Below are 105,912 nucleotides of genomic sequence, written 5' to 3'. Positions count from 1 at the left end.
AGGCACAAGATGTAGGGAATTGGAGTAACCCGAGACACCTGAGAGTGGGAAAGCACCTATTTCCTAGTCTTTGGCATGAATCTTCTCAACCTGGGGTTCCCCAAAGTATTACCACTGTATTATGAAAGCCCATGCATTAATTGGAAATTGCACTATGAATCTCTGCTCTTTCAACATCCGTGTTAGAACCCCTTTACATTTTAGGTTCTTCCAACTCCATTGTAGTCAGCTTTATGTAACTTGCAATGAAAACTTGTATCAATTCTCCTTGTATGCTTTTTTACTTGTGTTTTTTCATTTGAAAAACTGTGATTCACATAATGTTGCCACTAGTGCAAGCATTCCCTCTTGGACATATATATATTTTTCTGTGCTCGTGCATATGTACGTGTGTAAAGGGAATTGAAAAAAAGAGAAATATATATATATATATATTTTTTAAATAAAGGGGAAAAAAAAAAGAGTGCTTTGAATTAGAAGTGTCCACGAAACACATTGTATTGTAAAAGGCTTAAAAAAGTGGAGGGGGAAACAATCAAAGTAATAGTCACATGGGGAGAACAAGGGGCTGTTTCCATTTCGGTTGGCTTGGAGTCAAGTTTCACATCATCATCATGGACCAAATTTTAGATATGGGATTGTGGGTCTCCTTCCCTCCCCCTCCCCACTTTGATGTGCTTCTTCCCGTAGTCTTCTCCCCCCAACAGCGCTACACTTGTTCGACCTTTTTCTTTTCTTTTAGCAAAGTAGAAAACCTATTTTCTTGTAAACTCCACCACCCTTCCATTCTAAAGATTTGACCTTTATGTCTTGTTCAATAATAATTCCTCTCTTTTCTTTTTCTCTACCCTAATAAAAGTCCAAGTATATATATTTCTTTTGATGGACATTATGGTTCAAGACCTAGCAATTCAAAGGTTGCGGGTATTGACTCCTCTAATGAGATATATGGACCGGAAATTAAGATGTCACCTTCCTTGAAGCCCCAAATCACTCCTTTTTTTATTTTTTTCTTTTAAATATTTCCAATTCTTCACCTGTTCAACCAAAATCCACTTGGCATGCTTCTGAGTAAGTCAAATAGATGAGATGGGTTAATCATGCACAGTGTGGTGTGCATTTTGGGGTGCCCCCAATAAGGTGCACAAACCAAACCCATTCCTCCTCAACTAAGCAAAATCTATTCTTCATTATTACAGCACATGATTACAGTTGCAGTTATCATCAACTAAGAATTCCATCATTTAGATCACTAGATCTCTTAATGCACCCCACAGCATCAGAATGCAATCCAAAGAATAGAGTAATACTAAATCTTTCTTTCATGAGGGTCGCCATTGCTTTCTTTTTCCTTTTCTTGCTATGGTCATCCTCTTTCATCCCTTAAACTTGAGCAAAGTTCCTCTACCACCATATCATGAAGACAATCGAGTTGAATGAAAAGTTTTCAGCTTTTGCAACTCACGTCTTTTTCTCCTTTGGAATTGAGCAAGCTGGCCTAAGCCTTGACATATAGGCCCTAGCCTCCCACTGACTTTTGGCTACTTAGGTCCATCTTCATTGAAACGAGGAACACGTTCAAACACCTCAGCCTAGAAAGTTTGGCAAGTGCTAATTACAAATCTTGAGGCCCAAGGGCTGCCGAGTTTTCCAAACTATTTAATCAACTCTTCGTCGTACCAATTTCACGAATGGATCAAGGCAAAGATAAACAACAAAACCTTTTGGGTTTGCTTTAAGCACAGACAAGTACATGTGGAACCCAAGGAAAGAGATTTGCATCTAACAACCCTGTTTGAAGACAGGCAAAAAGCAGTGTTTTTCTGTAGTTTCTTGAGCATAAAACATGAATTGCAATGATAAAGCTAAAAGAAAGAATATATAGTTAAACACAAGACAAGGAATGTGTAAATGTAGGATTGATCATATTATCTCACACTAGTCTTCCATTCTTCAAGATTGGCAAAGTCACCAGTAGAAGCTTAAGTCCTCTTGAAACTATGACGTATATAACTTAGCCAGGTCTTCAGAGAAAGCTTTTCTAATGGCCTCTCTCTTGATCTTGAGAGCTGCAGTGACAAGGCCAGATTCTGGAGTCCAAGGAGTAGAAAGCAATTTGATTTTTGCAGGAATCTCAAACTTCTCCAAACGTGACTTCTTGGCAATCTGCGAATAGAGGTAGTGGGAAGGGAAGGGTAGGGGTGGTTGCAGGGGTAAAAAAGAATCAGTGAAAAAGTAAATCACATTATTAGGAGCCTTGGATTCTTGTGGCTGTTCACTACTTTCTCCATCAAATGCACCCAAAGAGTAGGGTTCAAAGAAAAAGGAATACAATATCTCTGTTTTATACATGAAAGTACAGGCAAATTTAAAGCTTTCTTTACCAGCTACCTCATAGCTAAACCAGCACAGGAAAAACAATACTTAAAATCCCATCGTATAACAAATTATGTAAAGTACTTTAGGTAGATAAAATGTATTAACATAAATGAGTGATCCTAAAGAAATGGTTTAATGTAAATGTCACCAACCTATAAGTTCTCCAAGCTTAAAGAATTTGTCGCAAAATGTATAAAGCAAAGAGTGACCATAACATGCATATCCAGGCACCCTCTTCAAAGCTTAAATCTTTCTCTTTTCAAATGTTTAGCATAAATTTGAACATTTAACATCAGGATAAATTTTAAATCACTGGAATTTTATTCTAGAGAGTAGAGGCATACCTGAACGAGAGACGAATGTACTTCCTTGACAGTTTCTTCCTTCTCACACAAGTCTGCAAAATCAGTGAAAGCAACTCCTTGCTTTGAAGCCCAATCTTCCACTGCATGCTGAGAAGCCACCACAAGAGCCACGCAATAACTATGAAATGGATCAGCATGCAACATAATATTGTCGACATAGGTACTGATGATGAGAGCAGCCTCAACCTGTAAAAGAAATATTAGTTACCACGGAACATCTGGTGAACATCTTTGTTTGACTAGGAACATCCATTCATACCTTTCCTAAAGAGACATATTCCCCGTGCTGAAGTTTGACTATGTCCTTTTTACGGTCAATTATCTCAAGGCAACCATCAGCATGGAACTGTCCTATATCACCAGTATAGAACCACCTCATTCCTCTCTCATCAACCTTTTCCACACCAAAAGATTAAAATAGTCAGTTTACTAAGAGATAGAGAGAAGAAAGAGAGAATCGATTGTAGGTAATCTTAAAAATAAGAAAGAATAGAAAAGGAATGCAGAGACTGAGTTTGAAAACCTACCTTGTACACTTCTTTTGTTTTTTCTTCCATTTTGAAGTATCCAAGTGTTACACTTGGACCACCGACCACTATTTCTCCACGAGGCATTGGTGAATCACTAGTTAAATATCCACCTTCAGGCCAATCTATTAACTGAAATAAACAAAATGTAGTGCAATATTATTAAAGTCAGGATTGCATCACGCAACTGGAATAAGTAATCACATTCACATGAAATGACCAGAGCAATAATCTCACAACATAATCTTACAGAAAGTGAAGAGCAAGAGAAAATGAAACTTTGAGAGCACATAGGTTCAGAGACACACATCTGCAAACACACACGCATAGATGCCAAGTATTCAACAGGAAACATAGCTCAGATAAGCATTGCTTTTAGGCTACAGATTTACCACTGGGCGTGTATAATACCAAAAGCAAAGTGATGCAGGGCAAGAACATTCACATTGTAAAATTATACTATAAGAGACTTATTGCTTACCACGGCCAATAATATCAACAACAACTACCATAGAGGTCCACTCTCGAAGCTTGCAGTTTCAACCAGTATAAAGGGATTCCAGATTGTCATGGATTTGTATACTTAGAGCAAATAAATAACCTACTGTATTGATTTGAAAGGGAAAGATGCAAAATTTAACCAGCAGATAGTGAAGAAAAGCAAATACATTAAAAAGAGTCCCTCAGAATATCAAAAGCAATGCACATGAACTAGTAAAAAGTCATCCATTCAAACTGGTAAAAATAATCATAATCGTATCTTACCTTAACAAAAGAGCAAGGAAGTGGTGAACCAACACGTCCAACAGATGTATCATCAACCTCAGAGAAGGTGGCACCAGCACAAGTCTCAGTCAGGCCATACCCTTGGCCAATTGGAGCACTGGGAAAGGAAATCCAATGAGAGTCTGATACTTAGAAAATAAAATAAAACTGTATGAAAAAGATAATTCTTAATGTCCGTGCTGATGATAGCATCTCCACGGTGATCACATACCAATCTGTATTTTATATTTAGTTTGAGAACCCATTTTGTCATCCCAAGGATTTTTGGTTGTTGTTATAACATATAAGCTACTTGTAGTTCTATTCAAATTTACCATCTAAGGTAATAGACCTGCCATCCAAAGAATCTTCATGCATTCCTGTTTTCTTTAATTCACAGGCATCACTTTGATGACTTGGTTTCTTAAGATGCTTTCATTTGACAAAAAAAAAAAAAAGAATTGAATGACATTTAAACTTTTCAAAGACATATCCTGTACAATATTACTGTTCGTTAAAGCTATCAGAACTGGTCCAAATGGTTGAGGAACATAACATGACATCATCTCATACAGTTAGAGAAGCTTGTTTCTAATAATTGCCAACGTCAATAAATGTGCCATGTGAATTAGCAATAATGAACCATTCTTCACCTGATTACTTTAGGTAGAACTACACTTGAACTAAATGCACTGAGCTGAAGTTAAATTCAAGTCAGATGATTCAAGAGAAGTAACTCCTGTTGCTTGAATTGTCAAGTTATTTTAAATCAAAAAACCATCCGGAGATATAAAAGCACATCTTCCGTATATCCATTCAAAGCATTTTTTATGTCCACTATTTTCTATATCAGCTTTAATTACGGAAGTAATAGAAATTTAACCTAGAAACTGATTTAGACAATTTGAGCACTACATCTCAGACCAGCTAGCAGCTTGAGAAGCAGATTTACACACATAATTGGGCCTCTGAGAGGCTTAGCCATAAAAAAATGGTCTAAAAGAACCCTTAGGCTTCTTTTTTAAATAAATGGTTTATTCTACTCTGCTCTTTAATTATATATTGGTACTTCAGGTGTTAAACCCTCATGAATTAAGATGAAAAGCAGAAAAAATCAACAAAAAGCTCAAAATCTAGATGAAGCAACTTCTGTTGGGCAAGATGTTAAGTGTTGTTTGATAACCATTGGATATATCCATTTCAATGACTTTGGTAGCTTATTTTGGAAACCACTTATTAGAAAATTTTCAATGAAAAAATGTCGAAAAATGTTAAGTAGTTAAAACCTACTCATTGCATTCAGCCAATGTTATTTAAGATTTCTTTTTTCCTTTTTATCATTTGACTAAATAACCCCAATATTGTAATTCGAATTACGTCAGTCATTTTCTTTCAAACTCTTATTAGATGTGAAATCTCTATAAAATCATACGTATTTTACAAATCATCACATAAAATTTTAAAATTATCAACAATACTTTAATTAAAATTTAGAAGAACATTTGTTTTAGAACTAAAGAAATGTGCTTGTGTTTTTAGTGTGAGCATGTGTGTCTAAGTATGAAAGAGCAGCACCAGAGGATAAATAAGTATAATACTAAAAAAATACTAACCCAAGACAGATGTTGATAAATCTCTGAGTATCTGCAGATAGAGGAGCACCACCAGATAGTAAAAATCGAATGCGACCACCTAGAATTGCTCGGACCTTTTTGAAGACAAGAAAGTTCCACAATAGCTTTTCCAGGCCCCAAGCACCAGCCCAACTACCGTTTATTGCAGATAATCTACGGGCATAAGCCAAGTCAAACAATTTCTTGGATAGTCCACCCTTTGCATCTACCTAAAGTGCAAGATTCAATAATGATTGAAATGAGCTTAGTTTCACAATATTATATATATAAAGAGAAGAAGTCATATTTTCGTAGAAATGAAAATTTCTAACCTTCTTCCGCACTCCCTCTCGAACACGATCAAGAATTGCTGGGACAGCAGCCATCACAGTTGGACTCAACACAGTGGCATCCCCCTTTGTTCCAGCTTTTATCTTGCTAGATGTGTCGGTGAGAGTCAAAGGGGCTCCATATCCTATGACACCTCCAACAGCAGGAATTAAATTCTACAATTGCAAAAGGAAAGTTAAATATGTTTAAACACACTGCAGGTAAACAAATTTAGGATATAAATAGAGATTGAAACCAAGTCGCCATTAATCTATCTTGTCATGCAATCTAAGACAACAAACATACCTCAGCTGCTAATTCAAGAATATGAGCAAGGGGTAAATATGCAAGATAAACATCCTTGCTTCCAAGTCCAGGAACAATTGTCATGACTGCAGAAACAGTAGCTAGTACATTGCCATGTGTCATCATCACACCCTGCACAAATTTGACATATTCGAAGTGGCTTAACAATATGGAAACCTAAACTTCTAAGATAACCATTTTGAAAAATCTCAAAGATAGCATCATGCTTACACCAGTTCACTAACCATAAGCATATTTTTGCCTACAAAATTATAAGAGAACAGAAGAACCAGAAGCCAAAATAGACACTTCTAACCTTAGGCAATCCAGTACTTCCACTAGTATACATTATAACTGCAACATCAGCTGAAAGAGGTAAATCAGCAACAACTGGATTTTCACAGCCCATTCTCTCCACGTCAGCAAAAGAAGTGATCGTCCATCTACCACTTGCACTAGTTGGAATCTCATCATCCATACAGATCACACGTTTGACAGTGTCAAGTTGCCCACTAATGTTGACAAGCTTTTTTAGTTCTTTGTTTGCGCAAATCACCGTGGTAACGTCAGTCTAGAAGAGCGAAGATTGTATAAATAAATAAACAAATATAAAGTAACCAATGCGGACAACCATAAAAATCTTCACTAGACACTTCACACAGTGAATCACCACTTTTTCCACTCAGTTGCATATTACAAATTGCAGGGAATACTTTTGTAATGAGTATTACTGGTACCTCACTAACCTTGAGAGGAATCGATAACCAACACGACACCTTAAACTATAAATATCAATTCTAACAACTTAATGATATGATATAAATTGAAGATGAGAAAAAATAATTACATGAATAAAAAGCAACTTAGCAAATAATGTTGAACTGTTAATCAAGCTGCAGACCCTTAACAATGTATCTAAACATGTAAGAAATAGGAAGTCATAATTCACCAATGCGGCAAGCAAATTAATGACAGACATAGTTTCTAAAGGACTGGCCAAAAAGATTAGTACAAGCAACAGTTAACTACTTTGCACATAATAATATTAGTTTTGTTACTATATACATCTATAAAAACATAACTTTTATTGGACTAGAACTGATAACCAAGGAAGAAGCACATTTATGTAAATACAATTATGTGCATGGAACCATGCACATCAGCACATCCACAGGCATACACAAAAGGAGGGAGGGAGGGAGGGAGAAAGAGAGAAGACCTCATTTAATGAATGACATAAAGCCTCTTCCCCTAAAGATGCATATATTGTCACCACAGTGACGTTGCGCCTAAAGCATGCCTGAAAAAAGAACATATATCAGTTATGATCACTAATCCGTGGAGGGCAAAGAAGGACCTGGCATATTTACATCTCAGATAAACTTAAAAATAACAAAAGACAAATTCAGAAGATATAAGTAAGACCTGCAGTGCAATGAACCATTCTTCTCTTGTATCAGCGAAGATTGCCACACGTTCTTCCTTTTTATGACCGAGTTGAACTAATCCAGAAGCAAAGTTGCACACAGCTTCAAATGCTTTCCCATATGTCAACCATTCATAGTCTCCCAAATGAACCTTCTCAAATGATCTTCCATCTTCAGTTACTTGAACTTCCCTTGAAATCAATTTCCTCGTTCCAAGCAAGCGTTTATCGTGGTGTTGCTTACATGCCTGCTCAAAAAGTTCTGCAAGAGTAGATATACCTTCCCATGCCGTTTCAACTGGGGAAGGAAATCGACTGTTTCGGATTGCATACCCGGGTTCCCCACCAACATCAATTGGCACTCCTCGCTTCTTCACATTCTTTGAACTCCGAAGGAGAAGTGTAAATACAATAGGGACAAGAGCACCAACAATATAAGCACTCATATTTATAGGGTTTTGTTCCCCTGGCAGAATCTACCTCTTTCTGTCCTCCTGAAAACAGAATCACATCCAACCATGATTATTAACCTAAAATGAGTACCAGAAAAATTTAAGGTCCCTTTTTCTTCTATTTTTACTGAACTGCTTAGGAAAGTAGAATGTCTTCAAGATTGCAACAAAACCACATAGAAAGTAGCAGCGGAAAAAAGGTCAAAACCACAAGGAAGGTTTTTTTTTTTTTTCCCTATAACAAAAACAAACGTTCACCAGCTGCCAGCCAAGCATGACAAAGTGCATATGCAGCTGTATAGCAAGAGAAATATCACTTTTTTTTATCATGATGATTGTTTCTGAATAAACAGCTTGCGAGGAAACACAAAAAAATGGACAGAAGGATATCAAAGTTCCTATTATCAGTATCACCTTCATAATTCAACACCGTTTATCACCTTCATAATTCAGCACCGTTTATCACCTTCATAATTCAACACCGTTTTTAACCAAGCAAACATTATACTGATTTTTCATACAGCAATTACTTTTGTTTATATTCAAAACTAAGATAGAGTATTATACTATTAACAACTCCATATTCGGCCTGCTAACTTACCTCAAAACGAAGTTTCCAGGATTCTAAACTGTTTTAGATGTTACCACAAAAGTTTTTATCTTTTCTGTTTTTAAGGGACCAATCACCAAAAATAACAAAGAAATAGGCTTAAAGTTTAATTAAAGAGAAACACGAGGGTAAACAAACATTCCATAAAATCCACGCACAACATATCAATTCAAATGGTATGTAATTAAGTCACAAGCAAAATTTCAATGAAATAAAGAAAAGGGAAATTTTGAGGCAGTCCATTGAATCAAAGAACCCATATTTTCAACAATGGCAAAAAAAAAAATGAAAGATCAAAACAAAAGGGTAACACTAAAAAAAGAAAAAGCCAAACAATAACAAAGAAAAAAAAAGCCATTTGAGTAAACACGTGTATGATCCAAAAATACCTTCAAAATTTCGAAGCTGAAGCTGAAAGATTTGGGAAAGTAAGGGACCCAATTCAAGTGATCAGCATTACAAAAAAACCAAAGCAATGGGGGGCTTCACAGAAAAAGGGGCTTTCAGCTTACTTTTCAAGAAGAGATCGAAACGAGGACGTTCGAATAACAGTGTAAAACGAAAAGGGTAGTTAAATGTTGGGCGGAAAGACCGAGAGTGAAGACGTTGGAGTATCAGAACTAGTTTCCTCTGAAAAGGGGCCTTGTTTTTAAATGTTCAGCCTTTTTTCTTTTTGTTTGTTGTGGCTTAAATTTTCACTGGGCAGGACTCAGGGTAAGAAGCAAAAAAAGGAAAACCAACAGTGCCTGTTTGAGACCAAACAAATGGCAATTGGGTTCAGCAACTGTCTGTGTTCTCGAAGGGTGACGCAAAGTGGATGTGGTGCATGTGGCTGTGGCCCATCTGCCATGCACAACTTCCTCCCTTCGTCTTCAATTTCTTACCCGATATTTGCTGATACGTGCTGCTTATATAGCAGAATTTTCATGGTAGGGGACCAGAGAAACTTTTGTTATAGACTTTTTTTTAATTAATATATCAAATGCTCGAATACGAGACCAATCAAACATTTATTAATATGTAAATTATAATATTAGTAGAAATATTATTTTTATATATTTTTGTTTTCAAAATTTTTTATGATGATAAAATTTTTTGAATAAAACCAAATAAAATCTCTTTTTTGATATCATAGAAATTCCGCGTTCAATTTTTACTCTTAAAACATTTGTTGGTAGATAAAAAATTTATTAATTAATTTGTTTATATAAAAGAGATTCATTAAGAATTTAAAATGAATTACAATTATCAAAATCAATGTCATTAACTTCATAAATATCTTCTGAAATAGTAATTACTTATACAACAAAAACAACCAAACAAGAAAGGGAAAGATGTCATTTTTGTTTAATGTTGACTTTCCTGACTAAGAAAAGGAATAAAGAAAGATGAATGAATGATAAAAAAAGCCTTAATTAATTTCCATTATATGTGTGATGTGTCAAGGCATACCATTTTTTTTACTATTTTTATTAAATAGTTTAATAATTACGTGACACGTGATGCAACATTAATGTCTCTATCAAAAATTCATGAATGCTTTTTTTTTTATTTGGATGACAATATTATATAGAGGTAAGCAAATGGATAGATTGAGTGGTTTGGTCCACCATACTTAAAGATCAAATGGACTAATTATTTTTAAAAAATGGACCAAAACCCACCAAATATAAAAAAAATCAAATCGATCAAATATAAAATTGATTTAGTTGGTTTGATTTTGGACAAATGGATCAAAATTTTATCATTTTTTTATAACTTATAATATTAAAATTTATAAACTTTATCCATAATTATATATATATATATGAAATTAATAATATAACTTATATGTTATAATGTTTTATATCAAAATTTGTATAAATAATAACTAATTATAAACAATATGTTATAAAATTTAAGGTGATAGCTAAAAAACATATTAAGTGTAATTATATAAATAAAGTTCATTATAAGTTATACTAATGCTTATGTATAAATTAAATATATGTATATATGATATATTACCTTATTATATGTATAATTAATGATACCAATTATTTGATAAAATGTTTTATATCAAAGTTTGTATAAATAATAACTAATTATAAATAATATGTTATAAAATTTAATGTGACAACTAATAAAGTTATTAAGTGTAATCATATAAATAAAGTCTATTATAAGTTATAGTTATATTTATGTATAAATTAAATATATGTATATATAATATATGATTTTGTTATATATATATATATGAAATTAATCACATAGCTTATATGTTATAACGTTTTATATCACAGTTTATATAAATAATAACTAATTATAAACAATATGTTATAAAATCTAATGTGATAATTAATAAAGTTACCAAATGTAATTAGATAAATAAAGTTTATGATAAATTATAGTAATCCTTATGTATAAATTAAATATATGTATATATAATATATTTATATAATTATATATAAAAATTCATAACATTTTATATTACGAAATATTACTAAAGTGTAATAATTATAATATATTAATATGTGAGATATTTACTATCATATATTATAATATTAACATATAAGTTATATCATTTAAAATATATAACTTATAATTTCATATTATACAGATTTATAAATAAATATATATAACTAATATTAAATTATTATGATTATGATTTGTATATGTACATATAATACCTTAATATATTTTAAGTATATTATTAATTAAGTTTACTATCAATTCTTCTTAATATATATAAAAATTATTATATATATTAATATATATGTATTTATAAATATATAAAAAACTAGTTTGGTTTTTTAGGTGGATTAGTCCAAAAATTTTAATATTGAGAACCGACCAAAAAACTAATTTGACCGAACTTTTTGGACCAATTGATCCAATAGACCAATTAGACCAAACGTTTTGGACAAATGGATTTAATTGATTAATTAAACCGAACCGTTTTATCCAAATCGCATTTATTTTGGTGGGTAATTAGTTTGGATTGATTTTGCTCACCTTTAATATTACGTGCATGAAATATTTATGGAGGAGCCAACTAAGAGAATAAAGTTTCGTAATAATTCTTACATGCAATAACACTGGGGGTTAATGGGGCCAACACCCTTACTTAAGTCTATGACTTAGTCGTATTAACGTGTACCAATCCATTATGTCATAACGTTTTGTTAATTATATACTTAAGGTTTGGATAAGTGTAGAATGAGATTTGGAATAAAGATTTTAAAACAACTAAAAAGAAAAAAATTGAATGAAAAGGAAGAAAAGTAAGAAGAAGATAAGGTCGTAATTGGAATCATTCATTCTTTAAGCAATGAATGCCCTTTTTTATGGTTCTTGAGAATATTGATAAATGGCAATTATTATTACACCTCATTGTATATTAATAATTATTTTAATTTTTTTAGAAAAGGGAAGTTTGAACTCATACCATTTTAATCATATACAATATATAAACATTAAAAAATTTCAACCAAAGAAAAACCCCAGAGTTTCAAATGGCCTATATATGTCCTAAAGGCTAAAACATAACGTTAATTGTGCTTTTTCTCTTTGAATTTGTTCTAATTATTGGGAGTGAAAGGAAGGGGTGGAGGTGATTTGTAACAAGATGACAATGGCTTGGTAATGACTGATGTATCGTGATAGAAATTTAACTTTCCTTGTTTTGTTTGTGGGTAGTCAAAGATCTTTTTTTTAATACATCATCATTTTGTATAAATTTTTAGTTGAAATTATTTGGATTGTTGAAGGATAAATTAATTATGTTCAAATATCTCATTATTATTATTTTTTAATAAAAAAATAAAGATTAAAAAAAATTTAAAAGTTTGAGATTTCATGATGACAATGTAGCGAAACATCATTAATTTTTTAAGAAAAAAAAAAATATATATATATATATATAATATTATCATAATATAATAATTTTGAAATGTTAAAATCATACTTTTTTAAGAAAAATGAAAGAGATAAAAATGATAATACATACCTGAGAGAAGTAGCTTTGTTTCATGTCATTGATGTTGAAGCCGCCATTCATAGGGAAGAGAACGGAGGGATCATTGGCAAGGTTCGGTATAACAAACAAAGAATTTGTGATACATTTACTAATGAATATATATATATATATATATACATATCCTACATTACGTTGTCGTGTGATCATCCACGTTTTATCAATTCTTCATTCTTCACTTGAAATATACTCATTCAAACGGTAGAAAGGTAGTGGCATTAGCCATGGCGTTATTGTCAATGCGTGTTTTTTTTTTCTTTTTTGGCTGACGAGGCAATTGTCAACCTTCATGCATCCCAAGCAAGCAATCTTCATCTCCAAGGATTTGCCATTGTGTCCTGATTTATAGCTTGACTGAGAAAAAGTCAGAAAATCTAAACAAAGAAAGGTGTTTTCCTTTCTTTATATATCTAGCAGCAGTGTTGTTCTCAATGTATTGCTTCTGATCCACAAAGAGATCCAATGGCATAAGCAACTAAAGAGTAAAATCCCATGATATCTGATCAAAATCACCTTACCTGATTAAGCTAATCATTTGGTATTATACTTAACTTTCTATAAAAGAACAAAAATTCACTATCTCTAAGTTTTTATATTTGTCTCAACTCTCAAGGAAATCCTTTGTAACTCAAAGAGAAGCGGGTGTTAAAACTGAAAGCATGATTTAGTAAATTGAAATATAATTAATCATACATGTTTGTAGAATCCTGTAGTTTGAAGCTCATCTTCCATTTGTATCCTGAGGGTTTCCAGGAGGTGATGTACCTGAGAACATTTCCATTACAGATCTGAAAGCTCCAGTTAACTCCTCTGGTAATTGCATTTGCTCACCAAAATTCAAGTTGATGTTGCCACCTATTCTTATTCCAGGCTCTTCAGATCCGTTTACATTCATGTCTTCTCCCTGCCTGTTTTGAGACGGTTGTCCTTGGTATGCACTTGCAGCCATATTCATAAGCATGCTTGTAAAATCAGCAGGAAGGGCACTAGTGTCAAAAGGCATTGTAAATGGAGGTGATGCACCATGACTCCTTGACCCAGTTGAATGGTTATTAGGTCCTTGATTATTATGACTGGAACTAGCATTCTGTAAGATGGAGTTAAAAGATGGACAGAAAATGAGATGTATGTAATAGTAAATCTCAAAGAAATGGGGCATTAATCATCCGAAACACTGGAGAATATGGCATTGAGATCTCTTCAGAAAGAGAAGGAAGAGTGACGCATATGAAGAAACACAAGAAATTTAAAAATAACATTCAAATAGCAAATATTCTTGAGAATAATTGAACAGTATACAAATTGGGTCCATTTTCAAGGGGAACAGGTTTGAAACAGTCGTACCCTCTCTCTTTTAGTGTCAAACGAACTCATGGTACCTGCGCGATGACACGTTATATAACAATTGTACCCAAATTTTATGTATTGGTATGACAACAGTACTGCCTATACTCTTCTTTAGTATGTACTTATAATTGTAAGGTGCTAAACTGGTAATGGCTATTGTTGGTGTGGTAATTATTATAGACCACTTTTTCCAGTTATTAAACACCTATAATCACATTTCAGTAAATGACTAATAGTTCATATTACCAGATCCCTCTCTGCCCTCTGCTGCTCATCTTTCAATTTCTGCTCAGCTACCTGTATATCACAATAAGAATGTCAAGACAACACCACCACCATAACAATGTAAGAAAAGGAACACTGACACCTACCCGAATGTTTTCTTTCACAGATTCATTATTTGGATCCAATTGCAAGGCTGCAAGTTAAATAATAAAAGTTTGAAACTAGATTGTTTGACGGCAGACAGAAACCACAACCATCAATGTGTGATTGATTTCAATGAAAAGATCAGGACTTAGGGAAATGTGGGAGTTTTCTTCAATTGTAAATGTAAGATAATCCACTCCAAATATACATAAAAAAAATGCTGATAAATGATATCCTAGAATTGGATGTGCCCGTGACTAAAGATAAAAGCTAAACACAATATACTGAAGATTGTGGCTAATAAAATGATGCAAAATTGTGTCAACTTTTGCATGGATCAAACATTAGCTTTTATGATGTAAGATCCAAAATCAATTAACTAATTTCTAAAAGCACAAACTAATCATGGAAATAGGTCAGCATACTGTATATTCAGGTACTGTATAATAAGGTAAATTGCATCTACCCATAGAGAGACCAAGAGTGGTGAACTTGGCAAACTACATAAATAGATAAGACAGCAGACTCACAAAAAGCAGAAAAAATGTATCATGATATCTGAAAAATACATTGATAGAGAAAACTTAATGCTGCTGCCTGCATTTTTCAGTACAACAGTAACACTCTGTATAGCTCACAAATAATTTCGCACCAACCTTTCTTAAATCCTTTCTCAATTGCATCAGCATAGTTCCCTTGAGCATAATATGCTAAACCAAGACGACTGTACGCCTTGCTGTAATTTGGGTCAATTTCAATGGATTTAAGACAGTCCCTAATCGCTTCATTGTACTTGTGAATTTGAGTGTAAGCAGCAGCCCTGATAAGCATACATAATTCAATTAGACATTACAGTTTTATGTACACAAATATCTGAAAATGTTGAAACTTGCTGCAATCTAATAAAAGAAATAGGTATATTTCTAAAAGTTACTAGAATCCAAACATTAAAAAGAACCAATTTTTCTAAATCCTGATATTATCAAGACATGATGAACAGAAAAGACAAGTTTATCATTTCTAATAGTCAAAGGTTAAAAGCTTCTACAGTGTTCAATGACACCAACAGCATGACCTAAATAGTGCAAGGATAATGTGGGATAGTAGGATTAAGGGCTTTCCTATCCTTTGGTAAGAAAAATTTAACTATTGATTAGTCCAATACTATCCCCCGAGAATCCATGTATTGCACTCATTATATTTATACTTCTCTTCACAAACAAGCAAATTCATTTATCTCTTAACCCATAACGATGACAAATTGACCAAATATATATCAAATTATCAGCATGCACAATGCAGCACCTATTACAATAATAAACTGCATTTTCATCACAAAGTGAAACGGCCACAGAATACAGCTCTATTGCGTCGGAGTATAGCTTTGACTGCATGGCCCTGTTACCTGAAAGCAACGACAATATAAACAAGATGATCAGCTTTTACAGAGAATGAACACTTCAAGATATTTTTTAAACCATGCTACAAAAATAACAACGGAATATATGGTCATCATATTGACACTTCTTATGCAATAATTATTATGAAAAAGGATTCATTTTAAAAGAAGAAGGAGAGGATATAGGTGGCAATTGGATGGTTTGGGTCGTTTCAGGTATTGAATTCTTCCAGTGACTTTAGGTTCAGGTTGTTAACTTTTAGATTCAATTTACGTCAGAACTGGTTATATCTAGGGCTGGCAGCTTTTACGAATCTTTCAAGTTCATGTCAACTTTTGCCACATTTTACTCAATATGGATATAGCAACTGGGTTCAAGTCATTGACTTTTTCAGTAAAATCATGTTGCACAGGTTGGGTTTCAAGCGAGCTGCTTGTTTGGGTCTGCTTTTACCACCTGTACTTCATGACTACCAATAAATCAACAGATAAAGCATCTGCTTTTACCACCTGTACTTCATGACTACCAATAAATCAACAGATAAAGCACATGCAGATTAGACAATGTAAGAAGGAAAAGAACAAAACTTTCTCAAATTCTCCAAAATAATGAACATGTGAAATAAAGGTTACAGATTTAAAGCACTAACTGCCAACAAAAGGTACACAAATGTTTATTACCTTGACATTTAAATGTCTCAGCCAGGTTTTTACGGTCAAATTCCTTACATCCACATTGTTCCATCTCCTGATGTGGAAGATAATTAAAACATTAATGAAGCCACGACAGAAGCTAACTGATATCATTAGAAAGTGAATAAAATATGATAATAACCACAAATGGCACAAAATTATAGAATGAGAATATAATGAAAAAGATCAAGTTCCAACTGTCCTATTTAATGATGTGAAAGCAATATGGATTTTGATATCATCAGCGGTGAATCCCAAATTCCTAACTAGTTCAAAGCAATAAAAACGAAGAGATATTGAGAATCCAAACAACAGTAATATCCTTCCTTATAATCACATATTCTGTACAGCAAAACCTCAAAGATGACACATACTTAAACTCAGCTGGATACCTTGCAATTGACAAACATTGCAACCAGTAGCTTCCTAACTTCCTTAGTTCTCCAATCCTTCAGTCATTATGATGATTTAATGGTTCACTCACTAACTTAACCTCTCCATCCAAAATTGTAAGCCACTTGGTCAAGGATGATTAATTTCAGAGGAACTCCAATCTAGAAATTGGTATTTGAACTCTTTCAGATTCCCAAGCCACATAAATTTATGATGGTATAAGAAAAAAAATAATAATTTGTTTCTCCAATGTAAGAAATAACTGAAGCTGAAACTTGTCATGTGATGTGTAAGACTTCAGAGGTCGGTCAATTTGCAATGGGACATGTAACATTAATTCAGAAGAGGAAATAAAGATGTCATTGTCAGCACTGCCAGGCAGATGTTAAATTAAGAAAGAAATAGTAAGAGTTTGCTCAAATAATTCTCTGCGGTGAATGATTAAGCTTGAAACAATTGGTTCTTTATTAAAATAATGAGAAGAAATCCACCAAAGATTCTCATACTAAATCACTTCATTAAGGACAAATATCATTACTGATGCATAAATCCATGCCCTGGTGAAACATTAATGATCATTGCACCCTATCTCCTTGGCTTCCCCTTATTTAGTTTCCGGGTGTAGTGATGAGTCAAAGCATGAAAACACTATTGATTAAACTAATTCAAACAGAAAGTCTATAATCTAAAACTAACCAGAATCCATGAGCCAAACCTTAAGATATCTCAATAAAAACCATCACTTTGTATCAATTAATTCAAACACTACCAAGTTTAACTATACAACTAACAGAACATACATTTAGAGCATCTTGAAATAAACGAGTAGCTTTATCCAGTTGTGCAGGATCATCATTCCCATCAGGCATGGCCCTTAAAAAATGAATTTTCTCTAGTGCAGCAAAGAATTGCCCAAAGAGTTCATCCTTAGAGACCCCTGCAAGTTACATTGATGGCAAATTAGAATTATTGTGTATAACCTAAAGCATTGAAATAGTAACACAAATGTAAAACTAATTCAACCCTGTTATTAAAAAGTCCAAAATGTAATTTTCAAGATAAAGAATGGTCCACCTGCAGACTGAGGTTCTCTTGTCCAATTATCCCCCTAATTCAGAGAAATTAAGACAAAGATCGTATTAGAAAGAACTAGACAAAAAAATAACGTCCAAATACATGGAAAAAAAAAAGTGCTGCAAGAGATGAATATCACAATATTATAAATGCCTCCAGAATGTCACACAAACTTTAACAACTCGTAGCTGCAAATTGGTGCAATATTATACAGACCAACATGTATGTTACGATAAGATTTTCAGTTATGTTCTTAAAGATTGCAGAATTCAATTACAGGTTATCATTCAAAAGAAGCAATTAATTAGAACATTCTCCCCCCACCCCCAACACACACACTTTTTTTTTTTTTGGTTCTTTTTAACTTGCTTATTGAATTAAATACTAAGCTAAAAGTTGAGAGAACAATTGGAGCATAACTATAGCAAAAACACTGCAACTTTAATTCAAGAAAGCATTTGGTCAGCTTCTATAATACCTAGAGTGTAACCTTTTACATAGTCAGAGGGAAGGAATTCAGAAATGAGTAGTTGTAATATTAAGGCTTAATAGTTTGCTTCTGCAAGATAAAATTCTAAATGTAATTTGTTGTTGCAGAGATAGTTGCAATAGTAGTAGTAACAATAATAATTCCATTATGCAATGACCATACACTGCTTTTGAATTCACATTGCACACACTCTTTTTCCCAACCAGGTCTCTCATTTTACTTTTATCAAACATTGAGTCATATAGAACTATTTGCATCCAAAATTTGATGTGAGATTGCATCACACGCCCACTATTGCCAAGAATGCCCCTAACAGAACACCACTACAACAACATTCATTTAATGATAAAGAAAGAAATCCATTCACAGAGAAAATTTTCCATATTAAATTTTAAAATAGAAAGAATTAAATTTTAGATGACACACATCATGCCAAAGTTAAATCCTAAAGTCAAATATGTTTTACATAAATTTTGACAAAAAAAAAGAAGGTAGAAAATATACCAGTTTTGATGCCTTCAAGGAATTATTGCTAGTGACATCATGGGCATACGATGAACTAGGAGCATTATCTGAAGCTCCCCTGTGACTTAGATCTGACTTAATTTTCTGATCCTCACTTGCTTCCAATGAACTGAATAAGTCAACTAATACATCAGGTTTCACATCATTAACAGAAGTTGAGTCAAGTTTAAACACCTCAGTCAAACATTCCCTGGCAACTTCAAGGCCTTCAAGATCCACCCCTGGAGCAGGTTCAACTATACAACAGAAAAAACTATTATTAGAAAACAATTTAACAAGTTGAGCATACAAAGTGAATAAAAAAGCATGATAGGGAAATTGGTAGAAGAGGCTTAGGCCACACAGAACAGATAAATGTTTCAAGGTCATAAAGATTCCTGGCCCTATAGGAATTAGCAATATTAACTGACAGTTACCAGTAATGCAATCTAAACAATAAGAAGATCTAAAAACATATTCAGCATCTTTGACTAGTTAACAAGATAAACAAAAAACACCATCAGTTCCGTGGTTTTGGAAACTCCAGCAGCCACTCTTCAGACAAAGTTTGAAGTGTTTACACCTTTTTTTTCATGATAATTTAAAAATCAATCAAATCTTATATTATTCCCTAAGAATTCCCAAGACATTCTCCAATGTAATCATTCCCAAAGTTGATACTCCACCCTTTAAGTCTTATTGTACCCACATTCACTGAAACATAACATGAACATAATCCCACTATACACTTCTGCGTACATTGTATTGTCCACGACAGCATAGAACAGCATTGTTCACAAACGTCTATTTCTTCTTTTTCTTTATCACACTGCATGAAAAGATACAATTTTTAACCTCAACTCGGAATTTACATTTCTTAAGTTGTAAATAACCTACATTCCAACAAGAATTGCCTAATTTTCTGGTGAAAAAAAAAAAATAGCATTCAAGAAACACCTTTACTTCTTGCTTTTAGCTTTCCAAAAGCCAAAATCAATCAGCAAACGAGCCGATTTCGCTTTTGCATTATAGCAAAATCAAGAGCAATCAAGAAGAAAACCACTTTAAAAATAAAGCAAAAAGGAAAAAGAAATCAGTGAAAAACGCTATTACGCTGAGATAACCTAATTGAATGATAAAAAATGAGAACTTTACAGAATGAAATGAGAGAGAGAGAGAGTATACCAGAATTGAGGAAATCTATAAAGGAGCGAACGATGCGACGAGAGAGGGGAGAATCGGTCTTTAATTTATCCATCCAATTTGCAAAGAGCTTAAACAGTCCCTGCTTGGTGCTTTCCTCAGAGAGTTGAAAACTTCTATTCTACTGAAACAAGACACATGGAGTTGGGGAGACTGAAAACGGTAAAGAATTGGTGTGTTTTGGCTGCAGGGTTACAGCTATTCTTTACTTGCGTGCCGCGATTGGGATGGGATTCTCCTCCACTTTTTAGTTTCTAGTATCTTTATTTTTTTTTCAATATTAATATTTGAATAATATTTTAAATTTTTTTTAACTTATTTAAAAAGATTGACATAAATATTTATTATTTTATTACATTTAATTAAAATTTTAGTTTTTTAATTTAAATCAAATAAATTTTTATAATTTATGATTAAAGATCAATTAATTATCATTAATCAAAACATCATTGTTATTTTATATCCAAATATAAAAATTAAAATTTCACATAATTATATCAATAAATCAAATTAACATGATCTTTTTAAAAAATAACAGCAGATCATGTCATTAATGCATAACATAAAAATAATATAACAATTTAACTAACATTTAATCAATTTTTAATTATAAAAATTTATTTTTATTCAAATAAAAATACAAAACCTTGTTTGAATTTATTTAAATTTTTTAAAATATTATATATATTATTTTTGACTGTAAGTGTCTTTTCTTGATATCTATAAATTTATCATTATTATTTTTACAGGTCTAAAGAATCAGTATTATTGTTCCACTACTTTTTTCTTTTTGGTGACCAACATTGTTCCCAGCAGTAGGATTAAGACACGTGGTGGATTAATAATAAATAAAAAGAATAGTTTAGAAGCACAATGTCACCCCACAAATAACAAGCTTGATTTTGCATTTAATCAACAAGATTTTTTTGTTGACCTTCTTTTTTTTCTGTTTGAAGTTACACCCAATTCAAGTTGGTTGCCAAAAGATGGTATAGTTTACATCTGCCAAAATCAATCATGTAACAGATGGTTACAAGACATTTACCAACAAAATTTTGTTTTTAAAAAAAAGCAAATAATTACAAAATAGTAGTATCAGAGATGAAAAACTTGGTAAAAAAGTTTTAAGTACGGGTGAGCCAGCGGGGAGTGCATTTGCTCTTTTTCTTAACAACTACTTATAATTTCCTTCTCCGAGTTCTTTTAGCGACCTGAAACAAGCCAAAAGAAAAATGGGTTAAAAATAAAAGAGCACTTGGTTCGGTAATCTCTGTGCCCTTCGAAAATAAATAATTATTTTGCAAAAACTTAATATTTTCTTTTAATTTATGCCTATTATCTTTGCAGGGTTTTCCTAAACAAGAAACAGATATAAAATGAATGAATACAAGAAATGCATAAATTGTGCTTACAGCATCTTCATCTATATTGATAATTTCTGACACTGATGACAAGTCTCTGGATAAAATCTGTCCCTTCTTTCTCTTCTCTGGACCAAAAATTAAATCAACTTTCCATTAATTTAAATGAAAAAGCCTTTTATTGCCTTATATCTAAATAACACGAAACAGTCACAAAAAAAAAAAATAAGTGATAAAATATACTGATAAATTACCAGACAAGGGAACTTTTCTGCTACGAAACTTTCTATCCTCCATATTTAATTTCGTCTTCGACTGTTGATTAGCATCACCTCTAAATTTATCAAGTGTGTCTTTGCCACTGTTGAGAGCAGAATGCACCAAAGGATTGCGGAAAGCAGCAATGAGTTATATAAAACCAAGCAATAAAATGGATATACTGTGAAATAGAAAAGTAAGTCTGAATTTGTATTAAGGGAAATGGGGGTGGGGGGAAGAGCAGGATGTAGATCACTGTAACCAAAGCATTAAGGGATCAACTCACCATTGCCGCAAATGCAAGGTGTTTGCCTTATCTGACGGTACAACCTCCTTGAAATGCAAAAAATGGACAGAATAAAATTAATAGGATCCAATCACAAAGAGAGATGAACAATGAAGGATCACAGAGTGCTGCACAACAAATCATAACCTTTAAATTGATGGAAATCAATGCAGGATATAACAACAATAAGATCCTTGTTCTAAATTTTGTGTACTTTCTTTATTTTTGTTCCTATTTTTATTTTCAATGTTACAGGATTATTTTGCCAATAACCTCTTGGTTTGGTGGTAATCAGCCATTTAAGGCTGGCACCAAATCCCAGGTTCCAATTCAAAAACCCCCTTCCCTCCTCCCTAATTCTCCATCAAAAATAACAATAATAAAGAAGGAAGAATAGGATTATTTTCACTACTTGACTCAGAGCAGATCTAATTCTAACTAAACTGAACTTTTATGGAACTGGACAAAGAATCTTCTACAGCTTTCAAACACAAACAAATGCTTGAGTCAACAGTTTGAAGCTGAAAAGAAAAACTCTAGCTTCCATACTTACTTACCCTCTCTGTCAAGGAACAGTCACTTATTGTCTCCCAGCTCTCACTGTCCAAGCATAATATTTCAACTTCCCCATTATCACATGTGATCTGTCAATTGCAAGAAAACAAAATATAATCAAAACAACTGGGTTATATTATTGTTGGCTGAGCAAAGTATGTCAATTTCTTTTATTTCTCTTTCCTTTTTTCTTTGAGGGTGTGTGTGTGTGTTTGTGGAGGGCGGAAGGAAGCTCACTAATGCACATATATCACATTTTATAGCTAATTAAGAAAGCCAACAAGACAAAACAAGTTCTTCCAGAAAGAAACGTAGATATAAATATGTCCTGTTCTAGTGTTTATAACTTAAACTGAAAAAAAAAAATTACGAGTATAAACATTTCAATCCTAAATCAGAGAAACCTCATCAACTAGCCACAGCTTAACATTTCTTTGAGACATTAGAGACAACAAATAAAATAAAAACAACAGATCAAGTTAAGTGTCCCACATAGTTGTAAAACTATTACTGAAATTTCTATTAGAGATCAAACAGTCCACTCAGTAACAATATTTGTAAGCATTTACCTTGTGAGTGTTGTTTTCAGGGTTAAAGTCATCCACAGTGCCCGAATGAAAACTGACAAATGAAAAAACAACTAAAAGCTGCACACACACTTCAAAAATTGCTGAAATATATATCTCCTTGGAACAAGAGATCCTCACCAGCTATCAAAGGTAGACCATACTTTGATCCGCTGTCCAATTAATACCTCATTTGCACTAGGCAATTCCTGCTTAATTCAAAAGTACAGTTAATTTAGGTACGATATCAACAGGCAGAAAAGCTAAAGTTACAATTGGTCTCAGTTAGAGAAAAATCTTACTTTTGAAGCAATATTGAACTTCACTTTGCGACTATTGGAAGCTTCAGCATTAATAATCTTACCTGCCCCAATATTTCCTTTCAAAGCATTACTTCTTTCAAATTTCTGAGTTGAAACTTGTGATTCCATCTGAGAAGGTTTCTGAGTGACAGAACCAGAAGAAGAAAAAGGTTGACGTTTTTCTAAAGCTGCTTCGGAACTGTTAGATGCACCATATTCCAGCTCCTCAGTAAAACCCTTATTATGGGATCCAATAGATACCAGTGCATTTGGAGGAACAACATGTCCTCGCCTACGTCCTGAACTGGTTTCCATCCTTGTAGATCTCTTATGGGTTTCAAGTGCCCCACAAGTTGAAAAATCAACTTGCTTGCCCAATACCATGTTCAAAGTACCATCCTCATGACACTTTCGACCACGTTTATGAACAGAGCCAACTGGCTGAAACATAGAAGCAAATATGCAATTAGCGATCTCCATTGAAATTGCGTGCATGTGTGTGTATGTGTGTTTGTATGTGCACGCCCATGCACATTTCGAATATAAAATTCATCAATATACTAATCATGTCAATCATATGATCAACAACTGCTTACACACCAGAGAGACTTGCGACTTGAAAACGTGAACTACCCTCTCAACAAAACTTTGAGTAAGAAATTTCAAATTAGCCTGCACACAACAACTAAATCAGAATTTTGGTACAAGATTTTACATGCAGACAAGATATAGTCATTGGGAACTTGCCTCTTCACTTTCCATAGGAGTTATTTTATATAATGATGATGGAAGCAAGATCGTTCCCAGTGTGCAAACAGATGAGATGCCATTTCGATGTAAGGAATTTACAGCAGAAATTCCAATGTCTGCTAGAAAGTGCAGCCTCTGCATTGCAAGAAATCACCTTATTCACAAAAATCCTCTTCTTGGGTCAACATTAAATGCATTATTAACCCAAAAAATATCTAAAAAGAATTAAAAAGTCTCACAGGAGTTCTCTGAGCATCAACAGCGTCCTTAGCTCTTTTAATAGCACGAAATATATAATTCAAATACAAGGCAGCATTATTAACAAGATCCAAATCACCATCAACGACACTGGAGTTCATTGATGCGTTTAGGAATGAAAGAAGTGGACTGCAAAAAGGAAAAAACCTAAAATCACCAAAATTGACAAATGCATCCAACTTTAGTTCTAGGTAAACCAAAATTCAAAAGCTTGCCTTCTGAATAACATTTACCCGCAAAATTGAGCATACATTGCTTCATCCTGACAATCTTCAGATGGGAAGCCTGCATCATGCACAAGAAGATGGATCAAGAATACCACTATGTATGCTGGGAAATCCATAATTGACCCTCCCTGCGACATGGATGTTTGGCGTATTCGAGCTTCTCTACTGTATTCCTTGATAAATTCCACCATATATTTGAATGACTACAAGGACAAATCAGCTGGTATGCATTAGTAAAAAGCAAGTAATATAGATTACTTCTACAAGATATGTGAGGAAAAAAACAAAAGCATACATCATGCTGTAGGTCCTTGAGGCTATCAGAAGTGGCCAGAGTGAAGGCACAAGCATATCTTATAGGTATAACATGTTCCTTCAACAGCTTGTGTGTTTTATCAAGAAATAATCTCCTGACAAAAGAAGAAGAATCCTGGAAAATGACAGAAGGAATAAACATAATTTACACAAAGATATAACTGAAGAGCAACAATTTCGAGAAAATGGAAAGATGAGCTATAAAGGAAGAAACATGAAAAGCGACTGACACAAGCTTTACAGGAAATGCAATATGGTAGTGGTGAATGCAACCACTACAAGCTGAGAGCTTAATCTACAATAATTTTTCATCGACAGGATTTGAGCCACATTGACAAATGACATGCTCGGGAGAAATGCTGCATGTTTATTCCTTTAGCAGCAAGGCATCAGTCTTCAAACATTGAGGACTGTTTACGAGTGCATTATAAAATTAAAATGTGAACTTATATGAAAAAACTTGAGGCTTGATACTTTCTTGAAGCCATCAAAAGAAACAAATTCTCAGCTGATTTCAGACCTAATGTATCAAAGATATTGTGGAACCATAATATTTTGAAGGATATCACAAAGTCAAAATAATTAAAATACATAAACTATGGGAAAATAAGTATTACAAGTATGGAAAAAAAGTTAAATCTAGAAGCACATATTACATGGTTTGATATAGGAATTTGGAAAAGCCTTTACAATTCAGTTTGTTAAGTTACAAATCAAAATCCACAAGTTCAAAATTTTGCTTTTGCTGAATCTTTTACATCATCACTACTACCCCATAGAGCACGCCTAGATCAAACCTACTTACCTTTGCCATCAAAATTGTGAAGCGAAAAATATCAGGAGAAATATGTAGGTCCCATCTTCTAGAAAGCTGGAGAACAGATTTTGCAGCAGCCAATCTTATATAAGCCTTGTCACTTGCACTGCATTACAATATAAAGTCAATGCGAGCGAAAAGGGTAGGTTGCCAATATATCTCTGAAACAAAACCCACTTAAAATCCAGATCTGCAGTAACAGTTTCCTACCCTGAATTTTACCTTGCTTTATTCTGTATAGATAGCTAGCCTAAATATCTTCATTTCTACGAAATTATGCTACTCTTTCAAAAGAAAAAGTATCTTATGCACAATGATGGAGCAGTCAGATCAATTTCAAAAGAAAACCTATGCTTACATTCACAGTGGTCATTGCAACATCCTCCGAATCTTGGAAAAAAAATTAGTACCCAATGAACCTTTGTCAAATATTTGTGTTAATATATAATGCTGAAAAGTATCAGGGACATTCCTCTACTGAATCACAACCCATATGTCTAAACTTTTTGAAAACAAAAATGAAACAAAGGCCATCTTACAAGATGTCCCCCAAAGCAGACACCCCAGTATTTAGAACTTAAGACTCCATCTCAGAGGTCTCAAGTTCTAATCTAAGGAAAAGGGGTGGAGTTATGGGATGGAAGAGGGCTACCTGCCTTTGTGTAGCCCAAGGTCCAATGGATCTCCATATGTACTACCAAAAAAATGACACAAGATATCAATATGAAAACCTCCAGAAGGCTTTTTCAGAATAAATGCAATTAGCTTCTTCATGACTGAAATGTATCAAATATGTCATCCATACTTGCCTTCAAACTCAAAAAGCCAAGAGGGTGTAAGTAAATCAAAGCATTTATTGAATAGCTTGTCAGCGACCTTGGTTTAGGCTAGTTTATGTTTGTTTATTTAGATATTGAGCTAATTATAACAGCTTTTCAAGGCTTTTTAAGAGGTAAGCTCTGTTGCATTCAGGTTTGTGAACAGGCTTGTTCATAAATCATGTATGGGTTCTTTCATAGTCATTTATACACTGATGTAAACGTCTCATTTAGACCTTGTTGACCAAGTCAAACTCTAAAAGGACAATTATAGATTTTAGAATGATATGCTACTTGGCTTTACATATATGTTTTCAGAAAGGATTTAAAGCCCTTATTTTGAAAGTCTAGATAATCTTCCTCCCTATTCTCCACCACACATTAAAAACCCAAAAAGACCCTCTATCCTTACATCATCATTGACAGGACCTTCCTCCCTCTTACAGCATATATACATTTTCCAAATCTCTCCCTTTTCCCATCTCACTAAGTCCATATCCTGTATTCCACTAGGTCAGTGGTCTTCTTTCTCTCAAGGTAGAATCAATTTCCCCCTCATTTTTCACAAACTACTAATCCTAAATCTGCTTCTTCTCATTTTCTAATTCCAATCTATTAACAATTAGGATGAAAAAGCAGCAATAGTGACAAAAATTCACATATACAAAAGACTTATTAATCATAAGAATTCCAATCTATTAACAACTTGGCTGAAGAAGTATGAAGGATAAAGTAAAGTATATTCCAGATGGAGGAAAGGAAATAGACAATCCACATATTTTAGAAAGCATACCATGAAAAAATATTATCAAACATGTCACCCTTCTGGAGCATCTTCAACAAAATGCCCAACAATGGATTAATTTGTCTATTGACCTGAGATCCTCGATGTGGCAAAAAACTCTTGACAAGCATCTTAAGCCCATAAATCTGCAAAGGATAGTCATTACACTAAATTAGCCATAAAGAAACCTACCAGCCAGTGAAATGAGATTTCTTAAAATCTAATGCAGTATGCCTAAAACCATTATATCATTGTTGGATTAGATCAGGCCTCTTGAACCAACACTTTCTAGTTTCACGTTTTTACCGTATGGTGTTGAATTAGTAATTCTGACTATCAATAGCTTACCATTCCTCAAAATAACAATTATCCTCACAAGAGCTTCAACCATAGACCAAACATCCAGGTCAAAACTCCACTCCACACAAGGGCATAGAGAATTACAAGAATGCCATCTCCTCCTATAATGCAAAATTTAAACCCCACATAAAAAGGTTTTCTCCTTTTATCATAAGAGAATGTGGTACTGCACATTTTAAAACTCTACCCTCAAAAAAGGAAAACCCTATATTTTCTTGTCATGATAGCTTAAATTCAGGTTAAAGGTAGGTAATACAACTGCAGCCTCTAGACGGCATATTAGCTTTCTTCTCAAAATCTAATAAGTTTGATCAGAGCACCAAAAGCTGAAAATATAATCATTGAAACAGAAAAATTTACATCTGCATTTGTTGGTTCTTTCTTAATAAGATCACCCTATATGTCAGCTTTCTCCAGAAACAATCAGGATAAGAAGGGATCAGAAATCACATCTCAAGATCACACTGACTGAGAATTTAAGGGTATTGGCAGTGAAGCATGACTTGCAATTTACTTAAAGTGACCACTGACCAAGAGACATAATGGCATATCAATTAATACTTCTAGTTAAAAGTTAAAACTAGCATGCCAGAATTGCATTCATCATAAATCCAGATCAGTTTTAGTAGGAAACAATCACCTCAAATCTCAGATCAGTATCAATTTGAGTCTAGTCCAGTGACCAATTCAACTCCAATTTGAAGGTCAAACAGGATCTTGTTATGCTCTATGTAACTCTGTACATGCCTCACCAAGGCACTAGTATGCAATTAATTTCCCCAAAATTAGACATACACGTGCAATCCCTTATTAGAATGTTATCAATGCCAACCAAGTGAATCTGAACGAGGATTCAAAACAACTACACTTAAAAAGTTAGATTAACCTAATGAGAACACGTTTGTGAATTTGTAAATTGAAAGATACCGATTAGAGAAAAGTGCTAGAGTAACACATTCACACCCAGGAAATTTTTTTCTTTTCCATCTTTGCAATATTAAAAGTATGACTAATACTGGTTTTGGAATCCGTAATTGCTATTTTTAGAAAAATGATAACAAATAAAAGAAAACTGAATGGATTCTTTGATGATCTCAGCTTGCAGTAGACTGACTAAAGCAACCACTAGCATCCATTCTCATCTTAACAAAACTCACTCACAACTCTTCCCAGTAATAATTTTCTTGTTTTATGACAATACATGATATGAATATATTGTTTGGTTCCCAAGCTGAATCTAACTTGCTCCCAGTCAATTGATCATCAGTTTAACTAAATTTTTCCTTCAAATTTGCATTTTTAATCAGTTTATTGGAATCCATGTGCACTTGAAAGATAAAATCTAGATATTAATTATCAAAACATCAAACTCCACTGTAACGGAAATCAACATAAATATCATTAATTAATACTTACATAGGAAAGGAAAGTTCCCCCTTCCAACACTTACCTTTAATTTGCAAGTAACAGTACACCCAGAGCTATCCTCAGTGACAGAAAGATCATCCAATGACTTTGCCTTCAGCGATTTAGATCCAATCAGTTACATAACAATTACCCAAAGGAGATCAGATGCTCCATCCACTAAATACTAGGAAAAGGAAAGCAAAAATCAAATTACCTGAAAAATATTTTTATAGACATGTTGTGTGATTTCTTGATCAAGATCTTCAAAAGTTGAAACCGAATATTGGGCAATACAGCCCAAAGACTGCAAAACAGTCGCAATATTCTGCCCGCTATGTAGAGAATCCACAAGTTCCTAAACATTAACAGATAAAATATTGACATGGTCATCTAAAGGGCCCTCAAGCTGATATCAATCAGTGCCTTGACAATTTGCCTTTCTTTCTTCTTTTTTGTTTGTAAATTTGAAAAACACAGTTTGCATTTCTTGGTTTTTTTTTTATTTGAAATTATCACCACAGGCAACCTTCCTAAGTCTTGAGACACACACAAATTACATAACCACTGCAAACCCAAGTTACAATGAGGCTTCAGTTCTAAGTTAGCACTGCTGTTGAATGCTTTGGTTAGGACTGATACGAGCCTAATTGGAGACAATTCTTAAGATATATTGCTAAATTGACTAAAACTGTAAAAAGTAATTAAAAGTCCGGTACACGACATTGAAAATTAAAGTAAAGGAGGGAATCCGGGTGTAACTTCAAAATAACATTTCACCTTCCCTTTTGACTTTAGTGCATTTAAAAGACAACAAAAACATTAAATCAACAGCATGTTCAGAGAAGTTTATTAATACAATCAATTGAACTAGAAATTAACAATAAAAGGTTAAGGGCTATTTTTTCAGGTTATTGCTAGGTGTTTATCAAGGCTCCCGAATTTAAAATCAAGAAAACGTGTCTATTTGTTGTTTTTCTTTTTGAAACATCTTGTTTACTTGCTGTGCCAAGCATACATCATCTTTCACAACTTTTAGGTTTTGTCCATTTATAAGGAAATGCTAACTTAAGAAAAGTTGAGATAAGCACACCTCACATAATTCTGTGAAAACATATTGCTTAGGCACATCTATTAATGAAGCAATTGCAGAAACAGCATATTTTGACTGAGTACGAGTTCCCTCAAGACAGATCTTCTTCAAAACAGGGTAAAAATCACTGCATACGAAGAGCATTAATAAGAATTAAAATTAAAGATCACATAGAACCTAACAAAAATTTCTAAGGATAATTATAATGCAAAAAGAACAATCACTCAAGAAACTTGCTACCCCCCACACTAGTTTGACACCAGCCTCACTGTTTTAAGCATTTAACCAATGACAAATTTTAGATATATGATAAATCCATATTTCAGATTACAGACATTGCATTTAATATTATCTAAGACTCAAGAATGCTTAAGTTTTAAAATTGTGAAGTTCACAACACATCTTTCTACCCAGTTGTAACTCAAAATCTCAAATATCAAGTGCCAAATGCCAAAAAAAGAGTGCAGAAATTACCTGAAATTGACAGAGATATGAGACCCCACTTTCGCTAAAACTTGAATGATCTTATCATGAATCAGATATTTCTCTTCAAACAACAGACGAAACTGCAATTCTGAACCCCTCATGAGAGATGGGAAATTGCTGATGATAACCTGTATCATGTAAAATGTGACTGAAATACAACCGAACTTTCCATATAAAATAAATCAAAATTTATCTTCACGCAGGACATAATTTTTTAATGAATACCACAACTAATAAAAGGCAATTCAAAGCTAACTTTCCCTTTCAGATAAATAAAAAAGCTAACTTTCTGTCATGACACTGCTTCTATGTCCAAATTTCTTTGTCTCTCTTCTACATTTATCCTAAGTAAATATTGAAGATTAAGTTTTAGTAAGAGGAATTGGTGTTCTGACTGACATGGCTCATGATCTTGTTGAATACACAATCTTTAACTATGATCATCAAATGTACAGGAATGCAAGTGGATTGATAGAGTCAAACAAGAAAATAACAGAAAATTTTGTAGCAATAGCATTACAATGAAATTGTCATGTTTATGCTCAAAGTAGCAGTCCTGTAATTACTACAAGGCTGATACCCCATGTAGGGGTAGACTAGAGCCAAGCCAAATAATAAAAAGCTCATGCTTGGCTCAATATAAGTGTTTGAAACTCAAGCTCATGTTCCAAGCTCCAGATCCAAGAGTTCCCAAAAACTCAAGCTCACTTGATACAGATCATTATCATATATTTAAAGTCATCTCAAGCTGAAGCTCAAAATTTAAGATATGATAATATAATTAAACAATAAAACTTGTTTCTTAATCAGCCAGGCTCATTTAACTAAATGAACTGAATGTCAAGCCCAAGCTTAGTTCATTTGTAAACCAAGCAAGATCAGCCAATATTCTTAAGTAGCTGAGCATGAAATCGCTTACATACAGCTTGACTTATTTCCATATCTAAACCGATAGTGTGAAGCACTCATCAAGTATACCCTTCACATGTTGAGGCTCATCTTTTGCCAAATATACTTGTCTTTTAATGCATGCCAATGAGTCAAAGCAATTCTTTTTCTTTTTTTTTTTTGTTATATGTAGCTAGTCAATGTCTATTGAAGAATTACAGCAAATAAAGAAGCTTGTGAAACTATTTGGGCATTTCTGTGCAATGAAGGAACTAACTTTTTGCACATCAAGCTTTTGAAACACAAAAGAAAATTACATTAAATAGTAGGGTTGTGCATCACATTTTCCGATCAAATTATAAACTTCTGCAAGGGGATGATGCGTGCCAACCTTCGGACTGCAGGTCTCATTTTAGAATGGAAAAAGGAGCACCATTGATATTCAATGAGAAACAATTGTTCTTACCAGGAGTAGTTCAATAGAAAAAGCCTCCAAATTATTGCTTCCCAACCCACTAGTGGAAATGAGACTGAGAATGCAACAAACATGCTCTGAGTCAAATATATTAAACGAGCATTTTGAGGAGAGCAACTGCAAAAACTCAAAATGTGGATGTTTATCTCCTATCACTTTAAGGAATTTATCCTGAAAAGGAAACGAATTTTGGTAACTTTTAGAGAAGATTCAAAAAATCCAGAATACAAAAGGGAAAACAAGGGATAATAACATATTACCTCCTGTTAAATATTTGAGCAAGTTTGAGTATATGGTTTTTAAAACACACAGAAAAAGCTCATGAACAAAAACAGGTCAACCGTTCCTATTAACCACATTGTAAGTAATCAGATGGACCACTAATAAAGCAGCACCTAACAGCATAAGACTCAGAATGATCTGATGGTCAAACTTGAGCCGATCCATTTAATTCCTAGGCTGTTAACCTCATAGGTTTCTTTCAAATTCTAGTACCACCAACAAGATATGACTGAACAATGAGTAAAAACAAGTATCCAATTCTCGTTTTAAGTATGTTAGACAATGCATCAATATAGATTTCTTCAACGGCATAGAATAGACCTCCACAGAGAACTGATAAGATACCAAATAGAACCAAGTTAAGCTCCAAACCAATCAGAAAATTGGGTGAAGAAACCCAGCTTCACAATTTTCATATCTTTTGATGTTGAGTTTTCTAATATTTCCTCGAGTGGTTCTTTATTGTCACAAGCACTTTCGTGGTTCAACCTAATGCAAAAGAGACCCCTCCCAGCTGTAAGGATTGACAACCCAGTAAACAATCGTCACTAATAAGACATGAAATCTCCACTAGCATCAATGGGCATATAATCAGAAAGTGGGCTACTCGATCCTTAAAAAATGCCATCCCGGTAGAAAACCATTACTTGTCTTATCCAACCACACTGATGGCAGAAATATAGAACTTCCCTATGCTACTAGAAGCAGAAACATACATTTTGTGACATAAATGGTATGCAGTGATTACAGGATCCTTCAATCACTGAGACACAACATCAGAACATTGCCATTCAGATCAGAGACGCAATAGATCACCAAACTAAGATAGCCAATTAGGCTATGTACATAATATAGGAAAACTTTAGAAGCCTCCTCCATCATAAATGACAAATGACTCCCTTATCAACAACCAATCCTAGAATAGTTAACACATATTACCAACACTTTCATTCAAATTTCTTAAAACAAGGTTTCCTCTTAGGAATTTGGAATCTTCTTTTCAAGTCAAAGCAACAGGTCAGCTACTTTATTTTTCCTATTAACCTATATAAAACAATATCAGCCTTTTGGTTAAAACTTGAAAGTCTCTCTGTTTACCATTATTAACTCAACAGTATCTGTCAAGAGCCAAATATATATAGGAGTTCGTACTTGTTATGTACATGGCTATGCTAATAAAAAATGCAACCATAGAAGAAACTCAAAACAATTTTTACAACAAAATTAAGACTTTTTTTCTGATAAAGCAAATCAGATCAGGTTCAATAGGATATATTATAGCTTATCCATATAAAAAAAAGAGTAGGAAATATTATAGAAGTGTTTTAAGGACATGGATACTGAACCTAACAACCGTAGTGCACTACACAAATGATGCATAAATACACAAAGAAAGCACGTGGTGATGAATGCATGGTATCTTTCGATTAAATTAAACCAAGAGGAACAAGTAAACAACGCACTCTTATCACCAGGGCATTTTTAAGTGTCACTTCATCCAGCAACAGGCCCAGTGAAGTGAAAATGTTGTTGTCCTTCATCTGACTCAATTTATCAAAGCACTCTTCAGCTTTGGAAGGATCTGGGAATGAAGCTGACATTTTAACAAAAGAACTCTTCAATTTCTTCTTCATATCCTCTGAACTATTCTCCTGCAATAAATATTTATCAGACTAATTAATCAAACCCAGCAAACAGTAAACTCCAAAGATCACAAATGAAACACCACAAGTTAAAATATACCACACTCATAAGAACTTTCTGAATATTCTGTCTCACTGTGCATGCGCATGTGTGTTGAATGGTGTGCAAGAATTATGAGGAAAGAAATGAATGGCAGAAAGCCAAAGCCAATGCTTGATGCAAGATTAATCACACAAAAAATAACGCACACCAAAGTAATATTTGAACAGGTAATGGTTGCATTAAAAATTAAAAAATCAAATATATGTAGGCATCTGTCAGTTAGCTAGAATAGAAGGAGAGCTGATTCATTAAGTCCTTAAATAAACATTATATGACCTCCTGAAAAGCAATACAAGCACTCTACCTTCTCTTTCCGTATGGCCAAATAATTCCGCATTTCAGTTTGCAACCTGAAAACATAAAGAGATGGTAATAACACATATGTCACCCTCACTCAAGCAGTAGTTTAGTACAACTACCTTCGTTTCTGAGATAAAATAGCACTCAGGGCCTTCACATGCAAAGGGCTAAAAAGAGAAAACAAATGGATCCAGTGTCTTGCCCTCTCTTCAACTGGAAGAAGCACCGGAAATAATTCCTCTGCAACAACAAGTTCTATGTTTTGGGACCTGAACATTGAATTTGACATTATAAGAGACCAGTTTTTAACTTTTTTAGCCCATATAAAGTGTAAAAATGCATACCTGAATTCTTTGCAATCTTTATCATAGCAAAGCATCAAGACTTTGCATGGAATCTGCTCAAAGTGATCACACATTGTGATGTGGCCTTCTGCACACTTGTTACAATAATCTCGATATACTTCCATCACTTTCTGCAGGGCTTTCTTTCTAACAGAAATCTGCATAAAAAGAGTATATAATTGAGTGGTAGACAGCTTTAAACACATATTAATCACACAAACATCCTATAGCAAGATTACCTTCTTATCCCTAAGCCTCTCTATAACCTCAGATATTAGTTTGGATGAAATATATTTAAGGTTAGACCCAGCAAGCTCACAGGCAACAATCACTGCCTGCATTCTCACTTTATCATCAAAGTCCAACAGTCGATCTTCAATGGCAGCTGTACAGTTTGAGTCAAAGATAGAAAACACGTTAATTAGATTTTGGAGACTGAACAAAGTTACATGCACAATAACCAAAGAACTTTTATTATGGAGATGCTTACTGAGAAGTTCATGGGATTCTATCCCTGAGGGATTGGCCAAGTAACAAGCTTTAGCACATTGTAGAGCAGTCACTCTAACTTCTGAAGATTTGTCACATAATCTTTTCAAGAACTCTACAAAGAGAGCATGATATCTTTGTGCAAGACGGTATTCAGGTCGTAAAAGAAGTTTTCCAATTAGATTAACAGCTTTTATTCGGACATCAACCTGATCAGTCTGTAGATAAACACAAAAAGTTACTTCAACAACAATTAAGAACAAATTAAAAGTATAGTAAAGTAGCGCCTAAGAAACACTTTTTTGGAAAACAAGTAACAAGAAATCCGTAATACTAATCCACACTATTTAAACAATATGAACAATAAATAGAACCAGTTGACTTAATACGAAGTTGTACCATTAATTCCTGGGTTAAGTTGGGGATAATAGCATTAAGCATCTCAGGAGCACATTGAAAAAGTTTTAACACAATCTCATGATAGAATTCTTTGAGCTCACTCCCTACAGCATCTCTATCCAAGGAGCAAGATGTTAAAAATCCACAAACAAAGGGCTGAAGCTTTTCTGCACAACTTTGGATAACAGAGGCAGCAAGCTGAGAAGCTGCAGAAGTTGCACCCTGTACAACATACATTAATGTAAACAAAGATCCAAATGTTTGTTATTACATACATAATTATATATACCAATGAAAGAAATTCATCTATCATGATAGGCAGAAAATCTAGTCCATATGGTCTTTGTATGATATAATGAAATATGGTAGACAATCTTGCTACTCAACTAAGCACTGATAGTTAAACAAAAAGTTTCAGTGCTCTATTTGAATTCTGAAGCAAATATGGTGCTCTTCTTAAGTACCTTATGAGCAATGACTTTAAACTTGAAAAGGCACCGCATTCTGAATAAGGACCATTATCAGAATGCACCACCACCCACAAACAAATTCTATGTAGCACGGTAGGACACAAAGACAAAGTAATATAATTTTAGAAACAATATCTCAATCCTAAGGATTCCTTGAATCATCAAAATCTCAAATGAAATTAAAATCCCAACTTGGAAGGAGATGCCAGAAGAAATGGCAAACTTAAGCAACAACCAAACTTCTTAATATCTAGTGAGAATTAACAGTGTGCGACATAAAAAGGAAAACAGAGAGGCCTCTGCCACCCAGAAATCCTACGCTCAACAAATATTTTCATGCATTCCAGGCCAACAAATGACATAACTCTTACTTAACAGATAAGGCATCCAGGAAGTATCAAAGCATAAATCATATGAAATAACAAATTAAATCAACATTAGCTCAATTTGTCTGCTCCAACAATGCTCAAACCCCTTTTTCACTATCAGTTCCGGAATACAAGTTAAAAACAGTCTCACTTGAACAAAAGAAAATATGTCTGTTAACACTCACCTTACTCTCTTGTACAAGATTTCGCAAAATTACGTCCGTAAGCTGGTGAGACACTTCCTCGTTTAAAATATGAGTCATTATAGACAAAATATCATTGATTAAACTCTGTTGATGGTGTTCTCTGGGAAGAAAGAAACAATAATGTTGTTTTTATCACATCATATACAAAATGGCAAATGAAAACAATAAGAATAATGAAGTGTTAAACAAAGACGATTGTGAGAAAATTATGGTGAATATATATAGGGATCATAAAATGAAAAGCCTTATATACTGTCGCAGCTTAAAAGCCCCACAGAACACAATGATTGCAGTAAAAGTAATAGAAGTTCACAGGTTAAACAATTTGCTACCATTCAACAAGGAGAATATAAAGACATAAAAGTCAAAGCTACAATAAGTTTAACAGAAACTCACAGCTCAGAAATAGGTAATTAAAAACTGAGTCATACATGAAAAAGTCAAAAGTCTAACTTGAGAGGCAAGAACAATAGAATGTTTATCAAGCATGTTTATCTCCAATTAGATGATTAAGAGGACAAACTGCTAATATTTTTTCAACTTCAGTTCAAGTAAGTTATCATTTAGAGATACACATAATCTGATAGATTTAAAAATACATAGCCCTTAGGTTAATCTTGTATGGAAAAGATCACATAAGAAGAAGGATTAAGTTAATTAAAGCCACAATATCATAAAATTTAATAAGTTAAAAGAAAATTACACAAATTTACCAAACAATAAACAGGAAATAAAAAGAGAAAGGAACCTGACCTCACAACCGAGAAAAAAATATTAAACATCTCAAGAATCAAATCACTGCAGTCAATATCCAGCATTATCACACAACATTTACATTGAGCAACAGTCTCCAATATCTTAACCCTCCTTGAGAAGAATGCGCTGGTAGTATCAGCAAGCTCCATGAACATGCTGAGAATGAGTTTAAACATATCCTGAAATGAAAGAGTTCATAAATTTGAATGATATAAAAGGAGGGAAACAACAATGGCATACAACAGTAACCATGTAATTTCAAACCCAAAAAAAATGTTACCCTAAGATATTTATCTGCAAAAGGTGGTTGAGGTGCCAGGATCCGAAAAAATTCACTGACACAAATGGCCACCAAAAGTCTAACATCTTTATCAGTGTGGTTAGATAGACCGTGCTTAACAATAGATTTCCTCAAAGGCTTTGTGACATCTTCCAGTTTTCCCACAACTAGCGCCTTTGTGGCAACTTCAACAACTGAAGGCTGCTCTATTTGCGACAACACACTCACAACTTTCTGCAAAGAGAATTACCAACACATAGAGGATCACACAAGAAGTTTTCCCCAACAAAATAAAATTCTAACGGATAAGCTCGTGAAAAAACTACTTAATTACTAAATGAAAAAAAAAACATAATTATTGTTAAACAAACCTAACAGAGCATAATTTAACGTGTATAATAGATTTGCACTTATGCCGCCAAATGCACACTACACATTTAATAGAATGTCAAAACACATTTCAACATTTGCATAATGTACAGTAGTTACTCTATATTTTTATTCAATAAACGCCAACATTTACGCCAATTGCCATTAGGAAGTAAATCCACGTTCTTAAGCACGTGAAGATGAGAAAAACAACGTAATGACTTCATAAACCACCCCATAATAAGTGGTATTTTCGACTAATCGACATTTCTATCGATTTGTTTGAGAGAAATCGCTTTTCTTGTTTCAAAAAAGAGAGGAGGAGAAGTTGAAATTTATGCTTACACGGAGAGATTTGACGATGACATCTTTGCTAGGACGAGTGAGTTGTTCGAGTTTGGCGCCGATTCCAGAGATGAGTTGCAACGAGGACTCGTCCATTTGGCGATGACTGAGAGGTTTAATTAGAAGGGAAAAAGAGAAGGAAAAGGTTAGTTTGGTAGTGGAACAAGGGACGAGTGAGGGTTTGGAGGGTTTATACTTTTCGGCATTGGCTGGAAAAAGAAAAACTGGGGCTGAAAAATTTAAACTAAAACCTACGGAAGGAAAAGGCAGAATTGGATTAACGAGAAAGGAATGCCCCGGTTTAAGCGGGGGGAATCCCGCCCTCTGATGCGCGTGGGATGACGCGCTGAGTGGAGGTGATGAACGATGAGATACAACGGGGGCTTTTACTTATTAATCCTTTATCAAAGAGAATAGTTACAGTACAGACTTATTTGCCGAAAAAGCGATGCGAGTGCGAGGCCCAGGCCCAGGCCCGTCTTGTGAAAGGTATCCGAAGTACCGAGTTCGAATTGAAGAAGTGAACGGGGCCATACGCCTAGGCTTTGCTCCTTCGTCTATAAAAGCCCTTCCCTCAGTTTATTTTATTCGCACCATCTTGCCTCACTCTTTAGAAGGTGCTGCTTTTATTTTTTTACTGTCAAAATATTTATTAAATCTTTGTATTAATATATTTATTTAATTTAATTTTTATAGTTAAAATTAATGTAATTTAATTTTTTAATTTTAAACATTATTTCAATTTATCCTCTTCCTTTAACAATATTTAATTTTATTATTAAAAAAAATAACGTGATATTGATGTGATATATTTTGATGATGTGACACTGACATAATAACGTGACAATATCATATGACATTAACATGGTAACATGTCAATGTTACATCACAAATAAAAAATTTTCAAAAAAAATTATATCAAGTCATAGAGATTAAATTAAAAAAAATATTAAAAAAATATAAATATTTAAATAAATGATAAATATACTTATTAATAAGTTAAATATTTAAGTGTAAAAGATATATGATATTAAAAAATATATATAAATATTTTTTTACTTGATTATTTGATTCTAAAATATTTATATTAATTTATCTTTTTTGCAAAAATTAAATTTGAATTCTACTTCTATAAAAAAATTTGAAAAAAGTTTTATACCTAAAACCAAATTTAGATGAATAACTTACATTATGTTAGAATAAAATAATAAAAAAGATTAAATAAATTCTTTTTTCTTTCTATTTATAATAGTATAAAAATTTAAAATTTATTTGACTTAATTTTTAACTTGAGCTGAACTCAAATTAGCAAAATAGGTTGATTTACTTACAACTTTCATAATTTACAAATACTCATTCTTTTGAAATTATTTAATCCTTATTCAATTTACCTTTTATTTAAATTTACTCAAAGTTTATTATAAAACGATTTTACTTAAAGTTCAAATACTACAAACAAATTCTGCTAAATTTAAATTTATATTATTAATTTGAATCAACAAAAAATTTGTTAATACAAAATAAAACGATACAAATATTTATAATTATATTTAACTTCATCAGTTATAAATGTATTCTTTAATCCAAAAAATTTCAACCTAAAAAATATAATATGAAATATTAAACAAAATAAAAATATAAAAAATAAATAAATAATTGAAAAGGTGGAATAACTCAAATTATATGGGTGTAATAAGAAGTTTGTCATGCCTTCATTTTTTTTAAAACAAAAATTAAATCAACCTATTTTACTAATTTGAGTTTAACTTAAATTAAAACCTAAGTCAAATAATTTTTAAATTTTTATATTATTATAAATAGAAGAAAAAAAAGAACTTATTTAGTCTTTTTATATTATTTTATTTTAACATAATACAAGTTATTCATCTAAATTTGATTTTAGGTATGAAATTTTTTTAAAATTTTTTTTATAGAAAGAGATTTCAAACTTAAGTTTTGCAAAGAAGATCAATTAATGTATACACTCTATAATCAAATAACCAAATAAGAAAAATATTTATATATATTTTTTAACACCACCATAAATATTTTACACTTAAATATCTAGCTTATTAATAAGTATATTTATCATCTACCTAAATATTTATTTTTTAAAATATTTTTTTCAATTTAGTCTCTTAATATTTTAATTTTATTTAATTTAGTTTCTGTATTATATATTTTTATTCAATTTAATCCCTATGGGGTGGCACAAATTTTGTTTTGAAAAATTTTTTGATTTGCCACTTAACACCAACACGTCAACATGCTAGTGCCACGTTAGTGTTGCTACCTCATCATATTAATGTCACATAACAATGCCACATCATCAAAGTAGTATCACGTGGCATGCCACGCCATCATGTTGGTGCCACATTAGCACTGACGCCATCCTCTTTAATGGCAAAATTATATGCCGTTAGGGAAAGAAATTGAATTGAAGTAATTTTCAAAATCAATGAACTAAATTATTTCTATTTTGAGTATAAGGTTAAATTGAACAAAATTCATAAATACAAGGACTTGGTAGGTATTTTGCTCATTTCTTTACACATTCTTTTTTCTTCAATTATTAATTATTATTTCTCTTGTATTGAATTGTTGTATTCTTTGCTTTAATTGTATGTTTCCTTATTTACTAATTATGATTGAAATTAATTATGGTGATAACTATGTTTTGTTAGTGTCTGAATCGCATGGCCATTTTAAGGAGAATTTAAAGTGTTGGGAGGGGAGTTGCATGTTGTTAGCAGCTTACTTTTATCTTTCTATATTCTGGGTATTTGTCTAGGTTTGCGCAAGCGGTTGACATTGGGGTTTAGGGTGGGTGTATTAATCATGACAGAGGTATTCATATAGGACATTGTAACTAAAAGCCAGATCGTAAATTTCCTTGCCAATATTCTGTTGATTTTGTGTGGAAAGGGTGCAAATTCAGTGTGATCAAGTGCCACGTTTACTTGTGAAAGTAGTAATATTACTCTACCAAGAATAAATTCTAAGAAATTGGGTAAATCAAAGTGTTTGGTAAATAATAAAATTAAAACTCGTGACAATTATAAAAAAAAGAAACCGCCATAAAAGCGGTTTAATTTTATCTATTGGATATTAGATTATTAAATTAGGTCTCTTGTGCTCCTAATCAAACTAGATATCCTATTCCATATAGGATTTAGCTGAAGAAAGTACATATAATTAAAAGCTTGTGCAATAATTAATCTTCGTTATTCCTTTTATGCAATCTTTGAAAAATTATCGACTCGTGATGATCATATTGAAGAATTCCCATGAATGTAGTGAGTGGCATATTAAGTTGCCTTCCTGTCAAGTCTCTTCTCTATTTCGCTCTTCAAAAAAAAAAGTCTCTTCTCTATTTCGAGAGTGTGTCAAGTGAATGGTATTCTTTAATCAAAGATTCTTATTTCATCAAACTCCATTATAGGCAATCTATGAAAACCAACAAGAAGAATCTCAACATCATAATTAAAGAAAGAACATCTGATAAAGTACTCTCTTAAGAAGTTGGATTCAACCAATTTCAACAACCCTGCAATAATTGATCACCTGTTAAAGCTTTTTAGTGGTGACGATCATAAAGATATTTAAGATTTTTGTTCATATAATGGAATTTTGCCTAATCAATAGAAGATATAGAATAATAAATAAATGGCACAATATTCATGAATACTATAGTTTCGGATATGACTCGATTAATGACGATTACAAGATAATAAAAGTTGCACAAAAGATTGAGTTAATAAGTCATGCACTTACAGGTAAAGTAAAAGTTTATAGTCTGAAAACTACTTTCGTGACCCTTTTATAATGGGTACATTCACTTGTGTACTTGCACTGAAAGAAAGAATATAAGCACTCCCCAGCACCATCATTCCCTTTGATATTAGAACTGAGAAATATCGCCAAATAGAGTTGTTTGACGACATAGAACATAAAACATAAAACGTAGTTACGAGGGCTTTTCAAGGATATCTTTGTGCAATTGCAACTTGTTTTGACGAAACAATCAATATATGGATGATGAAGGAAAATAGGGTGAAAGAATCTTGGACGAAGTTGTGTAGTTTCCAAGAAAGGATATCTTTGACTCGTAATTTATACACTTTGAGGCCTTTGGCTTATTCAAGGATGGGTGATCAGCTTCTACTACACCAGGAAGGTCTATCTCTTTTAGGGTATGACCTAAAAGAGAAGAAGTTCAAAGATGTCGACCATCCTCTGCGGAAGAATGTTAAAGCTTTTTTTGTGGAGATTTGTGTGGAAAGTCTGATTAAACTTGATGAACCTATTATAAAGTAAACAAGCTAAAAGATTGGAGAAGGAGATGACTGAAGATTGGTGCAAGATTTTTACTCTTTATCTATTCTTTATCTCAGATGTAAAGCTTTTTTTTTTTTGAAAATTCTCGCAAGTTCAGCTATCATGTTAAAATTTTATTAATTAAAAATAAAGATACAATAGAGAGGGGGATAAAGACCGAATCTCCAAAATTACAATGAGTCTGAGAAAATTTTAAATAAATACTTAAAATGGAATGTTTCATTTTACGTGCCTATTTATGAATGTAATCATAAAATTAAAATGCTTCCATGTTACAAGATTCTAAATAATTAACAAAATAAAAATAACAAATAGAAATTAGAAGTACTACTCCTTTACATTTATTTAAAACGAACATAAGGTAAATTTGTTTTGTCTAATATAAGAATTCCTTTTAGCTCACCTTCGATGGTTGAAAATATATGCAGGTTTCTGATGTGTATACCCCTGATTGGAGAGATAATTTGCAGCCTGATTTCCTTCTCTATGAATGTGTGAAATCCATAAAAGATATACCGCTTAAGTATTTTCGAATGGAGGCCAACAAATATCGAGTCTGAGAGAAACCTTTATGTCCCTCATGTATCATTTGTACAATCATTTTCGCATCCGTTTCTATCCAAATTCTAAATATATTGTACTCAATACATAAAAAGTAAACCTCGATGTAATGCCATTAACTTTGTCTGTAATGAATTATAATATCCAAAATTTTTAGAAAAGTAAAAAATCATAATACTTGTATGATCTCGAAGAATTCCTCCACCAATAGCATTTTGAAAGGCATATTTAGAGCTACCATCGACGTTCAACTTAAACTCACCGATCAATAGTCGATACTAGTAAATCATAGATGTAAAGCTTGAGCAACAAATTCTGTGTTAAAACTTTTTTTTTTAAAGAATATTGGTTGCTTTTTCTTTTTAAGGAATAAAAGAAGATTTGTGTTAGGTCAAATCCATATCATCATCAATATATCCATATAGACATACGGTCATGTTTCAAGTCTATATTTCACTATCTAGATTCATGTAACCCAAAATAAAAAATAAAAAAATCTCTTTCATTATCTCATAAAATCATGCCGACTTTGAATCAAAAATTGGTTCAACCGGCAGCACCAACATTAATTTATTCAATGCACAAGAATATTAATTTTCATTGAGATTTTATATTATCATGTACAAATTATTTCCCTTCTCAATTACAAAATTAAAACCATTGATTTTTAATTGGCAAACTTTTTTTTCGAATTAATATGCCACCAATAGTTCTTGCACTTCGGCGCAACTTTCATTTCAGTCTCTCAACTAGGATTTTGACCAAAAGAACCCATTTACTCATGGTGATATAATATTGTAGAGAGCTGAAACATACAATGAGCCAGACTAAAGAGGCTGTTTTTAACAATAATCTGTCGATTTTAATCAACGTTTATTTTATAGAGAATGTCTAAAATGTCAAAATATATGTAGTGCATGTTGTTATTGCTCCTGAGCCCAGTCAAGCTCATGAAACTTTTTTTAATTAAATAATTATATGCTACAATGATTATTTGCTATGAGATGTATGTGTGGGTGTATATATATATATATATATATATATATATTACAAACCTATATTCTTTGATTAGATTTACACTTTTGAACGGTTTTAAGTAAACTCTTGAATGGTCTCAGATCTCAACTTTTACTGCTCGTTAAAATTTATCTTGCAGTTAATGCAACCATTGCCCATTGCCCACCCACTCAAGTTTATTTCTTGGAAAACATGCATGTAGCATCCTGTGATGACTCAATTTTCAGTCTGAGGTTACAAAAACATGTAATTTTGAACTCAATTCAATGTCGACTTTTGGTTGAAACTGAAGCCTAGAGCTTAGACGCTTAGGAAGCGCAGTTCATTGGCTCTTTCCTTTTCAAAGTACTGATATTTGATTGTAACAGAAAGCAATATTCCAGTCCCTAAACCAATTGCTCCCCATGAAATTGACTACGACAGTTAATGCACCAATGCGCATCCCACCAAACGCAGCTACAGTTGGTACCATTCAAGTGCTAAGTTTCTAGGAATGCTATCAACAGCTGCCTAACAGAAAGAAAACACTGCAAATAAGTATGCGACAAGAGTAAAATGTTTCTCAGAAGAAGAAATTTATGCAACAAACCTGGGACTGCAGAGACATGTATTTGATACCGAGCAGCTGTATAATGCAAAGTAGCACTAATGTCCCCTCCCCATGAGTTCCTTCCATGTCCTCCTCCTTTGAGATACTTGAGTGCTTCATGGCACATAGTGAATGTGCCAACAGAATCAATGTCCATAACTACAGGGGTAGGCAAGAATAAACTGCATTTAGCTAAAACGTTTACAGAGCATGTACAAGAAAGTTTAATTACTTATCATAAGAAAGTAGTCAGCTAATAACTTTTGAGGTGTTTTTTTTTTTTCAAAAAATGAAAAATAGGATATTTAATTGCTTAATAACTCTCTATGAGGCAGTTAAGAACAAAATCTCAAACGAATTCAAGAAAAGATGAAAATTGCTAGACCTTCAAAAAGCCATTGTGGCTAAGGCCAAAGATTATCAAGTTAAATTTACAAATTGCTCTCATCAAATGACCTTGTACACATTGGAAACCTTGTTGGAAAGGCTCAAAGTACCCGTTTGGAAACCCATTGGGGGACAAATCCTCAGCAGACACAAGAAAATTGCCAGCAGCAGCATACACAAGAATGTCAATGCGGCCAAAATGCTTGAAAGTTGATTCAAGCACTCTTTTTGCATCTTCCTGCTTGCGAACATCCCCTCAAAGGCAGCTGCTTTCAAAAACAATAGCAAGTGTATACAATCTCTGTTGATGTTTCAGTGAAAGTACAATAAATGAAAAATCATGCAAAATGCTGGCAATTAATGGATCAGTAATCAACACACAGTGACAAAGCAATCGGTTCAGTTGAACTGATTATAACATCAGCAACCTCGAGGCAATGCATGAAAGTGAGCATTAAGCACCACAGAATTTTACAGTGCATTAATTCTGAATATCTCACCATAAGCATTGTCTATAGTAGTTGCTTGTTAACTTTTTCTTCTTCCAGTAGTGACCAGATTGGTTAAAACTATCAGTTTTTCAGCAACCAAAGAAGCAGAATTTGGCACTATTGAAGGGTTCTTGTTATAGGAAGAGAAAGTGTTGCAAATAATCAAAAGATGTACAAGAGGCGACGAAGAGGAAGATCGGAGAAGTTTTGAAGTATTAAGTATTGTGGCAAACAAAAGAAAATAAGAGAATAGATAGAGAATATGGAAAAGAATTAAAGAGAGAAGTTTTAGAAAAGTCAAGATCCCTCGTGGCATGCAATGGATTATTTATCTTAATCAACATAAGTTATACGACAATCGTGTTATGAAATATCTTGACAAGAGATTATAAAATCTTACCAAATGAGTCGTTGAAACTAATAAATGCATGGGGAGATATTTGTGAATACTGCGATTTCGGATATGACTTGATTAATGACTATTACAAGATAGTAAGAGTTGCATAGGAGATTGATTCAATAACTCATGCACGTATGAGTGAAGTGAAACTTTATAATCTGAAAATAAACACATGAAGAAATGGTGAAGAAATCCCTTATCACTTTTGCAACCCTTTTGTAATGGCTACGTTTACTTCTGGGGCTTTACATTACCTTGCAATGGAAGAAAAAATATGGGGATTCCCTAGAACTATCATTGCCTTAGATATTAGAACTGAGAAATATCGCCAAATGGAGTTGCTTGACGACATAGACTATAAAACAAATAACGTAGTTACAGGAGCTTTGCAAGGATGTCTTTATGCAATTGCTATTTGTTTCAACGACACAGTTAATATATCGATGATGAAGGACTATGGGGTGAAAGAGTTTTGGACGATGTTGTATAGTTTCCAAGGAAGGATGCCCTAGCTCTTAATATATACCTTTTTTAACTTCTAATACAGCAGGAGAACCTATCTCTTTTATGGTACGACTTAAAAAGAGAACAAAGTTGAAGGACTTGACCATCCCCAATGGAGATTTGTGTGGAAAATCTCATTAAACGTGATGAACCTATTATAGAGTAAACAAGATTCTGGATTGAAGAAGGAGATGAAGGAGTATTGGCACAAGATTTTTGCTCTTTATCATAGATATAAACCTTCAACAACATATTCTGCATTGAACTTTTATTTTGTTAAAGAATATTAATTGTTTTTCTTTTTAAGGCATAAAATAAAATTTGTATTTCATCGAATTTATCTGATCGATGTTGCACTTTTGGCTTAACTCTCGTTTCAGTCTCCCAACTAGATTTTTGACCAAAAGAACTCATTTACTCATGGTCATATATTTTTGTGGAGAGCTGAAACATATATACCTTGGGCCCGACTAAAGAGGCTATTTGTAACATTAATTTGTTGATTTTAATCACTGTTTATTTTATAAAGAATGTCTCTAAACAGTAAAATTATATATAATAAGACAATTTTGTCACAGCAAAAGTGTATTTTTTTCCTTATCTTTTTCATTTGTCTATTGTTATTATTCCTAGACCCAATCCTGCTCATGAAATTATTTTGTATTTAATTTTAATTTTATAAAATATTTAAATATGTTAACAATAAACCAAATTTTAGAAGAGTTAATTGAATTGAACCAATTACGTTTTAGAATTGTGAATTGGATCTGCTGAACCAATCCCAACTCTAGAGAGTTGTAAGTCTATAATTTAATTTCAAATATTTTCATTATTTTCTTTGATATGGGTTACAATGATTATTTGCTAAGATAATGTATTATGTTATAAAACTATATTGTAAAAATCAAGCATATGCATCTTTTAAGTAGGTGTGCACTTATTATTTTGGAACACAAATTCATTTACAAGATATGTAACTTTTTCTTTGCTTATATTTATACTTTTGCATATGCTGCAAACTATTGAATGCATTCCCCTTGTGTCCTAATTTTTGAAAATTAATGTTTGAGAATTTAGATTTATATTTTCACAAATATTATTGTACATTTTTATCTTTCTAAGTCTTTGAATGGCTTTAAAGAAACTTTCGAGGGGTCTCAAATTTCAACCTTTACCTATTAACTTGTAGCTAATATGAATTTAATGAGTTGTGTAACACTTTTTTCTTATCTGAGTTAAGAACAATATGAATCTAAACCATTTGGGACTTCGGAAAACCTTCAAACGAGATTTGATTGTTTGCTGGTTCCGAGGTAGGGTTTTTTTTCCCTCCTTTCGGAAGATTGCTTATGACATTAATTAATCCCTTACGTTTAAAGCGTCAAGTAACAAAAGCGTCGGATTGGCTACTCATAGGCTGATGTAAAAACGACGTCGTACAGAAAATGGTGCTCGGCCTTTTAGCTTGGTTACTCTTTAAAAATCGCCGTTGCTTTTTTCTTGTCGCCTGCATTTGGGTAGTATCTTCCTCCACCTGCTTAGAAATCTGTTGAGACCTCCTTTTGCCCGGTAGGTTTTCGCTCTTTAGTTCCTTCCTTGCCATATCTCCAAGCGATTTGCATTGCTTTCTGAATTTGGGTTTTCAAAGTTCCAGTTTGCCTGTAAAAGAGCCCTTCTTCCTTTGTTGATTTGCACGAGCTGCTTCACTCTTTAATAGGTTAGGCTGTTATTTATTTACATAATCGTTATTCTTTAATTATTATTTATTATCTTTTGGTTCTTGGATTGCTGGATTCTTAGGTTGAATATTTTTTTCCTTGGTATTTGCCTTGGGTGAGGAGTATGTTTGAAATTTAATTATGGCAATGACTGTTCTTAATTGGTGTATGAATCGCGTGGCTTTTTATGGGAATTCACCTTAATCTCTAAATTTAAACTTCTGGGAGGAGAGTTATCAGTTGGCAGGGTTGGTTACTTTGGACGTTTCCCGTTCTCGGTGTTTGTCGTGGATGCTTTATCTTGATAGGTTTTCTGGGCTGAGAATGTGCTGGCTGCGCATGTGGTTGAGATTGGGATTTATGGTGGTTGTAAGCGTTGTATGAATTATGACAGTGGTCTTGATACTGGGGATAGTAATCTCATGTTGTTTTGTTATCTGATTATTGTTTATGGGGTTTGAAGCTTTTATCCATTTTTTTTATATATCTTTGTCAATGCTGTGCTTCTGGGGTGGCTTATTCTTTTACCTGTACTTTAAGCTTTGGAGTTTCTTATATCTATGGATTATTTTTTATCTGTGGTTGCTTTTGTGCTATCAATGTTCTTTTTACCTGTACTGCACTCATAGAAAAATTGGGAGTATGGACATATTTTTACCTGTGCTTGACTTTTGGAGAGTTTTACCATTGGACACTTTTTTAACCTTTCGCTTCACTTTTGAAGGATTTTTAATATTGGACCCCTGCTTGCTTTTGGAGACTTTTTAACTTTGGAAATTTGTAAGCTGTACTTGAACATTGGACATTTTTTACATCTGATTTGCTTTTAGAGATTTTTGAACTTTGGACATTCGTTATCCATGCTTGACTTATGGAGGATTTTGAACTTGGGACATTTGTGCTTGTGCATAATTTGTGGGGGATCTTGGACTGTAAACATATTTTTTACCTGTTCTTGTTCTAGTTGTATCAGATTTGGGTTGTTGGCCTTCAAGTCTAGTTTGGTTAGGGCAAATTTTTAGGTGAGTCATCCTATTTAGATCAAGTTTTACCAGTGTCTTCAAACCTAAACTCTCAAAAGGTTAAAGATCTTAGAGCAGGGTAGATGCAACTTTGATGGAACCTTGCAAATTTATAAGTATGATACTTGTTTGTTTCAGACTATCAATATTGCTGTAATGCTGATCTCTATAGTTTCTATAAAGGTCACACCTATAGGATCCTCGATGACTGCTTTATCTGAGGAATCTTAAAAATATGGGAAACCTTAATGGAAGCAAAAATGAATAAGTAGTCTGGTGAACTAGGGTGTATAGTACTTAACAAACGATGCCTTAAATATATATTAAGGAATAAGTAGGAGAAGAAATAAATGGTCAAAACTTTTTTTAAAGGAGAAAAATGTAAATCCAATATAGGATTAGGAAGCTGTGATCTCTTGGTAGAATGAATGGACTGCAATTGGATATCAAGTATGTGTTTGTATTTTCCACTTTTAGTTCAGTTTTTAAAAGGATGAATTACATCGGTTTATATTTTCGATAAATTTATCATATTATTAAGTAACTATCAGTATTCTAGGCTGTAAAAGATTTGTAAACATCCTTGCCAAAAGTATTAGTGAATGGTTTTTAGTTTTGATTGATTAAATCTTTTAGATAGCTTCCTTTTAAAGCTTTTCCTGTATGACCATATGTATTAACATGATCAAGTGGATATCTGTCATGGTCGGGATCTTTATGGAAAATTATGTATCTTCTATATCCCTAATCAAAGATAAACCCTAAAAAACCCTAAGGTGGTACTTCACCAGAGGAACACGATATTCTTGTGGAAAACTAGCATGTTGACACTTCTTCACAAACTCATCTGGTGACCGTAGGTGGCTCCTTCTTCTTAAGGTTTTAGGACCATTATATTGATTTAGCTCTGATCTATTGATTTTTTCTCAGAACTACAACATAAGGGGCATCCCTTTGTCTAAGTTAAGACAAATCTTGCAAATTACCCCTTTGTATTTTTGAAATGCTAAATTAGTATTCTTTGTTCGTATTGATGATTGTTTTTTGGTATCCATGTCTATGGAACTTAGGAATTAACTTACATTGCATGATTTTTAAAAAAATTTCAAGTTTATACTTTCTCACTTTTTTTTTTCTTTTCCAGATAGACCTGATTGTTTTCGTCTAATTGGTATAATTAGATTACACAGATATCTGTAGAGCTCACATACCTTGAGTTCTTAAAACTCCTATTTCCCTTTTTCTGTCCCGTTATAGAACAAGAGAAGTTACTGTTAAATTTGGTCATCTTGTGACTACTGCTTATTAGTTTCTTTTTCTGCCACAGGTACATTTTATAATCCTTTTGGGTGCTAAATCAGTTGCTCCATTAACTGAAAGCTTAAAAAGGGATTTTGCTGGCAATGTTGCTGTTCTATCGAGAAGAAAATTGTTTCCATTTCTATGTTGATTAATTATACTGGTATATTTATTTTCATTTGATCCCCTAGTTTATTTTGGCTCCCCCCTCCCCTCTAAAAAAGATTTTATATTAGTTTGCTTTCTTTTTGTCTTCTACTGCTGTATCTGCACCTAACTAAGAGTATTTATGTGTTGTTTTTGAAGCTTTTCCTTGGAAGCAATTTCTATTCTGTTTCCTGCATGGAGGGAGCACTTTGAATCACATCAGACTATTGCTTCCTTCTTTTTTTGTAATCATGGCTGATCATGATCATGCTTTAGTGGTAGCTGATACTTCTCATTCCCTTGTAGAACATACATTAGCAGATACTTCTCGTGCCCTTGTAGAACAGACATTAGTTATCGGGCAGGAATTTCCTGATGTTGAAACTTGCAGAAGAACCTTGAAAGATATCGCTATAGCATTGCATTTTGATCTTCGGATAGTGAAATCTGATCGCAGCCGATTTATAGCCAAGTGCTCCAAAGAAGGTTGTCCTTGGCGTGTCCATGTTGCAAAGTGTCCTGGAGTTCCAACTTTCTCAATTAGAACTCTGCATGGGGAGCATACATGTGAAGGGGTTCGCAACCTCCATCATCAGCAAGCATCGGTGGGTTGGGTTGCAAGATCAGTAGAAGCACGCGTTCGGGATAATCCACAGTACAAACCAAAAGAAATTCTGCAAGATATCCGTGATCAGCATGGAGTTGCTGTTTCTTATATGCAAGCTTGGCGTGGAAAGGAGCGAAGTATGGCAGCACTTCATGGGACTTTTGAAGAAGGGTATCGCCTTCTTCCTGCATACTGTGAGCAAATAAGGAAAACCAACCCTGGAAGTGTTGCATCAGTTTTTGCTACTGGACAAGAAAATTGTTTCCAGCGCCTGTTTATTTCTTACCGTGCATCTATCTATGGGTTTATAAATGCTTGTAGACCACTTTTGGAACTTGATAAGGCAGATCTGAAAGGAAAATACTTGGGTACATTACTTTGTGCTGCAGCTGTTGATGCTGACGATGCATTGTTTCCCTTGGCAATAGCTATTGTTGATCTGGAAAGTGATGAAAATTGGATGTGGTTCATGTCAGAGTTGAGGAAGCTTCTTGGTGTAAACACTGAAAACATGCCTAGACTTACAATACTATCTGAAAGACGGCAAAGCATTGTAGATGCTGTAGAAACCCATTTTCCAAGTGCTTTTCATGGTTTTTGTCTACGTTATGTCAGTGAAAATTTCCGTGATACATTTAAGAACACAAAGTTGGTGAATATCTTCTGGAATGCTGTTTATGCTCTCACTACTGTTGAATTTGAGAGCAAAATTTCTGAGATGGTAGAGATCTCACAGGATGTTATACAATGGTTTCAACACTTCCCTCCCCAGCTTTGGGCAGTAGCATATTTTGAAGGAGTGCGATATGGCCACTTTTCACTAGGTGTGACGGAGTTGTTGTATAATTGGGCCCTTGAATGTCATGAGCTGCCTGTTGTGCAAATGATGGAACATATTCGCCATCAACTAACCTCTTGGTTTAACAATCGTCGTGAAATGGGAATGAGGTGGACCTCGAGTCTTGTGCCATCTGCTGAGAAGCGGATTTTAGAGGCAATTGCAGATGCTCGTTGCTATCAAGTACTTAGAGCAAATGAAATTGAGTTTGAGATTGTCTCAACCGAGAGGACGAATATTGTGGATATTAGAAGTCGTGTGTGTTCCTGTCGCCGTTGGCAGCTGTATGGTTTACCTTGTGCACATGCTGCAGCAGCACTTATTTCTTGTGGGCAGAATGCTCATCTGTTTGCTGAACCTTGTTTCACAGTGGCAAGCTACCGTGAGACATATTCCCAGATGATAAATCCTATTCCAGATAAGAGCACTTGGAAGGAGCAAGGTGAGGGAGCTGAGGGTGGAGCTGCCAAGCTTGATATCACAATACGCCCTCCCAAGTATCGCCGGCCACCTGGCAGACCCAAAAAGAAAGTTCTTCGTGTAGAGAATTTGAAGCGCCCAAAGAGAGTTGTTCAATGTGGTAGATGCCATTTATTAGGACATTCTCAAAAGAAATGCACAATGCCAATTTGACTCCTATTTAGCTTCTTTTTCTGTTTTGTTTTTTCCCTCCCTTTTACCCTTTAATATTTTCTTCTGAAATCCTAATAGAATCTGAGTCATGTTTGTAATCTTATTGTATGTTTTTAACATTCTAGTTTCAGAATAAGCATTCACTACTTTTGCTTCAACTTGTCCATCTTCTGCTCATTGCTGCAGCTTGTTCGTGTTTTCGATCCACCTTTCCTTTTATAAGCACATAACAATTAAATTATTGTCATCTTATATTTGAAAGATATTATGTATTTCATATTATTGTTTCAGTTTTTACAGGTCTATCCGAAATTTGTCTGCTACGTGTATATAAAACTTCATGATCAACTTCTGCTGTACTAATTGATGTTTCTGGAACTTGAATCGCAATTCTATAGGGGATAAGTCATTTCCTTTTGATGATTTTTTCAGGTAAGTGCTATCATATTTACAGTTTTCCATCCTAGCTGTCGATGGTTAAAAGGCAAGTTTTTGTGTATATCTAATGTGCTTTCTCCCTTAGCTCAGCCATGCTCAGTCTGTTTTGCCAACCCTTTTTTTTTTATACCAGGTCTGATAGCTGGAGTGGTAATGCGTGTCTCGCTTGAAAGCTGCAGATATCACTGCTGGTGTACTCTTGACTGAGCATAAGCCAAGAAAAGGATAGGCATGTGCCTCCCAGTTGCATTTTCTTTTTCTTGGTTACTTCTGATTACCCTCTCATTTTGATTGTTTATTTTATAAGACTTTATCATTGATTTGTATTATTAGTTGTTCATAATAGATTTTGGGGCATAGGGATAGTTATAGACCACACCAGAGGCCAGGCTCCTCCCAGGCCTATGGGCTTGGCTCAGCTCAGGCTGGGTGCTACTCAGAATTTTTCTAGACCTGTCTGGTGAGATTATTTTTTAATTTTAATTCTAAAATATGATTAAAATATTTTTAATATTTTAATAATAAAATAAAATTTAAATGGGTGGATTGGGTCGGGTAAAGGCCTAGGGTTTGGAGGTACAAATTGGCTTGACTCAAGCTGGGCCCTCGATAGGATTTTTCTAGGCCCGTACCATGAGCTATTTTATTTTAAAATGTATTTAAAATATTAATATAAAAATATTTGTATATTTTAATAATAAATAAATTTTAAACAAATGGGTTGGGTCAAGTCAGGGCCTAGGTTTTAGAGGTGCTAATTGGGTCCAGCTTAGCTTGGCCCATGAACATCTCTAGATAGTTATAAGTCGGTAATTTAATTTCAATTATTCTCATTATTTTCTTTGATATGGTTTATGACATGCTATCTGCTACAATAATTATTTGCTATGATTTGTATTGTGTTATAAAACGATGTTTTAAAAGTTGATATTGTCCTCATGAGTTTACGAAGCGTGTGCATCTTTAAGTAGATGTGCACTTGATACTTTTTTGCTTGGATTTGGTCTTGGAAGGTGCTGCTGTTTAAAAGTGGTGTGGGGTTTTCTTCTTTTTCTGTAGTCATATGCGTTCTCTGATGACCATTTTTTGAAGAGTTTGAAGGAATAAGGTTTTGTGAGGTTAGATATTTAGATCTATGTATGGTTTTGTATTTTCTGAATTGCATTCATTTTGGTCCTGGCATCTGCTTTTTGTTTGCGCATTTTTAAGCCTGATATTATTGAGTGGAGAAATTTCACGTCTTTGATGATGAACTCTTTAGCAAATCTTTGTTTTTATTTCCATAACTGTCCCATGACTACTGCTTACCATGATTTTATTGCAAGATTTAAGTTATTTCCTCATCTATTGTGATTGAGGTTACCTGGTCTAGAGTAGATTTAACTTGCTTCTTGAAGCCTGGGATCACATATCTGCATCTATATAAGCTATGATATAGTTTTGTTCTGTTCTGTCCCTGACTTGACATCAAAATTGTTTGCTAAGCTTTGTTTTGAATCTTGCCGGTCTCTTTCTTTAAGACATGAACACCACTGTTTTTGCATTTATTATCAGATGAAAAAACTATCTCCTTATATGTCGTGGTCATTATCTGATTCTTGCTTACCCATTTTTTTGATGATGAACTCTTGAGAAAATCTTGGTATTTATTTCCCAACATGTCTCATGAATGGCTTCCATTGTGTTATTGCGTGAGTTTAAAATATTTCCATATCTGTCTGAGTGAGGCTTAATTCAGGTGTATTCCTAAGTTGATATCAAGCCTTTGGTCGAGTTATGCATTTAGTCATTGTATTTTATCTAAGTATGATAATTTGTAAAAATGGAGTCTTGTACTTTTCAATGTCAGTTCAATCCTTAGTGATGACAATTTTTCTGTCATGTACTTTGACGTGGAGTTTTGACTGAAGCTGATTTGATATTTTTTTTTTATTGATGTGGAGTTGAATTTGATGATATAGCATTTTTTCATATAATGACATGACATTATTAACTGGTGTTGATGTGATGATGATGTGGTATTTTTGGTCATTTAAAAAATAAAAAAAAATTGCTTTATTAACAAAAGAAGCAAGGAAATGAGAATTAACTAGACAAGAAATGTGTAAGAATTCCATGCTCAAGTGGGATTTTGTTTCCTTAGGAAATGAGACGTAAGTAGATGAAAAGAGGGTCCGAAATTTTTTTAAACTAATTGGGGTTTAACAGTTAAAAGAAATCAACCAAACAAATATAGAGAAATCGAAAGATATGAACTTAAATTTTGAAACCAAGAATTTTTATTCTTTAAGGGTTTAGGCAATGAAGAGAAATTTGGATGGAAGGAGAATGTAGATTCAAAGTTGGAAGAGAATTCAAAAAGAAGGGAACCAAAAGAGTAAAAATGTCCACTTTGAGGCTTAGGATTTGGGCCAAAAATCAAATAAAGAGATTTTCTTGGACTTTGCTTTCGAGAGAGGGTAAGAAGGGAGTTTGGGCTGCAACAAGTAAAGAAGATGACACTCTTTTTTTTTTTATTTGTTCTTCTTCCCAATAAGAAGATGACATTACTTGGACCCAACTTTCGGACTCTTTTTATTGTTGTTTCTTTTGTTAATAAAGCAATTATTTTTATAATTTTTTCAAATTGCTAAAAATGTCACACCATTGCCCGGTCAAGGTCACATTAGCATCATGTTAGTACTATCCTTAGATTTGGCAATTTTTTTGCACACAATACAGTAACACGACATAGAAGAATTAAGCAGGTTTAGAATTAAGGTAATCCTATTTTGTGTCATAAATGGGTTAAATTCACTTTATTTATTTATTTAATTGTGTTATTTTATTATATTACACGTTTAATAAATGTATGTGTTCATGTTTAGAATTCAAATACGCTTAATTAATTTTGTTATGCTGTGTTAATATTTTATATTTACACGACAAGGTTAAAACACAAATATAAATTGTCAAATCTAATTATTATTATATCATTTACAAAATGTCACATCATCGTTACTATACTATCAAATTCAACACTAACAAGAGAATGTTAAGCTTACATCATGAAAGAATTTAAATATTATTAGCATTGGACTAATATTGTAAATTTTGAAAAGGAAAGAAATTCGATTTTTATAAATTATTATATGAAATTAAATTAACTACTTTCACAGAGTATAGTAATTAATTCATTGCATAATTTTTTTTTAAAAAAAAACATAAGTTAATATTCTGTTTCTTCTAGCAAATCCAGCCCATGGATGTGCCCAGCCCAACAACATGCGAATTCCATTTTCACACTAAAAACCCTGAAACCACAGAACCCAACCGACTAAAAAGAAAATGGAGTTGGCGAACAAGCTGGTGGCGCTAGCAGCCAGGGCAGCGAACAGCAACGTAGTGATCGACGCGTGCTTGGTGACCTCATTTGCGGTGCTAGGCATTCGATCTCTCAACCAGCAAAAGGATATAGAAGCCCTGGAAGCGGAGAAGGATTCCTTGACCAAAACCAACAAGGCTATGAAAAAGGCCATCTGGGATTGGAAGCAGCAGCTCTTTGCTGAAGCCGACTCTGACTCTCCTCTTGTCCCTCTCGCTAGCCTCAAAGCCATCTATGGCGAAGCCCCATCTCCTCCAATTGGTAATTTTCTTTTCTTTTTGTTTTTTGTGATAGAAATATGTTTTTTTTTTTTGGTTTTCCTATACATATTCTTCAATATATGTGTTGACATCTTATTTGGGACATGTTTCAATTGAAATTCTTCCTACCAGAATACCAAAAAATGGTCTGTTGCCAGATGGATCCGCACAAATCCTTAGATGCGAAACACTTTAAAGTGGATTTTTTTTAAAAAAAAAATTATATACCATCTCCAATCCAATTGGTTTTGCTTTGTATTTGTGTCAGGAGATGCTACAAAAGAAGATGCAAAATCTCCAGCCTCCAAATTTGTAGTCTGAACTCTATATTGGATTAGCTAACTTCTGAGGGCGCAAGAATTCTGTGTAACCAATCAAAATTTAGTGGACAAAGAGTCGAATTTCTGGCCTTACCTCCGACTGTTGGATCCGTTGTGTTCAGTTTTGTGCCGGAACGGTGATCCTAATGGTAAAGAAATAAACAATCAGTCAAGGAGCAGTTGTTGTTGATAACGTTAATCCTATTCCATCACTTACATAATAATTGTGTTGTCTTGTTTGCCCCAAGCTTGGGTGAAAGCATCTCCAAATCCTGGCAGGTGTAAAAAGAGTCATTGAGGTAAATGTTTTGATCGTATGCAGCTGCTTTAGCAGTAACACACCTTCTTAATTGAAGTGCATTAGAGGAAATAAAGTGGGTTGTTTAGGCTGGTGCTGAGTGTTTTTAGTTGAGTGATGGTAGCTCAACCGATTCATTTTCTTTGTTATCAAAACATTGCATTGCTCCTGATAGTGGTGGTCATGTTCCGCACTCCTTCCATGTCTTTCAGCCATCGTCTCCCTCTTAAATATCAAGCTTTTGTTCAAAGAAAATGTAATTCCGGGATGCGGCTAATTTCACATGGATACTCACATGATCAACCCCAAGAACGATTCAACCCATCTAATAATCACTGTTCCTGATAGCGTTAAATTATTGTGATGAAACAAATTGGGTTGATTTTCCACCTGGCTTCAGCTCAAGACTCATAACTTTATCATTAGATAATTTGTTGTAGGAGTTTTTCTTTCTGAAACAATTATTTGTATTAAATTTAAACAAGAACAATATCCATGATTAATTTTGATATCTTACAATAAAAATAAATTTTTGAAGAAAGGGGGCAAATTAAAGTGTTTGGCTAACAATAAAATTCTAACTCATGACAATTAAAGGCGGTTAATTTGATATATAGTAGATAAGAGTATTATTAATTAGGTCTAATTTTCTACACGTAATCAAACGAGATCTCCTACTCCTTATAGGGTTTAGATAAAGAAAGTATATATATACACTCTTCTACACCTAAACCGACTGCATCTCCTATTCCTCATAGGATTTAGCTAAAAAAAAGGGTATATATATAGAAGTAATTAAAAGCTTGTGCTGTATATTCTTTGTACGCAGCCCTTGGAAAATTATCTACAATCATGTCAAACCATACAATTACTATGGATGCAGTGAGCGGCATATTGAGTCTCCTTCCAGTCGAGTCTTCTTCGTTTCAAGAGCGTGTCAAAGGAATGGTGTTCCTTCATCACCGAGCCTTATTTCATCAAACTCCATATCTCTCAATCTATGGAAACCAACAGGAATAATCGCAACATCATATTTAAAGATGTAGAATCCGGTAAACTCCTCTCTGTAGATTTTGATTCCATCGATTTCCAAAACCTCAAAGCAATCAATAACCCGTTGAAGCATCTTAGTGGATGTGGTGCTGATGATGATTATGGAGATATCCAAGTTTTTGGTTCATGCAACGGGTTACTCTGCTTAATCAACAAAAGATATAGGATAATCGAGTTGTGGAACATTTCGACAGGGGATTACAAAGTCTTACCAGATGAGTTGTTGAAAGTAACAGGTGCATCTGGGGAGATTTGGTATTTCTATGGCTTTGGGTATGACTCAATCAATGACGATTACAAGATAGTAAGAGTTGCACAAGAGATTGACTCAAGAAACCATACACTTATAAGTGAAGTAAAAGTTTATAGTTTAAAGGCTTTACAAGGATGTCTTTGTATAATTACGACTTGTTTCAACGACGAAGTTAATATATGGATGATGAAGGATTATGGGGTGAAAGAGTCTTGGACAATACTGTATAGTTTCTAAGGTGTAGATACTAGATTTTGGTTAATACTGTTACTCTAAAGAATTATGTTACAACATAATGTTGTACAGAGAACAACCAGAACAAGTGAAGTGTTACTTCACGCAGAATAACTAGAACAAGTGAAGCGCTACTTCACGCAGAATAAGTGAAGTGCTACTTCAAGTACTACTTAAAGCAGAACAGTTAAAAAAAGTAAAGTATTACTCCATATGGAACAACTAATACAAGTAGAACAGCCACTTTGAATAGAATAACCGCTTCACTTGGATGACAGTGAAAGTAGCTCAGAATAAGTGGTTGGGTTCATGGGTTACTTTCATCTTGGGATGTTTCAGAGAGTTTGGCTTGGTGGCTCAGATATGAAGGTAGTTAAGAGATCTTCCTCTTAACCCTTTCCTGAAGTACAAGTGTTTCACCCTTTTATCTTGTTCTCGTATACTTATTCATGTACAGCTTATTCTCATGTACCTATTCTCGTACAGCTTCTTCTCTTGTACCTATTCTTATACACCTCTTTTCTATTACCTTTACTTGAGAACAAGTTTTACTACATCCAATTACAGTAACGGTTACTTTCATTAATATTCTTCATAATAATGTCATTCATTAGGCGCATTAAAGCCTATTTTTATGTAACCGCCACTTTTAGCACTATATATAGAGCCTCACAATTCATTTGGGAGGACTCTTCTCTCCCCCTCCAAGCTAACACATTATCAACTTGAGAGCTTCTCTCTCTAAATTCTCTCTCTAATTATCTTGTACTCTCTAAGTCTCTTTAAGTCTCTTCTTATTGTCTTCCACCTGCCACAGCACTTAGTACTTCAGGAACTGCTTCAATCTTCCTCTCTGCCGCCTCTGGCACATCCTTTTACTTGTTTGCAACGCTTCCTCTCCCTATCATAAGAACCCCCTTTACACAAGGAAATATACCTTCGGCGCCTCATGTATACTCTTTGAGGCTCTGGCTTATTCAAGAACTGGTGACCGACTTCTACTACACCACTAAGGCTTATCTCTTTTATGGTATGACCTAAAAGAGAATCAGTTTGAAAAGGTCGACCTTCCTTAATTGAAAAATGTTAAAACTTTTCTTGTGGAGATTATGTGTGGAAAGTCTTGTTCAACTTGGTAAATCAATTAAAGCATAAACAAGATTAAAGATTGGAGAAGAAGAAGACGAAATATTGGCACAAGATTTTTGCTCTTTTATCTATTTGTTATCATAAGTACATAGCTTGTCTTTGTCCCTTTGATTCTGACAAAATTGATGAGGCAAGCGGCATAGAGGCACAGACAAAAACGAGAGAATGTTATATGCATTTCTCATTAAGGAAAAATCAGGGTACAGTGAGTTTTATATACAGCCTTGTAACTAATCAGGGAATAAAAGAAAGAAAAGCAATTAACTAATCTGTATCAACTAACTAACTAACATTTAAAAATAATGAGTAAAGGTAACTCTTTAACAGTAACTTGTGGTATGACTGGTAAATAGCAAATCGTTGCGTTTTGCTTCTCTAATTTATTTCTTCTTAATACGATGCATTTGACTCTACCTTCTTTGCCCATCCATTTGCAGATTCGAGTCTCTGTCTCCTTCTTTTCTGTTTATTCTCTTGAGCTTATTTATTCACATTGTTCAGCTAATACTCCCCCTCAAGATGGATTGTGATTATTGATAACATTCATCTTGCTCATCAAGCTGTTAAATTGTTTTGGTTGTAGTGCCTTTGTAAATAAATCTGCAAGTTGAAGTTTGGTTGAGATGTGTAACGGCTTGATAATTCCAGTCAAAACCTTCTCCCGGATGAAATGGCAATCCATCTCTATATGCTTCATTTGTTCATGGAATATTGGATTCTTGCAGATATTCAATGCTGATTGATTGTCACAATAGAAACTTACTGATTCTTCATGTCTTACATCAAGATCTGCAAGTAGGACCTTTAACCAGATCACTTCACAGCATGCAGTTGCCATCGATCTATATTCAGCTTCTGTTGAACTTCTAGCCACCACCTGTTGTTTCTTTGATTTCCTACTTATCAATGATACCCCAATAAAAATGCAGTATCCTGTTATTGACTTTCGAGTATCTGGGCATCCTGCCTAGTCACTGTCAGAGTATGCTGAAATTACTGGCTTTGTTCCTGTTTTCATTAAGATCCCCTGGCCTGGTGACCCTTTGAGATATTTCAACACTCTGTGTGCTGCTATGAGATGCTGGTTTCCTGGTTTATCCATGAACTATGAAAGGACTTGAACTGCATATGAGATCTTTGGTCTGGTGAATGTCAAGTATAGAAGTTTCCCAACTAGCTGTCTGTAACTTGTGGGATTAACTAACTGCTCCTCCTTTTCAGCCTTACTTAACTTGTGATTGTAGTCAATAGGCGTTGACATTGGTTTGCATCCAAGTAATCCTTGTTCTTCTAAGAGATCAAGTATATACTTTCTTTGGCAAATGGATATTCCCTTAGCTGACTGATCAATCTCAAGGCCTAAAAAGTATTTAACATTTCTTAGATCCTTCAATTTGAATTGTGATTTCAGATACTGTTTTACATCATCCGATGCCTTGGTGGATGTGCTTCCAACTATGATGTCATCAACATAAACCAATAAAGTAGTAAAACTCCCATATTCCTTCTTCATTGTGAATAATGAATAATCTGACATGGACTGTTTAAATCCATATCTTAAAACGGAAGCTGTAAGTTTTGGCATTCCATTGTCTAGATGCCTGCTTCAATCCGTATATGGACTTATGGAGTCTACAAACCATTTTGCCTTTAGCTGGATACTCCCCCTTGATGTCATATCCTTGTGGCAACTCCATGTATACTTCTTCTTCTAGGTCTCCATTCAAGAGTGCATTATTGACATCAAGTTGAGATAATGTCCAATTACACATTGTTGCAATAACAAAGAAGACTTTTACTGATGTCTGCTTGGCTACTGGGCTATAGGTCTCTTGAAAATCAAAACCTTCAACTTGGTTATAGCCTTTTGCTACCAACCGAGCCTTGTATCTCTCTATGTCTCCATTTGCCTTTAATTTCACTTTATACACCCACTTGCATCCAATTGCATGAGAATTTGGAAGCAATGGAACTATACTCCATGTCATATTATCTTCCAAAGCTTTAAGTTCAACATTCATGGCTTCTTTCCAATGAGAATGATTTACTGCATCTTGGTAAGAACTTGGTTCATGTCACGACCCGGAACCTCCCTCGGGCCCATGACAACCGCCGCGACGTCCCGATTGACACTCATTATCCGAAATGCCAATCGGAACCCCGCAAGGCTAACGAATCAATTTTTTGCATTTCCTGTGAGCAATCGTTGTTAAATATCGAATTTTAAGAAAATATAAACTATTTTAGATCGAAAACAATCAAAATAAAATTTTCGCTACATAGGTGTATTTTGATCATTTTTATCAAAAAATTTCGAAACCTGATAAAGATACAACGTATGGTAGAAAAATATTCGATGCCGATTAAAAATAAATTTTTGTAATCTAAATCATTCATTTAGAGTGAAAAGTTGGCTAATTAAACTAAATAAAAATATTTGATAATATATTTCATTTTCTTATTAAACAATTTTTATAGAACTATACATAAATAATTTTTGTAGCGTGAGAATAAAATAAATTTATACATACAATAATTTACAAAGTTATAATGTACAATAATAATTACAATGACAAGTGGCCCATAAATACACCAAGTATTGGTGATAGTAACCTACTGTCTGTGGGATAGAGGGGTCAACTGGAATCCTCGACAAAATCGAATATCTACAAGCTACCACAGGCCTGAAATGTTTGAAAATGAGGTGGGTGAGATTTTGCAATCCCAATGAGTAAACAGACATTATCATAAATATCTAAAGGCGAGTAAAATGGAGGCGAGTTTAAACAACTAATCACAAACCATTTCATAAGGTTTTCAATTTCTTTCTTAAACCATAAAACATTTGTAATTTACCAAAACAGTTGTCAAGGCTTATAACCTTTATTAAAAAATGGCTCAAGCCAAAATCTAGTCCTCAGGGATACCTTGACCGAGACATCTAATCGAGTCCGCCAAGGTTGTTAAGATATTTACATGTTAAACACATTCTAGTTTTGAAAACAAGTCGTTCCTTGGCGTTGGCCGAGTTACACATTCACGTGGGGATTCGACGTAAAGTGAACTCTAACACTACCCCGGGAGTTACCCTCCTCGCCTCTACAACTGGAGTAACTATGAAATCGAGTTTACCGTGCCCCTCTAATAGGCAGTCCACGGAAACCCGTCACTGCAGTGACTAAACCCACCAATTTTAATAAAATTTCGACAGTATAACGTGGCTTTTATTTATTTACCCAGCCTGCATAGTAAAAACAGCTTACATAAATTTTTAATACAATTTATCAAATATAGCCACATATACTCATATTTCATAAGCCACTCATAGGAAAATATATATTTTAAAATAATTGACAGCCTCCAATTACTCAATTTCATAATCAACACAATATATTTTTATTTGTCACATTTATTTCTAAAACATCAAAAATCCCGTTTAAATCTCGTTTTCATTTCATAAAATACATAAAGAGCATTTAAAAATAAACTCTAGATAATTTAAAATAATAATAGGTTTACTCATCGTTTGTACAAATTAACTGATTTTTAGGTGCCCCGATCACTGTTCGTTGGGTATTACTTCCTTGCCTTTACCTGAAGGCTCTCCTCCTAAACACATTACAAAATTTACACAATTCACCACATTGATTCTAAATCATTATATAATTGACTTAAATCTTACACTAATGCATGGTATGAAATGCAATAGCCTAAAACGGCTTAAATGCGGTATTAACCTATTTTTGGTACTTTACCCGATAAATTGCTAACGCGTTCCATTTTAGCTCTAAATTGTCCCATTTTCTCTTCAACATTTCTAACCATTAAATATCAGCCAATAACCTTCTAAAATAACCAAAATCAACTCACCTTCCTTCTTGAAAAATTCGGTCAAAAATGAGACATGGTAAATTTTTCACTTTGTTTTTCTATCACATTTAACCATTTTTCATCATTTTCTCTTCATTTCTCTTAGAATAAAAATCAGTTCATCATCATTGTACATCAATGCATATTCAGCCAAGGGTGGGTATTGTGAAAATTTTATGCTTTCTTGCCCAATTTAATTTCTATACACATTTAACTAACTAAAACTACCAATTTAACTAAAATTCAAAACCTAAAAATTTCAAATTCTCTCCCCTAAAATTTCAGCCAGCCCTTGGTTTCACTTTTTGATCTCTCTCCTCAAGCATTCTTAATGGAAATAAAGGCATAGGAAAGGTAGAAATCAAGCTAAAGTCGAAAAATTCTACCGTTAGACGCGTAAACGGACGAAAAACGCGAATTCCCCTTTGAATTTTCTTGTTTCTCTTTGGTTTTTTTTTTTCTTCCTTTCCTCTCTATTTTCTCTTTTTTTCTCCCTTATGGCCGGCCATCACTTAAAATGGGGTTTAAATGGGCTGACTTTTCATTAAAATAATATTAAATCATTAAAAAGTGCCATGTGTCACTTTCCCATTGGCCCGTTTTTAAATTTTCATCCATTTGTTTTCAAATTTTCACCATACACTTGTCCCACATATCCATAGCTTAGATAAAATTCTCAAACTTATCCAAAGTCTCGGTGGAGTAATTTTTGAAATTTACACTTTTACCCCCGTAAAAGTGAAAAATTACATTTTTGCCCAAAAAACTGAAAAATTGCCCATAGACATATTTTTCATCCCTTACACTCATACCATTCTCCAATTTGTCAAATTTGATCTAAATTCTCTCAAAATCTCAAATTTTGTTTGCGGATGGTAAAATTACGATTTTGCCCCTACACTCCAAAAATCACCAGAATTAAACTTTTTCACTTCCTATCATTAAATTATACTCCAAATAGTTAATCTTGGTCAAAAATTTCACTCTATGATCAAATTATTATCTTAGGTGGCAAAATGACGATTTTGTCCCTGAACATCAAAATTTTCAATTTTACCCCTAATGAACCCTCGAACTCCGAACAATCATTTTTAGTCATTCCTGGACTATAAAATATTAAATTTCATCATACGATTCCTACTTGAACTAGTTCGATGTTAAATCAACTCAAGTGTATCGTTAGGTACGATACCAGATTTCGTCTATTCTTAGGTGTTTTCCTAGTATAATAACATGTTATTCAGTGCATGTATGTCATGACATGTGTTTATAGGGTCGGGTTTTACAGTTCATGAATGTTTGACAGGGATATGACAAAAGCTTTATGTTTTGATGAAAGGTGATGACAGGACAAATAATCAAATATAGGATGTCTAGTGACAGAATTTGATTGTGATGGTAATTCTTTGTAGTAAGCACTTAAGTACTTAGGAGCTTGTTTGTGTCTAGAACTCTTCCTAAGTGGCTGAACATGATTAAGGTGATCAATAGTATTTTCTGTTTCTATTTCCCAAAGCTGCATATCATTCACAGGTGCTGAATCATGGGAATTTTCATTTTGAATTTGTGTGGAAACATGTTGTGGACACAATATGGGTTCATTTTCAAGTAACTCAACAGGTATAAATTCATGATCAGGAAAATTGTTTTGGTCAAAGTCAAAATCATCAATATTACCAGCATGCATACTAGGTGTTTGACAAAATTCAGAATGTTGTGTATCATGCTGTATGTTCTTGAATGGGAATATATTCTCATGGAAAACAACATTTCTGGATACTTTAACCTTTTATGCATCAAGATCATAAACCTTATACCCTTTGATGTAATTTGGATACCCTATAAACACACATTTATTTGCCCTGCTATCAAACTTCTTCCTGTTGTGTGGTAATGTTGACACAAAACATAGACACCCAAAGACCCTGAAATAATCAAAATTTGGTTGTTTTTGGTATAGCACTTGATATGGTGACTTATTGTTTAGGACTTTGGTTGGCACCTTATTGATTATATGTATAGCAGTTAACACTGCATCACCCCAAAAATGCATTGGGAGTTTTGACTGGTGCAAGAGGGCCCTAGCTACTACAAAAATATGATAATGCTTCCTTTCCAGTACTCCGTTCTGTTCTGGAGTGCCAACACAAGACAAGTGATGAATTATTCCAGTTTTTGCATAAAAATCAACAAGCTCAAATTCCTTTCCATTATCTGACCTTATGCATTTAATTGAAGAATTGAATTGTCTTTGAACAAAAGCATTGAAGGATTGAATGATTGATGCAACTTCAAACTTTCCTTTCATTAAAAATATCCAAGTAAAACGTGAAAAATCATCTACTATAGTGAGGAAGTATCTGTGTCCAAAAAGGGTCGGAACCTCATAGGGTCCCCAAATATCTGTATGAATTAACTCAAAAGCTGTTTTTGTACTTTGTACATGTATTGGGAAAATAAGTTTCTTTTGCTTAGCAAGAGGGCATACTTCACATAACAAATCATTTCTATATTTGATATTTGGAAAAGCTTGGTTCAGTACATAAATTCTTTCCAGAGGTGCATGCCCCAGCCTAAAATGCCAGAGATCAAAGTTCTTGCACCCTGACTTAGAGGAATTGACAGATAAAACAAAAGGAAATTTAACAAGTTTTTCAAATGCAAACTAGTGTAACTTTTGTTCATCCTTATCCTGCATCAAAAAAAGTCTAGAAGACAACCTAGCAACCCCAGTCACCCTTCATGTGGCTATATCCTGGATAACACAGTGGCTGTCAATGAAGAAAATACAGGCTTTCTTGGATTTTGTAAGTTCACTTACTGATATCAAGTTGAATTTAAAATTAGGTACACAAAGGACATTTTCTAATGTCAGCAGAGGGGTTAATCTAATAGTTCCTATGTGAGTTACTAAAGCCTTCCTATTGTTTGGTAATTTGACAAAACAATTGCTAACCTGTCTGACAGAAACAAAATTACTCAATGAGCAAGAAATATGACCTGTTGCACCTGAGTCAATTATCCAGGAATTTTGTTTTACCATGAGAACATTTGTATGGTTGTGTTTGGTTGGTATGTTACTGAAGGTATTAAAACAAGAATGAATTGAGGTAATACCTGCAAGGGCTGAATTAACAAGGAAGTGTTTTGTCTGTTGATTACTTGGTGTAGTGTTCTTACCATCAATGCTTGTCATACTATTTTCATTCAAGATTTCCATTAATCTGTTGACTTTCTGCTTAAGGACAGATAATTGGGACATCGATCCAACTCTAGTTGACTCCTCCTCCTGATCAGATTGGTGCTCGGTAATATGATTATCTCCACCAGCTGACACACTGTTTGCTGCTGCCTTTCCTTTCTTGAGATTGCTCTTCCCTTTAGTGAACTTAAAGTCCTTCGGGAATCCCACAATCCTATAGCACTTTTCTTTCACATGACCTCTTTTTTCACAATGGCTACAGACCAGATCCTTTCTCACTTTCTTCTTTCCATCTGTTGAAGTAAACATAGCACCAGATTCCAGCACTGGCTGTGATTGAAACATGAGGTTCCTCTGAGCTTCTTCCCTAAGCAATAAGTTGTATACTTTATCCAAAGTTGGGATTGGATCCATAAGTATGATCTGTGATCTAACTCCTGAAAATGATTCATTCAACCTATTTAAAAATCTGAAGACCATATCTTTCTAATATTGGCCTGTGAACTTCTTGAAACAATCAGCATTGCATCTCCCACATTCACAATGTGGAAGTGGTCTGAAATTCCTTAGTTCTTCCCATATGCCCTTCAACTCAATAAAATAAGAGTCCACTGATCTAGTTCCTTGTGTAATGTTCCCTAGTGAGATTGTAGATTGCACACTCTAGTGTCATCAGGCTATGCAAAGTTTTGTTTTAAGGTATTCCATATATCAGCAGCCGATTCCATGTAAAACACTGTTGATGCAATTGGTTAAGTGAGTGAATCTAAGACCCAAGCCACTATTAGGTTGTTGCATCGTGTCCAAGGTTGGTATAAAGGATCTGTCACAGCTAGTTTTGGCAGTGTACCATTAACAAATCCAAGTTTGTTTCTAATTGACAGAGCTAAGAGGAATGATCTACTCCAGGCTATGTAGTTGTTTGTGGTCAATTTGGGATTAATTACCACTGAACTAGGTTGGTCTGTATGATATAGATAGTAGGGTGATAAGGGATCTGAGGTTGGTGATATTTGCTGCCTTGCAACAGCAGTTGTTGAAGCTTGAGCCATCAACTTAGTCGACTCTGTATACTCAGCCATCAGATTCTAGATCTATTAGTGAATGATCCTAAATCTGTTTAATTTAATGCCAAGTAAAACTTGCTAATCAAACAGTGAGAAAATAGATTCCAAGAGAAACTTACAGATGAAACAAAGAAGAGAGGAAACAGGAAATGCAGAAACCCTTTGTGAGCTAGTTGTGCCTATTCTCTGCAGAAACCCTCGACCCGCTCTGATACCATGACAAAATTGATGAGGCAGGTGACGCAAAGGCACAGACAAAAATGGGAGAATGTCAGATGCATTTCTCATTAAGGAAAAATCAGGGTACAGTGAGTTTTATATACAGCCCTGTAACTAATCAGGGAATAAAAGAAAGAAAATCAATTAACTAATCTGCATCAACTAACTAACTAACATTTAAAAATAATGAGTAAAGGTAACTCTTTAACAGTAACTTGTGGTATGACTGGTAAATAGCAAAACGTTGCGTTTTGCTTCTCTCATTTATTTCTTCTTGATACGGTGCGTTTGACTCTACCTTCTTTGCCCATCCATTTGCAGATTCGAGTCTCTGTCTCTTTTTTTTCTGTTTATTCTCTTGAGCTTATTTATTCACATTATTTAGCTAATAGATTCGTCTACGTTGACCTTTTAGTCTTTTTAAAGAGCATTATTGTTGTCTTTTAAAGGAATAAGAGAACATTTGTCTCATGTCAAATCCATCCAATCATCAATATAAACATATAAGATCAAGTTTCAAGTTTAGATTTTACTATCTAAATCCGTATAACCCCAAAAAAAACATAATGTATTTTATTATTTCATAGAAGCTTTTCTATTTGTCTCTAAATTAAGAAAATTGTGCATCAGATATTCAAAATCAAAACCGGTTCAATCGACAACCACATGCAATGCGTTCGAATGTTAACATTTCATTAAGGCTTTTAATTACTATCATTATGTCCCCCTTCCAATTACAAAATCAAAACCCAATGATTCTTAATTAGCTTACACCGTCAATGAAAGATAACTTTTACGGTATTTCCTTTTAATTGGACTAGAAGACATTTAGCCTGTTTGACCTAGTTTTTTTTAACTTAAAAGCTATTATTAAGTTCTTATGAAAAATAATAGCTTTTAGAATTAAGTTAAAACTATTTGGTAAACTGTTTAACAAAATAAATTATGTAAGCTCTAATTTTGGTTAAAATTACCATAAAAGGTATTCATGCCATCTTCAATCACCTAATAAGTTATAATGTTATACTTCAAGTTTATATATAATTTCATATGTTAAAATCGAAGAAATCAATCAAAAAAAGAAATAACTTTCAAACTTGTATAGTAGTAATAGTATTAGATTTTTGTTGATCTAACACGCAATCAAACCATATGCTTTAATTCCCAAAAAATAAGAGAAAAGAGGAAACGATGTATTTAATATATATTAAAATCTTTTTTAGTGAAAAAGAGAGAAAATCTTTAAATAGTATGAATGTAGTGTTGAATTTTAGATTTTTTTTTCTCTTAATCTTTGTCAAATAAAAAAAAATTTAGATTTTTATATTATGTTATTGGGGTTTCTATTTTTTTGTTTGTTTTTATAGAGAGAGATAAAGAAGAGAGAAATCGTTATTTACGTTGAAAAATAATAATTTGCAAAAAGAAGAAGAAGAGAGTGAGATTCTTGAAAATTATGTGTTTTTAAAAGAAGAGAAGAAAAAGCTTCTCAGCTTTTTTTTAAGCTCTTTTTTTAAAAATTTTATTCTAAAAAAAATTATTTTTTTTAAAAGCTTATTAACAAATTATGTTTGGCTTGACTTTTGCTTTTAAGAGGTAAATAAATTGAAAAAAAGCTAAACCAAACATGCACTTAAAATATGTATAACTTTCAACTTGTTTTTGCATGCAAGCGGTACGTAGTTCTTGCACTTTGGCTCAATGTTCATTCAATATCTCACCTAGATTTTCTACCAAAAGAACCCATTTACAGATTTAGTCATCCTCATATAATTTTGTGTAGCGATTGAAAACAAACATATTGAGCTTAAAATCAAGACCTTAGCCCTTACCTTTTATCAAATTTGGTGGAGACAATTCTTTTCAACACAAAACAATTAATATCAATGTTTGTTTCCCTAGATATACTGTCGACAGTTTAATTGAATGCTCAATCGCCTTTGTAAGCTAACTGTTATCCGTATGTTAACACTGAAGCTATAAATTAAGGAACTAAACATATTTTTCTAGTTGGGAACTAAGTTAAACTCAAGCTGGAAAACTTAACATCAACGCATTCAAGATCACAAACTTGAACTGCTAAGATCTTCTCCAAGCCATAGAGGGCATTGATGAACTGCATGACCATGGAGATCCGACGGCACTGAAGGGTTGGGCAAAGAGTAATGCCCTCTGATTTTGATATCTTGCTATAAAACAAAAATGGTAGTCAATTTCCATACCAACATATATAGTCTTTGAATGAATAATCGGAGGTTCTTGGTGCAGATGAAATTAGGTGTTATCTCTTTTGAATTTTAGAGAATAAATTCAAGACTTCAATCCACCTGACTGTGATGTTTAGCCATTTTCCCTTTGTATCGATCAACCTCCTCTTTATAATACAGTGGAAATTTTCCATCCAAGTTTAGTAGTGGATGACTGATGTTATGTGCCAACAATAGAAGCCTAGGATGCTATCCTCTGCATAGGCTTTCACAGTTTCCAGCGATCACAGACATCTATTTTCTCGTCATTCGTACTAAGTTGAAGGCTTAAAGCAACTACCTTTTCTCTTACATATATATATATATAAATAAAAGAGAGAGCAAACGTACTTTCAGACATGACTTAAAAAAAAAGCCTTTGAGCATTAGCCATTAATAAGGATGTCATAGGGTACCTTATTATGGAATATTCGTGAGTATTTGATTCTATTAAGTTGAATTAGGGTATTTAATAAATGGGTTTGAATAGAGTTTGGGTAGTGATTTCACTACCCGAATGGAGTTCGAGTATCACTCTTAGGGTAACTGTTATCCGAATTCAGGTAAAGAAAGAAGACAACCAAAGTTTATACTATCTTGACCAACAGTTTTTTTTGTTAAATGTTGACAAAAATATTAAAAATATAGTTAGTTACATTATTAATGTGATGACATTAATCTATATAAATAAAAATATTACTAGATTATCTAGGAAGAAGATTTTAATAATTTTTTAATTTAATGGAGTTTTTAAATGAATTAAGGTAATTATAGGATAGTAAAAATGTAATAGGGTTAGGGTTAGGATAGTAATTTTAAAATTATTCTAGTAGTTATTAAGATTAAGATAATTAATTTTTTATAAGATTAAAATTCGTGTATCTTAAAATTATAAAATACCCGACCCGTTAACATTCCTAATTAAAAGACATACATCATAAATATCCATATATCGAGCGAGTGGTTTGGTTGTTGAGTGCTCGAAACGGTGAATTGGTCATAAATATACGACATAGTTGATTGCTTTTAGTCAATTGTTTGTTTATTCTTTTTCTCAATCCAGTGGATTGTGATGTGTGAAATGTTTGGTAATCGTCCATATTTCCCAATGCAGTCAACTTTCTCCTCATTCTTACACACATACGCGCTTAATTTGCTGCTTCACATTGATTTTTGAATAGCACTAGGACGTGTACGTTAAGAAGAAAGCCGAGGATTGAATCGTTCACTCGAGTTGCCAAAGTTCCTTTTCAATATTTGGGAGTCTTGATCAATAATATATAGGAACAGGACCCTCAATCCTTCATTTCAACTTCAAGCCCACGTTTCATAGGAGAATATGCAGCTCCTAAGAATTTACACGTGAAGTGGGGCAACTTTTAATGAATTCAGCCTGCAAAATTAGGTATGGGATGATTAGTGCCTTCCCTTCTTGAAAGTACCTTTTGCCACGACTTGCACATTTGTTAGTTGTGGTAGCACCTTACTTTTAACATTCAAATGCAGGTGGCCTAACAGCTCAATTTCCTCTTCTTTTCTTAATTACTGAACTGAATTTTTACATGTCTAGTACTTCATATGGTTAGTACTCTAATAAATAAGATTGGGTTTTCCTTTTCATCCATTGCTTTGGGTCTCCTTTATGTTTTTTCTCAACAATTGAAGGCCAACCCTAACACTTTGGTTGGGAGGGCTGGTGCTGATTCTAGCATATTCATGACCAATTTGGAGGAAGATTGTTGTGATATACTGACATTATGTTAATTTCACAATAATTAGTATAACCATGTAGGTTTTTTGTTTTGGTAAAATTCTAATATGCTTAATTTCAAATTTCAATTTTATTATACTAATGGCACGTTGACTCAATTGATAGGTTCGTTTATCCAACTTATTAATGATTTATCTAATACTATACAATGAAATAAATAATTATTCTGAACATTTGTATCCTATTATTGAAATTAGAGTAACCTAGATGCCCAAATTTTTATGACCAAAAAACTTTTATTTTGTTTGATGCAAAGTGGAAGAGACCACCCTTGTGAGCCTGGAAAACTTCTATTACAGGAATGTATACTTCTCTTTGTCAATGATCTAAACAGTTGATCCATGTGCTCCAATTTGCCCCCAAGTAATTGAATAACTTCTCCTCTACTCACTCACATTCTGCTTTGGTAGTTGCCTTGATCAAACGTTTTCTAACTAAGCTATCTTATTGGGGACATACAGAGATACAAAACGTTGCTGGTCTCCTCAATGCATGACTTCTGATCGTTGTCTCTACCTCTCCAATCAAACCTTATTTGGTGGCAATCCAATCCTGGAAACGCATGGCCATGGCCCATGTCCCTTCTTGCTTACTGAAACATGGAAAAGTAATTTTCTTCCTTTAACTGTTTCATAGTTTCATTTTGAAATTTGTTAAACATGGGCCATACAAGAAGAAAACAGCACAGGAGTCGAGACTACGAAAATGAACAAGAAAAATCAACCAGGATCGAGTAGGGACCTTGAGGGAAAGGATCTTTTTGGCATATTATTATGTGCTTACTGTCATGGTTCAATTGGTTTGGTTAATTTTTGACCATCCAAGGAAATGGAGGCGGCTTGTCGTATTTTAATTTCATTTTGTCACCCTCAAAACTCTGACGTATATAGCCTGTAACTCTACAGACCAAGGCTCGAAGGTTAGAAACAACACACAACACCCTTTATCATCACGAGTTATTTCAACACCGAAGGTTGATATATTTAATACCCTAAACTTTCTTTGTCATGGTTTGATGGAACCATAGTTGTCTCAATTAAATTTGAGCTAATCAGCTTCTTTATTATCAAGTATTTTGAATTAAATTAAATTTGGATTATGATTTAAATTTTAACAATGATATATACATCAATTATTGTTATTTTAATAGGAAAATGAAAAAAAGAAAGAAAGAGACTAAAGTGGGAAATAAACATTTACCTCAGATACCAATAATCAAAGCCATAAAGTTTTGTCCTAAATACAGGACAGTTATATTTAGAAATTTCAATGCACATTAAAGAAAAAGAAAAACTTTATTTACTATTATATTCCCCCCGTAATTATCTCCACTTTATTACAACTCCTAAAACTAGATAGAAACCAGAAAACAAAAATGCTTTAATTCTCCAAAGTGAGACCAATTCTATGATTAGACACAATCCGATTGGTAAGAGATTCTAGTCAACGTCAAAAATCAATAAAAAGTATATACATTGAGTGGCTGCGATCTCCCCCATTTCGTAGGAACTTTCTTGTAAAAGGGGACCCCACCTCAAATATTAAAAAAAACAATAAACATAAACATAAACATAAACATAATTTCCATGGCCAGACGAGATACGTTTAAAATTCAAACCCTACAGATTTAGAAAGAGAGAGAGATAATCACATGGAAGAAGGCCTGCCTCCACCGTTACACCCTCCCTCACATTTTCTTTAGGTTTCTCTTTTTCTCTCTTTCTCTCTCTTTCTATTTATATAACTAAGCTACCACTCCAATACCCTAAAAACAAGATTTGTGAGGTGGGTTTTTGTTCTTTTTCCATTTTTGCTTGGCTTTTGGTTCCGGGTTTTGAATTTGGTGATCTGGGTTTTTGGGAATTGTGGGTTTTTGTTGAGAGAGAGAGAGGGAGGGGGGTGAAATGGAGGACGGGATGTTGTTGCAGTGGAGTGTTTTCAGATCTCTTCTTGCAATTCTCCAGTGGTGGGGCTTTAATGTCACTGTGATTATCATTAACAAATGGATCTTTCAGGTTTGTTTGTAATTTTCTTTATTGATTTTGACACTTGGGTTTAACTTAATTTTCTTATATTTTGATCTAATTATTTCCTTTGTATGGAATTCTGTTTTCCCGTTTTATAAACTTTTGATTTTGATGCCTTTTGTTTTTCCTTCCTCGATTTAGTATCAGTGAAAAGTTGGCTGGAGTTTGTTGATTGATTCTTGGTAATGCATGCTAGACTATAATTTTCTGTTTCTTTTTTTTTTTTTGTTGCTTTTTCTTTTTGCAAATTGAAAATTGAAAATTGGAGTTCTCATGTGGGCTATCACTAAGCTCAATAATTTATTAAACAATACAATATTATAAAAATTTTATATTTGAAGAAGCTACTAGGTTTAACTGGTACAATTTAGCTGGTCAATTATTTAAGAGCAATTGTGTTGGTTCTTTTCCTTTTTATCACCTTTTTTATTATTTAATTGGGTATCGTAATCTAGAGTAACAGCCTGATTATGGACTTAAATATGCATCTTATAAGAAAGATACAGGAGTCATGGGTAGGCCGTCAATTTTGTTCCTGTTAGAGGAATGTGGCTGCAATTTTCAGTTTTATCTACATAAGTAACAGATCTAGGAATATAAGTATCTCTTAATTATATGTATGATTCCTCATACATTAGTATCATAATGTTTAATTTGTTTGTGTAGTACACGTTGATGAGAGGTGGGAAAAAGTTAGGGTGGCTGTTTAGCATGTTGTGAAATTAAACATGAACCTTTAAATTGTGGCTTGACAAGTACACATGTCTGCTTAAAGAATTAGCCAAAATTTTGAATGGTTTAATGGAATCTTGGAACATGCTAGTGATTTGGTTCTGCTCTTTCAATTCATTTGAAATGTTTCACCTCTGTTCTAAAGTTTCAGGTGCTTAAAAACACCTTCTAACTGTGCTTCTTTCCTGATTTAATGCTAACTATCAAAATATTTCCCCTTTTACATTTTTTTTAACTTTAATGTGGGCATAGCTGGGTGCATATGACCCTTTTGGTTGCTCTTCAGTCCAATGAACACCTGCCATGAGTTTATTTCTCTCTAAAGTTTTTCTTTCATATTTTTCTCTAGAGGACATAATAAGGTATAATATTCATACAATTGTTAGATTGGGATATTTGGTATCTTAGATTGGAATATAGTCTAAGGTCTGAGATATGACAGTTATTTTTTCCCACAGAAGTTGGATTTCAAATTTCCTCTATCAGTATCATGTGTTCACTTTATATGCTCATCAATTGGAGCATATCTGATAATCAAAGTGCTAAAGCTTAAACCTCTAATAGTGGTTGATCCTGAAGATCGTTGGAAACGGATATTTCCCATGTCTTTTGTGTTCTGTATCAACATAGTGTTGGGAAACATCAGTTTACGCTACATCCCAGTTTCTTTTATGCAGACAATAAAGTCATTCACTCCTGCAACCACAGGTGAGATTTAGAACTTATATGCCTAATTATCATCTTTTGTGTCCCTTATCTTGATATAACTCATGACCAAATATTATCATCAAATCTGATCTCTGTAAATTTTTGCAGTTGTTTTACAGTGGTTGGTATGGAGAAAGTACTTTGACTGGCGAATCTGGGCCTCTTTGGTTCCTATTGTTGGAGGAATACTGCTCACATCTATTACAGAACTTAGTTTTAATATGTTAGGTTTTTTTGCTGCCTTATTTGGATGTTTAGCTACTTCTACAAAGACTATCCTTGCAGAATCTTTGCTGCATGGATATAAGTTTGACAGGTAATGCTGTTATTTTTGTTATTGTTTTGTTTTTCCTTCTGGCCATCTTTGATATTTTGGATATAAGACAACCGTGTTGAAGCTAAGCACATATTCAATGTACTATAAACTGGTTTGTGACAGCCATACAATATCTCTTTCAACACAAAAATTTAGTTAATTTCTGTATACAAACGGAATGACTGGCATTACTTTGGCCATCACAACCTCCAATAGCCTAGATTCTTACTTTTGGGGAAGGTTTCCTTTGACTGGCGGACTTCTGGTTGACACAACCCTCAGTCTTCCTCTATTACCCAGGAAATGTTTAGGTGAAGAACAATTACTGCCAGTAATTTCTCACTCTCTAGTAAAACGCAGAAAACTGTTATTTAAGCTAGGTATTGGACATGCGAGGCAGCAACATAAAATCATCTAATTACATGGACATTCTTCATCATAGACTAGTTCTAGTCAATTAACAGAGCCCAGTTTCGATGTGAGATACAAGGGCTTCCTTCCATTTTGAGGATAAAGGCTGATTATAATTCCAGCCTTGTTTTTTTCTGGCCAGTTTTTATTTGATGACTGCTTGTTGTAACATTATAAGAGTTCATTACATTCCTAGCTGATGTTGAAGTATGTGATTTCATTAATATTATGTAAAGACCTTTAGTTTGCTTGTTCTTTTTTCTTGAGCAACTGAGGCTAAATGAGCAAAGCTATTGTTGGTTATTTATTTATTTATTTATCTTTGAAAATATTTTGGCTGCTTGGCTCTATCCCTATGGAGAAGGTTTTGGTCTAACGTATTAATTCACAAGTTTTCTGATATTGTTTCACTTTACTTTTTGGTGCATACTCGAATAGCATAAACACTGTCTACTACATGGCACCTTTTGCAACCATGATCTTGGGAGTACCAGCACTGTTACTTGAAGGTAATGGGGTTATGGATTGGTTTGAGACCCACCCCTCTCCCTGGGCAGCCCTAATCATTATTTTCAGCTCGGGAGTGCTGGCCTTCTGTCTTAACTTCTCCATTTTTTACGTGATTCACTCAACTACTGCTGTCACATTCAATGTTGCTGGGAACCTTAAGGTAATGGATCCCTTTTATGTTCTGACTCAGTTCTACTATTCTTTCTATCATTATTGCTTGCATTAATTGTGGTGTGCAAGTGTTTATGTTTTACTATGAATCAAACCCTAAATATAATTACTTGTTCTATAATTTATTTTTCTGTTACAAATTCCATGCAAAATTCATCCCCTAAATGTTGCTCTCTTTTTTTTCCATATCTGAGAATTTTGCAGTTGCCTGTTTATCATTTTGATACATAAAATGTTTTTCCTATACAGGTAGCAGTTGCTGTATTGGTTTCATGGCTGATATTCCGAAACCCAATTTCGGCTCTAAATGCCGTAGGCTGTGGTATTACACTTGCTGGATGTACATTTTATGGGTATGTCCGACACATTCTTTCCCAACAGCGTCCTGGAACGCCGCGAACACCCCGGACACCTCGCACGCCAAGGAACAGGATGGAACTGCTTCCCCTTGTAAATAATGATAAGTTAGATGATAAGGTCTAATTACGTTTGTAATGCCTGCGGTTCTTGGCTTTTGGAGGAGGGATGATACAAAGAAATGGCATAGTTTGGACAGGATGCGCCATCACTTTATGCGAAATTTACATTAGATTACTCATTAGTTGGAAAGTTTTTAACATATTTTCTTGTCTCAAAAACAGAAATTTATGAGGTTTCTTACATCTCTTTATTTATTAAATTGCCTCTAAATGTTGAGTACATGAAACCAATTGGAAATTTTTATTTTCGACCTATCGGCTATGGCTGATACCATCCTCTGTTTTCCCTAGCTTTAGGGACAAGGTGGTATATATATTGTTATTATCTTAAATTTTAACTTCATTAGACACCTTAATTAAAAGATTACTCCTGCATTGAAAATTTATCCTTGCAATTGAATTTGGAAATTAAACTCCCAGAAATAGAGGCAACCAATGCAAAAGAGCAGTAGGTGAAGAAGAAAAGAAACTTATTTTGGAAGAGCAATAACCTCAATTTCATTAGAGCAAGACATAGGCACGAGGAGTTCGTTTTTTTATGGCAAAGATGAAGAGTACAAAGCAAAATCTAGTCAGTAGTAGTTATACATAAGGTGAAGCCTAGATCAGAAGCTAATACTATTATTAGAGTGATTTTATACGCTTTCCTGGGGTGTCTAACTAGGAATCATATATATTTATATATTTAGTTAATAACAGTCCATATAAAATTAACTAGAACTAAGCCAGGAGCCAGAAATTCTTCTGCCACCTAGTGCTGATAAGGTATCCACCGACGCCTTTGCTCTGCTTCCTAACCCCTATGGTTAAGCAATCTGCACCCTTGATGCATTGCTCCACAAACTCCTCAGAGCTGCTGGTCCCGCAGAGACTGCAAAAGCAACCATCAAACAGTTCGCAAGATAATAAAGGGTGAGATTGGTTCTGAGATCTGAATGAATGATGGAAAATGTGTACTTGTGGGAAGGTTAAGGACTAAAGGACCCACCAGTTTAAGAACGGAGATGGCCTTTTCTGACCCAGTACCAGCACGGAAACCTCTAGCTTCTTCACTTGGCTCATCACTGTCGCCAGCTTAGGCCCTTGGATAACCAGTGCTTCAACTTCAACCTGAGTATTGCTCCCATGAAAACCAAGTTACATACCAAACAAGGAACATACTTGTACTAATTATTTCATATAAGACTAAGAAGGTGAACGATAAACCTATATTAAAGAACATGATCTATAGCATCTCTCACACAACCCAAGGAAAAAACAAAGACAGAAAAAGGAAACTAAAGAAAACAAAGCATCTGAAAAATTCCCCACCCCTCCCCTCCCCTCTCTTCCTGCCATACTTTCCTGCTGTCGGTTCTGCAAAAAAAATAAAGAGAAGGCAAACTGGGGGGGCATAGAAAAGCTCCCTTCACCGTTTAAACATGCAAGTAACAGAGAAATGTTTAAAGAAGAAAAAGCACTAAAAACTAAAGAACAATTTGAAAATGGCCTCTCACCGAAAAGGTACTGAAAGGGAAGAAAAGGAAGATCAACTCAAGTTTTTCTCCCGCTCTTAACTCTTCACTCCTAACATATTGGTTCCATCGATCAAAAACACAAACATGACAGATTTTACGTTTTTCCAGAAGATAGAAACTTGACAGAGTAACAAACTTCAGAGCTATCTACGTTACCTCGGGTTTACAAGCCTTGCAGAGTGACCCAAGAGAGTTAGCAAGGTAAGGAGAACAAGATGAAGACTCGGAACTCTTTTGGCTAGGAGATATAACATGAAGTAAAGTAAGCAAATCACCCTTGTTAGCTACATGAGTAAGAGCCCACATCATTGCATGCTTACAATGTGAGCTTTGATCCACTACAACCATCACTCTCTTCCTTATCACCAAGCCATTATCAACACCGTTGCCATACATGTTAAGCCCTTCCATCTGAGTTAAGCTTGTCTCAAACCTACCAGAACTGTTCCCACCGACGTTGTTATATCTGCTGTTCCCTCCCCACCTCCAGGATGTGGATTTCCAAGCTTCTTTTCCACTAAGCTGCCTCAAAAATGAAGCTGAAGTAGGCATTTTTCTGTCACTTAAATTAGCCAAAATTGGCAGGCAAGACTCTTAAGTACACTAACTAGTAATTAAGAGAAAGACTCCCGGACTACAAACAGCAGGCCAGTAGCAACACAAACAGGGAGAAAAGAAAGAGATTGAGAGTGAAGTTGGGGCCTTTGGTGGGGGGGTTTCTGGAAAGTCGTGGGGCTTTAATATTGAGAGAAGACTGAGCGTAACAGAGCCAACAGAGTCCCAAAATGAACTGAAAACTAAAAAAGAAAAAGAAATACAAGAGAGAGAGACAAAAAAGAGTGATGGATGGCAGAACGGAGGAGTTAAAGTGGTGGAAAGGGGAGGCAGCAGTGATGATGCAAAACCATGATAATTTATCTTTGTTGCAGGTTAAAGTCACGGGAATCCCTTGCTATTCTGTGGCTTTTCACTAGAGAAGCCCTTCGTAAAAACAATTGCAATAGTCAGGTTCTCGTCATGATGAAAGAGAGGATTCTTTTTTCTTTTCTACTGCCAAATGCCAATACCTTACCATTTCCATCTATTGTTTCAGATTCTTTTTCTACTACAACATATTTTTTAATTTCTTTNTATAAAAGGAAAATGAAATTTATATATATATATATATATATATATATATATGTGGTCATACATTTTCAATTATTGCAAAGAAATTTAATGAATTTGCCCATGTCTATGATGAAGAGTGTTTTTCATGCCAGCGAAGAAAGGCACATGGTCCTTTCTTTTCTTTTTTCCTTCCTCGGGGTAGAGTTCCTCGAGACCACTTTCCACTTGTAATTTAGTTGCAACATGCCATTTATGTTTTGCCAACTCTTTTTCAAGGTGACCACATACGGAGTTATGGACACCTTTCTCCTTTATGGCCGATGCCCCAACAGTCCGGTCTCCCTTGGTCGGTTCTAACGTTTCCAACGATGGCTACCTATTATCTAACTCATAATTACTTGCTTTACGTTCTCTTAACTTTGTAATAAATTAGCTTCATACTCATTTACGTTAATAATCCACCACCTCTCCAAGATTAACAAAAATAATTGTAAAATTAATGGATTTATTTTATATTAATTTTTGGATTAATCAAGATTTTGGTTTCTGTTTTTGAGAAAAATCATGCATGGCTCCCCGTACGATGGAGGGAAAGTCTCTATCCAATAAAGAAGCGGCTTGTTTTTTTTATTTTTATTTTTATTTTTTTTGTTCTGTTTTAATAAGAACAAGAAAGGCACATGCATGGAGATTTAGATTCTCATTAAAGAAATGTCATGTCAGAATCAAAATGCGAAAACCTAACTTTCGAAGGAGAGGGATGGGAATACGACATCATATGTATTCAATTTTTGTTATATTTTATTTAATTTTTTAAATTTTTTATTATTATTATTTGTTGAACAATTTTCATAACGATATAGAAATATGTATCTCAAACATGAATAATCTTCCTATTAAATAACAAAATCAATGATTAGATTAACAACTAACAAATACTCAGGGTGTTGATAATCAATGACTAAAGATTTGATAATCCAATTTTAAAATTTTGAATTTAAAATTTAAAATGGGCAAATAAGATTTAACGTAATAAAAAAAGATTATTTTTATACAGCACCGTGTCGTATGTAAATAATTAATGGTGGGTTTATAAACACAAGAAGATTATTTTAACATGATTAGAACTTAGGCCATAATGATTTTTTGTTTCTTTCGTATTTTTTGGGTACGACCATGAACACGATGAGCTTAATTGCTGGTGCTTCACAGCTTGCAGGCACCCCCAATACTGGAAAACGGTTTCCGCATTTATTACCAAGGGTAAAAGGGAGCAAAATGACCTCATTATTCATTTTAAAAATATGATTTCGTCTTACTGGATTAATTCTTTTTTTTTTTGGAAAATAAATAAAAAGTATAAAGAGAGAATGAAACTTGGAATCTCGAATTTTAATTTTCCTATAAAAAATAAAAATTCTCACTCTAAATTTTTATTATTTTTACTGTTAAAAAAATCTCTTGTATCAATAACAAATTTAAAATTTTACATTAAAACTAATTAAAAAACAATTATATTATATATGTATTAAATTATATATATGATAACAGTAAATAAAAATTAAAAAATAACTGTTACCACCCCGTCATCTAATTGATTTCACTCTCTATCATGCTGCATCTTGATTTTTCTTTATAATTGAGAGAGAAAATATTTAATTTTTATTTTTTAAATAAAAAGATTATATATTAATTAATGAATTAAATACTCATATGTTGTATTTTGATTAAACTTGAGTTATGAGTACAAATTCGAAATTCAATTTATCTTAATACAAATTTACGTCGATCTCATGAAAAATTTCAGGTAAAGAAAATATGAAATATATTCTGATATCAGACAGAAAGACATATTTAATAAATAAAAAAAAACCCATCACTTTCTTAGGTGAGGGTGACCCAGGGCTACATACAAAACAGTTAATGAAGTTTGAACCGGTAGTGATACGTAGGATTTTTTTTTTAACCTAAAAGGAAAAGCTTTTGCTTTTCTTTTTTTTTTTTAATTTCTTTTGGCTTATCATTCAGAGTTTCAGACGTCAGTCAACAGTAAAGAATCCTGCTCTGACGCACGGCCTATAATTACGTCAATTTTTTTCAATTATTTTATACTATTTAGTATAAAGTAATTAATTAATTATATTATAGAAAAGTAAATAATTAACTAATTAAATGAAGGGAAATGTCAGAAGGGGGGGGGGGGGGCGGCCTCGTAAATTGGGTTTCTCTTTGCTCAGTTCCTACTTCCAAATTATTGCACCCGAGTAAGCCGCTGCTGCAGTGTGCTTCTTTTTACTTTATCAAATTTTCACTTATACCCTTTCTATTCTTCGCTTAGCCTTTTTGATGGAAAACGGAAATATTACCCTCCTTTGTTTAGGGGCTTGAGAGGTTTATTATAAAAAAAAGATGCCTTTCTTTTATGGTGTAGCTTTTTTAAATAATTAAAAATGAAATATATAAATTAATTATTATATTTAATAAAAAAATCATATTAAAAAAATTCGTCCTCGTTAGCAAAATCCATTGTAAAATTACACACTCTACCTCTCTCTTTTTCATGAGACCGTACGTTTAGTTGTTGAGAGAGTGAATTAATTCGATTAATTTGGAAAACAATTTCTTGATCCGAGCACTATATCTGTCGTTCGTTGAAGATATAAATTACACTTTGAATGTAAATTTAATCCCTCGTATACATTTAGAAAGAAAAATAAAAGTAAAATGTAATATTCCTAATGATGATTCCAAAACGAAGAGTGTCAGGGGGAGGCAATAGTTGGGGTGATAAGGCTTCACAGGACCCAAATGCAAGCAACCAGAGGGTAGCACCTGCCAGATTACTTGGTATTGTACTTTTTCCTTAATTTAGTAATAGAATACAAACAAAATCAGTTTGCATGGGAATTTGTGCATAAAACTGAAGCAATGGCATTTGAATCAGACTTCCCGTGCTGGACTTTGAGAAAAAGAGGGAAAACAAGGGGAGGGAGAATACAGACGAATTAGTATTCAGCTCGTGAATTGGAAAAATAACCAACAATAAAATAATCTCTTAGTATGGCCGGTGCCAGGATCAAGCATTATACTATACTATACTTTGGAAGTATTCTTTTTTGTAGAAGATTCTTCTGATAGGAATAGAAGATATGTTACAATTAGTGAATCGAAATATATTAGAGGTGATAGAGAGAAAGAATGGAGCACTTATTGAAATGTAAGTGCTTTGGATGGCAAGTAGGAGAGATGAGAAAAGCTGAAGGAAGCCACAGATTACGGTAAATGAAAAAAACTGAATAGAAATAATGCTTAGAATAATCTCGAGAGAGTTTTTAGTATAATCTCTATTGAGTTTTTAATGATTTCTCGTTACTTTCTAATTTTTAAAATCCTCATATTTATATTGAACAGTAACAATTTTTTAAGTATAGTTAGAAAATTATATTTAATCATGAAAGAACGTATTTACTATAGAAAAGTAGTTAAAAAACAATTTATGAGATATTAAAAAAATGATCATGTAATTAGGTAGTAGACGTAAATTTTGAATAATGAAATAGTAGCACTTGATAGTGCACCACTGTGTTCTTAAGGAGCAAAGAAAGATCAAAGAGTAAAATACATGTACTTCAAGAAAAAATTAAAAACAAGTCTTTTTAACCATCTTCATATCTGAGCCACAAAGTCAAACTTTTTAGAACATTTAAAACGTGAAAATAACTCATGAACTTTACTATTCATTCTGAGTTACTTTCAACTTCTCCCTATTCCATGCTTGCTCTTAAGTGTTTCTGAGCTGTGAATGCTTTTGAGCTTTTCTACACTGGTAACGCCTTTGAGTGCTTTCGCGTTTGGAATGCCATTAGTCTGTTTTGCGCTTGAAACGCCCCTTGGGCGCTTTTATACTTGGAACACCTATAAACGCTTTCACGCTTGGAAACACCCTTGCGAACTTCTACGCTTGAAACACCTCTAGATACTTTTATACTTGAAAAGCCCTTTGGGTGTTTCCACGCTTAAAATACCCTTAATGTAAAATTTTCACTTTAAAAATAATAATTAACTAAAATTAAGCATCTATAATTTTTAAAACAAAATATGGCTTCCACCATACAACTTCCATGTGTGAAATTTTTCAGCTTATCTAAATACCCTTTATTTTCATATAATTATGCTTTCATTAACATATAGTTCTTTTTATATATGATATGTATTTATTGAAATTTGGCTACACATGCAATTATCGATTCTTCTTATACATGTATTTGGCTATTTTATTAATGTGTACGAAATCTTATTTTAGATGCAGTTTTTTTTTTCTATTGCATATTTTTGGCCTTGTTTTCTTCTTTGTGTTCAAATTAAACTCAAGGCATAATATTTTAAAAAATTAAATTATTTACAAAATTTAAATAAATTTTTATATATAATTATCATTAATCAAAATTAATAATTATCATTTTATTTCATATAATATTAATTTGATATACTGATATGTTATAATGAATTATTTTACATAATATGTTATAATGAATTGTGATATAACATGTTTGTATGTTTAACTTAACTTCTTATCTAAGTTTAATAGTTGTTATATTGTACCCCTCTAATTAAAAGTAAAGAGTACAGTGTACAGCCTCCTCCAACTTTATCTCTACAGTGCAAAATACACTTGGAAAGCACCATTTTTTGTTACACGTCAGACTCAGGGCAGAGATAGCAAGAGCTGTTGATTTTGTTAATAGATTTTTAGGCAAAAGGACAGGCACAGGGTTGGATAGGGGGAATCGTGCGGGAGAGAACAATAACATAATGAGATTTGTGCACATGCGGGCAATGGCTCCAGGGCTACAGCTACAGTCTACAGGGGAGAGTAATAGGAGGCATTGGAGCACAGGCTGGTTGAGCAAGGAAAAAGCCAAATGAATCAGAAAGGACAAAAGGGTACTATTTTTCCTCGGGGCATTATTATGGCCATGAATCATTTTGCTTTTGATTCTATCTCTCCTGCCTGCTGTAGGGACATTAGCTAAGACGGTTTCCTTTTTATACCCAAAGGGGACCAAAGAAGAAGAGAGAAGAATGAGTTACTCAAACTAGCTGGACAAGAGGGTCTGGTTCATTCAATGGAATATTAATGACATTTTGTTCAAATATTTCTGCCTTTTGATCATTTACTAGTAACTTTTTTTCTTTGTAAAGATATGCGTGACACGAGGTAAGTCAAATAGAAACTTGGCAAGGATTGGAAATTGAAAATAAGTAGTGCAGTAGTAAAGAGGAAGAATGAGTGAAGTAGGGGAAGAGGAAATTAATATGCTGGAAATGTTATTAATACAGAAGCAACATTTTGAGCCACTACGGATACAAAGATCAACCTTTACGTAATATAAGCAACCTAGTTTCACCTATGTATTGAAGCATTGTTACTAACATGATTATTCACTGCTCCAATATTGCTGCTACATGAGATATTAATGTATGTACAGGGGAGATTAGGTTGCTATGTTGTCATGGTTGTTTTTAACTCAACTTGCCCAGGATACACAACCTGACAACATGAGATTTAAAGCAGCAAGCAGGTTATCTGAGTATCATCAAACACCAAGTTAGCTACAGCATTTATAATTAAGATAAATGCACTCAACTGCTTTTTAAAAATGTGCATTGCATTGGCTACAAAGTAAAGGGAAATTCCCACCATGCAAGTATGACTCTTGCTTCTCATGAACATATGCCAATGCCCAATATATATTATATATATATATATATATATATATATATAATTTGATCCCAAATTTCTTCCACAAAATGATGATTGTAGATTCAGAGGAGCTACCGGGGAAAGGAACCGGCAGACAGACTGTTTAGACAGGAAAAAACTAATGAAACGGAAAGGGTAAAGTCACTTGGGGCCATTATCATGATGGTCTCTTGGATTTCTTTTCAGAACACGTACGTGCACTGGGGCCAGCTAGCAGAAGCTAAAGCCGTTCTCGTCGTATCGAAAGACAGGTCCCATTTTGTTAATGGACGGTAAATGATAAATTGTTCAACATATTTTAACAATGATTTTAGACTTGTATGCCTTTAAAAGATCAGCATCTAAGATGAGCAAAATTTAATAAAGGTTAAGTCCCTTTGCCACTGCCACCACCAATAATATGGCGCTTTGTGAAAGCACCGCTGGTGGCAGTTTCGGTCGAGCGATTAGGGGTTTAAAGCAAAGAGGAGCCAGAGGAAATATCATTATAAACAAAGAGGCCTTACGAGGTGGTCACCAACCTGCATTGCCCCTTTTTTTTTTTTTTAGTGGGGTGGGCCAGGTCCAAGCTGTAGTGCAACGCTTGTGCGACACATGAGAGCCCCAGTAGCAAGCTACCGTGATGGGCTCTCCCCCTAAAAAAATTAATTTAATATCAACCTGCAACACATTGCCCGTTTTAGTTCACTAGTTTTACTGATTTGTCTTGTAAAAACATTTCACATTTCACAAGTTGAAGGTTAAATAGTTCACTAGTTTTACTGATTTGTCTTGTAAAAACATTTCACATTTCACAAGTTGAAGGTTAAATATCTCATATTATTCTAGTACATAATTGATATGAAAAACGTAACTCTTATCTAAACTCATGATATTGTTCCTCTTAAAGTATTGGTTTCTTACTATAGGTCAAAATTCACTCTGATATTAATTATTACGATTTACACAAACATTAACTTGTAAAATATTATTTATTTTGATTCGTTAACTTTACGATCTTATTTTACAAAAGACGTTTCATAAATTGAACATGATATAAATTTTTAAATATTTAATATCACTTTAATATACAATCAATGTAAAATTCATAATTTTTTTCTTAAACAACTATATCCTTCCTCAACTCTCTACTAAGAGATTCTCTTCCATGTGAAGCTCCCTGCTGGGACCATGACTTGATATGTGAAAATGCAATATTTGTGGACAGTTCAAGACCCTAGAAATCATTGTAGTGTTTTCAGAGCCTAAAAAATGATTCTGACTTAGCATGATTCATTGTAGTCAGCGACAACGTATCGGTGAAGTTCGTTACACATATCATCGAGCTATCATTAACATGATTCAATGCTATTCTTGTTATCAGGGATGAAACCGCATCTACCATGGTTAAAATTGCGGTCCATCTGAATTGGTGTCATGATCGTAACTAAGCCTTGGAAACTAACGAAACTAAGGACAAAATGAAATTGAAGAAACGAGACGATAAGGCTCAACGTGGCAAATTGGTGGGACTGGGATCCTCCTCGTCTTGAAATTTGCTACAAAAGCTACTCTTGCCTTATAATCTACGCTTATTACACATAAATAAGTCATAAATTAAGCTTCCATCGGTTAAACTTTATTAGGGCCTTCTTCTCATAAATAGATTTATCTTCCTTCTTAATGGTTTATCCAAAAGGCCCAAACGGTATAAATGGGAGAGAGAATATGTATACAATTTATAAACATATAAACTTACTCCCGAGTCCCACATGACCACCTAAGGTCCTATATCTTAAGTCCTAAGCATTATAATGAGAAGTACCAACCAACCATACCAAGGAATTCACTTCAACGAGTTTTATGACACAAAATATGCGAACAACACGAGCTTTTCTCTATTAAGATGGCCACTAAGCAAAAAATTGCATTATGTATCTTATTTAAGTATAGCTCAATGTTGCTTATTATTATCAATATACCAGTACAGAACTGTTATGACTATACGCTTTACAATGGTGAGAATGGATGGAATCACATCCAGGATTAAGATATATACTCTACCTTTCACATATTGAGGCGTGTTAGCAAGACTTAAAGGTTGGACCAAAAAGGGCAGCTGTTCCACACATTCCTTTTCCTACAAATACTACCATCCAACACTTGTTTATTTTGTTAGTTTTCTTCAATCATGATATTCTGCAACTACCATCAGCTCTTGGATGACAACTTTCCATAAAAGTTATATTGATCCAACAACGAAATATCTTCAGGAGATAACATTAGTGCACCAGTACTCAAGTAATGCCAAGAACCTCGTGCCCTGTATAAACAATTTGTAAATTAAACATAACTACTGCAAGGGAGGTGGTGATCGTGAATAATGAAGTACAAACTTTACAAGAAAGTAATTTGAAACAAAAGTAATATACCTTCGTCTTTTTGTCCAGTTCATGCCTACTGATAAGCGGGAAGCTTCTGATCTTGAAATGCATCGCAATGAAGAAATATATTCATGAAACGCAGCACCCTTCAGTGCCAAGTGTGATCTTGAAGGGACTATGGACCCAATGATGTTGGAAAGACATGACTTCACATCCCTGCATTGCAAATGCCAAAACTAATTTAGGTAAGTAAAAGAAGCAGCGCCAATAATGAAATTTTGAATTGAATGAGTCAAGCAGCAAGAAAACATGCTTTTTAACAAGATGAGTGAACCAAAATCTGTTTCAGACAAAGCACATTATATAAATGCTTAGATCGTACATCTACAGAAGTTCTACTTATCCAAAGAAATACTTCATTCTATCCTAGCAACCACAGAAAAGAAAGAACAATTGCAGGACTAGTAAATGATCAATAATAAACATGACATTTGATCTGTGATCCCCCAATGTCAAAATGCTCAACTCATATGCAAGTAATACATCCAAGTGTGGCTTCAAGGGAAATGACACTGCTGTACCTTTTCATTGACAGCTCACATTTTGATGGGCTCATGTCCAAACCCTTTCCATCAACTGACGTCCTGCTTGCTCTACCACCCTGTCCAAGCCAACTACCTAGTGCCATTGTACTAGTTGAGGAGACCAGAATCTCCTGGCTCAAATCCACCCTAAGCTGAAGACCCATTTTTGATCCTATAGCATCAATATTTTTAGCATACAAGCAAAATCCATGTTGTGAAACTGTGTTAACCATCTGCAGCTGCTCGTCACACCAGCTGAATGCATCTAAATTCTCAGAAGGGATCATTAACGGGTCCAAGAGATCCTGAACAAGTAGCTAATTAGTGTCACAGATAACATGTGTAAACTCAAGAAGAAAAGGTCTCTGAGTAGTAAAACAATACTATTTAACACTTACGAGCATCTGGCACTTGGAAAGCAATTGGTCAGCTTGAGAAATTAGATCACTTATTCTGGAACTAAGTTTTAAAATTTTAAGAGCATCTTTTGTCTCTGAGTCAACATAATGGCTTAGATCAGCACGATTGTCACGAAGGTTTTTCCATGATTTTTGTACTAAATCAGTGGCCAGCTGGTTCTTAAGTTTCTCCCTGGAAAAGGATCTTTTGTTGAAATCCATGCGACTGCATTCATCCATCACTGCATGCCCTCTTGATACATCTTCATCATACTCATTTTCAGAATTCTCCACTACCATTTCATGAGATCCTTGTGCAATAATATTACATGTACTATCTAATATATCTGAAGCTTTAACTAAATTATGTATAGATTTACCAGGGTCATTAGCTTCAACTGGCAACAGGTTCTCTGTGAACTCACAACTCACTGAGACTTCAGTTGTTTCGGGAAACACAGTTCTCGAAGACAGCTCCATCCCATTGACAATTTCAGTCTCAGGAACAAAGGATGACTCAGGAACATATGATACATCCACAGATTTGCAAGTTTCCGTTGGTAAATTAATTGCTGTTTCTGAACATTGGAAACCTCTCTCCTCATGTTTCTCTGCTTCAGAACAAAGTAGCTCATCTATTAATGGGCTTATGCACTTTTGCATGTTTGGACAATGAGAAAGGAGTCCACAATCTTCGATGAATAATTCACGGTTTACATTCTTGTCTGAGACTAAAGAAGGTTGTTTATTAAAGTGCTCATCTTCAGAATCAGAAGACATCACAACATCAAGTTTCCTCCTGCGTGTTCTCCGAGAGAAAGAAACTGGGGTGCCTGAAGAATTGTAAAACTCATGTGCAGTATAAGAAGGGTTTATGAATCCACAATCTTCAATAGAGAGATTCCTGCTTAACATCACTTCTTTCTTTGCCTCTATATTGTCTATCTCATTATTATGCATCTCTGATCTATTTGGCATGCTATTTTCAAGTTCTTCCTCCATAACGTCCATTAAAGTTGAATTTTCTTCCATCATGGACAATGTCTTAGCAATTTCCTTCTCAACTAACTCCGATAACAGAGATGGGAAATCCCAGGGAATTAATGTTGGTAGTACCAAATGACCCACCTCTATATCAAACAGCAGCAAGCCGTAAGTCTTCTGCAATTTCCTATCTGGATAACGGAATGTTAAAACAAAGTACAAACATATAATAGGAAAAAAAAAAACTTCCTTTTGCAAGAGACACTTAAATCACAATGAGTTCAAGAACAAATACTGAGCATGGAAATCACATGCTTGAAAAAGAACTGTTGTGATTTTGTCGCACAAAAAAAGTATTGGAATTGGACCAAGTAACAAAAAAATAATCCTATTGGTTCCCGAAAGCACGCTTCCAAAAAGTCATACATAGTGATAACAGAAACCCTTTAATAGAAAATATGTCACATCAAAACCTTGATGTAATGCAGCTCTTTCTCTTCCATTTAGGTTTTCTTATCCACAGATACACAGCTGGTATAGCCATAACTACAACACAAACTTATTATTCATAAATGCAATCAACAATAAGAAAGTGAATCCAAAAACAAAATTCAGAGCAATATGGTAACGTTTGCTCAAAAAAGTTGCATGCTAACCACTGTCTTTCATGAAAACTTACACAGAACATCGAAGCAATATGTGATTTTCTGATGAAATATCGTCTAAGCTAAAGATTTTCTAACCAGGGGCAGGGGGAGGCCATGAGAACCAATCTACCCCCTTTTGCACAAAGAACATTACTACAAAACTGTGTGAGAATATCCATGAACAGCTATCCATACTAGATCAAGCAACTACCTTCACTTGAGGAAGTAACACTAAACCATAACTATAAAGGCAGATGCAGAAGTTTTCTAGTGAATTTATCTTTAAAGATATTGACATCAACACTTGAATAAAATATAGTGTATACATCACCTTACACCACAACAACTGTTAAATAGATTCCCTCATGTATCAGAACATATTGAGATTCCCAAATCAAAGTCAATATGTATTTATAGATGGTCAATATTTACTTCAAATGATAGTTTGCATTATGCACAATCACAAACACGTGAGGTGAATTTTGGTTTAAATCTCATTCCTTATATTTTCTTACATAGTGATTTATTAAAATTTGAAAAAAACTTGGCAGATTAAACTATATAGAGAAGCATTATGATTATTAACGCTCTTTCACTTTGTTTGGATAGAGAAGCATATGATTATTAAAGCTCTTTCATTTTGTTTGTCTAACATTTTTCCTGGTCCCTCCTAACTCCTAGAAGCATTGTACCCCACCTGACTATAGGGGAAACTAGTCTACTAAACTTCTATTGTAACATGTAAATTTCAGAAACAAGAATAAATGTACTATGCAAACATGTATGCCTGCATTGTGCTATTAACCTTTTCGATATTTTTTGCTCTGGCACCAAAACTGGAGATGCATGATAGTTTTCCGGATATCTCCCTGACAACATTTAATTAATTGCTCCAGTAAATATGGTTGAATGGTGGCTTTCTCTGCTGCACAGACCTGTGGCATAAAGATAAGATGAACATGAACATGAAAGGATAAAGATTTTTGTAAAGTGAAAGAGTTCAAAAGAAGGCATTGCAAGCACATACCATATGAAGATGGTGAAGCAGCTCTTTTGTTGATGGCATTGTAAAACATAACTCTAGCCTACTCAATTTGTCTGGCAGAACAAGATTGTTACCTGAAAATTACCACAATATGGAGTTACAGTAAAACACGTATGACTAAAAAAACAACACTGTTTCAACTAGAAAGCCATCTTACTATTACTAGTCAGTATCACAGGCCCTTTTGCTTTTTCAGCAATTTTCTGTATAGCCGCAACAAAACCATGATCTTCAGGAAAACTGATATCCACATCCTCAAAGAGAATTAAAGGTTTAACTTTAGCTTGAGCAAAGCCAGCCTCACTTTCATTACAAACACGTTGTCTAGATGCTCTATGGGCACCAAATGATTCTTCCTCATCTGATGTTGGTATCAATTCTATTACCTCATCATCAAATTCTTGTGCTGCTTCACCATTAGATAAAGGTGCTGAAGATTTCATCACTTCCTTGCTAAGTGAACCTACAGGATTTTCTATTGACCTGCAACAAATATATTTTACAATTTAGGACAGATAATTACATTAGTAAAGCTTGAATTTGATAGAAGCTTCAATTGACAATAGAATGATCATAAAAATAAAATATGATACAGGATAGAAGTGTTAAGAATGATGCTGAAGACAGAGTAACCAACCCTGTGAAGCAGCGTGACTCTAAAGCCTCTCCAAATTTTTGCTTTACAACAGCTCCATTTCGACAATCTGATGCATTGGACTAACAAAATAACAGATTAGAAGAATTCAACTTTCACTTAATGAATTATTCTGTTAGCCTTAATTTACAAACACTAAAAATTTACTGAAATAATATTAACTCAATTGACTGCATGAAAAAATGCCTTGTAATCACAGAGGGATGTAACTAAGCTATATGGAATTGCAACGGCGGTAGTTGTATCTTATTTCTAATATTTGGGAGTGTAATAAGCAGTATAAGTAAACTAATAAGCCTTTTAACAAAGGGGAAAGTATGCCAGCTAAAACATTCTGTAACTTCTGGAATACGTATTAACCTTTTAACAAGAAAAATGATACAATGAAAGACAAGCAAATGAAATCTCAACCTTGTTTTGAATTTACAAAATTTCTGTATTCAGTGCTATACAAATATAATTTAAAGGAGTGGCATAAATTCAAGACTTAGAACAAGTGGGAACCAAAAGCACCATAGATTTACTTGTGGCATGTGTTTGCAGGCACAGGACAAGTAAACTGATTTATAATAAATTCATCACTTTTAGTTGAAATCTTCCAGAACATCAAACGTACAAATTAAGTCCAAAGTCACACCCATCTAAAGTTTCCAATGATTCAGAAACAAAGGAGAGAGAAATCTTTGTCATTCAGTTGCTGACTTGGTCTATAATCACTTAGACTTGCAAATATAGTAACCCAACATATAGCTTTAGTTTCATAACTAAGTGAGAGTTCATCTAATTCACAGACATCTAATCTTCTAATATTATGCCAAAGAAAACTCGTGGTCATAAACATTTTCATGCAGGATAAGTACTATTTGCATATGGCCACAAATAATGCCGGACAAAGAAATTGTAAAATGGTTCAACAAGAATCTTAAAATTTAGTAGCACCTCCAGAACTTTAAATCCGTGTTCCTTTGCACAAGCATGAATAGCTGCAGACTTCCCACTCTGCAACATGAGGAAAACACCTTTGACTACCATTATGAACCAAAAGCATATGTACTGAACATAATTGGAAACAAAACACACAACACTCTGCAACAAAGCAACCATTTAAGAAAAAAAGAATATGAATGGAGTTCTAGTTGAAAATACGCGAGAGTTCTCTTAAAACTTACAGGCTCTCAAGACTGAAACCTTTGCAGATGTAATTACATTTACTATGTGAATAAATCAACTTACTATCAGTTTCCAACTACCACTTTTAGGAAAAGAAAAATTTAAAATTAACCAAACAGATAAGAAAGAACGACACACCACTAAACCTTGTAGCCAAGAAAACACACCATGCAGAGCTTGCAGCACATAGAACAAAGAATTCAATTGATATCAAAGAAAACATCAACTGCAACAATTAGTGAGACATGACAAAGAGATCATAGTAAATCATTCAAGGTCCAGCATGACAGTTCATTATATGAGTTGACAAAAATATACAGACACAATAGGTTAACTTTCAAACAAGCAAACATGTGTTAAACTTTAGCCAAAACTGTTGTGTATACCCCAATTGGTCCTGTAACCAAGAGAACATTCTTCAGTCTATCCTCTCCATCTTTGTTTTCTGAATCAAAATCACTTTCGCAACAATTGTCATCATCTTCTTGTATGTTGCCTTCATCATTGTTATTGGAGGCTTTGATGGCTTGAAAACTTCTCTCATGCCAAAGACGTAACCATTCACTTATAAACTTTACTGATTCAGTATTACCACACACCTGAAAAGCAGCAATTAAAGGAGAAAAACCATAAATATGAATACGAAACATAATTTTACATAACACCCGCCCCCCCTCACCCCCCCAGCCCTTTTAGGATCATAGCAGTTCAGAACAAACAAGCAAAAAAAAATCTCACCTCTGTGGCCTTTTTTGGCTGGTACTTATCTGTCCATAAGCTATCATCAGGACGGACAATGCAACCATGATAACATGGCAAAAATCTGCAACCAGTAATATAAGGAAAAGGATCTTGCTTAGCAGAATAGCAGGCTTGTGTACATAAAGGCAGAAACCATTAACGGGCAAGTAGTAACTTTCTTTTGGATACACTATATTATTATTAGTATGGCCAACGGTTGTAGAAGTTTGAACCATTGACCTTGACCATAAAATCAAGGCTTTAACAAGTTAGTGGCTACCTACTGGGCTAGTTCTGTTTGGTTTGCAAGTAACTACAATATAAGGTGCAGATCCTATTCCTACTACAACTAACTCTGTTCTGCACACTTTGAATTGAATAGTTTCAGAAACTACAGTAGCACACAGGATTCCCATTCTGTGCAACAAACATAAAAATAATATTTTTAATGCACACACAATTTTTGTAATCAACAAATAGATTAAGACAATCCAAAATTAACACATCAGAAAGAAAGCTTCAGTAAAGGGTAGGTAAATTGTTAAATCCCAACCTTTCTTGAAGAAGATTACTTTGCTGTTCAAGCTCTGAATTTTCCACATTATCAGTCTGCTTAGAAAGGGCAGCAATTTCATCTACTTGGCATTCCTGGTAATAACAAAAATATAGTAGTCACAAATAAATCAAAGAACATGCATTCAAAGTTACATATAAGGCTGATGAGCCTTTGGCTCATGGGCAACCAGCACATGTTTAAAAGCATGGGTACATGAGATTTATGTTAGATTCCAGTCAAAGTACTAGCCTAACTTAAATAAGGTTTACGGATTTGTGGGGGTTGGTGTCTAAGAATTCTATTGTTCGGAAATAAAAAAGTTACAGAAGCAAAAGAAAAATAGTGGCAATAGGAACTTCCTTGAAAATAAATTTAAAGGAAATGAAAAGTAATGAAGATAAAATTACAACACATACCCCTTCTGAGCTCTTAAACAGCTGATAGCTTTCCAATTGCTCATCTACAAGGACAGCAGGCATTGCAAGTGATGTTCCAAGTAAGTCATTGTCGTGAATAATGCATTGATCTGACAACTTGTTTTGAACAACTGATGTATCAGAGGAATGTAAAGCACCAGGAAAGTTTTCAAGACATAATGCCCCCGCACAACTTTTAAAAACTGATGTGAATAGGCCTTCAAGAGTGCAACCAACTTCAACAGAGGTTTTCTCAAAAAATGTCCAATCTTTCCAATCAAGAACTACATCATCCTGCATGACAAAGTTTGAGTTTCATTCCAGATAAGAAAGAACATTTAAAGAAGTTTAAATTCAAGGAAAATACAACACATTAAGGCATGGTTGAGTTAATAATGCCATACCTCAGTTCTGTCAAATACATGAATAGGACCAATATTAATGCATTTGTTACTTCTGTCAATCAAGCAACCATTACTCCCTACTCCAGCTGTCTCCTGGCTCCTCTTTCCCGCTTTACATGATGCAAAAAATGGATGAATTTGCCTTCCAGCAAACATCCGTAAATTTTCCTGATCAAGCATAAAACAAAGACACTTTGAGTTACAAGCCAACTATCATATAACATGTTAGTCAAATTAACATATCTTGGACCTAGAAACTAATCGCTATTAGTACGAGCTAATGTATGGACAGCCAAACATAGTAGACCACATTGCAGTACACATCATGAGAAAGATGACTTTCAGCAAAAAAATAACAAAGAAGAACAATGGCAGCTTCCTCTATTGCAAGAAAATCCTAGCAGTCTCTCCACATTGAAAGGATCCAGGAAGTAGGGACAGAAATGAGCTCTTTGCCAGGCTGTAAGATTGAAGGTTCCTTATCATTCTGCCTATGCTAAAAAGTAGGCACATACTGCTCAATGACATCATGCTGCACATTATTTAAGCTCCAAGAGCTGCCATTATCAGCAGTGCCACATTATCAATGGCCTCCAACCCATCACCACACAACCTACATCACCTATTAATACCCTTAGCATCTTCCTCTCAGTAAATTAGATTCGCCAAACACCAGTGATCATGTTCAGTCTCAGGATTATTTTCTCTCCTTAACCGTAATTTTGACCTTCATCATCTCATCATGTCAACCCCATGCTCCTGAATATATTTCTTCACAGACCTTTTCCGTTTCCTCTTGTTCTTTTAATTTCTTCGAACGTGATATTTGCTCTCAACATCCAAAACAAAGTTAACAATCAACAATAACCAGGAATCAATAAGAATTAGCCAACAAACTACTACTGCAAGCTATTCAAAGTACAATGGTAAATAAAAAGAACAAATATAACTTCCAAAAACATAAGGAGAGATTATAATTATGCTGCGAAAAAACAATCACTAACCTCAGCTGTCAATTTTGCCTCCAACCTCAAATTAGGGATTGGCGGCGGTGAGCCATCTTCACTCTCCATCAAATTACTCATCCCGTTCTTCTTCGGTGTAGTGTTAAGTGGCGATTTCCCCTTTGCCTGCTCATGGAAAATCACAACAAAATTGTAAAAACAAAAACTTCCAAACAGCTTCTCCATATTATTTGATCCGTTAAATTAACTAAAATTTAGCTCAACTAAACCTTTCTAGAAGCTCGCTTCTGAGGAGTTACATTTTGTTTACGTTTTCTTATCTTCCTTTTGCCTTGACTACCGCAGAACTCTTCATCTTCGCCGTCGTTATGGTCGTCCTTCCCTTCGTTAGCCTTCTGGTCAACCTTCAGTTCAATTTCTGGAGATTTGTGCGGGAACAAGGTTGACTGGACCAATCTCCGGCGGACGCTCCGCCGTTCCCGCTGGTTGGTGCCGCTGACCATCACCAATTCCTGTTCTTTCTTCTCGGCTGATTCGTCCATAGAATTAAAGTTTATCCAATCCTAATTTAGGAATTTAGGGTTTTTGAGTGGTTTAAGATTTGGGCCCTTTTTTTTTTCCCCTTTTTCTGCTTTTGGATCTTACAACCTGACTAACCTCCGAGGAGAGAGAGTTGGAGGGAACAAGGATTCCGTTCCCGCGCTTTGTGGATAAAAACGGATAAATATTTTTAACTGCCCTATTTTTAGCAGTGAGTGAATAAAAACCTAATTTTCCTTGGACTCAAAAATACTAAACTATTGAATTAATCTAAATTTTAAAATTTCCCGCTCCCGCGTCTCGCTTGATTTTTCTAACCTCTGATTTAACCGTTAGCTTCAATTAATTGTAGCTGTCAGTCAACTATCATTATTTTCTTTCTTTAATGTACTTTTTTTATTTTCATAACCAAAGGATTTTTTTTTCAATAAATTAATTAGGATTTTGCCCTTTAAAATTATCATATCAATAAATACTTTCTCTTAATACATTATAATTTATCAAACTAACTATCAATTATTACATTTAATATGAAAAATATTATTATAAAAAGTAAATTACATTCAAATTTTAAGTTATTATTTTAATTCAAATTCATTAGATAATCACTAAAATCTTTTACATGATTATTCATCTTTAATCTCCATCTTTTTCTTCATCGTCTTTACCATGCCCAGTCACCCACACAGCTCATCAAAATCCAAACAAGGATTAAGAGTAACTACATTATAGTGAGAGATCAGTTTTGATCAGATAACCCATCAATTGCACTGATGGTAATAAAAAAGGGTGCTCTTTCTCCTCTTCCTACACAGAGGTATACAAATTAATTAGTTACCTATCTAAATTACCTTTTTTTAATAATATTATTAGTTAGTTAAAGTTAGATTATGAATAGCCACAATATTTAATTGAGAGTTATATCATAATAATGTTAATTAATTAAAATTATATTATAAATAAGACTAAGATTAGCTTTAGTTATCAATACACAATGTAGGTTTCTATGTAACTTTTATAGTTTGATATAATACAAAATTTTCTCATCTTTTAACACTAAGAATGTGATTAGGGATTGTTGGGGTATAATATTATAGTATTTGCTCTATATGAAAAGTATAGATTAAAATTTTGTAAAAATAAAATTGCATCATTTGATTTACAAGCACTTTAGTGAGAGTGTGATGCTAATTTTTATAATTACTTTTATGTATGAAAATATGAATTTAAAATACTTGCATGGCTTTTTAATACAAATTTTGAAGTTTTCAAATCCTAAATTAATAAACAATAATTATAATCTTTTAGTAATTATAAATTTACTCTTTTTGTTTTGCATTTTTCAACTAATCTTAAAACTATTGAGTTATCAAAATTTTAACTGTTCAAATAATTTTTTAATATTTTTTATGTGTATTTAAATAAATATATTTTTTGTTAAATCTAATTAAATTTGTTTATTTTTATTTTGAATCAAATAAGTTATTATTACTAATAATTGATTAATTATTATTACTCAAAATATCACTTATCGTTATATATCATATAATATTGACATGTGATGTCATGACCCGAAACACCCATCAAGCCCGTGACAATCGTCGCGATGTCCCGATAGACATTCATTACCCGGAATGTCAATCGAAACCTCGTAAGGCTTAACATCAGTTTTTCTCGCTTTCCCTGTGAGTATTAATCACTAAAATTATGTTTTGAGAGATTATAAACTATTTCCAAGTCAAAACAATAGAAAAAACAATTTTTTTTCTCACAAGGGCATTTTGATCATTTTTCTTAAAAAATCTCGAGATTCGCTAAAAATGTAGTATGCGGGTGCAAAACACATATTTCATAATCAAAAATAAGTTTAGATGTCTAAAACATTCGTTTAAAATGAAATTATGACTATTATAATAAAATAAAAATATTGAATAAAATATTCAATTTTCTCATAAAACAATATTTTTAGATCACTGTATAAATAATTTTTACAGTGTAAACGTAAAAAAAATTCGTATATATTGTAATACAGTAAGTCATAGCATTTAATTTAATTTACAGTAACAAGTGGGCCATCGAATAACCGAAAGTAAAAAAAATTATGAACCTACAGTTTGGAGGATGCAAATCCAATGGTGGTCCTTGATGAAATCAGCTATCTATAAACTATCATGAGCCTGAAATGAGTGAAAATAAGGGTGGTGAGATTATAAAATCTCAGTGAGTAAACAAATACCATATAAAATATGTAAAGCCGAGTAAATGGAGACAGACAAAATAATTTAATATACTGTAATTCATTACCTTTCAACTCATTTCAACCAAATAAAATCGATTCATATAAATCGAGTAATTAACATGACTTATAAATTTCTTAAAAGCTTTGGCTCGTGCCAAAATCATTCTCATACCCAGTTATTAGGGATGCCTTGATCGATGACTATCCCAACCGAGTCCGCCAAGGCTGTTAAAAAGTTATGTACGCATAAATCATGTTTTTATTTTGAAAATATAATCATTGCTTGGCGTTAGCTAAGTTCCCCCTCATGTGGTGGTTTGACGTGAAATGAACTCTAAAAGTGTTAACCTCAGGAGTTATCCACCCGCGCCTCTCATACTGAAGTAAGATATAACGGGGTTTATCGTGCCCCTTTAATAGGCTGATCAACGAAACCCGCCCACTACAGTAAGTTAATAATTATCACACCAATCAATAAAATTTAATAACATGATATGACAATTATTGTAATTCACAGCCTTTCAAGACTAAATACACAGTTCATATATTTCAACACAATTACTAATTCAGCCATTCATGCAAATATTGTCATAAGCCATTCGATTCAAACCATGAATTTACAACACATGAAATGGTCTCCAATTACTCTAGTTTCAAACCATTATTCAATTTTAAAACAATTTTATGAAATCATTTCATTAAATCACATTTGTTTTATAAAACCGAAAAATTAATCATTTAATTCATTTTTCATGAAATTCACAAAATCGGATAAAAATCACTTTAGATAATTAAGACGATAGTAAGGTTACTCACAATGTCTAGAGTGCGAATTTTCGAAGTATTTTGACTACTGGTCCTCGGATGCAATTTCCTTGCCTTTATCGGAGGACTCACCATCTTGACAAAGTACAAAATCGAGAAACTTACTACATTGGTACTAAATCGAAATTAAACTAATTTATACTACCAATACATGATATGGAATGCAAAATGCACGGGTAACCATCTAAACCCGATATTGGCCTAATTCGTCTTATCACCCGATTAATTGGCCAACGCGTCCAATTTAGCTCCAAATTGCTCCATTTCTTTTCCAATACCTTAATTCACCAAACACAAGTTAAATAACCTAAAAATTGGCAAAACCATCTTCACTTTTATTCTTAGAATTTTTGGCCAATAATGGTGTATTAACACCGTGATTTTTCCTATTACTTTTCCACACCATAATTCATCATTTTCTAACCAATTCTCTTAAAATAAAAAATCAATTTTATCCTCACTCAATACAAGGTAGGTTCGCCCATTGATGGGTGATGGGAAAAATGAATTATTTTATTATTGTTTTGCTTATAGAAGTGGTAAACTAACTAAAAATACTAACATAACTTGAAATCAAATCAATTCAACATCATTCTCTCTCCATATCCATTCTGCTAGCCATGAATTCACCATGAAAATATGAAATTTAACAATGAAAAAGAAGGAGAAATGCTTAGGGAAATAGATTTCAAGTTTAAATTGAGAAATCCTACATTTTTCACTTGTTTTTCTTGATTTTTCACACTTTTTCTCTTGAAATTCTCCACCTAGGGTTATTGTTATTTCTTTTCTTCCTTTGTTATTCTTTGGCTGGCCATATGAATGAGAAATAGATTGATTTTATGCTGATTTTCAAGGAAAATAATGAATGGATGAGATTTTGACACATGTTACCATTCAATTGGTCCATATGTCATACTTAGCCATTAAGCAATCTCTCTCTACCACTTAAATTTTCTCAATTATTCATAATAATATTGGGTAAAATTCATGTGTTGGATAAGTGTTGAGTGGTGTAAAATCACAATTTTGCCCATGGACAGTAAAATGACTATTTTACCCCTATACTCGAAAAAATACCGAAATTAAAATTCTTCACTTATCAAACTCAAATTATACTCCCAATGATCAATCTTAGTCAAAAATTTCAGCCAACACTCACATCTTAACCTCGGATGGCAAAATGATCATTTTGCCCCTAGGTCATGAAAATTTCAATTTGACTTCAAATCGGTCCTCGAACTCCGAATCACCATTTTAAGTCATTATGGGGTTTTAAAATTCTCAATTTTATCTTAAAATCTCTATTTTGACTAGTTCGAGGTTTAAATCAACTTAGTTGTACAATTTGGTACAATACCGTCATTTAACGATTTTAGAGGTACCCAAGTAAGCAAACATGTATTTTTGTGTAATAATGGCATAATAAACATATTGAAGAGTCGGGCTTGACATATGACATACCACAATATGTGATGATATGATCGTGTGAAATTTTCCTTATCTATTTTAGGATCATATTAGTATTATGTGGATATAAAATGATAATAAATATTATTTTAACTAATGATAATTACTTAAATGTTAATCATGAAAATTTATTATATCCAAAATAATTTTATTGAATGTAATAAAATAAAATTTTATTTAAAATTTTTTAAATAATTAGTGATTTTTCAAAAATATTAAAATAATAAATAGAATTGATAAAACTGATACTAATAATGAAAAAAAAAATCAACATTAAAAGGTGATCGAACTTGGAGATGTAAACATGATGAAATGAAAATGGGAATGGCCAAAACGGGAGTATCTATGGACTAATCATCGTTTAGGAAAGGTAGTAAAGTATGGTAAGATCCGCGGACCGACCAGCAATAAAGCGTAGATTACGATTTATTAAAGATTACAAATTGGCTGAATTTCCCTTCTTAATTGAAAAGACACAATGTTGGTGAGAACAGAGAAAATAGTTCCAATTCCATGGTTTGGTGCATCAGCTAGGATTATTTACACTAATTTTGTCTCTAAATATGCGGTAATGGTCAAACCTAATTTTGAAATTTGGTTCCAAGATCCAACCAACAAATCGGTTCGGAAACTGTAGACCAAACGAGACGGGACTTGTACTCGTGACATGGCAAATCTGAAAAACTGAAACACACGCGCCCATTGGAAGCGTGGGGGAAAGGGGCACGTCCGAAACCGCAGCATTGAAGAAAAACTGGAAATTCTTTTCCTGTCCTCCACGCCTGAAAAAGGTTGCCGATAGAGTTGTAAGTGGGTCTAGTGTAGGCAGCTTTTGATGCTCCGAAATCTCAAAAGCTACGTACTTGCATATTTACCAAAACACCCCTCCATCATAAACAGTCCAAAATTTGTTAATATTAAAATAAATAGAAATTATTTGATTGTTTTTTAATTAATATAGAACATAGCATAAATTGAGTTTTGAATTACTTATTAAAATTAAATAATATTTAAATCTAATAGAATGAAATTCTATAGTTCAATACTAAAATGGAGAGGGACAAATTGGTCTTAGTGGAAAAGGTAATGTTTCAATAACTCTAAGATCGAGAATCTGACTTGTGTCTGTTCACCCTATGAAAAACATTTGTCCCCTTCCTCAGCTCCACTAATTCGAACCATCCCCTTCGTTCTGCCTCTCTCTTTCTCTTTCTTCTTGTTCTTTTGCTGTAGACCACTTTACAGAGAGAAGAAGAAGCCCAAGCCACTGAACTCTACCCATCTTGAGAGTGGCCATATTTCTACTGTCAAAGTTTCTACATTTAGGAACTCTTTCTTTTTCGTAAGTAAATACTACATTTTTGGTTGACAGTGGAGGATAAAACCCAGTTGAAACAAACCCTAGAAACCTTCGAGTACACCACATTTGATCTATAGATTACACCAAAAGGGGCAAAGAAGGAAAATACCCATCTCTTATTGGTTTCAAATCTTGGTCTCTTTATTTTTATTCCCTTCTCTCTAAAACCCAAAACCCCTTCTGAAGAAAAGAACTCAGCTTTGAGTAGCAAAGTAAAGCTCTTTTCTTTACATTCTTCTACCGCTCTGTTGTTTCCCCTGCTATTAACTGAAGAGAATCAAGCGAAAAAAGTCCCAAACTTCTCAAACCCCGGAACCTAACAATGCCAAACCAAAAACCCGTTTTTATCTCCTTTTACAAAGCCCTTCTCTTCATCATTTTCACCAATGTAGCTCTGGTAACTTCCAAATCGACCATTGAGCCCTGTTCAAACTCTGATTCCTGCAACTCCTTGCTGGGATACACTCTCTACACCGACCTGAAAGTCGCCGAGGTAGCTTCCCTCTTCCAGGTGGACCCCATTTCCATCCTCACAGCTAACGCCATCGATATCTCTTACCCCGACGTCGAAAACCACATCCTTCCCGCCCAGCTCTTCATCAAGATCCCCATCCTCTGTTCCTGTGTTGATGGGATTCGAAAATCCGTTTCCACTAATTACAAGACACGCCCTCAGGACACGCTTTCTTCGATCGCGGATTCGATTTATGCTGGTCTGGTGTCTGCTGATCAGATTAGGGAGGCTAACTCGATTGCTGATCCTACTGTTCTTGATGTGGGGGAGAACCTTCTGGTTCCTTTACCCTGTACTTGTTTTAATAATACTGATAATGGACTGCCGGCCATTTATTTATCGTATGTGGTGAAGCCAGTGGATACTTTAGCTGGAATTGCAGCGAGTTATTCGACTACAATCACGGATTTGATGAATGTTAATGCTATGGGGAGTTCTTCCGTTAAAGCTGGTGATATTCTAGCTGTTCCTTTATCAGGTAGTTTTTCATTTCCTTGTTTTTGTAAAATGTGCGGTTGATATTGAAATTGAAATTTGTAAAGTTTCAATCATCTAAGCGATTAAGCCAATGCCAGTGCCTTGTATGTTTCAGCTGTAAAAAGTTGAGTTCTCGTCTTGCTTATGGAGTAAGGAGTAGGCTTAACATAATTGCTGCAATTGTTAATGATATAACCTTTTGTAGTGTTAGTTGAATTTTTATCCTCCTTTACTAGTTGTTTGCGATGATGAGTTCAAGCAAATGCTACTATTGTGTATTTCTGTACTTCATCTTTGGGAATTGAGTGATGGTTTTTCATGCTTTTGCATTATTTATGTCTGGTTACAATGACAATGGAGGTTAAGAGTTGTTTACTTTTGATGCTTGCAGCTTGTGCTTCGAATTTTCCTAAATATGCCTCAGATCGTGGATTGATTGTCCCCAATGGGAGCTATGCTATTACTGCTAGCCACTGTGTTCAATGCAGCTGCGGCCCAGGGAGTCTCAAGTAATTGAGCTGTTTCTTAGCTTGTTGCATTATTGTCTTTTTAATTATATTAGTCTTTACTGTACGGGATTCATTCCCACTATATCTAACGGTCTGGAGTTAATCAGCTTTATTGATTGTGTCATACAGTTTGTACTGCACGCCTGCTTCTTTGGCTGTTTCTTGTTCAAGCATGCAATGTAAAAGTAGCAATCTCATGCTGGGGAATGTCACGGTGCAGCAAAGTAGTGCTGGATGCAATGTCACTTCTTGCACTTATGGTGGTTATTCGAATGGCACCATTATCACTTGGTATGCTACATCTTTTACCTCCTTGTGTTCATTGTTATGCGAAAAGTAATCTCTATATTTGAGTTTTGTTTAATGCTTGAACCCTTTCTACTCGGTGTCTTT

At 33.9% G+C, this 105,912-nt stretch overlaps 10 protein-coding genes and 1 long non-coding RNA gene across 17 annotated transcripts in view; 5 read left to right on the top strand and 6 right to left on the bottom strand.

Annotated features, from left to right (window-relative positions):
* On the bottom strand, positions 1,709 to 9,647 carry LOC18592333 (long chain acyl-CoA synthetase 9, chloroplastic). The gene is made up of 12 exons (XM_007019001.2): positions 9,163 to 9,647; positions 7,711 to 8,205; positions 7,505 to 7,585; positions 6,602 to 6,856; positions 6,286 to 6,417; positions 5,982 to 6,155; positions 5,650 to 5,879; positions 4,037 to 4,154; positions 3,272 to 3,403; positions 3,004 to 3,138; positions 2,724 to 2,930; positions 1,709 to 2,166 (listed from the first exon to the last, which is right to left on the bottom strand). The coding sequence occupies exons 2-12, from the start codon at positions 8,155 to 8,157 to the stop codon at positions 1,999 to 2,001; spliced, it is 2,079 nt and encodes a 692-aa protein (XP_007019063.2). The 5' UTR covers positions 8,158 to 8,205; positions 9,163 to 9,647; the 3' UTR covers positions 1,709 to 1,998.
* On the bottom strand, positions 13,257 to 20,462 carry LOC18592332 (small glutamine-rich tetratricopeptide repeat-containing protein). The gene is made up of 10 exons (XM_007018996.2): positions 20,243 to 20,462; positions 19,058 to 19,314; positions 18,064 to 18,097; positions 17,790 to 17,926; positions 16,585 to 16,651; positions 15,810 to 15,909; positions 15,161 to 15,324; positions 14,507 to 14,553; positions 14,382 to 14,432; positions 13,257 to 13,875 (listed from the first exon to the last, which is right to left on the bottom strand). Exons 1-10 carry the CDS (start codon positions 20,313 to 20,315, stop codon positions 13,510 to 13,512), a joined length of 1,296 nt encoding a protein of 431 aa, XP_007019058.2. The 5' UTR covers positions 20,316 to 20,462; the 3' UTR covers positions 13,257 to 13,509.
* LOC18592331 (sister chromatid cohesion protein PDS5 homolog A) lies at positions 21,122 to 38,967 on the bottom strand. Of its 5 annotated transcripts, XR_001929065.1 has the most exons (33): positions 38,618 to 38,967; positions 37,904 to 38,137; positions 37,621 to 37,802; positions 36,847 to 36,967; positions 35,824 to 36,045; positions 35,426 to 35,642; positions 35,175 to 35,320; positions 34,936 to 35,093; positions 34,711 to 34,860; positions 34,596 to 34,641; positions 34,009 to 34,197; positions 32,255 to 32,434; positions 30,889 to 31,028; positions 30,415 to 30,541; positions 29,539 to 29,679; positions 29,368 to 29,436; positions 27,567 to 27,703; positions 26,608 to 26,649; positions 25,944 to 26,061; positions 25,119 to 25,253; positions 24,830 to 25,026; positions 24,578 to 24,725; positions 24,336 to 24,473; positions 24,189 to 24,260; positions 23,589 to 24,029; positions 23,428 to 23,495; positions 23,290 to 23,341; positions 22,723 to 22,809; positions 22,166 to 22,212; positions 21,876 to 21,982; positions 21,673 to 21,749; positions 21,344 to 21,471; positions 21,122 to 21,262 (listed from the first exon to the last, which is right to left on the bottom strand). XR_001929065.1 is itself a non-coding variant. In XM_018125890.1 (32 exons), exons 1-32 carry the CDS (start codon positions 38,711 to 38,713, stop codon positions 21,439 to 21,441), a joined length of 4,317 nt encoding a protein of 1,438 aa, XP_017981379.1. In that variant the 5' UTR covers positions 38,714 to 38,967; the 3' UTR covers positions 21,122 to 21,438. The 5 variants fall into 5 exon arrangements, 3 of the variants coding, with proteins under 3 accessions (XP_017981379.1, XP_017981382.1, XP_017981381.1); XM_018125890.1 differs by having other exon boundaries at positions 21,122 to 21,471; XM_018125893.1 differs by having other exon boundaries at positions 21,122 to 21,471; positions 21,673 to 21,744.
* LOC18592328 lies at positions 48,395 to 53,375 on the top strand. Of its 2 annotated transcripts, XM_007018989.2 has the most exons (4): positions 48,395 to 48,473; positions 48,559 to 48,621; positions 50,972 to 51,106; positions 51,250 to 53,375. In XM_007018989.2, the coding sequence occupies exons 3-4, from the start codon at positions 51,088 to 51,090 to the stop codon at positions 53,166 to 53,168; spliced, it is 1,938 nt and encodes a 645-aa protein (XP_007019051.1). In that variant the 5' UTR covers positions 48,395 to 48,473; positions 48,559 to 48,621; positions 50,972 to 51,087; the 3' UTR covers positions 53,169 to 53,375. The 2 variants fall into 2 exon arrangements, with proteins under 2 accessions (XP_007019051.1, XP_007019050.1); XM_007018988.2 differs by having other exon boundaries at positions 48,396 to 48,621.
* Positions 56,841 to 58,044, top strand: LOC18592327. Its single transcript, XM_007018986.2, has 2 exons — positions 56,841 to 57,231; positions 57,499 to 58,044. The coding sequence occupies exons 1-2, from the start codon at positions 56,934 to 56,936 to the stop codon at positions 57,549 to 57,551; spliced, it is 351 nt and encodes a 116-aa protein (XP_007019048.1). The 5' UTR covers positions 56,841 to 56,933; the 3' UTR covers positions 57,552 to 58,044.
* Positions 58,615 to 59,506, top strand: LOC18592325 (F-box protein CPR30). The gene has a single exon (XM_018125669.1). The coding sequence runs from the start codon at positions 58,849 to 58,851 to the stop codon at positions 59,389 to 59,391; it is 543 nt and encodes a 180-aa protein (XP_017981158.1). The 5' UTR covers positions 58,615 to 58,848; the 3' UTR covers positions 59,392 to 59,506.
* On the top strand, positions 74,489 to 78,514 carry LOC18592323 (UDP-galactose transporter 1). The gene is made up of 5 exons (XM_007018981.2): positions 74,489 to 74,927; positions 76,130 to 76,379; positions 76,488 to 76,695; positions 77,545 to 77,776; positions 78,037 to 78,514. Exons 1-5 carry the CDS (start codon positions 74,817 to 74,819, stop codon positions 78,268 to 78,270), a joined length of 1,035 nt encoding a protein of 344 aa, XP_007019043.2. The 5' UTR covers positions 74,489 to 74,816; the 3' UTR covers positions 78,271 to 78,514.
* On the bottom strand, positions 78,740 to 80,897 carry LOC18592322. Its single transcript, XM_007018979.2, has 3 exons — positions 79,940 to 80,897; positions 79,255 to 79,376; positions 78,740 to 79,137 (listed from the first exon to the last, which is right to left on the bottom strand). Exons 1-3 carry the CDS (start codon positions 80,333 to 80,335, stop codon positions 78,987 to 78,989), a joined length of 669 nt encoding a protein of 222 aa, XP_007019041.1. The 5' UTR covers positions 80,336 to 80,897; the 3' UTR covers positions 78,740 to 78,986.
* LOC18592321 lies at positions 88,551 to 98,291 on the bottom strand. 2 transcript variants are annotated; one of them, XM_018126185.1, is made up of 16 exons: positions 97,855 to 98,291; positions 97,625 to 97,750; positions 96,621 to 96,788; positions 96,217 to 96,510; positions 95,798 to 95,892; positions 95,242 to 95,326; positions 94,890 to 95,102; positions 94,273 to 94,332; positions 93,316 to 93,395; positions 92,836 to 93,161; positions 92,661 to 92,752; positions 92,439 to 92,568; positions 90,003 to 91,177; positions 89,602 to 89,909; positions 89,069 to 89,236; positions 88,551 to 88,959 (listed from the first exon to the last, which is right to left on the bottom strand). In XM_018126185.1, the coding sequence occupies exons 1-16, from the start codon at positions 98,125 to 98,127 to the stop codon at positions 88,848 to 88,850; spliced, it is 3,705 nt and encodes a 1,234-aa protein (XP_017981674.1). In that variant the 5' UTR covers positions 98,128 to 98,291; the 3' UTR covers positions 88,551 to 88,847. The 2 variants fall into 2 exon arrangements, with proteins under 2 accessions (XP_017981674.1, XP_017981675.1); XM_018126186.1 differs by having other exon boundaries at positions 90,003 to 91,132.
* LOC108663106 lies at positions 98,683 to 100,276 on the bottom strand. The gene is made up of 2 exons (XR_001929035.1): positions 100,237 to 100,276; positions 98,683 to 98,932 (listed from the first exon to the last, which is right to left on the bottom strand). It is a non-coding gene; the product is annotated as an uncharacterized LOC108663106 (long non-coding RNA).
* The window catches only part of LOC18592320 (lysM domain-containing GPI-anchored protein 1), a 3,059-nt gene continuing 1,032 nt past the window's right edge, over positions 103,886 to 105,912 (top strand). The window contains exons 1-3 of the mRNA XM_018126356.1: positions 103,886 to 105,011; positions 105,402 to 105,519; positions 105,649 to 105,810. Coding sequence (XP_017981845.1) covers positions 104,342 to 105,011; positions 105,402 to 105,519; positions 105,649 to 105,810 — 950 coding nt within the window. The 5' untranslated portion in view covers positions 103,886 to 104,341. The remainder of the gene's footprint in view (positions 105,012 to 105,401; positions 105,520 to 105,648; positions 105,811 to 105,912) is intronic.

This window comes from Theobroma cacao, chromosome 8 (assembly GCF_000208745.1).
Source record: "Theobroma cacao cultivar B97-61/B2 chromosome 8, Criollo_cocoa_genome_V2, whole genome shotgun sequence".
Classification (NCBI taxonomy): domain Eukaryota; kingdom Viridiplantae; phylum Streptophyta; class Magnoliopsida; order Malvales; family Malvaceae; genus Theobroma; species Theobroma cacao.
Note: the sequence above shows the minus strand (reverse complement) of the source record. Positions and strands in the feature narration are given on the sequence as shown.

Excerpts from the sequence above, each read along its gene's own strand:
- LOC18592333 (XM_007019001.2), bottom strand. The coding sequence starts at position 8,157 with ATGAGTGCTTATATTGTTGGTGCTCTTGTCCCTATTGTATTTACACTT. Across the intron at positions 6,857-7,504 it reads TATGTCATTCATTAAATGAG|ACTGACGTTACCACGGTGAT; the intron begins GTCTTCTCTCTT and ends TCGCTCTTCTAG. Across the intron at positions 4,155-5,649 it reads TTTATCAACATCTGTCTTGG|TGCTCCAATTGGCCAAGGGT; the intron begins GTTAGTATTTTT and ends TTCCTTTCCCAG.
- LOC18592332 (XM_007018996.2), bottom strand. The coding sequence starts at position 20,315 with ATGGATAAATTAAAGACCGATTCTCCCCTCTCTCGTCGCATCGTTCGC. Across the intron at positions 16,652-17,789 it reads TATTTCAAGATGCTCTAAAT|GAGATGGAACAATGTGGATG; the intron begins GTATGTTCTGTT and ends CTTCCACATCAG. Across the intron at positions 14,554-15,160 it reads TGAGAAAGGATTTAAGAAAG|CCTTGCAATTGGATCCAAAT; the intron begins GTTGGTGCGAAA and ends TTTAACTTGCAG.
- LOC18592331 (XM_018125890.1), bottom strand. The coding sequence starts at position 38,713 with ATGGACGAGTCCTCGTTGCAACTCATCTCTGGAATCGGCGCCAAACTC. Across the intron at positions 30,542-30,888 it reads CATATCTCTGTCAATTTCAG|TGATTTTTACCCTGTTTTGA; the intron begins GTAATTTCTGCA and ends CTTCGTATGCAG. Across the intron at positions 24,474-24,577 it reads TTGATGCTCAGAGAACTCCT|AGGCTGCACTTTCTAGCAGA; the intron begins GTGAGACTTTTT and ends CTTGCAATGCAG.
- LOC18592327 (XM_007018986.2), top strand. The coding sequence starts at position 56,934 with ATGGAGTTGGCGAACAAGCTGGTGGCGCTAGCAGCCAGGGCAGCGAAC. Across the intron at positions 57,232-57,498 it reads AGCCCCATCTCCTCCAATTG|GAGATGCTACAAAAGAAGAT; the intron begins GTAATTTTCTTT and ends TATTTGTGTCAG.
- LOC18592325 (XM_018125669.1), top strand. The coding sequence starts at position 58,849 with ATGGAAACCAACAGGAATAATCGCAACATCATATTTAAAGATGTAGAA.
- LOC18592323 (XM_007018981.2), top strand. The coding sequence starts at position 74,817 with ATGGAGGACGGGATGTTGTTGCAGTGGAGTGTTTTCAGATCTCTTCTT. Across the intron at positions 74,928-76,129 it reads TTAACAAATGGATCTTTCAG|AAGTTGGATTTCAAATTTCC; the intron begins GTTTGTTTGTAA and ends TTTTTCCCACAG. Across the intron at positions 76,380-76,487 it reads ATTCACTCCTGCAACCACAG|TTGTTTTACAGTGGTTGGTA; the intron begins GTGAGATTTAGA and ends AAATTTTTGCAG.
- LOC18592322 (XM_007018979.2), bottom strand. The coding sequence starts at position 80,335 with ATGCCTACTTCAGCTTCATTTTTGAGGCAGCTTAGTGGAAAAGAAGCT. Across the intron at positions 79,377-79,939 it reads GCAAGGCTTGTAAACCCGAG|GTTGAAGTTGAAGCACTGGT; the intron begins GTAACGTAGATA and ends AGCAATACTCAG. Across the intron at positions 79,138-79,254 it reads CCATCTCCGTTCTTAAACTG|TCTCTGCGGGACCAGCAGCT; the intron begins GTGGGTCCTTTA and ends TTGCTTTTGCAG.
- LOC18592321 (XM_018126185.1), bottom strand. The coding sequence starts at position 98,127 with ATGGACGAATCAGCCGAGAAGAAAGAACAGGAATTGGTGATGGTCAGC. Across the intron at positions 91,178-92,438 it reads GAGCAAAAAATATCGAAAAG|ATAGGAAATTGCAGAAGACT; the intron begins GTTAATAGCACA and ends TCCGTTATCCAG. Across the intron at positions 89,910-90,002 it reads TTTCCAAGTGCCAGATGCTC|GATCTCTTGGACCCGTTAAT; the intron begins GTAAGTGTTAAA and ends CTACTTGTTCAG.